This window comes from Lactuca virosa, chromosome 7 (assembly GCF_052849685.1).
Source record: "Lactuca virosa cultivar CGN04683 chromosome 7, Lactuca_virosa_CGN04683_v6, whole genome shotgun sequence".
In the NCBI taxonomy this organism is placed as follows: Eukaryota; Viridiplantae; Streptophyta; class Magnoliopsida; order Asterales; family Asteraceae; genus Lactuca; species Lactuca virosa.
Genome location: NC_136432.1, coordinates 2,647,687 through 2,791,865, shown reverse-complemented (window position 1 = coordinate 2,791,865; position 144,179 = coordinate 2,647,687). Strand labels below are relative to the sequence as shown.

The 144,179-nt window shown below is 38.2% G+C and overlaps 5 protein-coding genes across 15 annotated transcripts; 2 read left to right on the top strand and 3 right to left on the bottom strand.

Annotated features, from left to right (window-relative positions):
• Nucleotides 1-50,622: 50,622 nt before the first annotated feature.
• LOC145127848 (uncharacterized) lies at nt 50,623-56,334 on the top strand. Of its 8 annotated transcripts, none has more exons than XM_079062976.1 (16): nt 50,623-50,885; nt 51,772-51,869; nt 51,987-52,022; nt 52,140-52,260; nt 52,335-52,411; nt 53,035-53,130; nt 53,231-53,334; nt 53,410-53,544; nt 53,908-53,970; nt 54,420-54,545; nt 54,649-54,759; nt 54,872-55,013; nt 55,116-55,244; nt 55,346-55,680; nt 56,015-56,051; nt 56,150-56,334. In XM_079062976.1, the coding sequence occupies exons 2-6, from the start codon at nt 51,808-51,810 to the stop codon at nt 53,102-53,104; spliced, it is 366 nt and encodes a 121-aa protein (XP_078919102.1). In that variant the 5' UTR covers nt 50,623-50,885; nt 51,772-51,807; the 3' UTR covers nt 53,105-53,130; nt 53,231-53,334; nt 53,410-53,544; nt 53,908-53,970; nt 54,420-54,545; nt 54,649-54,759; nt 54,872-55,013; nt 55,116-55,244; nt 55,346-55,680; nt 56,015-56,051; nt 56,150-56,334. The 8 variants fall into 8 exon arrangements, with proteins under 8 accessions (XP_078919102.1, XP_078919099.1, XP_078919098.1 ...); XM_079062973.1 differs by having other exon boundaries at nt 50,623-51,174; XM_079062972.1 differs by having other exon boundaries at nt 50,623-51,679.
• Nucleotides 56,335-59,607: 3,273 nt separating this feature from the next.
• On the bottom strand, nt 59,608-59,967 carry LOC145124638 (uncharacterized). The gene has a single exon (XM_079060051.1). It carries the CDS (start codon nt 59,965-59,967, stop codon nt 59,608-59,610), a length of 360 nt encoding a protein of 119 aa, XP_078916177.1.
• Nucleotides 59,968-63,140: 3,173 nt separating this feature from the next.
• LOC145123783 (alpha/beta-Hydrolases superfamily protein) lies at nt 63,141-75,416 on the top strand. Of its 3 annotated transcripts, none has more exons than XM_079058988.1 (7): nt 63,141-63,398; nt 63,869-63,948; nt 72,685-73,304; nt 73,390-73,848; nt 74,105-74,164; nt 74,266-74,682; nt 74,771-75,416. In XM_079058988.1, the coding sequence occupies exons 3-7, from the start codon at nt 72,702-72,704 to the stop codon at nt 75,206-75,208; spliced, it is 1,977 nt and encodes a 658-aa protein (XP_078915114.1). In that variant the 5' UTR covers nt 63,141-63,398; nt 63,869-63,948; nt 72,685-72,701; the 3' UTR covers nt 75,209-75,416. The 3 variants fall into 3 exon arrangements, with proteins under 3 accessions (XP_078915114.1, XP_078915115.1, XP_078915116.1); XM_079058989.1 differs by lacking the exon at nt 63,141-63,398 and adding an exon at nt 63,418-63,634; XM_079058990.1 differs by lacking the exons at nt 63,141-63,398; nt 63,869-63,948 and adding an exon at nt 72,144-72,570.
• A 1,627-nt stretch (nt 75,417-77,043) lies between these two features.
• On the bottom strand, nt 77,044-79,402 carry LOC145125535 (zinc finger CCCH domain-containing protein 1-like). Its single transcript, XM_079060980.1, has 4 exons — nt 79,026-79,402; nt 78,328-78,448; nt 77,408-78,255; nt 77,044-77,266 (listed from the first exon to the last, which is right to left on the bottom strand). Exons 2-4 carry the CDS (start codon nt 78,365-78,367, stop codon nt 77,162-77,164), a joined length of 993 nt encoding a protein of 330 aa, XP_078917106.1. The 5' UTR covers nt 78,368-78,448; nt 79,026-79,402; the 3' UTR covers nt 77,044-77,161.
• A 12,509-nt stretch (nt 79,403-91,911) lies between these two features.
• Nucleotides 91,912-95,544, bottom strand: LOC145126295 (DEAD-box ATP-dependent RNA helicase 31-like). 2 transcript variants are annotated; one of them, XM_079061690.1, is made up of 9 exons: nt 95,312-95,544; nt 94,000-95,238; nt 93,837-93,892; nt 93,324-93,755; nt 93,154-93,240; nt 92,973-93,068; nt 92,693-92,908; nt 92,443-92,625; nt 91,912-92,364 (listed from the first exon to the last, which is right to left on the bottom strand). In XM_079061690.1, exons 2-9 carry the CDS (start codon nt 95,180-95,182, stop codon nt 92,137-92,139), a joined length of 2,481 nt encoding a protein of 826 aa, XP_078917816.1. In that variant the 5' UTR covers nt 95,183-95,238; nt 95,312-95,544; the 3' UTR covers nt 91,912-92,136. The 2 variants fall into 2 exon arrangements, with proteins under 2 accessions (XP_078917816.1, XP_078917815.1); XM_079061689.1 differs by having other exon boundaries at nt 94,000-95,544.
• Between the last annotated feature and the right edge of the window lie 48,635 nt (nt 95,545-144,179).

Genomic DNA, 144,179 nt, shown 5'->3' with positions numbered 1-144,179 from the left:
GGAACCCTCCCAAGGTGCGACAAATGTAACTTCCATCATCATGGGCCTTGCCGTGACATTCAGTGCACCAACTGTGGCAAAAAGGGGCACACAACCCGTTTTTGAAAAGCACAAGTCCAACCAACCAATCAGGCACCTGGAGCTGGAATAGGCCAAGCCTGCTATTAGTGTGGAGAAACCGAGCATTACAAGCGGAATTTCCCGAAAGCAACGACTGTTGGCAACACCGGGAAAGTACTAGCAATGGGATAGGAGGAGGCAGTTGTTGATCCCACCGTAGTTATAGGTCCGTTCCTCCTCGACAACTCTTATGCATGCATTCTCTTTGATAGTGGTGCGGAGAGAAGTTTTGTCAGTCATGCATTTAAACACTTGCTCAAACACAAATCCCAACCTCTAACCGAAACATTCACCGTCGAGATGGCTAACGGAAAGAAAGAGAGTACTAACGACGTATTCGTAGGATGCACCCACACTCGAAACGGTTAGTCCTTTCCAATCGACCTTATGCCAATCTCCATAAAAAGCTTTGATGTCATCATCGACATGGATTGGTTGATCCCCAATCGTGCTGATATTCTTTGTTACGAAAAAGCCATTCGCCTCAATCTGTCAACCGGCGAAACCCTCGGTATCTATGGCGATAAACTCAGCACGAACTTTCGCGTCATTTCGTGCATCAAGGCCCAAAAATACTTGCGAAAGGAGTGTCACGCATTCCTGACACATGTAGTCAATGAAAAACAAGAAGTTAAAGACCTCGAGAGCATCCCCGAAGTCTGCAACTTTCCTGATATCTTCCCCGAAGATCTTCCAGGAATTCCTCCCGAACGCCAAGTCGAGTTCCGAATCGACTTGATTCCCGGAGCTACCCATGTAGCCAAATCCCCTTATAATCTAGAACCGGCAGAAATGTAGGATTTATCCAGCCAGCTGAACGAACTGCTCAACAAGGGATTCATTAGACCAAGTTCCTCACCCTGGGGAGCACCGGTCTTGTTCGTGAAGAAAAATGATGGATCCTTCCGGATGTGCATAGACTATCGTGAACTCAACAAACTTACTATCAAGAATCGCTACCCTCTACCCAGAATAGACGACCTCTTCGATCAACATCAGGGAGCGAGCTATTTTTCAAAGATAGACCTGCGATCAGGGTACCATCAGCTACGAGTCCAGGAGAGTGATGTCCCCAAGACAGCATTTCGGACTCGGTATGATCACTACGACTTTTTAGTGATGCCCTTTGGTCTAACCAACGCGCCCGATGTATTCATGGACTTAATGAATCGGGTGTGCCGTCCGTTCCTAGACAAATTCGTGATAGTGTTCATAGATGATATACTCGTTTATTCACGAAGCGAAGAGGAACATAGACAGCACTTGAGACAAGTGCTAGGAACATTGAGAATGGAGAAACTATACGCAAAATTATCTAAGTGCGAGTTTTGGATCAGGAAGGTAACTTTCCTAGGTCACGTGGTCAGCAAAGAAGGCATACACGCGGACGCTTCCAAGATAAAGGCAAATGAAAATTGGTCAGCACTGAGAACGCCCACAAAAATCCGTCAATTCTTGGGTGTCGCTGGCTACTACCACAGATTCATTCAGAACTTCTCCAGAATTGCTAAACCGCTTACCACCCTGACTCAAAAGGGTGTGACTTTTACTTGTGGAGAAAAGTAAGACACTGCGTTCCATACACTGAAACAGGCCTTGTGCAGCGCGCCTATCTTTTCTCTTCCAGAAGGGACAGAGGACTTCGTTGTCTATTGCGATGCATCCAATCAGGGGCTAGGCTGTGTGCTTATGCAGTGGGGGAAAGTTATTGATTATGCCTCGAGACAGCTTAAGGCACACGAAGTTAATTACATAACTCACGATCTGGATTTGGGAGCAGTGGTCTTTGCCCTAAAAATATGGAGACATTACCTCTATGGTACCAAGTGCACTATCTTCACCGACCATAAAAGCCTTCAGCACATCTTATATCAGAAGGAACTCAACATGAGACAACGACGATGGGTAGAGCTACTCAATGATTACGAGTGCGAAATTCGCTATCATCCGGGTAAAGCCAATGTAGTAGCTGATGCCCTTAGCCGGAAGGAGTACTCAGGTCGTCGGGTGAAGGCACTAACCATGACAATCCATTCCCACCTGTCCATACAAATTAAAGAGGCTCAGCTAGAAGCTTTAAAACCAGAACATGTGGCAGGAGAAGCCTTGAGATGTATGGAGAAGAACTTCGATCAACGGGGACGAAGTTCGTTATTTCATGAACCGGATCTGGACCCCAAAGTTCGGTGGTTACAGAGACATAGTCATGAATGAAGCGCATAAGACTCGATACTCTGTTCACCCAGGTTCATATAAAATGTATATGGATCTCAAAAAGCTCTATTGGTGGCCAAACATGAAGGCAGAGATTGCTACCTACGTGGGCAAGTGACTAACCTGTGCCAATGTCAAGGTAGAATACCAAAAGCCCTCAAGTTTACTTCAGCAGCCAGAAATACCTGAGTGGAAGTGGGAACGGATTACAATGGACTTCATAACTAAGTTGCCCAAGACATCGGGTGGTCATGACACCATTTGGGTAATCGTCGATAGATTAACCAAATCTGCCCACTTCCTGCCAATCAAGGAAACCGACAAAATGGAGAAGCTGACCCGAACTTACATCCGAGAGATAGTATGACTGCATGGTGTGCCCATATCTATTATCTCGGACAGAGATAGTAGGTTCACCTCGCGATTCTGGCAGTCACTTCAGAAGGCTCTTGGAACTAAGCTAGACATGAGCACAACTTACCTTCCTCAAACTGACGGGCAGAGTGAGAGAACCATTCAAACCCTTGAAGACATGCTGAGAGCGTGCGTTATCGACTTTGGCAAGTCATGGGATATCCATTTGCCACTGGTCGAGTTCTCATACAACAAAAACTATCACACTAGCATTAAGGTTGCTCCATTTGAAGCCCTCTATGGCCGTAAGTGCAGATCCCCTTTGTGTTGGGCTGAGGTGGGTGACACGCAGATAGCTAGAGGTCAAGTCCCCGATAGCGCTCTCACTGGCCCGTAAATCATCCGAGAAACCACAGAAAAGATCGTACAAATCCGAGAACGACTAAAAGCCTCAAGGGATAGAAAAAAGAGCTACGCAGACAAAAGACGAAAACCCTTGGAATTCCAGGTTGGTGACCGTGTTCTATTGAAGGTTTCACCCTGGAAGGGCATGATACGCTTCGGAAAGCGTGGAAAGCTGAATCCAAGATACATAGGGCCATTCGAGATCCACGTAAGGATCGGTCCTGTAGCTTACAAACATCGGTTACCCCAAGAGCTTAGCAACATTCATCCAGTCTTCCACGTGTCAAACCTTAAAAAATGTCTATCCGACGAGACTCTTTTGATCCCACTCGATGAAATCGAGATCAACGAGAGTCTTAACTTCGTGGAAGAACTAGCCGAAATCATGGATAGGGAAGTCAAACGAACGAAGCAAAGTCGCATCCTGATAGTGAAGGTTCGCTGGAATGCCAAGCGGGGACCTGAATTCACTTGGGAGCGAGAAGACCAGATGCAACAGAAGTACCCGCATCTTTTTCCTAGTCCATGATTGTATTCTATAGAAAGAATTTTGGGACGGAATTCCCTCTAACGGGGGGATGATGTGACAACCCGATACTTTCTAGTCAACAAAAGTCAATTCCAATAAATAAAATTTCAAATTTTGTTTATTCCGTTAAGCTCGTGAGGGTTAGAAAATAATCTAAAATATATGAATAAAGTTTATATAAGTTTTCGGAATCAAAAACACTCGAAAAATCAAGTTTTTCCCTCGAAAATCAGCAAACTCGTCCAGCCATGCGTTTCCGGCCGAAAACCCTCGGGCCGAAAACCAGTTTTCAGCTGTGAACCCATCTCCGACCGAAAACCCAACCGATATAAAGGTTTTCCCCGAAACTTGATCATTTCTTACCCATTTCACCCGAAAACTCTCTCTATTTGCTCCCAAGAATCCCCCAAGAACACTCATACATTCAAGTGGGAACCTTCAAATCTTCATATTTTTCCTCAAGAACATCAAGAACACCAAGAACAGCCTTCATATCTTCAAGGACCGAAAACACCAGCCGAACCAAGAATTGTTTTCGGCCGCAAACCCGTGTTCGGCCGAAAGCCCATTTTCGGCCGAGAACACCTTGGAACCGAAAACCCTCATTTCATTTCCAACACTCTTGGTAACTATTCCTAACACAAAACAAGTGTTTTCTAACACTTTAAATTAATGGTATCGCTAATTTTAAATACTATTATGTGTTTAATTATCATTAGGATTCCGTTAAATGCCGCGTACAACAACTCGAGGGTCGTCTTTCCAGTCTCACGGTCCAACATGTGCACAAACAACTGTGAGTTCATACCCCTACATTTTTACTGTTTTTAATGTTTTTAGGGGAGGGGGGGGGATACAAGTAAAACACAAGGATTTTTGTGTTTTTATACAAACGCTTTCAAACATATTTAAAACTTTTGCAATTGATACAAATCGAGAAATCACTACATTTTATAAAAATATTCAGATATTTTATCCCTTTTGTAACATGTTGAGCATAAGGGCAGTCTTCAACATACAACCATAATTTCAAGGTTTTTAGTACAATACATTACATACATACAAATCAAACTATGGTCGATTTAGTTTGGGAACATTACAGAACTTTTACAGAATTCAATATAAGCAACGAGAACGTACACACAAAAATATAATAGGTATAGTTTGGGATTCAATACACAGTTTTACTAACTCAAGAGCATTATACAGAAACGAACACATATAAACTATGGTAGATATAGTTTACGATATACAATACAATTTTCCACATACAAGAATACATTACTAAATAATTATTGAAGTATAATTATTTTTACTCTACAAGTTATACATACAATTTCAAGTACAATGAGAACACTACAACACCACACGTAAACTAGTTAATACAGGGTTGTGAGGCACTACTTCAATTGTACCCTACGGGGGTACGTAACTAAATCCTACTACAGTATAACCAGAGTCTCCTGGAGGGAGAGCGTGAGTTTTGTGTATAGATCTATACGGGACTGACAATCCCACACCTGAACTGCTAGCTATAGTTAGGCAGGCATGCCTGGGGTGACAAATTTCATAACATTCGACGCCTGAAGAATGTCATAGAGGTCACTAGATCACATCAAGCATGGTTATACCAAACTCACAACAATATAAACTAATCATTTGTTTACGGGATTTCCATTCTTCAAATAGTTTTATTTTAATTAATAGAACTACTATACACTACATTGGAGGATTCCAGGGATACAAACACATGGTTTTATTTTAAGTAATAAAACTACTATACGTTACTGGTGGCAGCCAGGGTTTTCATACAAGAACATACTATACATACTGGTGTTAGCCAGGGTTTTCATACAAGAACATACTATACATATTGGTGTTAGCCAGGGTTTTCAAAACAATATTATACAATACCGCTGGTGGTAACCAGGCATACAAACTAATACTTTCGTATACAACTACAGAACACAGTAACGAACATACACTTTGGTCTTAGGGTTTAAGACTACTTTACACTACTAAAGAAAATATTGGATTTTCTTGAGAAACATACAAACATTTTCACAGATTCAAAGACAGGTTTTCATTACAAAAACATACTTATGAACTCACCAACTTAAATGTTGATACACTTTCAAAACCACTTGTATTCTCAGGAAACCAGTAGACAGGTACACCCGCAGAATTTTGAGAAGACGGAGCTTTTAGAGTCACGTCTTTTATACTTTTCTTATACTTTTGATGTCATACAAACTATGTATCGAACAGATGTAAATACTTTACTTATCCAATGCAATGGTTTTGTTTACTTTGATTACTATGATGCAATTGTTGTGATACTGTACATGGCGTCCTCCGCCCCCGAACGTTTCCGCCATCTCGGTTTGGGGGTGTGACTCAAACCCCAAAGACCACACAAGTCCTAAAGATCAGACGAACATTTCCCGAATCCTAGCGAAACTAGTAATCTCAGACGTCTTGAAATGATGCCACACTTATATCTTGAAGTCCAAATAACCGATGCCCAGGCCAAAGCCTCCGCAGTAGACCACTTTCCCTGGCGCTTCCAAAAGCCGACCCAAGCATAATGGCTAAGTTACCAATCCTGACCGTAGACCTTCCACATCACGTCCCTAAACCGGTCTCGACCATAGACCCAGATAACATTGAACGCTCCAAACCAGCAAAGAGGGAAACGACCTTTCACTAACCACCCCGTGACTCACGGTATACAAATGGCATATGACAATGTTTGAAGGTATAACCCAAACACAAGCAGGGAAACAAACCCAGAGATACACTTACTAAAACCATTGAAACAAAAAACTCCCTCGTGTAGTTTCCCGCAAGTACTGCACTGAATCCGGCGCTGCTGGCCTCTCAAAACCTGACCAGAACTCTTGGGTCTCTTTCCGGGACCCTCCCATATATGCACCTGATCTATTCCCCTATTTCCAATGTGCTCCAAATCAATCCCTGCTCTCAATCTCTATAAATCATATTATTCATGGTCTCGCACCCTGTCACACTCACCAGCTCAATTGTTCACGGCTGAACGGCTGTAGCTGAAGCAACCTCTTCCTTAAACCGGGCTACTAACTACCCCCAAGACATAGTCTCCAATCCTGAAAGTGAAATAGACCGCACAATCAATCCTTGCCATCCGATACAATAGATCCACGGCGAACCAAACCTTAGCTCCTAAGGGGTAGGGACTAGTGCGGAAAACACTTTCCATCTCCTTAACCCAATGCGAACTCAAATCCCCTGGAAGTCCCTCCACTAACTGGCTCACCACCGGAGTCGGGACCAAACCCTGGTCCTTCCTTATGTGTGCTCATCCTCGTCTGGCAAAGCATCTATCCCCACTATCAGAGCATAACCAAGAATTCTCCTTCCCATAAGCTTATTAGATTCTCCAGGACTCTCACCGATTCGAGTATGGATCATGTGCTTTCAGTAGTACGGGCCCATACTACCTTCCACACCTATCCATACTTTCCTCAGTAGTATGGGCCCATACTACCTTCCACACCTACTCCACTGAGGCACCAAATATCCGCTAAACAGCAACACAATACCCACCGAAGCAACTCCTAGGCTCTCCCTAGGTTCCCAACCTCACCGAATCACCCCACTAACTCACTGGAGCATATCTAGGCTTTCCTAGGTTCCCAACCTCACCTTGCCATCAGCTGCTGAAGAACTCCTCATGATGCGAGCCATCTACCTCCTAAATATCGTCATATTCACTTAGTAGCTGACTCCCATCATTCACGAGTTCCACAAAGCACAAAGCAAGCAGCATTCGTGCAGTAGCACTTCGATCCAAAGAACTATCATAGAACATTCAGCCCACATACCACAACTCGTGCTACCCACATCCATCCATCCTCACTGTCGGTTGCTTTATGCATGCAAATTATACACATAACAAGATCTAATAGATGTCGAATAATAGACTCTACCCTAGGACCACAACCAGACAAGGAACAGGAAATAAGGCCAAATCAATTATTCTAAGACTATAAGATCCTAACCGTATATAATTTTAAAAGCATACACTTAGCAGTTACTAATACCAATAATCATTCGCATTCTAGCATGGCATCCAACATCTCCAAGGTTACAAGCATCACATATCAGGCCAATCTATCGCTGACTAATCAGCACTAGCATGTAAGTCTACCAACTCATACAACATATACATGCATCTCTCCTAGCCCTAACTAGCATGCGATTCTCAGATTCATAAATCAAGTCATAACAGATAACATGTATGGGTATTCTGGGGAAACTTACTTGAGCTCAGCCGATTGCATGCACCACACCCTTTCTTATCTTAGAAAACTCTTTCCTAGAAAACATTTTTCTTTTGAAAAATTTATAGATCCTCAGTTTGAGTTCAGACACACCCGAAAGTATGTCCGAATCTCTCAAACCAAGACTCTGATACTAACTTGTAACGACCCAAAAATCAAGGGTAAAAATTTTATTTTTCAATACAGTTAAAACACGTATATCTTTTAAATTCAAGCTTTCCAAAACATTGTTTAGTTAAAACAATGTACAAAGTATTCCAAAAATATTGCTAATTGAAACATTTATCAGATTCCGTCCCAAAAACCACATATTGCGGAAAACACGGGTGTGTGCGATGCGATCAAGTCGGGCTCTTCTTTTCCAAACCGATGATACCTGAAACCATAAACAAAATTGTAAGCACGAAGCTTAGTGAGTTCCCCAGAGCATACCCCACTCAATCCACATAATCACATAATCCATATTAGCTCTATAAGCTATACATATCACATAAGCCATGTATACAAACATATGGGATGCCATGGAAACTCTCCAAGGTCTTATATCAGGTGCCACTGGAACCCACACATGGTCTTAGCCCACTGTCATGGGAACCCCCACATGGTCTTAACTGCCATGGGAACCCCCACATGGTCTCAATCCACTGCCACAGGAACCCCCCGGGTCTTCCATACAAATATCATATCGACATAACACATAATCAATTAACAATACACATATACAAATCCTATAAGCCATACATACAAACATATAAAGGTTCCATGGAAACCCTCCATGGTCTTACATCGGATGCCATGGAAACCCCCACATGGTCTTAGATAACTGTCATGGGAACCCCCATATGGTCTTAGCCTGGAATGTCATGGGAACCCCCACATGGTCTTAGCCTGGAATGCTATGGGAACCCCCACATGACCTTATATCCAACTGCCTCGGGAACCCCCCGGGGTCTTCCATGCAAGTATCACAAAGACAACTAGCATACCAAATACCACACAATCAACTAGCATACCACATATAACTAATTGCCATGGGAACCCCCGCATGGTCTTCACATAAATACATAATGTATCAATAGTACATTGACAATAATCATCTTAACTAAATAAATGGGCCGGCCTTGGTGCCTTAGACCCATCGGTATGGTAATGAGACTTACCTGGCACTGCTGAAGTCCCGCGGATAAAATTCCAATTGCTGGTTGACAGATTCCCAAACTTTCAACATCAAAATGACACCCAATTAATAATTGGGTTCCAATGCATAACCACAACTACATACTTGGTTTAAGGAGACTATTTTACCCCTAACCTAGTTTGGTCTAATACCCAGTCCCAAACTCAAACTCTGAAGGCCCAAAAACCAATGATCAACAAGGCCCATCACATGGCCCAATTTTCCAAATTGGGCCCAAGCCTTTCCAATGGGCCTTATCCTAAGGCCCAATAATTCCCTTAGTCCATAAGCTTGTTCCCCATTTGGCCCACGAAGGCCCACAACAAGTCAATCCAAGAAGTGGCCCAATAAGAACCCAAACCCAATTAGGTTTTTTCACATAAAATGACGATTAGGGTTAAGTGTTCCTACTTAACCCATTAAGGACTTAATCCATTAAGCCCACCACTCCACTAGTCCAACATACAAGTTGGTCGGGCGTGGCTGTGATGTAGCACCGAAGATCCGAGAAGAAGTGCCACCGTGAACGACCACAGTAGCAGCAGAAGAAGAAGAATGCGGCGGTCCTTGCGGTTGCACACACGTTGCCGATAGCAACGGCTGTTGAAGGAGAAGAAGAACAGTCCTTAGAGTAGGTTCCTCGACGGTAATTGCTTGGTGGCTGCTAGCTGATCGGAAAATGAGTTACATGGACGGCGGCGGCTGCAGGACTCCCAAACGATGGCGGCTGACTAATCTAGGGTTAGGGTTTTAGCATGGTGACGGGTCTCTTAAGGTGCATCCATCCAACGGGTAGGGAGGTATCAGTTTTAAAGTCCCGTCTCCATGATCCCAACTTCCTTTCAAAATTGACACAACTAGTCCCTTCCTTATATAATCTTTTCAACACCAGCCCAAAAGTTACCATGCAGCCCCTTAGCCTCCAAAATCTATTCAATATAAGTCCAGAAGATACCAAACACTCGCTGAATTCTGAGAATCTTTCCAAAATAAATCCGGAACTTACACTTTTAACCCCCAAAATCCAAAATTATGACATTTAACTCCCCGAAACCAACACCCCGCTAAATATTATTGATTTTGGCTACCATTATATAAAATAATAATAAAAATTACATCTCAGGGCTTTAGAGTTTATTATTTATTTAATTAATTTTAAACGGAATGTTACACTCGCTCTTCATCCCATCTCATCTTTACTCCCCATCTATTCTTGCCATCTGCCTCTCTATCCTCATTTAGACCCAATCAGTTTAATCATCTATGACTGCTTTACCTATCATATAGGGGACAACATAATTGTAACTTACTGGAAGACAACCATCCCGACTAAGTCTCCTCACTTTGATCCCACACAGATCCTTTACGGACTTATATTTTCTTAAATCTCTCACGAATTACAATGATCCCTTATAGATCCTCTACACTTAATCCCTCATGGATTATATCAAATCTCTCCAAAGAAACTTCTTGCCTTCTTCAACCCCTAGAACTCTTTCTCAATGTTTTCTAACCACACAACATCTTATTCCCGCATGAACCATCTTTCTAGATTCCCGAAGGAACCATCTATCTCATTCTAGAAGGAATCATCTATCTCGTTCCCGATGGAATCATCTATCTTATTTTCGAAGGAATCATCTTTCTACATTCACATAATCTTTCATGTGAATGCTATGGTATCAACATAGTCTTACAGATCACATGTCCTATCTCAATCTATCTCATTATCTCCTCAAGAGATCTTATACTACCACTCTAGTACTTAAATCATTAAGTACTTAATCTAAATATTTATCTACTAACATTTAGGTATTTCACACAATACGCTTGACATCTATCCATGCATCCATACTCTATCTCCATCTAATTTAGGATGGTAATTTAACACAATACCATCTATATCTAACTACACACACATACTCTATCTCAACTACACATACACACATTCTTATTTTCACGATCATAAATATATAATCATCATCTATCTTCATCTAACATGTTATAAGTATTCAGCATAATACCATCACATCTAATCATAATTTTATCATTTACCTTCCATAATACATTACAAGTATTTAACACAAATATCACTAACATCTGCTCATACACACATGATCATATATAAGGTTATAATTCATATAACCTTACTCTATCTTCATCTATTAATTTATAGGTATTAAATATAATACCTTTAACATCTGATCTTGCATACTTAACCATTTACAAGATTACAAATTTTGTAATCACATTCTATCTTAACCTGCTATGTTGTGGGTATTGGACACAATACCATTAACATACAAACATACATACATAATAACATCAACATATAAGTATGCATATATAATCTAGTGAGTTAGTTAGTGAAAACTAACTACCCTTGGCTTTCATTCTTCAATTGATGCATCTTGCTCCATTTTCTTTATTCAAGGCCTATTCATACAACATATCAAGTTTCTTAAAACTTGTCTTAGCCTATTAAGAGATTATTTACTCTCTATGTCATTATGATCACTTAATTGTGAAGGTTTGTATCGATCGGATACACTTCAAGTATAAAGAACAAAAACAAACTAATCTAAACAAATAAAGAACAAAAAGTAAAGAACACAAGATATTCTCCAAATTGTTCTTTCACCAAGAAAGAGTTTGTTTTCACCAAGAAAACGGGTTTGTCACAAGGACGATCACAAAGACGATCAACGACACCAATTCGTAGGGATACATTAGGGTTTCACCCTAATATAGAATATATACTAGTCTATACAAGTATATCCCTTGATTAAAGGGATTGTATCTTATCTATACTAAGAACCGATCCTTATCATAAGGTAATCGAATATGTTATCTATTCTATACTTATCTATATTATTTCCTAATATACAAAAGATTACATAGAATAAATGTATTCATGCTGACGCTTATAGACTTTATATGTTGGCGCTGATAGTGATGTTTATGCTGATGTTGACAATTAGCATGTAGAGTGTTTGACTCATCAGATCATAAGATGTGACCTTACAATCTCCCCTATTTGATGATGTAAAAACTAATCTTCAATGAACCCATCAACTTGTGCTCCCCCTGAGATTAAGATTGACATTTTAAGTAGATTGAGATTTTATGCACTTCAACTTTAACAAGTGCTACCCCTGAGAAGGTGAATGACTTCCCATTTTTGATTATGTAGTAGTTGAGTCAACAAGTCGGTATTTATGAATCGCAGCGGACGGACGGATAGATGATGAACTGAGAATGTTGATGTCAGTTTGACTCCCCCTTAGATTTTGCTTTTCTTTAGATCAAATACATTTAATAGTTTCTTCAGTTTAGCAAGATTCTCCCCCTTTTTGACATCAGCAGTAAAAATAAAGCATCATAGTTGCAACCTGTTGTCCGGTAAGATTGTGATGTCTCCTGATAGTGTGGGTTTAAACTACCATTAACTGACATAGTACTGCGAGATCTCATCAGTGTGTGGTTTCATACGCTGACTCATTAATCACTTTTATTAGAAGAAAAGGGCAAGAGTGGGTAGGTGCATATAATATATCACGGATAATGATATACCCATCGATACAGATTTTTCGAATTCTCATCAGCATCTGGTATCATACGCTGAATCATGAAATTCTAAAGAAGAATAAATGGAGAGAATGAATTGATGTGTGTGATAAGCTGTGGTGTTTTAGATTAACCAGCGGCATAGATTTTTCAAGCTCTCATCAGCATATGGTATATTACGCTGAATCATAAAGCTTTAAAGAAGAATGTAAGGGAAAGAATGAATTGTTTCAGTCACTCTGAGGTGAAATTAGTGTGAATCATTAACAAGTATAACTTGTCAGCAAGAAATATTTTTGATCCTTGCATCATAAATTTTAGTCGCAGTCTATAATCAAAGATTTACCGTCAATTCATAATGGTACCATGTCATACCTCAGTCTAGGAGGTCAGGGACATGAACAACCCTTTTTTTCATTTAAGGACCAGACAAGTATCTATTACACCGATGATTGTGCAGTCAAGGTAAGCTATTGGGTTATGCTCAATGTTTTAGCAGAACATGAGAATTGATGCATACGACAATCATGCTTCCAGGGACAGAGTCAAGTCGAATAGTTAACTAATAATAAACACCCCAACCTTTCTATCAATTTTTATATTTAGACCAGGCAATCTTACTTAGAAAGTTTAGACGATGGTAAACAATCAACAAGAGGGGGTGACTCAATCTTCTCAACAAATGGTCTCGTTGATGAGAGACTTAGAGAGATTTAGTCACATACAATAGCATGCTTCTAGGTACGATGATTTGTTAAAAGTTACATACTTAGCTTTGAATTGCCACCGTCATATCCTTTAAAAAAATGGTACAAAATAATAATATACAAACAAAAGAGTTAGTCAAACAAGGAAATATTCAAAAAGCGATATTTTTGTAGCTTTTTCAGAAGAACGACAAAGACTTGATTCATCAAATCTATTGAATTGAATGGCCATAAATGAACTTCCATTTTCCAAGATATATTCCCTTCAAGTCCGGCTTTAAAAGAAAGTATAATCAAAGATAAACACATATACAACTCACTACAAACTAAGAATGATGAAGCCACATAGATTTCAAGCTTCATGTTCATTAGTATCAAAAGAGGAGAATAAGATAGTCTTTGTAAGCAATGAGTTAACTGGATCAAATCTATGAAACCATCGTGTTGTCAAAATCAACACGAGGTAATTCGAGGTTTTATTGGATTATGAGTCAGTAGATGAAAACAAGACTTACTGCATTGATGGTTGCACCTTGCATCCATAACAGTGAGTGGAGGAGAAAGATGGCATTCATAAGAAAAAGAGGACATGATGCCACTCTTTTTCTCAACACCAAGAGCATTCAGAACATTCTGGATGACTGCGGCTCTTTCTAACTCTGAAAGGAAGAGGTGCAGATAAATTGAAGATAATCTTGAAAGATAGATGATAGAGAGAAAATCCTTGCAAACATTAGAATAAAAAATTAAGCAAACTATGTAAAGTTCTGAAGACATAATAAAAGTAGCATTTGTTTTTGTGTTTTTGTGTTTTTGTGTTTTTGTGTGTGGTTTTTTTTTCTTTTTTTCTTTTTTTATTTTGAAAAACAAATAGAAACAATGTTAAATCAGATACGTCTGAAATTAAGTCATTAAAAGCATGCCGAGATCTGCAATCAATTTGTTTAGAGTCTTCTCGTTGAATGCCTTGGTGAAAATGTCAGCCAACTGATCAGTGGAAGGAATGTAGAACAACTCCACTTTTCCTTTTTGAACGATGTCCCTGATGAAGTGATGACGGATAACAATGTGATTGGTCTTTAAATGTTGTAATGGATTATGTATCATTTGAATGGCATTGGTGTTGTCACAGCAGATGTGAGTCTTTGAGAAGTTTAGGCCATAATCTAAGAGTTGATTCTGAATCCATAGAATCTGATCACAACATCTTCCAATAGCTACGTATTCAGCTTCAGTGGTAGAACAAGACACTGATGTTTGCTTCTTGTTGGACCAACTTACAAGTCTATCTCCAACCATTTCAGCTCCTCCTGAAGTACTTTTACAATCAATGCCACATACTGATGGGTTTTAGGTAAAACAAATAAACTAGAAAACAATTCCTAAGTTCACATGCAACCTACTTTGGATCTATGTTTTAACTATTGAACATATAACTTTGAATTACAAAACAAGAACCCTAGAGGAGAGAGGCTAATTTCGAAATTAACAAACTAGGGTTTAAGAGTTACATACCTTTCAATTGTTATAGCAAACAATTGACAATCCTCTTGATCTTGATCTTGATCTTCTTGGAAGCTTAGCACCACAAATGTAATGCCTCTAATGGAATCACACCCAAGAACTAGCAAGAAGGAAACTTGAAGAAGAGAGAGAGAGAGGGTATGTAATTTTCGGCCTAGGGTTTCTTCCAAGGTAGGAGTGGCCGAAATTGTGAACTGGGAGGCTCCTTATATAGCTGAGGGATCTAGGGTTTAGGGAAAACCCTAATACTCCTTTGCTTAGGGCCTAAGCTAACCCAAAGGACTTATCCAAAGCCCCTTGGACGAAATCCTTAGGGTTTCCCCTATAGATTTCGTCCACCTCCTTCCAAGGAGGTTATGGATCCTTCCACTCAACTATTAGATAATTGCAAACTAGTCCCTGCACTTTATAATTAATACTTTTAACCCCAAAATTAATTCTGATTAATTTATGGCTAACTATTAATCAAACATAATGATTTCTAATTAATATATTAATCTTTTAACATATTAATAAATCATTTATATTAATTCATTAATCTTATAGATTAATATCTCTCATTTCATAATTTCCTTGTCGAGTTGCTAGGTTGAGGGCAACCCAAAAGGACTGTGCTGCTATCAATTCAAGTACATACCAATTATAGTTATGGGCTTAGACACCTAATCCAACAGTCTCCCACTTGGATAAGTCTGTAACTATAATTGCTAGTATGCCTTCTAAATTTGACCAGCAAATTGTAGCTTCCAAAAGCTGCTGCTGAACTCTGACCCACTCAGTTACATGTCCTAAGATAAGTGATCATATAATCCTTCGTTCTGCAAGATATCCCCGGACATAAGACATGGAACGTAATCAATCTCTTTGTCTAGAATCTATGTTTCCCGATTTCTGATTTGTGATGATGTAGGACTTCTAATTGAACACATCAATTTAGTCCTGGCTGGGCCCAGCACATAAGTCAACACCAAATCATCGAGGGGCCCACAGATATCGCTTTTCCGGTTAGGGCAAAAGGAACGAATAAACGTTGACTCATATGCTTGTATCTTTTACTCATCAAATTATACATGACAATACGTTTTATAACACCAAGTTACTGATGTGTTTTCATATCACCAATGTATAACCGACTTTGTAAATTACAACTCATATATCTTCGTTTCAAGATTATAAGATATTTGTTGAAAATATACGATCTGATTACCACGAATAAAGGCTCGGATACCAGTTACTGGGTGACAGATATATATATATATATTTAAGGAGATAAGATGCGGAAAAAAAATAAGAAGTGCGGAATAAATATAAACTTGAAAGCTATAAATGACTGAAAGCTATAAATGAAATAAATGACAGTATTTAAATGACGTAAAGCTGTAATAAAATATATAAATATATAAATATATATAAAGTCGGTTCGTCAATAAATTGACTGAACTGGTTTAGAATTGGACTGGATCTTAATAGACTGTGTCTCTATTTGTTCAAAGTTCAATCCGGTAAGTAACAATAAGTTCTTTTTATGTAACAATGAATTGTTTACAAAACGATACAAAATACACGGGTAATGTTTTTTGTATGTGGGTATGGGGTTTTTTAAGGTGATTTGATGAGGTTGAAGTGGGTATTTGGAGGGTGGTAGAAGGTGGAATAAGGTTGTAGTTTTGGTGGTATAAGGTAACAAAGAGGGTGATGTTGAAAGAGCTTTGGGTGGTTACGAATATAGATTTTCGTAGTAAATCTCTCTGGATAGCCAATTCTCTCTCGCGTCTCTCTGGGGTTTGCAGTGGTCAAAAAAATCGAGGAAAATTCCTGGATGTAGGTAAGGTCCTGAATAATTTGCGGTGCAAATCTCTCCTGTATTATCTTGTTGAGTTGTGCTCGGTGAATTTTTTCTTAACTTGCAAATTCTGAAGTCGAAAATCAGCAAGGTGATGATGGTTGTGGTGATTTGAAAGGGTTTTTGGAGGAGGTTTAAGGAGGGTATTTGGAGGGTGTTTGGAGAGTATTTTGAGGTTGGCTATGTGTTTATTCTTCTGGAGATGAGAGAGTAATAGGAGATATATTACAAGGAAACACAAAACACACACAAAAACTCATGTAAACATGCATCTATATATATGCAAAGGAATCAAGCAACTCTTGTTTGTTTAAGGAAAAGTAATGAAGTGATTGATTGTAAAGGTTGGAAGCACACATGATGTTTGGTACTTTTGCTTTTGTGAAGATTTCTTTCCAATATATATATATATGCATGATTCATATATATATATATATATATATATATATATATATATATATACAATATATACAATATATATATATATATATATATATATATATATATACAATATAATATATATACATATATATTTATATAATATATATATATATATATATATACACACACGAACACTTATATATATATATATATATATATATATATATCCAATTGTGAATTGAATTTCCATTTTTGACACTTGAGGTTTTTAAATTCTTGACAATTTTAGTCTTGATTTGTTTTGTCTTCAAACGACCAAATATTGCGTCTATTTTTCCGTCTTTGCGTATTTCGTCTTTTGCATATTTTTCTATTTCATAATTAAGCACGAATCCACGCAACCTGAAATAACTGATAATATTTGTTAGATAATATAAAACCAATTCGTCTTATTTCAGTGATGATCGCATATAAAAACATTTTTCAACAATTTCCCCCTATGTGATCATTGATGAAATAAGGATATATATAATCACATTAACAGTTTTAATCTTGAAGATTTGGGATAAAAGTTTTGTCAATGAGAAGATATATATAAAACCATTGTAATCGTTTTGAAAGTTTGTGACTTGGTTTAACATATCTTATGTAAAAGATTTTCAGAAATTTGTTTCCGAATCAAAGTCTCGGGTTCGGTTATCAAAGGGTAGTCATATATGTATCTAAAGAAATTTCCTTAGATTTTATAGCATTATTAATGACGACAAGTGGTCTAACAGGTCGATTCAGATGAACGCTCGTAGGTATAGCTCACACTTCACTTGGGTGTTTGGTTGTTCTGGCAGCAGAACAAGTTAATGATCACTAAAAATGAGTGATATCTCTCTCTGACGACTCACACTCATATCGGAGGTGTTCAGCTATGTTTTTCCTGTAAAGTCACTTAGTCGCATTATTAGATAATCAATCACATAAGACTGGTTTCGGCATTACTCAGCGGGTTTCTTCATTCATGCCATTAAAGTTCACTCTCTCTCCGTCGGGAAATACATGTAGAGGGGTTTAGCAATTTTCATAGTGCAGTTTGCAACTAAGATTCTTCAGCGATGAAGGCTACAGTATCCCGGGAAATCCATTGTTGTTGCAGCTTCTTCTTTGATAATATCTTGTTTGTTGATTAATATCGATTTATTGTAAAAATATATTTTGTTTTAGCATTGAGAATTTGCTACATTTGAGACCTTTTTAAGAGTATTTGACTTGAGTGATTGAGATATCTTCTTTTGTGAAAAATGGTTAAAACAAATCGCGGGATTTTATGATTTTTGTTTTGAAATAACCATTTGGTTGAAAGTTTGTTTGAAAATACCAAATATAGAATATATTTTTTTTGTTTTGTTTGGTATATCTTTATTGAATCCATTTGTTTTCTTGTTGATTTGTCTTTGAGGATTGGATGTTGATAGATATTTGTTTTTCCTTTGGTTTTCTTGTAAGGATATGTCATTGTTTGCTTGATGGATCATGGGATCGCAAGTCTTCATTTTTGGTTGGCTTTTATCTAGGTAGGGATAGGTGGCATAAAAGACAGTTTGTCTAGTATGTAAGAAATGAATGTATCGTCCCTGGTCATTTTGATATCTAAGCAAAAATGAGACCGTGACAAGGTATAATTGGGTATGCCTTATAAGCAATAGTGACACACCTAAGCTCACAAGAAATGATTTCCACAATGATTTAGATCGACGAGGCACAAATTCTCACATGGGTTTTTGTTTTCATCTGAACCTCCTAACCTTATGTCCCTTGATTGTTTAAAATCGTCAATAATGAAATAAAATCGAAGGAAATAAAGTTATATACATTATGAAAAGTAGGATATTTGAACCTTCACTCCAATTGAGAATCAATATGACTTAAAATCTTCATCGAGCATAAGCATCTGAAAATTAAGTCAAGAGAAGATTAATCACAAGGTTCTATAAAAGCTTATTATGGCAAGTCTTTTATTAATTTTTTTTTTGATGATTTGTTTTTCTGAATGTTTTTGGAAATATTGGTTATTTGAATGTTTTTGGTATTTTTGAAAGGAAAGCAATTTTCAATTGTTTTTGAATTTTCCTTTTGAATGAAAGTAAACACACTTTTGTACAAACAAAAAGTAAAAGTTTAAGGATGGATGTTATTTGGATTTAACATTCCTAGACGGCCTAGGAAGTATTGAAACTTTGTTTCATCGAGAGCCTTAGTGAAGACATCGGCAATTTGATCTTCGGTGTTGATGAAGTGTAATTCGATATGACCCTTTTGAATGTTGTCTTTGATGAAATGATATCGAATATCGATGTGCTTTGTCATGGAATGGTGAACGGGATTGTGAGAAATGGCAATTGCACTGGTTGAGTCACAAAATATGGGAATTTGTGAAATTTTGAAGCCATAGTCTCGCAGTTGAGTTTGCATCCATATGACTTGCGAACAACAGCTGGCGGCAGCGACGTATTCAGCTTCTGCTGTTGATGTGGATACACAAGTCTGTTTCTTTGAAGTCCAACTCACTAGTCTACCTCCTAGGAATTGACAGCTACCAGATGTACTCTTTCTATCTAACTTGCATCCTCCATAGTCTGAGTCGGTGAAAGCGTTCAACTGAAAATCGGATTTAGCTGGATACCAAAGGCCAAGTTTGGGAGTGCCTTTTAGGTATTTGAAGATGCGTTTCACAGCAACTACATGGGATTCCATAGGATTTGCTTGGTATCTGGCACAGACACATGTAGAAAACATGATGTCAGGTCTGCTGGCAGTGAGGTATAAGAGTGAGCCGATCATTCCACGATATCTTTTCTGATCAACAGGTTTGCCATTTAAGTCTGCATCGATTTTGTATCCAAAAGCCATTGGGGTTTTTGCGGTATTGGATTTGTCCATTGAAAAGCGAGTGAGTAGGTTTTTGACATAATTCTCTTGGTTGATGAAAATGCCATCAGTTGACTGTTTGCTTTGAAGTCCGAGAAAAGTAGTCATCTCCCCAATCATGCTCATTTCAAATTTGCTCTTCATTAGATCTGCAAACTTAATACTCAAAGATTCATCAGTAGAACCGAAAATAATGTCATCAACATATATTTGTACGATTAAAAGATGTTTATTATAGATTTTACGAAAGAGGGTTTGATCGATTGAACCTCTTTTAAAACCTGATTCTTCGAGAAAGGTTGTCAATGTGGCATACCAGGCTCGGGGTGCTTGTTTCAAGCTATAGACAGCTTTCTGCAATTTGAAGCTGTGATCAGGAAATTTGGGATCTTCGAAACATGGTGGTTGTTGGATGTATACATCGCGATCTAACTCTCCATCTAGGAATGCACATTTAACATCCATTTGGAATACTTTGAAGTTCTTATGTGCAGCATATGCAAGAAAGATGCGAATTGCTTCAATTCTGGCAACTGGAGCATATGTTTCATCGTAGTCGATTCCTTCTTGTTGTGAATATCCTTTGACTACGAGACGTGCCTTGTTTCGACAAACGATTCCTTGATCGTCAGTTTTGTTTCTGAATACCCATCTTGAACCTATAACAGAAACATCGGGTGGGGTAGGGACAAGATTCCATACGTCATTTCTTTCAAATTCTTCTAGCTCTTCTTGCATAGCTTTTACCCAGTCTGGATCTTTGAGAGCAGAATGTATGGTTTTGGGTTCAGTCATGGATAAGAAGGCTCCAAATAAACAATCATTAGAAGTTGCGGCTCTAGTTTGGATGCCTGAGTTTGGATCTCCGATGATTTGGTCAGTTGGGTGGTTTCTGGTCCATTTTATTAAGCGATTCTCTTCCGCTATAATAATTGGAATTTCAGTATCCCATTGTTCTTCTCCGGGAGTTTCATCTTGGAATAGGTTTGAAGGTTCCCCCATAAATGATGCATCGGGATTGTTTTGGATATTTGGGGATGGGGTATTTAAAGGAGGATTTGGTGTTTGTTCCAATGAAGAAGTATGTGTAGGTGGTTCCCCCTCGAATTGATCTGCATCATTTCGGTTTGTTTGTGGAGTTCCTTCAGTGGTTGTTCCTGTAGAATCAATAGAAGTAGTTAGAAGTTCAGAATTGTAAGCGGTTTTGGGTTGTTCAAAAAGTAAATCAAGATCGATTTCAATATCTCTGTCAGGAGAAGGTGTTTGTTGAATTGGATTTTGAAAAATATTATCGATCATTTTTGAACCAAAATGTTCACGATCCAATTTCCTGACATAAAATTCATCGAAATGAACATCGGTACTTTCTTCAATTACTCTGGTACGTTTGTTCAGTACTCGATAAGCAGCAGAAGAAAAGGAGTAACCAAGGAAAATTCCTTCGTCCGACCTTGATTCAAATTTTGAGAGGTGGTCTTTATTGTTCTTTATGAAGCATCGACAACCAAAAATATGGAAAAATTTGATGTTTGGTTTTCGGTTGTTAATGACTTCATATAGTGTTTTATGAAGATGTTTATGGATTAAGGAACGATTTTGAGTGTAGCAAGCTGTGGCTATTGCTTCTGCCCAGAAGTATTGTGGCAGATCAACGAAGATAAGCATTGATCTTGCAGCTTCACATAGAGTTCTGTTCCTTCTTTCGACAACTCCGTTCTGTTGTGGAGTGTATGGGGCTGAGAAGTTATGTTCAATTCCTTTGTCTTTGAGAAATGAATCTAGAGTCTTGTTTTTTAACTCTAAACCATTATCACTTCGGATTCTTCGAACAGGTCGTTTGAGCTTCAGTTCGATTTGTTTTATGAAGTTGATCATCTCTTCAGGTGCTTCTGATTTTAGTCTTAAGAAGAAGACCCAAGTAAAGCGCGAGAAGCCATCAACGACAACAAGAATGTACTTCTTCCCTTGTATGGTTTGGGTTTTGGCAGGGCCACAAAGGTCTATGTGCAACAATTCTAGTGGTTCGGATACACTAGATTCTGAGATGCTTTTGTGAGTTGATTTGGAAAGTTTTCCTTTTTCACATGCGGCACACAGAGTTTCATTATCAAGCTTCAGAAGTGGCAGTCCTCTAACAAGATCATCGCCGATCAGTTTGTTGATGTACCCAAAGTTTAGATGGGAAAGGCGGCGGTGCCATAACCAACTAATATCTGCTGGGGGTTTTGATAGCAGACATATATCGGGTTTACCATAGATAAGATCCATGTCAAGTGGATACATATTTCCGGCACGGTAAGAATCAACAATGATTTCTTTGGTTTTGGCATCCATGATCAAGCTTCTTTGTTTGGTGAATAGGACTTCAAGATTGTTATCACATAGTTGAGAAACACTGATGAGGTTGTGTTTCAGGTCATCGACATAGGCAACTTTCTTTATGGTGAAGTTACCATTTGTTATGTTTCCATAACCCTTGTGGTGATTTGAAAGGGTTTTTGGAGGAGGTTTAAGGAGGGTATTTGGAGGGTGTTTGGAGAGTATTTTGAGGTTGGCTATGTGTTTATTCTTCTGGAGATGAGAGAGTAATAGGAGATATATTACAAGGAAACACAAAACACACACAAAAACTCATGTAAACATGCATCTATATATATGCAAAGGAATCAAGCAACTCTTGTTTGTTTAAGGAAAAGTAATGAAGTGATTGATTGTAAAGGTTGGAAGCACACATGATGTTTGGTACTTTTGCTTTTGTGAAGATTTCTTTCCAATATATATATATATATATATATATATATATATATATATATGCATGATTCATATATATATATATATATATATATATATATATACAATATATACAATATACATACATATATATATACAATATAATATATATACATATATATTTATATAATATATATATATATATATATATATATATACACACGAACACTTGTATATATATATATATATATATATATATATATATATATATATATATATATATATATCCAATTGTGAATTGAATTTCCATTTTTGACACTTGAGGTTTTTAAATTCTTGACAATTTTAGTCTTGATTTGTTTTGTCTTCAAACGACCAAATATTGTGTCTATTTTTCCGTCTTTGCGTATTTCGTCTTTTGCATATTTTTCTATTTCATAATTAAGCACGAATCCACGCAACCTGAAATAACTGATAATATTTGTTAGATAATATAAAACCAATTCGTCTTATTTCAGTGATGATCACATATAAAAACATTTTTCAACAATATTATTATCTCAGTATTACTCGTGATGAATTTCATGAAGTGATACTCTGAGCGAGGGTTTATCCAATACTCAAATCTCAATTTCTGAGTACTCATGAACGTTGCAGCAATTCTATTGCCATGTCTATCCTTAGACAATCTACAATCCAGTTCATGACAGTCTTAATTCACTACTTACTTCCAAAAGTACGAGCGACTGTGGAGTTTGAATAATTAAATTATTCGGGAAGTAAAACATGCAAAATATGAAACACAATAACAAACAATCGACAAAAGGCAGTAACCAAACTTATAAATAATACTTTATTATTTAATCACCAAAAATCAATTACATTTACTTTGTTACAAGTTTCAGAACAAAAACTAATCTAACTACTAAAACTAATATCATCTTTCAGTCCTATGCTCCGAGCATGCTGAATATGCTTAGCCCTACTCAGACCCTTTGTGAGGGGGTCTGCTGGGTTATCTTCAGATGACACCCTCTTTACTACAAGATGGCCTTCTTCTACTCTATGTCTGATAAAATGGTACTTTCTATCGATATGTCTGGTTTTACCATGATCTCTCGGTTCCTTTGTTAAGGCAACCGCTCCCTCATTATCGCAGAACAGTTCCATAGGCTCCTGGATGGTTAGAACAACTTCGAGATCTCCGATGAAGTTCCTTAACCAAGCTGCTTCTTTCGACGCTTCACTCGCTGCTATGTACTCTGATTCACAAGTAGAATCAGCCACCGTATCTTGCTTGGAACTTTTCCAAGTAACTGCTCCTCTATTCAGTAAAAATACCCAGCCTGATTGAGAACGGAAGTTATCTCTATCCGTTTGAAAGTTGGCATCACTGTAACCATCTATTCTCAAAGTATCACTGCCACCAAGCACAAGGACCCAGTCCTTTGTCCTTCGCAAATACTTGAGTATATTCTTAACCGCTATCCAGTGAGCTCTACCCGGGTTTCCCTGATAGCGACTGACCATGCTCAAAGCAAATGCCACATCAGGGCGAGTACATGTCATAGCGTACATGATCGATCCGACAGCGGAAGCATAAGGTACACGACTCATGTCTGCTATTTCCTCATCTGTACTCGGGCATTGAGTCTTACTCAATTTGGTATTGCTTTGGATAGGTAGCTCTCCCTTCTTGGAATTTTCCATACTAAACCTCTTTAGTACCTTATCCAAGTTTGTGCTCTGACTAAGTCCAATTAGTCTCTTCTTTCTATCTCTCAATATTCTAATCCCTAGAATATAGGCAGCTTCTCCAAGGTCTTTCATGGCAAAACACTTTCCAAGCCAAGACTTAACATCTTTCAAGGTTGGAACGTCGTTACCAATGAGTAATATGTCGTCGACATATAACACCAGAAAAGTTACTATACTCCCACTAGCCTTGATATACACACAAAACTCATCTTCACTTCTAGAGAAACCAAACTCTTTGACTTTCTCATGGAAGCAAAGATTCAACTGCGAGATGCTTGTTGCAATCCATAAATGGATTTCTCAAGCTTGCACACTCTATTGGGAAACTTTGCATCAACAAAACCCTCTGGCTGATTCATGTAAACATCCTCAGCCAACTTCCCATTAAGGAAAGCAGTCTTGACATCCATCTGCCAGATTTCATAATCATGAAAGGCAGCTATGGCAAGCAATATCCTAATGGATTTAATCTTGGCTACTGGTGAAAAGGTCTCATCATAGTCAACCCCTGGGGTTTGAGTGAAACCTTTTGCAACCAGTCGAGCCTTGAATGTGTGCACATTTCCATCCATGTCTGTCTTCTTCTTGAAGATCCATTTGCACCCAACTGTCTTACGACCTGGTGCACTTTCAACCAAATTCCAAACTTGGTTGTCATACATGGACTTAATCTCGCTGTCCATTGCCTCTTTCCACTTGGAAGCCTCTGGGCCTGCCATTGCTTCCTTATAAATGACTGGTTCATCTAAATTTACCAGTGTTCTATCACTGATGAATGTGTCACCGTCTGAAGTAATATGAAAACCATACAACTCAGGTGGCACACTCACCCTAGTGGATCTTCGAAGAGGTAATGAGTTATCAACTGGTTCAACAGCAACTGTTTCCTCTGGTTGAGTGCTAGTGTCATCTAAGGTTCCTTCATTGGCTGACTCTTGAATTTTTTCAAGGTCAATGGTGCTCCCACTGTCCTCTTTGAATATGAGCTCTCTTTCTAGAAAGACTCCTCTTCGTGCTACAAAGACCACGTTTTCACTAGGTCTGTAGAACAAATATCCAAAAGACTACTTTGGGTAACCAATGAAAACACATTTCTCACTTCTAGCTGCTAGCTTGTCGTGAGTCTCCCGTCTTACGAAAGCTTCACAACCCCAGACTTTAATATGTGCCAACGAGGGAACTTTCCCCGTCCACATTTCGTGAGGTGTTTTTGCAACCTTCTTTGTAGGGACAAGATTGAGGATGTGGGCGGCTGTCTCTAAAGCATACCCCCATAAGTGAATAGGAAGCGAAGCACGACTCATCATAGAACGAACCATGTCTAACAAGGTTCGATTACGCCTCTCAGCTACACCATTCAACTGTGGTGTCCTAGGAGGAGTTAATTGTGAGACTATCCCACATTCTTTTAGATAGTCGTTGAACTCGATACTAAGATACTCCCCGCCTCTATCGGATCTAAGTACCTTTATCTTTCTGCCCAATTGATTTTCGACCTCATGCTTAAACTCTTTGAACTTTTCAAAGGTTTCTGACTTATGTTTGATTAAGTAGATATAGCCATCTCTGCTATAATCATCAGTAAAAGTCACATAGAATCGATTAGCATCCCTTGTAGTTGATCTGAAGGGCCCACACACATCTGTGTGTATGAGATCCAACAGACCTTTACCTCTTTCACAAGACCCTGTGAATGGCGATTTTGTCATCTTTCCCAAAAGACAAGATTCACACATATCATCTGATTTTAGGTCAAATGATTCCAACACTCCATCCTTTTGGAGTTGGGCAATGCGTTTCTTGTTAATGTGTCCAAGACGACAATGCCACAAGCATGCCTTGTCTACACTATTAGACAAGTCAATATTAAATACACTATTTCCTAAGCTATCAACACAAGTCACTGTTTCATACACACCATCACAAGGCAAAGCTTCAAACACAAAAACACCATTCTTATAAACAGAAATTGAACCATTCAAATCATTAAAAGAATATTTAAAACCTTGTCTGAACAATACATGAAATGAAATAATGTTTCTCGTCATCTCAGACGAATAGCAACAATTTAATAAATCTAATCTAACATCATTACTAAGCAAAAGTTGATAAACTCCGATCTTGGTCACTGTGAAGACTTCTTGTTCCCCATGATCAAGTTTATCCTTCCTCGCTCTATCTCCTCACTTTCCTTTAGCCCCTGCAAATCAGAACAGATGTGAAAACCACATCCTGTATCAAGGACCCATGAACGAGAAGATAATGAGTTATTAGAAGAAATAGTGTAAATATCTGCCGAAGATGGCTTTACTTTGCCATCTTTGATGTCTTGCAGATATTGTGGGCATGATCTCTTCCAATGGCCCTTTTGATTGCAATAAAAGCAAACGGCCTCCTTTGGATCAGAAACATGGGGAGTGGTAGCATTGGGCTTAGCCTTTGGGCCATTACTAGATGACCCAGCTTGAGCCTTACTCTTCCAGTTTTGCTTAGGAGGAGCTTTCCTCTTTTTCCCCTTTCCCTGTCCAATGGCCAAGACAGGGGCACTTGCAGGAGTGGAGGCTATACTTTTACCCTTCATCCCTGCTTCAGCTGTCTGCAACAAGTTGTGCAATTGGGCCATTGTCTGCTTAGTGTTGTTCAAATGGTAAGTTAGAATAAACTGACCATAACAATCAGGTAGTGAGTTCAAGACCATGTCAATGGCCAATTCCTCATCAAAGTGAATGTTGAGCTTGACCAAACGCTCTATGTAGCGTTGCATTCTTTGCACATGAGACACAACCGACTCCCCTTCTTTCATCTTGCAAGCCATGAGTGACTTGACTACTTCAAACTTTTCTTGACGAGCTCGCTTATGGTACTTTTCCATAAGGTCCTTGTTCATCTCAAAAGGCCAGTAGTCCTCATAGTACCTCTGCAGTTCTGGGGACATGGTTGCCACCATGATGCATTCCACTTTGGTAGCATCATCGTAATGTTTCTTGTAGGCAACATATTCTTCAGGAGTAGCTTTAGACTCATCAAGCTCTTTGAGCTCCTTTTCAAGGACATATTCTTTGTCCTCAAATCGAAGCGCCATCTTGATGTTCTGCATCCAATCGTTATAGTTAGAGCCATCCATAACGACTTTGGAGCAAATGTTGAGCAAAGAGAAGTTGTGGTTGGAGGAGGATGAAGCAGAAGTGTTTCCAGGAGTAGACATCTGAAAAGAAAGAAAGTTTTAGTTAGATTTCAAGATACCTTAATATAATAACCCAAAGATATAATATCAAGGTTAGGATCCAACTATGAAGATTCACAACTTAGAAATGGGATGCCGAGATCCAAGTGTAAATTTCATAAAGGTAGGTGAATGACGATTCACCAATTCCACCATTAGACGAAATAAACGAAGTGAAACTCCTAATTCTTTTGAGATACATTGAAACTATTCAATGGCATGTTTTAATCTCAGATTATGCTCTTCTATTTGTGACTGGGATGCCGAGGATCACAAACAAGATGTGAATAACCATGCAAATGTGCTTGGTAACCTCATTTTCTTTATCATTAACTATTGATGTGCTGGTAAACCACACACGCTCCATCAAAATGACAATTATGAGATACCCATTACTACTCTTTATTAGTGCCTTTTAGTGTGCTGGTTAACCACACACGCTCCACTAACGACCAATAAAGCCTAATGTGCAATTTCATGGATTAGCATACTTTTCACATTTTTCCTAAAGTAACTAGAGTTGGGATTTGTAAAATAATGTTCTAGTACTTTCTTTAATAACATTACACTTTTAATGAGATGTAGTTGTCCTATCAAACCCGTTCTGCTAACGACCCTCCACTAATCAAGGAAGCGGTGGGTGAGAGTGGACACCCATTCAACTACCATTTTATAGGCAGTTTCCTTATACCCCCCTTATAGACTAACTTCGTGAATAAGGCATACTAGCGATTTAACTGACCATATTCTTATACATATATAATATTTAACTTTTAATTATAATACATATATAAGGTGTGTTTTAAACTTTTTAAAACTTTAAGGTTTATATAAATTTCGAAAATTAAGACATTAATTTTAAATTTAAAATAAACCAAATAACTAGATTTAATATTTATCTATTAATTAACTTTTAATTAATTTATTAAATCTTGTAAGGATTATCTAATTAAATTAAACAATTAATTTAATCCTAATTCATATCTCTTCTAGATTTCGAAAATATGGGGATAGGGTAATTTCCTTATTTTTCTCAATTATCCAATAAGGCAACTATTATCCACAACAAAGAAACCCTAAAAAGGGGCTAGCATATTTCGAAATTCAAGGGAGGAGGCTAGGGTTTTTCAAAACCGTAACCCTAATTTCGATTAGGGTTCATGGAGGCTAGGGTTTTTCGAAAACCCTTTGAACCAAAACCCTAAAATCGAAAATTTTGGCCTTTAGGGTTTAATGGCTATAAACCCTAATTTGCAATTCAACTATTATAGCAATTCAATTTAAAACAAACAATGGCTCTGATACCACTGATGGATTTTAGGTAAAACAAATAAACTAGAAAACAATTCCTAAGTTCACATCCAATCTACTTTGGATCTATGTTTTAACTATTGAACATATAACTTTGAATTACAAAACAAGAACCCTAGAGGAGAGAGGCTAATTTCGAAATTAACAAACTAGGGTTTAAGAGTTACATACCTTTCAATTGTTATAGCAAACAATTGACAATCCTCTTGATCTTGATCTTGATCTTCTTGGAAGCTTAGCACCACAAATGTAATGCCTCTAATGGAATCACACCCAAGAACTAGCAAGAAGGAAACTTGAAGAAGAGAGAGAGAGAGGGTATGTAAGTTTCGGCCTAGGGTTTCTTCCAAGGTAGGAGTGGCCGAAATTGTGAGTTGGGAGGCTCCTTATATAGCTGAGGGATCTAGGGTTTAGGGAAAACCCTAATACTCCTTTGCTTAGGGCCTAAGCTAACCCAAAGGACTTATCCAAAGCCCCTTGGACGAAATCCTTAGGGTTACCCCTATAGATTTCGTCCACCTCCTTCCAAGGAGGTTCTGGATCCTTCCACTCAACTATTAGATAATTGCAAACTAGTCCCTGCACTTTATAATTAATACTTTTAACCCCAAAATTAATTCTGATTAATTTATGGCTAACTATTAATCAAACATAATGATTTCTAATTAATATATTAATCTTTTAACATATTAATAAATCATTTATCTTAATTCATTAATCTTATAGATTAATATCTCTCATTTCATAATTTCCTTGTCGAGTTGCTAGGTTGAGGGCAACCCAAAAGGACTGTGCTGCTATCAATTCAAGTACATACCAATTATAGTTATGGGCTTAGACACCTAATCCAACACATACACCATGATCGGAGTCAGTGTATCCCACCATCTTGAACTCAGAATCACAAGGATACCATAAACCAAGATTAGGTGTATGCTTTAAGTCGCAAAAAATTCTTTTTACAGCGAGAAGATGAGTTTCTTAGGAATGGATTGATAACGTGTAACGACCCAAAAATCAAGGGTAAAAAATTCATTTTTGATATAGCCAAAACATTGATATCATTTATTCAAAACATTCCAAAACATTGTTAGTTAAAACATTTAACAAAGTTCATCCCAAAATCACTCATTGCGGAAAACATAGGTGTGTGCGCTGCGATCAAGCTGTGCCCTTCCTTTCCAAGATGATACCTGAAAACCAAAAGTATAAACCATAAGCATGAAGCTTAGTGAGTCCCCCAGAGCATGCCCCACACACAATCCACATAACACATATCATATTAGTTATAAAAGCTACATATATCACATAAGCCATGCATACAACATATAAGGAAGCCATGGAAACCCTCCAGGGTCTTACACCTAGTGTCACTGGAACCCCCATGTGGTCTTAACTGCTTGCCATGGGAACCCCCACATGGTCTTCCTGCCTTGGGAACCCCCACAAGGTCTTCACTACCAAACAATACATAATGCAAACTATACATGCAAATATACTAGGATGCCATGGAAACCCTCCAAGGTCTTATACCAAATGCCACGGGAACCCCCACGTGGTCTCAGACTACTGCCATAGGAACCCCCCGGGGTCTTCCATGCAAATGTCATACTAACATAACACATAATCAATCAACAATCCACATATCATAAAATGGGTCGGCCTTGGTGCCTTGGACCCATTGGTATGGTGAGAAGACTCACCTCGAATGCAGGAGCTTCCCGAATGACATCCTTAGCTTCTGCCCTGCCGACTTCCTGAGCAATCAATACCAATCAGTACACCCAATTAGCAAGTTAGGTTCCATACCATAATCCCTAATCTATACATGGGGTAAAATCACCATTCTACCCTTGGCCCAGTATGATCCAAGACTGAGGCCCAAGCCCAAACAAAAGCCCAACACTATAATGTCCATAAATCCATCAATGTACCTAATCCGCGAAGGCCCAATACCAAAAAACCTAAAATACTGAATGGTCAACCCTAGTCAACTCCTGGTCAAAGTCGAAGTCAACAGTCAAGGTCAACAGTCCATGTTGACCTCAACTCGTCGAGTGCATCCAGCAACTCGTCGAGTTAGCTGTATGACTTGTTAACTCGTCGAGTTCCTCCCGAGTCCATTCCACTGAATCCCGCATCAACTCGCCGAGTCACCCTAGTAACTCGTCGAGTTCATCAAATGTCCAGAAAACTAAAGTCCGATCAGACCAAAACCCTAATCCTTCACTGCACTCATTCAGAAACTCAGAAACGGGCAAACCCTACCCTAACTCTTCGAATCAGCTAAGGGACTCGACGAGTTCCTTCATTCCTTTTTGTGTTCAGTCCTTTCCAGTGGGATCCAAGGTCCCAAACTTCAGATCCAACCCCCTAGGGTTGTGATACTACGTAAAGTTGCTAACTTTACATCCATCCAAGACATTAAAGGCTAAAACACTTAATCAAAGCTTGTCAAGGGACCTAGAGCATGAAGGAGGCCCAAGACTTGATAAAGTTAGCAACTTTAAGTCCCCAAAGGCCCTGAGATGTCCAGATCTAGAGCCATATCTTCATATCATGCTCAAAACCAAGAATGGTACCAAACTAGGCTAATAATGGCCATAAACTTTAATAGAAGGAGATCTAAGCAATGAAAGGTCAAGGTTTCGACTTTATACCTTAAAATGGTTGCCACACTAGAGGAAATCTCAGATCTACTGCCTTCCACTCAATCCAACCTCTTCAAGCTTCAAGTTCCTTCCAAAAAGAGCACCAAGAATCACTTTCCAAGCTCACATACACATAAAATGGGAGATGAGGCACGATTTAGGGTTTCTCTAGACAAAGGGGGTGATAAGGGAGGCTACAAGTGAGGCTTAATGCCTTTAAATAGGGTACAAACCCTGAAAATTAGGGCTTCCCTTTCCAGCTCCTACTCGTCGGTTTGGTGCCTTCCAACTCCTCGAGTAGATTCTTTATCCCGCGTCCAATATGATCTATACTCGACGAGTTGGAGCTCCCCAACTCGTCGAGTCCCAACCCAAAACTCCAAAAATGTTGAAACCTGACCAATACCTAAACCAAGCGTCACAAATCTTCCCCACTTGAACTAGACTTCGTCCTCGAAGTCTGCTGATGCAAGAGTCTGGATAATGCTTCCTCCGCAATCTTCCATGATGCACCCCTTGCCCAATCAGGGCCAAATCCTAACTGAATCACTATACCTGGCCTTCAGCCCTGATTCCTGTATCGAGTGTCGCTCCTTTAGAGTGAAGCCTTGAGAGCACTTCAACCATCATGAAGCTGTTGGATATAGTGTCTAAGTCCATAACTATATTTGGTATGTACTTGACCCGACCCGGCATGGTCCATTTGGGTTGCACTTCACCCGAAAAATTTACGAATAATCGTTTGAGAATAGTATAAGTTATGATTTATTAATATATTATAAGTCCTAATATATTAGTATACAATTATATTATTTAATTAGTATTGATCTATAATTAATTTAGAATTAATTTAGAGATCAAAAGTATGACTAATTAAATATGGGCTCTTGTATTTATATAGTGTGGGCTAATGCTTATTTGGAATGGGCTAGGCTTGCATGGAAAGTCCATGGATACTCCATGGAGCTTTAACCCATGGATCTCATGGAAATGAAAAGACATGGGTATTAGGGTTTACATGGATGTAACCCTAATCCACCACACTATATAAAGGAGGCTTTGGTTCTTGAAATTGTACTAGTTGATGTGTGTAAACTAAGAGGCCCGATTTCAAGAAGTTTGTGACTATTCTCTCAAGTTTCCAAGTTTGTGGTGATTTGTGACTTCCATTTGAGACATCCACATTATTGGTGCTAGGCTCTCAAACTCCAAGCAATCAACTACTACTACAAGGTAAGTAATTCTACTAGTTTTATTTGATTCAAGTATCCCATGCCATGCTAGTTAGGATAAGAACCTTGGAAAAATAATTATTTGCATGTATCTTAGTCAAACATAGATCCAAGGTTTCTAGGGTTGCATGTACACCATAGGAGTGTTAGAATGCTGAAAACCCATCAGAAGCTTAAGTATCCAACTCTTACCAATAAACGGAAATGCGTTCTGAACCCAACGAATACCGACACCCGACATCCCGAGGGACACAGTCGTCACCCCGATCATTGAATGACCATTCAATAAGGCAACAGGAACCAACCACACCAGGCTCTCTCCGATCCTGATTATCTCGGTGTTACCAATTGAATGAATCCACTTACTATAAATGGATGGCGAATACCTACATTCGGGACACCAGATCCCTGTCCGGTTGCTGAGCCGACTAGCGACCTCACTCTCGCCCCACGCCACTTCCAAAAGAGGCCTCGTCTAGTAATAGTTTTCCTAACTATACTGTCACTCATGGCTCCATCAATCTTTCTTGCTCATCCAATCATCGCACCCTGACAACCTGCCACTGAATCCAATACAAAAGTATGCGCTACCTGAGTAACGTAGTCTTACATCATTCCCGGTATCCTCCAATCTGTCGTTTCCTGATTCCAACATGTCGTGGCTCTATTACAGATAAAACTAGCCCGAAACACATCACGATGGCTTAAAATACCATCGAACCAAATCCATTCATTACCCTAGAACCCTACATTTGATGTCCTGGTCATATAGGTGCTTCCAAATTTCATCTCACTGAAACAAAATCATGTAATGCACACTTGCGAACTCCGATTCGGGACCTTTCCCAAAACGAATCGATACTCCGCTCCTACCTCGAGATCCATGAATCTGCATTTTCATAATGCACCATAACTTCCAACATCCTTTACTTGACCGATTAATAAATACCCTTAGTCGATCCCCGAGACTACCAGTCTCAACCCCGGTCCAACCACCAGGTTCCCAAGAGATCAAATATCACGACTACCCAGTCGTAGCCATACTGTGACGCGCACTACTCATCCACACGATCCTGCAACTCAAGATCCAACCCTTGGCTCAACGGTCTCTACCGGTTCCATCCTAAAGTCCCATAACCATCCGGGCTCGCCCACGGATAACTGATCGAACAATCCTTCCGGTCCTGATTCTAATTAGGATGTGGCCTACCCACAACCTTGCAAACTGGCCTACCTTGGCCTAAATCCTCTGAAAGAATCCATGAATTTTATGGCTATCCTGCAGTCTTACAACACTTCCCACCCTATCCGGCTATTAGTGAATGCTACAGCTCCCCCGCAGTCTTACAACACTTTCCATACTTTCCGACTACTAGTGAATGTCACGGCTCCTCCACAGTCTTACATCACTTTCCCTACTATCCGGCTGCTAGTGAATGCTACGGCTCCCCCGCAGTCTTACAACACTTTCCCTGCTATCCGGTTGTTAGTGAATGCTACGGCTCCCGCGTAATCTTACAACACTTTCACCCTGACTGGCCATTATTGAATGTTACGGCTCCCCCGTAGTCTTACAACACTTTCACCCTAGCACAACTGCAGTCCAATGCCTTGCCCCTAATTTATCAATTCTAAATGTACACGGGGTCGAGCACGCACTCGACCGATCACCCGAACTGAACTCAATTCATGACTGGAACCCCACCTGGTTGCCTCCCTCGAAGCCCGCTATCTGACGTCCAGAGGACGCGATACAAATGTTGGGGAGTTTTCCAAACTCCCATCCCTCCGTATCCTATATCCACACAGCCACTAGGGCCGCCTTCCTTTCCCCGAAGGGGATGCGAAACGTATCCTAGTTTCACCCTTACTTCTGTTTTGGATCCCTGGACGATTCTCCCCCAATTAGATTCAACTATGTCCACTTGGCACATGAAAATTGAAGGATTCCCAATCCTTCTTATGTTCCAAAGATCAATCTGCTGACGACCGGTGCTTACCAACGCTAGTGTACCCAAGTAACCCTTCCCAAAACAACAGAAGTCCTTAAAACCAGCTAACACTTCTTGAATCCTGGCAACATCAATGATTCCAAATGCTTAAACTGATATCACATTCAGATCTCGAAGTCTAAAGGACGGATGGTCTAACCAAATCCTCTGCAACAACTCTCTCTTCCCTCGGCAATCCCCATTGCTCTTCCAAGCACAAATACTAAGGCTACCGAAACCCAATCATAATTCCCTCGTACAAGTCCTTGAACTAACCCCGACTACACCCCGGATGACATCCGAACACTGGGAATCCGCTACTTATAAGGGTACGGCCTCATACTTCTCCACCAAAGATTCATGGTATGCAGATTGCATATAACCCTTCTTGAATATAATAAACTTGACCATAAACAGAGATAACAACCTCACGATGCGCTTACATCATGCTGATGCAAGATAACCTCCACAAATCCAGGCAAAGCTGGAAGGAAGGCAAAAGGGTACGTACCCCGCACCCTCGCCTGTTGAAGTTACGATCTCCCCTGTCTGGTACTACAAAGTGTGTCCCCCCTCTGTTGGGGCTCCTGACTTACCCTCTCATCCGTCGGTGATCCTCAAAATAACTGGAGCAGGTGCACTCACTACTCATCTCTGATCATCAGACCGTCAACCTCCCTGTCGGCCACCTGATCATAATGAAAATATAACGGTCTTGCCCCCCTATGGGCAATCCTTACTGACGTGACCCACCCTGCTACACCTATAGCAGTCTAGACCCCTGAACAGATTCCGACAAGGACTCGAAACAATAACGGTACACGCGGGGTCCGCTCCGCGAGATGCTTCCACCTGAAGATTTCGCAAAGATTCCTCGGTATGCTGAATGACATCTGACAACCCTTGCTAACTCAGACAATAGCGAAGAACCGACCCGAGATCTAACTTATCACAATTCCAAAGCGATTCACATTCCCGATATTCACCTGAAGTGGTAGAAGGTAGCATACCCACAAACATCTGAAGGAATCCTGACCATCTCCTCCTATGTTACCTTGACCATTGTAACACCCGATTTTAAAAGTATTCGATTGTGTCTTCGGAGGCCAAGGGTATAAGCGTAATCTGACGAATCGGTCTTTTATGGGTCTCGGGTTTATTCGAGAAGTTTTTAAGGCTTGGGGTGTAACTAGGAGCGTAGGGCTCTTGCCACCTTTTCGTGGATATAAAGTTCGTCGGAAACGGACTTAGAACGAAGAAGTTATAGTACTTCGAAGTTGTTGGCAGAATTGGTCCCCGAATGGAAAAGTTTGCATTTCAGCCCGTGCATGCAAGGTGGCAGCCAGGTGAGTACGCCCAACGTAATCTGGGGTACGCCCAACGTAGTGTTGGTTAATGAATTGCGGGTTTTGAAGAAGTACGCCCAGCGTATGGGGATTACGCCCAGCGTACGCCCATGATCTCCAAAACCCTAATTTTTAGGGTTGGCTCACTATTTAAGCACCTTAAGTCCGAGGGGGTGCGCCTCCCTTTCATTCTCAGAGCCTTAAAACCCTAATTTCAAGTGGAAGCTTCATCCAAGAGTGTTGTGAGCTTGGTGGGTGCATTTTGGGTGGTTTTTGGTGCATTTCAAGAGGATGGAACTTGTTGCAAAGATAGGAATCAGGGAGGAGCTTATGGATCTGGCTTTTGGGACTCATTCGCAGCTTGATGAAGGTATAAAGCTTTGAACTTGATCATTCATCTCTTAGATCTACCATTGTGAGTTTTAGTTCATTTTGGTCCCAAGGATGGAACTTTATGGTTGAAATCCGATTCTTAGACTTAGAGTTGCCACTCTCAGTGTTAAATGAGTCTCTAAGGTAGAAAGTTGTCATCTTTGAGGTCTTTATGGGTTCATGCATGAGTTAAGACCATTTTCATGGGAGTAGTTTATCATTTTTGGAATTTAGCTTATGTGGGTCATGCAAAGCCATCAAGTAAGCAACATTATGGTTTTAGACGTTGAAGAGGACTTGGATCTGAAATTGTAGCTTATGGAGTAGAGTATTAAGCACTTAATGGAAAAGTGGCTTCACAGAGGAGTACGTTGGGCGTACATGCAGGTACGCATCGTACACCACCCTCAGCCAGTACGCTTAGCGTACAAGGGAGTACGCCCCGCGTACTCATCAGTTATGGGCTTGGAGTGTTTTGGGCCTCGGGTTGGGCCAGACAGTGGACTTTGGGCCTTATTGGATCATCAAAAGTCAGATGTTTGGGCTTAAGGTAAGGCCCATTGGAGGGGTTGGGCCCAATTTGGCAAATTGGGCCATTAGTGGGCCACTAGTGGGCTTGGAAAGCCTACCTAGTGTTGGGCTTTTGTTTTGGGATTGGGCCTTAGTTTTGGATCATATTGGGCCATGGGTAGAATGGTCATTTTACCCCATGCATGGATTAAGGATTTTTGGTATGGGAACCAATTGCTAATTAGGTATATTGTTTGGTAGTGACAACTCGGGAAGCTGGTGGGGCAGCAGCTAAGGAATTCATGCGGGAAGCTTCTGCAGTGCGAGGTGAGTCTTCTCACCATACCAATGGGTCTAAGGCACCAAGTTCGGCCCATTTTATGTTATGTGGTACACTAGCTGTAGTAGAGATATGTGGTATGATAGTTAGCTTTATGCTAAATGGTATGCTAATGATTATATGATATGTGTTATGCTAGTTATCTTTATGATACTTGCATGGAAGACCCCGAGGGGATCCTGTGGCATTGGATGTAAGACCATGTGGGGTAGCCCATGGCATTCCTAGGTAAAGACCATGTGGGGTAGCACATGACATTGGATGTAAGACCATGTGGGGTAGCCCATGACATTCCTAGGTAAAGACCATGTGGGGTAGCCCATGGAATTGGATGTAAGACCATGTGGGGTAGCCCATGGCATTCCTAGGTAAAGACCATGTGGGGTAGCCCATGGCATCCTTACAGGTTTATGTATGCATGTCTTATATGGTATGTGTAGCTTTATAGATAATATGATATGTGGATTGTGGATTGTGTGGGGTATGCTCTGGGAAACTCACTAAGCTTCGTGCTTACAGGTTTGTTTATGGTTTCAGGTATCATCGTTCTGGGAAGGAAGGGCTCGGATTGATCGCAGTGCACACACCTATGATTTCCGTAATGAATGATTTTGGGATAAACTCTGATAAATGTTTTACTTATGGATGATTTGAATTGTTTGAGATAAATGGTATCAATGTTTTAGCTATACTAAAAATGAAATTTATACTCTTGATTTTTGGGTCGTTACAAGTTGGTATCAGAGCCTTGGTTTGAGGGATTCGGGGATACCTTCGGGTGTGTCTGAACTCAAACTGAGGATCTGCAAAGTTTTCAAAAAATTTCAAAAGAAAATGTTTTCAAGGAAAAGGTTTTCTAAGACAAGAAAGGGTGTGGTGCATGCAATCAACCGAGCTCAAATAAGTTTCCCTAGAATACCCACATTTGTTATCTGTTATGATTTGACTATGAATCTGTGTGTCGCATGCTATTTAGGGCTAGAAAATATGCCTTTATATGTTGTATAAGCTGGTAGACTTGCATGCTAGTGCTGAGTAGTCAGCAATAGGTTGGCCTGATATGTGGTGCTTGTAGCCATGAGGATATTGGATGTCATGCTGGAATGAGAATGATAATTGGTATTTGTAACTGCAATGTGTATGTTTTGAAAATTGTATACGGTTAGGATCTTATAGCCTTAGAATAATTGGTTTGGCTCGTTTCCTGTTCTGTGTACAATTTGCATGCATAAGTTAGCCGACAGCAAGGATGGATGGATGTGGACAGCATGAGTGGTGGTATGTGGGTCGAATGTGTTATAATAGTTCATGGGTCGGAGACTACCCTAGGGTAAGCCTAGGATGGGGATAACGACAGGTGTTACCTGCTTGCGGATTGTATGTGTGGATAGACTGACTTGTCTAGTGTATGCTGGTTAGATTTACCGATTACCTGAATGTTGCTTGCTTTGTGCTTTGTAGGACTCTTATTAATTTGAGTTAGCTAGTAAGTGAATATGCTAAGTCACATGTAGCATAGAATGGATAATCTCAGAGTGATGGACTTGACCCTATTGTGCAACTCTTGTATGAGTCCAACCGTTCTAGGGATGAGTCCTTTACTTGAAGGATTATCTGATCTTTGCTACATGTGGCTATATTTATGAGGTAGCTAGTTGACATTAATGGTAATCTTTCAGCAGCTGAGGGCAGGGTGAGGTTGGAAACCTAGGAGAGCCTAGGATATGCTCCAGTGAGTTTAGTGGGGCGGTTCAGTGATGTTGGGAACCTAGGGGGAAGATTAGGAGGTGCTTCGGTGGATATTGTGTTGTTGTTTAGCATACATTTGGTACATCACGGGAGTAGGTGACTTAGAGGATTCGGGATGATTCCGGAGGAAAGTATGGATAGGTGTGGAAGGTAGTATTGGGCCCGTACTACTAAAAGCACATGATCCATACTCGAATCGGGGGAAGGTCTTGGAGAATATAAGAAGCCTGGGAAGCATAATTATTGGTTTTGATTGGACCGTGGGGATAACTGCTATGCAGAATACGAATGAGCACGCAAGGGGAAGGACCAGGGTTTGGTCCCGGCTCCGGTGGTGAGCCAGTTAGCGGAAGGACTGCCAGGATTTCGAGTTCGCCTTGGATCTCTTGTATCAGGCGGCAATGGTTGATTGTGCAATTTGTTGTGCTTTGGGATTTGAAATTATGTCTTGGGAATAGTTTATAGCCGGTTTAGAGCAGAGGTTGCTCCAGCTACTGTAGTGCAGTCGTTGGCGGTTGAGCTGGTGAGTGTCAGGGTGCAAGACCCTGAATTATATGGATCTCAGAGCCGAGGACGGAAGATTGATTTGGAGTACCTCAATGAGAGTGGTTCAGGTCAGGTGAACTTATTGGAGGGCCTCGGGCGGAGACCCAAGAGTTTGGATCAGCTCTTGAGAGGCCAGCAGGGTCGGATCCAATGCAACGCCTGTAGAAACTGCGCGACGGAGTTTCGTTCCAAGGGTTTGGATTGTCATTGGAATCGGAATGAAGTGTTTCTTCATGTTCTCAGGGTGGCTGAGGTGACCCAGGAGGAGGTGGTCAGGATTCCTCCGGATGCTTGCGGATATGCTATATTCGGCCATTTCCTGTGGATGTCGGGTATTTGTATCGCTTGGGAATTGTGAAAAGTTAGATCTCGGGCCGGTTTTCTGCTATTGTCTGGGTTAGCAAGGGTTGTCAGATGCCATTCAGCATGTCAAGGAATCTTTGAGAGATCTTCAGACGGATGTATCTCGCGGAGCGGATTCCGCGTGTACCGTGATTGCTCCGATTTGTTGTCGGAATCTGTTCAGTGATCTGGGTTGCTACAGGTGTAGCAGGTTTGGCCACGTCTTCAGGGATTGCCCATAGGGAGTAAGCCTGTTATATTTTTTTGTTGTGTTCAGGTGGACGACAAGGAGGTCGACTGTCTGACGATCAGGGAGGAGTAGTGAGTGCACCTGCTCCAGTCATTTTTGGGGTTGGTTCAAGGGCTTGAACGAGGGAGTCATGACTAGTTTTCAGTAGCCTTGGTATTTATGTTTGGAAGAGCCATCGGGATTGCCGAGGGAAGAGAGAGTTGTCGTTGATATTTTGGTTAGACTATCCATTGGATGGACTCCGAGATCTGAGCGTGATATCGGTTTTAAGCGATTAAAGTCATTGATGTAGTTGGGATGCAAGAAGTGTTAGCTGGTTTTCAGGAGGTGTATTGTTTGGACAAGATATTTTTGGTGTTCTAGCTTTGGTAAGCACCGGTTGTCAGCAAGGTGAGCATTGGAACGTAATGAGGATTGGGAATCCTTCAGTTTTCGTGTGCCGAGCGGACTTAGTTGAATCTAAGTGGCAGAGAACCGTCCAGGTATCCAGGACAGAAGCAAGGGTGGAAGTGATGTAAGACTACGGGGGAGCCGTAGCATTCACTAATGGTCAGTTAGGGTATAGTGTTGTAAGATTACGTGGGAGTCGTAGCATTCACTAACAGTAGAGAGTGTTGTAAGACTACGGGGGTGCCGTAGCGTTCACGGATTCTTTCAGGTGATTTGGACTAGGGTAGGCTAGTTCGTAGGGTTGTTGGGGAGCCACAGCTTAGTTAGGATCAAGACCAGAGGTGAGCGATCGATCAGTTATCCGGGGGCGAGCCCGGACGATTATGGGAATTTAGGATGGAACCGGTAGAGACTGCGGAGCTATGGGTTGGACCTCGTGATACAGGATCTTGTGGTCGAGTAGTGCATGTTTCTGTAGAGCTACGGCTGGGTAGCCCTGTTATTGGATCTTATAAGAACCTGGTGGTTGGACCAGGTGCGAGACTGGAAGTCTCAGGGAATCGGCTAAGGGTATTTAATTAATCGGTCGAGTAAGGATGACCATTAGTTATGGAGCATTACAAAAATGCTGATTCGAGGATCTCTGGATAGGAGCGGAGTAACAATGCGGATTTGGATAGGAACCCAAATCGGAATTCGTGCAGGATTTTGTTTCCGTAAGATGGGATGTAGGGCATCGAGGTCAGAATTTCAGGGTGGTGAACGGGTTGGTTTAATGGTAGATTAAGCCATTGTGATGTGCCTCAGGTATCTCTATCCGTAACAGAGCCACGACGTGTCGGAATCAGGAAGCGGTATGTCGAAGGAGACCGGGTATGATGAAAGACTACAGTAATTCTGGTAGTATTCACCTTTTGCGTCAGATTCAGTGGCAACAGGTTGTCATCCTATCTTGATCGGATGGATCAAAGGATTGAAGGAGATAGGGCAGTTTTGGTTAGACGAGGTATTCTTCGGAGGTCACAGGGGACTGCTGAGTATGTTTTTGGCTCAGCAATCGGGTAGGTGTACGGTGTTTCGGATAGTTGGCAAGCAGGTTGGGATCAGGGAGGTCCCCGGGTGTTCTCCGGGAAAGCAGCCATGTGGCAACAAGAGGAGTAGGAGCGACTTCAGTAATTTGGGGGTCTATGTGGAATTTCTTGTTATTCGTTAATCGCAGTTGATTGGTGATTGTTCATTAGGAAGCCTCAAGGTATTACGAGTGGGAAGTATTCTATCTAGACTGGTTTCTTGTGAAATCAGTTCGATGACGATTCGATGCGGGCATTTCTGTCAGGGAGACAGACCATCTCGAACTTCAGATTTCGGATGAAGCAGATGTGATCAGGTTGCAAAGGATTCGTTCATCTTCAGGTTCTAGAACCCTATGAGGGTTGGTTTCGGTTGCCTTGGAAAGGCTATGGCATGCTCGGGCCGGTGGCCATGAGGCCTTATTTATTTGGCGGGAGGAATGGTAAGGAATGATTTCGAGGACGAAATCTAATTTAAGTGTGGGAGAGTTGTAACACCCGATTTTGAAAGTGTTCGATTGTGTCTTCGGAGGCCAAGGGTATAAGTGTAATTTGACGATTCGGTCTTTTATGGGTCTCGGGTTTATTTGAGAGGTTTTTAAGGCTTGGGGTGTAGCTAGGAGCGTAGGGCTCTTGCCACCTTTTCATGGATATAAAGTTCGTCGGAAACGGACTTAGAACGAAGAAGTTATAGTACTTCGAAGTTGTTGGCAGAATTGGTCCCCGAATGGAAAAGTTTGCATTTCAGCCCGTGCATGCAAGGTGGCAGCCAGGTGAGTACGCCCAGCGTAATCTGGGGTACGCCCAACGTAGTGTTGGTTAATGAATCGCGGGTGCTGAAGACGTACGCCCAGGATCTCCAAAACCCTAATTTTTAGGGTTGGCTCACTATTTAAGCACCTTAAGTCCGAGGGGGTGCGCCTCCCTTTCATTCTCAGAGCCTTAAAACCCTAATTTCAAGTGGAAGCTTCATCCAAGAGTGTTGTGAGCTTGGTGGGTGCATTTTGGGTGGTTTTTGGTGCATTTCAAGAGGATGGAACTTGTTGCAAAGATGGGAATCAAGGAGGAGCTTATGGATCTGTCTTTTGGGACTCATTCGCAGCTTGATGAAGGTATAAAGCTTTGAACTTGATCATTCATCTCTTAGATCTACCATTGTGAGTTTTAGTTCATTTTGGTCCCAAGGATGGAACTTTATGGTTGAAATCCGATTCTTAGACTTAGAGTTGCCACTCTCAGTGTTAAATGAGTCCCTAAGGCAGAAAGTTGCCATCTTTGAGGTCTTTATGGGTTCATGCATGAGTTAAGACCATTTTCATGGGAGTAGTTTATCATTTTTGGAATTTGAGCTTATGTGGGTCATGCAAAGCCATCACGTAAGCAACTTTATGGTTTTAGACGTTGAAGAGGACTTGGATCTGAAATTGTAGCTTATGGAGTAGAGTATTAAGCACTTAATGGAAAAGTGGCTTAACAGAGGAGTACGTTGGGCGTACATGTAGGTACACGCATCGTACACCACCCTCAGCCAGTACGCTTAGCGTACAAGGGAGTACGCCCCGCATACTCATCAGTTATGGGCTTGGAGTGTTTTGGGCCTCGGGTTGGGCCAGGCAGTGGACTTTGGGCCTTAGTGGATCATCAGAAGTCAGATGTTTGGGCTTAAGGTAAGGCCCATTAGAGGGGTTGGGCCCAATTTGGCAAATTGGGCCACTAGTGGGATTGGAAAGCCTACCTAGTGTTGGGCTTTTGTTTTGGGATTGGGCCTTAGTTTTGGATCGTACTGGGCCATGAGTAGAATGGTCATTTTACCCCATGCATTGATTAAGGATTTTTGGTATGGGAACCAATTGCTAATTGGGTATATTGTTTGGTAGTGACAGCCCGGGAAGCTGGCGGGGCAGCAACTAAGGAATTCATGCGGGAAGCTTCTGCAGTGCGAGGTGAGTCTTCTCACATACCAATGGGTCTAAGGCACCAAGGCCGGCCCATTTTATGTTATGTGGTACACTAGCTGTAGTAGAGATATGTGGTATGATAGTTAGCTTTATGCTAAGTGGTATGCTAATGATTATATAATATGTGTTATGCTAGTTGTCTTTGTGATACTTGCATGGAAGACCCCGCGGGGAGCCCGTGGCATTGGATGTAAGACCATGTGGGGTAGCCCATGGCATTCCTAGGTAAAGACCATGTAGGGTAGCCCATGGCATTGGATGTAAGACCATGTGGGGTAGCCCATGGCATTCCTAGGTAAAGACCATAAGAAGAGCTATGCTGACAAGAAAAGAAGACTGATGACAAGAAAAGAAGACCGATGACTTTTGAAGTTGGAGATTCGGTTTTGCTTAAAGTCTCGCCGTGGAAGGGACTTATAAGATTTGGTAAAAGGGGAAAATCAAGTCCAAGGTTTATTGGACCGTTTAAAGTTCTTCAGAGGATTGGGAACCAAGCTTACAAGCTCGAACTACCAGAAGAACTGAATGGAATTCATAACACTTTCCATGTGTGTTATTTGAGGAAGTTCACGGGAGAAGTTCCTGACATAATTCCAATTTATGAATTAAGAATTGATGAGAACAAAAGGTTGATTGAAGAACCAGAGGCAATCGTTGACCGAAAGACTAAGAAGTTGCGACGCAAGATGGTCGAGTTAGTGCTTGTCCGATGGAAACACACGAATGGGCCGAATCTCACCTGGGAGACGGAGAGTGACATGATGAGTCGCTATCCGCATTTGTTTGTTGATGTGTGATTCCGGGGACGGAATCATTCTAAGGTGGAGAGAATTGTAACGCCTGTGTTTCTGGGCTCGTCATTATTGATAATGTGATAGTCTAGGTTAACCTTTGTAACCCGTTTTGAAATAATCGAAGTGTATTATTTGAGTATTATGTGTTTTGTGCTTAATTGTGTGTCTTAATTGAATTAAGTATGAAAATAAGCGTCAAAATGAAATGTTACATAAAGCCGATATCTATGGATAATGTTGTAGTAGTTGAAACGAGGTTTCCGAATATATAAAGAATGCCGAAATCCGAGTTATAACGAAGAAGTTATGACCTGTCGAAGTTTCGCGACAGAACCGGTATGACACAGCGAGACGTAAATAGTGAATTTACGTTAGAGCAATATTTGGCCTTATCGATCTAAATGAATGTTGTAGAGTTCGTTAAACCGAGAGCGTACATAAAAAGAATGCCCAAATCTGACTTCGTATGAGGAAGTTATGATTTTTCGAAGTTTCGGCTTAGCGGTGTACAGCCCGAAGTTCGAATATGAGATCGAGCGATATTTAGCTGAAACAATCTAAACGAGAATCGAAGATCTCATCGATAGTAGTCCAACGGTGAAAAGACAGTCGGAAACAGACGTCAGATGAAGGAGTTATGAATTTCTAACGGAGTTTTCCTGTCCGGGCCTATTAAAAATAGTATATTATTAATATATTAAAAATAAAGTCAAAATTAGCCTACAAAGTCTAAATGAAAGTTGTAGATCTTGTTTTTACCTACGCGTCGATATAAAGAACGTCGAAAACGGAGTTCGTATGCGAAAGTTATGAATTTCTGAAGTTCGGGGCACGAAACCCCAAAAACTGTCAGAGACCACGACGTGGAAACAGTGGCCACGACGTGGCATGGCTTCTGACGCCTTCTGGACCCTGACAGAGCAAGTGGACGATGACGCATGCAGTGACGACCAAGCCCACGACGTGGAAGAAGTGCCCACGACGTGGAAAATGAGAAAACAACCCTATAAAAAGATTTGAAGGGGCAGCCGTTTGTGGTTGCCAAATCTCTTCTCTCTCACCCATATTACCTCGATTTACGTGCAAAGAAGTACCCCCGAAGCCCCGGTATCATCCCGAGACCCGAAGCAAGTCCCGAAGCCCGAAGATCCCGAGAAGAAAAGAGTTTCCAATCCGAAGCTCTGCCCGCGAGAAGCCCGGTGTGCGAAGTGATCCCGGTTTCACCGAAGAATACTACTTTTAAAGCCGTAGTGCTGTCCGATCATCTTCAGATCAAGTGAGTGTGTAGTTACTTTCTTCTAACGCATATTATGAAGTATTTTATACGAAATACATGTTATGTGTATATTTTGTTGTTATATGTGTGAATGTATATTCACTTTCTTCTATCTCATAGATATGATTTATTATATATGAAATACGTGTTATGTGTATGTGTCTCATCTGTTGTTTGAAATATGTATTGAATGAGAATGCTATACAGGTTTTAAACTATGTATAAAAATATATATTTTTATCTACTAATATGTTGGGTAGAACATGGGTAGATAGTTGATGTGTGATAAACAGATGAGAGGCCTCGATGTTGTTGTTGTTGATCTAGTTATTCAGCGGAGTATGGATAACGACCACAGACTCTTTCTAGACAGTCCAGTGGAACGCTAGCAGGCTCATAACCTGTAAGTGTTGTGAACGATGTGTTCACCGGTGTACTCTATCCCCCTCATGGTTGCCTTTAGGACATCTATTGTTAAGGAAACCCCTTTGCAGTAATGTCTGTCCCGATGAAAAATCCTAGATTAGGTCCCTTGAGATAGATGTTGTTTTAGGGACGTAAAGTGAGGATAACAGGAATGGGTAATCGGGTTATTGTTGGTTAGTGAAATTAAATATAATTATTTATTGTGGGTTGAATACCCTATATGCTCACCATGCTCCCAAGCCTGACCCACTCAGTTTTGTTGTATTACAGGTAGTGGCGCGAGAGCATAAGTTGGATGACTTATCAAGATCTTTTGATATTAGACCAGTTGTTATATGTAACTGTTGTATGGTCTATCTTTTGTTGTTTATGCTTTTGGTATGTTTATCGGAACATGACATCCCGAATATTGTTATATAATGAAAATGCATCTCTTCATGAAATGCTTTGATAAACGTTATTTTATCATATTTTGTTTTGGGAACAAATTCCGCAACTCTTTTAAATCAATCGATTTACTCTGAAACTATTTTAAAAAGCATAAATTAAAACGGTCTTTTCTGGCCGTGATTTTGGGGATGTCACAGTAGCCCATGACATTCCTAGGTAATGACCATGTGGGGTAGCCCATTGCATCCTTACAGGTTTATGTATGCATGACTTATGTGGTATGTGTAGCTTTATATCTAATATGATATGTGTTATGTGGATTGTGTGGGGTATGCTCTGCGAAACTCACTAAGCTTCGTGCTTACAGGTTTGTTTATGGTTCGGATTGATCGCAGTGCACAGACCTATGATTTCTGCAATGAATGATTTTGGGATAAACTCTGATAAATGTTTTACTTGTGGATGATTTGAAATGTTTGAGATAAATGGTATCAATGTTTTAGCTATACTAAAAATGAAATTTTTACTCTTGATTTTTGGGTCGTTACAACCATCCTGAGGACATGGTGTAACACTTCCTTCCGATCCCAATGACAATCCAAACCCCTGAAACGAAACTCCATTCAACAGCTTCCGCAAGCGTTGCACTGGGTCTGACCATGCTGGTCTCTTAAAAGCTGATCCGACCTCTTGGGTCTCCGCCCGAGGTCCTAAACTAAATTCACCTGACCTGAACCTCTCTCATCGAGGTACTCCTAATCAATCTTTCGCCCTCGGCTCTGGGATCTATATCATTCAGGGTCTCGCACCCTGACACACTCACCAGCTCAATCATTAATGGCTAAATTGCAATAGCTGGAGCAACCCCCGCCTTGAACCGGCTACAACTACTCCCAAGACACAGTATCCAATCCCAAAGCGCAATAAATCACACAATCAATCCTTTCCGCATGATACAAGATATCCATGGCAAACTCAAAATCCTGGAAGTCCTTCTGCTAATTGGCTCACCACCGGAGCCGGGACCAAACCCTGGTCCTTCCCTTGCGTGCTCATCCGCATTCTGCACAGCAGCTATCTCCACGGTCCACTTATAACCAGGAATTCTCCTTCCCATAGGTTTCTTAGATTCTCCAAGATTCTTACCGATTCGAGTATGGATCATGTGCTTTTAGTAGTACGGGCCCAATACTACCTTCCGCACCTATCCATACTTTCCTCAGCAATCCTCCTGAATCCTCTAAGTCGCCTACTCCACTGATGCACCAAATATCCGCAAAAAAAAAAAACGGCACAATACCTACCAAAGAAACTCCTAGGCTCCCCCTATGCTCCCAACTTCACCGAACCGCCCCACTAAATTCATTGGAGCATATCCTAGGCTTTCCTAGGTTCCCAACCTCGCCCTGCCATCAGTTGCTGAAGAACTCCTCCTGATGTCATCCATCTACCTCCTGAATATCGTCATATTCACTTAGTAGCCGACTACCATCACTCAAGAGTTCCACAAAGCACAAAGCAAGCAACATTCGTGCAGTAGCACTGCGATCCAAAAGACTATCATAGAACAGTCAGCCCACATATCACAACTCGTGCTATCCACATCCATCCATCCTCACTGTCGGTTGCCTTATGCATGCAAATTATACACATAACAGTATCTAATAGACTGTCGAATAATAGACTCTACCCTAGGACCACAACCAAATAAGGAACAGGAAATAAGGCCAAATCAATTATTCTAAGGCTATAAGATCCTAACCGTATATAATTTTAAAAGCATACACTTAGCAGTTACTAATACCAATAATCATTCTCATTCTTAGCATGGCATACAGTATCCCCAAGGCTACAAGCATCACATATTAAGCCAATATATCGTTGATTACTCAGCACTAGCATGCAAGTCTACCAGCTCATACAACATATAAAGGCATCTCTCCTAGCCCTAACTAGCATGCGATTCTCAGATTCATAAATCAGTCATAACATATAACATATATGGGTATTCTGGGGAAACTTACTTGAGCTCGGCTGATTGCACGCACCACACCCTTTCTTGTCTTAGAAAAATTTTCCTTGAAAACATTTTTCTTTTGAAAACTTTACATATCCTCAGTTTGAGTTCAGACACACCCGAAAGTATGTCCGATTCCGTCAAACCAAGGCTCTGATACCAACTTGTAACGACCCAAAAATCAAGGGTAAAAATTTCATTTTTGATATAGCCAAAACATTGATATCATTTATTCAAAACATTCCAAAACATCGTTAGTTAAAACATTTATCAGAGTTCATCCCAAAATCACTCATTGCAGAAAACATAGGTGTGTGCGTCGTGATCAAGCCGTTCCCTTCCTTTCCAAGATGATACCTGAAACCAAAACTATAAACCGTAAGCACGAAGCTTAGTGAGTCCCCTAGAGCATACCCCACACACAATCCATATAACACATATCATATTAGCTATAAAAGCTACATATATCACATAAGCCATGCATACAACATATAAGAAAGCCATGGAAACCCTCCAGGGTCTTACACCTTGTGCCATTGGAACCCCCACGTGGTCTTAACTGCCTGTCATGGGAACCCCCACATGGTCTTCCTGCCTTGGGAACCCCCACAAGGTCTTCACTACCAAAGAAGACATAATGCAAACTATACATGCAAATATACTAGGATGTCATGGAAACCCTCCAAGGTCTTACACCAAATGCCACGGGAACCCCCACGTGGTCTCATACTACTGCCACGGGAACCCCCCGGGGTCTTTCATGCAAATGTCATACTAACATAACGCATAATCAATCAACAATCCACATATTACAAAATGGGTCGGCCTTGGTGCGTTAGACCTAGGGGTGAACATGGTGCGGTTTTAGGGCCAAACCGAACCGTAAACCGCGAGGTGCGGTTTTTGAATTCTAAAAACCGTTAGGTGCGGTTTTTCAACGGTTCGGTTTGCGGTTTTTGAGTGCGGTTTCGGTTTGTATCGGTTCGGTGTCGTTTTAAACCGAGTCATTCATATGGTGCGGTTTTTTATGTTCATCGGTACGATTTTTTTTACCATGATGTTCATGTAAAGATTTATGATTATATGACATGATATCATTTCATTTCCTCATATTTAGAAGCTGTAATTTTGAGTTTTTTATGTTGTTTACTTGATCACTTCATTTGCAACCCATATTCCCAAGCTCGTTTTTTATTCAATTTGCGCTTAGAAGTTACAAGCTTGCAAGTTGTAGCCTACATAGTGTTTACACTTTACACATAATCATTAAGTCACGAACACAAAGTGAAAAACTCACATATTAAACCTAATACCTAATTACTAATTACCGCCAAGTTCAATATATAATATATGTATAAATTAGAATTTATTAGTTTTTTAAATAATATGTATAATTGTATAATATAAATTAGTGATTAATTTTATTTTTAGTAAGCTTGCGGTGCGGTTCGGTTTTGGTGGTCCAGTTTCTAGATAAAAACCGCACCGCACCAATAAATTCGGTTTTTCAAAAAAATGAAATCCGCACCATCGGTTTTTGCGTCGGTTTCGGTTGCGGTTTTTCTTTTATCGGTTCGGTTTTTGCTCACCCCTAGTTAGACCCATTGGTATGGTGAGAAGACTCACCTCGAATGCAGGAGCACTACAAGAAAAAGACCCTTTTACGACACGCAAACCACAACACTCATTGATTTATGTTACGCAAAAGAGAGTGACATTAAAAAAGTGTAGTCTCTTCAAAAAATTTAAGGATTTAATTATTGCGTGCCCTTTAGTGTCTCATGTAAAAAAATAAAAAACACGGAGGGCAAAATGTGCGTGTGTCGCTTTATGATTTTTACTCAAAACGCGCGTTTCTAAAAATTTTCAATACCCCGCTTCAAATCCCCCTTCATTCTCTTCTTCTCTTCTCTCTGCAAACCTTAATCATGATACCATATCTGCTATACACCTCGACAACTCATATAATCGTTCTATAATTTTTTCTTAAAAACTCGCGTTCCCTCTCTCGCATTTTCCTCGCTATTTCCTCATCCTCAAGCTCTATCCACTCGTCCATTCTTCTTCCGATGAATTTATTTGCCACACCAGCAGCTCCCGCCGCTACACCATCATCGGCTCCGGATAACCCTACCGCCAACATGGATTCCTGTATGAAGAAATCAGTCAACCTACGTTTTCATCGATCCATACAAGTAGAAAATAGCTAAAAAATGGTAGTAGTTCGAAGAGTCAATCTGGGTTCATAGGTTTATTGGTATCAACTCAGGGTTTGGGTTCATGTCCGCTTTCTAAAGAGCCCCAAAACTTGACACTTAGGCAGTAAAATCGTCTCTGTTTCTGGGATACCGACTGTAATTTTGCTCGTCATCGCCTCCCCTGTGAAGCCAACGGCCGGAGACATTCGACAGTTGCATCTCCATCGCAGCCAACCCCCAGGGTCCATTTTTTCGTCCTTCTTTTCTACTTTTTTTTCTTCCTTTTTTCCATCGCACTTTACAATTGGGTTTCTGCTATTGGAGGAGCAACAACTGGGCATGCTGAGATGGGGAATGTTCGTGAAGCCCTAAAATTTGAACCTAGTTCATGATACACCTCCTATGCAACCTTTCGTTTTCATATATTTCAGTCAAAATTTTGAATAACAAGTATCATTTTTCCAATTTTGTGTTCTAAATAGTATTGTAGGTATTTGGTTGTTCTATTATATGTTTCTTGTATTAACGTCAAAAAAAAGTTGTGTGTTCATTTTTCAACAAAACTAAAGGGGATAATTAGGAGTTAGAATCGAAACATATATTGTAATTTATTGGGTTTCAAAGTTAAACCTCATCAAAGTTATAGACAATTATGGTTCTGAAAGCATTACGCATTACGAAATATTGGTGTATTTTTCACTTCTTTTTGTGAACGAATAAACAGAAAACAAGCTTTTGTCAAACGAGGTTTAAATTAAACTAAATCAATGTCAATTCCTAAAACTTGTGTTTGTGGATTTGTTATTTGTTAATATTCAGAATCTATGATTTTATTGTAGGCTCTACGTGTTTGGGACTCAAGAAGTGGCTCAAAGATGATGAAGCTTCGATGGCATACAAATAACATTAGGGATTTGCTTCTTGACTCCACTGGGAGGTTTGTGTTCTTTCAGAATTGCTTAAGTTTTTTAAAATTAAAATTTATATTTTCTTTGTGTAATTAAATTATTAGGTTATTGGGTTTCTAATTCTTTTTAAATTTTCAATGATGCAGGTTCTGTTTATCAGGATCTTCGGATTCTATGATTAGGTAGCTTTTGTATATATATATATATATATATATATATATATATATATATATATATATATATATATATATAGTACTCATTATTTTTTTTTAAATATTAACTTTTTTTTATTTTTATAGATTATGGGATCTAGGACAGCAAAGATGTGTGCATTCATATGCAGTTCACACAGATTTTGTTTGGTCACTTGCTAGCACTCCTACATTCAATCATGTGTATAGTGGTGGAAGAGATCTTTCTGTAAGTTCACTTTTTTATATTTCAATGAAAGAAAATAAATATTTAATGTTTTTGTTTTTTTGTTTTTTTTATAGTTGTACTTAACGGATCTTTCAATGAGGAAGAGTATACTTCTTTGCACAAAAGAACATCCAATTCAGGAACCACGTTTGTAAGTTTTGCTTACTTTTTAGTTGAGGTTTATAACATTTTATGTGCATATGACTATTTAGAATTATAATATTATTACTTTATAGTTTATATTGTTGATTGAATTATTTTTTTAATACATTAGTATAACTTGTTATTTGAAAATATGGTATTTTGTAAGAAAAAGTTATAATTGAACAACATACAAATACAATTAAAAATCATTCAAAATGGACAAGTTTACAACATATTATCTATATGATGTTATAAAACTTATTAAAAACACAATGAAAAGCTTTAAAGTTGGTCTATGTGGTTTACTGATTTTTTTTAAGGTTTGGTCCTTGTGGTCAAGGGTAAAATGGTAATTAAAAAAATGAACAACTGAGTAGTTAGATATAAGGGCCAAATTTGTTATGGAACACCAATATAAAGACCAAAATTGCAAACCAAATTCTTTATGGACGAAAACTGAAAAAACATTTATACTTAGGGACCAAAAATATAACTTACTATAATTTTAATCTTTCTTCTACATTAATTGTAAGTTGTGTAGAATCTTTACTGTTTATATATGCGTATATCTTGAAGTTTTTCTGTTTAAGACTTCAAAAAACTAACTAATGTAATTTGACATGTATGTAGGTTCCTGTTTATAAAGAACCAATATTCAGTATTAATGGAATTCCAGGAACCGTGCAATTTGAAATTATGAACAATAGACGACACGTTTTAACCAAGGTACACATTAAGTTTTTCATTTTATTTTATGTTCTTTCATTTTTCTTAAAAAAAAGTTCACTTTTTTTTTTAAAGAGAGTAAGAAATACGTCTTCTATAGGATAATGCTGGTTGTGTAAAGCTTTGGGAGATCACTAGAGGTGTTGTGATAGAAGACTATGGACAGGTGTCATTTGAAAAAAGAAGGTAGAACTTTTCGAGATGGTACGTTTGACCATTTCATACATCTTTTCTTTGAATTTTGACTTTTTGACTTTTGACCATGCTGTCCACGTCCAGATCAGCATTCCTGTGTGGTTGACTATAGATAGTAGACTCGGAAACTTATCTGTCCATTTGGACACCCCACAGTGTTTTTCAACAGAAATGTATTCTGTTGATCTTAACAGCACCGAAAAGGCTGAGGACGATAAGGTAAATTTTAATTTCATTATTTTATCAATATATTACATTGCATACAAATGCACCTCAAGGATATGTTCCCATTTCTGATAACGGATCTTTAGAGTATGTTGATGCATTAGCAATGAATGATACTGGAACTCTTCAGTTTCATTGTTTAATTGTTGGATTCATAACAAAGATATTGTATGCTAAATGAAATTTATGTTGATCCTAAAAACATTTCAATTCATTTTGAAATTTATGTATGGATATTCCAATTCCATTTCCATTTCCATTTCCATTTCCAATTCCAATTCCAATTCCATTCGAATCCATTGAAATGCTCACTTATATTAAAAGCTAGATTTTTTATTTTACTTTTGGTGGATTCAGGATTTCAGAAGTAAGGAGAAGGAATTAAAAGCTAAAGAGGTTGAATTGAAAAGGAGAGAACAGGTGCTTATTTTATTTAAATCCTTTTGGGAATGGATGTCTATTATTATATTGAACTTTTAAAAATGTCAAATCATTTAGCTAAAAATAGTTTGACTTTCTTAACTAATCCCATCAGCATTTTGGTTTATTACAATAATACTAAACTATTTGCAAAGTATATTGTTAAAAAATCAACAAAGTATATTCGCAAATGTAAAGAATGAATGTTGTATTTTGTTTATTTTTAACTAATATACTTTACATATTGTTTTATTAAATGAAACCATAAATGAAATTCCTCAAGAAAGTCAACGGATTATTCACAGATGACCTAAATGATACAAATTGAAAAGTGAATTGCTTTTTTATAATCTTATTACTATGATTTTCAATTTTGTAACGATTTGCACATATCTATATTCCATCCAATTACACCATTTTTATCATTTCTTCAAATTTTGTGTTTGTAGGTCATACAGAGGCTGTACTTTCAGTTGTCTTTAGCCCTGACAGACAACAGTTGGCTAGTGGTTCAGGTGACACAACTGTCTGACTCTGGGACTTGAATACCCAAACGCCTATGTTCACCTGTACAGGTTAGAAACCAGCATAACAAGTTTACTTTCTTTAAAGAGACAAAAAGAACATTTACAAACTCAAGTACTGAGTATGTTTTGTATTTTTTTTTTTAAATTATAGGGTCATGGACATTGGGTGAATTCTTTGGCATTAAGTACTAAGTATGTTTTACGGACTGGAGCTTTTGATCATACACGTAAACAGTATTCATCTCCAGAAGAGATGAAAGAGGTAAGTTGATGTTTTATTTGTGTGTTTTTAGTACTCATTTATTGGTATGAGAATTGAATATATATATATATATATATATATATATATATATATATATATATATATATTACAGGCAGCTTTAGAGAGATACAATAAGATGAAGGGTGAAAGTACCAGTGATGATTTCTGCAGAAGAGCTTGGGGCAAAAGACATCACCTTATGACTTGTATTCATACAACAATATTCCTACCAATTCATTGCCTCATGATATAAGGTAGCCAACTTTTTTTTTGCATTTTCTTTTCTCCTTTCTTATATTCCTCATGTATATTTTCATGTTCCCTGAAATGACAATTTGGCATGCTTTTGTTGTTAGGCTGAGACCTGGAAATGTGATTTTTAACCACAATTTGGAATGGCTGAATGACAACATGGGATCTAGAGTTGACTATTCTGCCCCTGGTCATGGCTGCACCACTATGTTATACAATGTTGATGGGAGTCGGTAATATAGTTTCTTGAATTCATTTTTTAAGAATATAATCCAAATTATTCTGTTTTTTGATAAAAAAAATGTTATTTGCAAATTACGATAGCTTGTTTCAGGTTGTTTTCTTGGAGAACAAGTAAAGAAGGGGAGTATCAATATTCTCACTACCACAGATGCTGATGGTGGACTCCAGGTTAGTAAATTTCCTTTAGTCACTACCACAGATGCAGACGGTGGACTACAGATTTTTCCATGGTTGAGGTTCAACAAGGAAGGAAATCTTCTTGTTGTTGCTACTGCTGACAATGGGATCAAGATTCTTGCAAATGCTTTTGGTTTGAGGTCTATAAGGTTCAACTAATACTCTCTCTTGTCTCGGCTTGGCTTACAATCTTGTATTTTGAAATGCAGCACGGGACACAAGAAAGAGATCATTCTTCAGAAAGGATTGGTATGTTTTTATCTAACAATTTAAGGGCATATTTTGTATTTTGTGGTTGTGTACAGTTATGGAGAATGCCAAAATTGTGGGTTAGATTTATGAAATGCATTTCACAAACACAACCACATTCTTTTCGTGTTTTATTAAAAGTAAATATATCCCCTTGTTCATTTTCACTTTCATATTTTGTATTTGATTTTTTTGGTTTATATTAAGTTAACTGAAGCAGTATAATATAATAGAATAGAAAGTGTTGCTTTTTTTTTGGAAAGTAGCACTATTTCACTCTTTCATATTGACTTTTGTAATCTACATGTGTATTAAATTTTAATATTTTATACAGATATGGGTTCTATTGAAGCTTGGATTCTTGGAAAAAGGTATGTTACTACATGTGTATTAAATTTTAATATTTTATAACATAGATTGATGATGCTTGAAGCCTTTCTGAATACTAATGTGTTAATGATGAAAACAGGTATCATGTGGAAACAGAAGCATAACAATAAGAAGTAGAAACAAGAAGGTGTTCCTTAATAGCAATGCCGTATTAGGTTATATAGGAAAAACCTCTTAATAACAATATACAATCGGAACCCCTTAATATCAATGTATTACAATGTTTTGACATGATGTTATTGGATGAAATTGATTGTTTTGGCATACATTTTTTTCTATATTTTTGTATTATGCGTAAAAGAGTATCGTAAAGGCACGTCGTATATGCATATTGTAAATGGTTGCTGAAGCTTATGACACGCAAATGCGTGTCATCTTCATTTATGACAGGGGCTATAATGATACGCAATGCGTGCCCTAAACGCGCGTCGTAAGGTTACGACACGCAAATGCGTGTCGTCTTCCTTTATGACAGGGCCTTCCTTGATACGCATTGCGTGTCGTAAATGAGCGTCGTAAATGCGTGTCGTAAATGCGCGTCGTCTATAGACGACGTGCAAAAGCGTGTCGTCTCTTGTTATGACAGGGCTTTCCTTGACACATATTTGCGCGTCGTCTGAGCGTTTTACGACACAAATTGTGCGTCGTAAAAGACTGTTTTTCTAGTAGTGGAGCTTCCCGAATGACATCCTTAGTTGTTACTCTGCCGACTTCCCGGGCAATCAATACCAATCAGTTGACCCAATTAGCAAGTTGGGTTCCATACCATAATCCATAATCTATATATGGGGTAAAATGACCACTCTACCCTTGGCCCAGTATGATCCAAGACTAAGGCCCAAGCCCAAACAAAAGCCCAACACTATAATGTCCATAAATCCATCAATGGACCTAATCCGCGAAGGCCCAATACCAAAAAACCTAAAATACTGAATGGTCAACCCTAGTCAACTCCTGGTCAAAGTCGAAGTCAACAGTCAAGGTCAACAGTTCATGTTAACCTCCACTCGTCGAGTGCATCCAGCAACTCGTCGAGTTAACTGTATGACTTCTCAACTCACCGAGTTACTATTGTAACTCGTCGAGTTCCTCCCGAGTCCATTCCACTGAATCCCGCATCAACTCGCCGAGTCACCCTAGTGACTCGTCGAGTTCATCAAATCTCCAGAAAACTAAAGTCCGATCAGACCAAAACCCTAATCCTTCACTGCACTCATTCGGAAACTCAGAAACGGGAAAACCCTACCCCGACTCGTCGAGTCAACTAAGGGACTCGACGAGTTCCTTTAGTCATTTCTAGTGGGATCCAAGGTCCCAAACTTCAGATCCAACCCCCTATGGTTGAGATACTACGTAAAGTTGCTAACTTTACATCCATGCAAGGCATTAAAGGCTAAAAACACTTAAGCAAAGCTTGTCAAGGGACCTAGAGCATGAAGGAGGGCCAAGACTTGATAAAGTTGGCAACTTTAAGTCCCTAAAGGCCCTGAGATGTCCAAATCTAGAGCCATATCTTCATATCATTCTCAAAACCAAGAATGGTACCAAACTAGGCTAATAATTGCCATAAACTTTCATAGAAGGAGATCTAAGCAATGAAAGGTCACGGTTTCGACTTTATACCTTAAAATGGTTGCCACACTGGAGGAAATCCCGGATCTACTGCCTTCCACTCAATCCAACCTCTTCAAGCTTCAAGTTCCTTTCAAAAAGAGCACCAAGAATCACTTTCCAAGCTCACATACACATAAAATGGGAGATAAGACACGATTTAGGGTTTCTCTAGACAAAGGGGGTGATAAGGGAGGCTACAAGTGAGGCTTAAGGCCTTTAAATAGGGTACAAACCCTGAAAATTAGGGTTTCCCTTTCCAGCTCCTACTCGTCGAGTTGGTGCCTTCCAACTCCTCGAGTAGATTCTTCATCCCGCGTCTAATATGATCTCTACTCGACGAGTTGGAGCTCCCCAACTCATCGAGTCCCAACCCACAACTCTAAAAATATTAAAAACTGACCAATACCTAAACCAAGTGTTACATAACGAGCACACAATATAGTAGCAAACATAATATCAGGGCGATTGGCAGTAAGATAGAGCAGAGAGCCAACCATTCCTTGATAGAGAGTTGCATTCACATCAGCGCCATTTGGATCAACGCCAATAGACGCTGATGAGGACATTGGAGTCTTGGTTGGCTTGCAATCAGAGAATCCAAAGTTCTCCAACATATTTGCAATGTATTTAGCTTGACAAATAAAAATGCCATCATTTAGTTGTTTAACTTGCATACCTAAAAATAAAATTAGTTCACCCATCATCCTCATCTCAAACTTCTTAGATATGATTTCAGTGAATTCTAAACTTATATTCTCATCAGTGGATCCGAAGATAATGTCATCAACATACACTTGAGCAAGAATGATATGAGATTCTGAGTGTTTGATGAACAAAGTGTTGTCAATCTTTCCTTTTGTATCCACTTTCAAGAAGATAGGTCGCCAATATGTCATACCATGCTCTAGGTGCCTGTTTTAAACCATAGACGACTTTATCAAGACGATATACATGATTTGGAAACTCCTCATTTTCAAACCCTGGAGGTTGTTTAGAAGATCTCCATGTAAGAAGACAATGTTGACATCCATTTGATAAACTTTGAAGTTCTTGAATGAAGCAAAGGCAAAAAACAGACGAATTGCTTCAAGTCTAGAAACAGGAGCAAATGTTTCATCATAATCTAACCCTTCCAGTTGACAAAAACCTTGAGCCAAAAGCCTTTCTTTGTTTCTAATGATGATCCCATCTTCATCCATCTTGTTTTCTGAAAACCCAACGAGTGCTATAATATCTTTTCTTAAGTGACCCGTTGTAAGATGGATCAATGTATATCAACTGTATATTTTAGTTTTAGGGTAAAGAACATTTTGGTATTTAGATAGCGGTTGCTCAAGACATATGACTGGATTCAATTTTCTTCTGGAAGATTTCATAAAGAAGGATGGTTCTACTGTTACATATGGAGATAATGGCAAGGGAGCTACAAAGGGATATGGATCCATCAAGTGCAACTCCGTTATACAGGTCACAACCCATTTAACTATACAGGTCACGGGTTAGCGAGTTTGGAACATAAACCCAAATACGACTCGTCAACCCACTTATTTATACGGGTTTACAGGTTGGCGGGTTCGTGGGTCTGATTTGGGCTCGTGGGTTCGTGGGTTTGATTTGGGCTACTGGGTTCGTGGGTCTGATTTGGGCTCGTGGGTTCGTGGGTCTGATTTGGGTTCGTTGCGCCATATGTGAGGGTACGAATAAGGAAAGGGTTGCCATGGTAGTATGTAGGGGCTTAAGTTTCACGGTGGTGGTTGAGACGCACAAGTGACAATAGGAGTTAAGGGGAGACGGTAGTCAGAGGATCCTCCATGACAGGGTTGTTTGCTTCGACGACCATCCCTGTCGTTACTACCATGAAAGTAAGAGTTGTTACCATGAGAGTTGTCAGCGTACAGTACAGTTGGCGATGATGCATGTGGTTTATGTGATAAGGTTGCGAAGAATGCGACTTTCCTCCCCCAAAAGCTTGGAGCGGGCATGCAGAATGGTTGGTGGAGGATCACAATGACGAAGAATAGTGGTGATGTGTTCATATTGTGGTGATAACCCATTTATAAGATGTGTAGCAAGAGTTTTCTCGGGCACAGGAGCTTCGATATTATCTAGAAGATCAGCAACAATTTTCATTTTTTGACAATATTTAGCAATTGAGAGGTCACCAAGTGTCATGGAACAAATTTCATTGTCCAACTCTAGCGCCCGTGCACCCTTGTTATCGTGAAATAAGTTTTCCAAACTCTGCCAAACAATGTGAGATGTGGCGCGTTTCTTAAGAATCATGTTGAGACTTGAGTAGCGGCCACGTTAGGGTTTCATAGAGCATGAATGTCTTCAAAAGAAAGTCTAACTTGTACCATTCTTCATTGGTCTGGGATGTGGGTTTGGAGGAGTCCTTGGGAAATCCTAGAACACCAAACCCAGGATAGTGAGTTTCAAATAAATAGTGCCATCCGCCTTACATCATAGTTTAGTTCATAAAATCATTAGAGGTACATACGCCTTGATGCTTGCGATTTCTTACGGTTTTTGATTTGTTAGAGGGATAGTGGCATCACCCATGGTGGAGAGCTGAAGGTAGAAAGAAGAAGTAGAAGAGGGAGGTAAAGCGGCTAGGATTTAGCCTTAGGCTTATGAGGATCGGAAGAGAAAAATAATAATAATAATAATTAATAATAATAATAATAATAATTAATTAATAAATAAATAAATAAAGATACACTACATAGAGTGGGCTATAATATAAATGGGCTATACATTATAATTAATGGACTATACAATCAAATCCAATATACAATAAATATGGGCTACGTTAATACCTTGGTCATCCGTATTAATGAAGGACGATATAGAGAAGCTAGCCATATTTTACGACACGTGTCCGACGCACTGAATGCCAAGCAGGAAAGTTGTTTATGATTCCAGCTCCCAACGCCTTTCGAATTAAACAGCTACGGCTTACAGGCCATATATAGCTAGCTGCTGGTATTCTTAAAAAGACTGCGAAAAGGGGGCCACAATCACTAACCTACATTACATGCAACCGCACATTTGGCCCATGTTTCACTGGCATAATATATCTGGAATCCCCATAATGCCCTTTTGCTTTAATATACATTTGGATTATTCTATGGACGTCATTTGTTTGGTTTCAAGTTTCTTTTGATTTAAATTAAATTCGTATCTTATATTGGATTTATTTTGGTTTTGGAATTCCTTCTATATTTTCAAGTTTTTGTATATATGATAATTGAATTATATTTTTATTAATATGTAATAAATACTTTAATTTGATTAAAAAGAACCCAAAGTCCGTTACAAATTAATTTGTTTACAATATATAATTGTGAAAACTACAAATAAAAACATAGGAAAATAACTTGACAGGGTAATTACATTTTCGTCTTATTCACGTCTAGGCAATTTTTTTTATATATTTAAACATTTAACTTATTAAATTTGTTAATATATTACCACTGCCACCTGCTATAGCAGGTGACAATGGTAATATGTAAACACATTTAACAAGTTAAATGGTCAAATGTGTGCAAAAATTGTCTAAATGTGAACAATTTTTTTTATAAATTTCTTAAGACTTTTTATAATTTCTTATAACATTTTTATGATATTTTTTTTCTATAAGTTTTTGTAATACAATGTTTTAAACTTTGCTTATAATTTTTTTTAAACTTTTTCTACATTTTCATATAATTTTAATACAAGTGTTTTTAAACCAAATATTTTATAAACGTTTTTAATTTTTCTTATAAGTTTTTAACTTTTTTTTATACATTTTCATACAATTTTTTTATAACTTTCATATAATTATTTCTAAACTTTCTTTTATAATATTTTTAAATTGTTTCACAAATTTTATATGACAATTTAATACTTTTTAATAACATTTTAAAATACTTTCATTAAATACTAGTTTAAAATGTTGTATTAAAAAAATTAAAAGCTTATAAACTTCTACTGAAAAAGTATTAAAAAGTTGAAATAATTTTAAAACATTTACATTATATAGATTTTTTTTTGTTTTTTTATTTGCTACGGAATATTTTTTTTATTTTTTAAAAGACCCTCCATACTTAAAACATTTACTATATACTTTAAAAATATTGTATATGCTTAAAATCAAAAGAAAAAATATAAGAGGCTATATAAAATATTTCACAAAATAAAAACGTTTATTAATTAAAAAATAAAGTTTAGAAGTGATCAATATTTAATTAATATTTAGGAAATCATGGATACTTTAAAAATAATGTTTGAAAAAAATATGACTAATAAATATGAAAAATAAAATCGCTATTAAAAGTAGGGGAAATGACTTATCATGGTAATTAACTTTTTGTTTTGTTCACATTTAAGCAACTTTATTTTTTTGTACACATTTGACCATTTAACTTGTTAAATGTGTTCACATATTACCATTGTCATCTATTGTAGCCGGTGACAATGGTAATATGTAAACACATATAACAAGTTAAATGGGCAAACGTGTACTAAAAAAAATTGTCTAAATATGTACAAAACGACAAAGATAATTATCGTGGTAAGTCATTTTTTTCAAAAACCTATCATGCTCATTCACCTTTATAAAGTCTTGATCGTATTCCTTTAGGTTCCAATAATAAAATTAGCAAACTTGCTTAAAAGTTTTAGATTAGGAAAAAGAAAGCAAATAAACTTACATTTTGACTAGACCTGTAAATGGGGTGGGTCTGGAGCGAATCACCATTGATCCAAAGCCTTTAAAAATTTTAAAAACATTACCCGTCCCGCTCCAATAACCCTCAGTGTTTTAAATAATTGAATCCATACCCGTATCCACTGAATCAACGAATATCCAACCCATTAACCCGACTCTTTTTCAATATTACAATTTCACAATTTTGATGTATTCCACAAAGTAATATTTATCAAAAAATATAAAATGTCTACTTAAATAATATATACATTACTTAATACTCAAAATCCAATCAAATAATAATTGCATTTTACTTAGACATAGAGTTGCATACTTTGGTGTTATATATATATATATATATATATATATATATATATATATATATATATATATATATATATATATTTGACGGGTTATAAATTGAGCGAATCGACAAAGATTTATACCCAATATATTTGATAAAAAGGTAAATGGATATGGCTCATAAACGGATAAACGAATTGAAAATTAAAATCCAAATCCGTAAAATTTTTAGAGATTTGGAGCGAATTAGTGTCAAAACTCACTCCAATGACAAATTTAATTTTAACATTTCTTAATTTATGATTAAAAATGCAAAAGGGCAAAAAGGTCAAAATAGTATTAATAAAATTGGTCAGGGTACGTGGCAAGCTCGAAAAACCACGTGAGGAGATTCTCTCTCTCTCTCTCAGGTGGCCATATAAAAAGTCTTACCAGATCTCACTAACCACCGAAAGAGTATGACCCAAAATTTAATCTCTCCTTCCTTCTTGAGAGAGAAGAAGAAAATATTGTGTTTGTGGGTATTTTTCTATACATATTTATATTTACATATGCGTGTTTGAATTATCGAAAATTGTTTGAGAAACTTGTGCGACAACCGATAGATTGATCAATTCTAGAAGAAAAGCTTGGATCAATTCATCATAGATATATACATTCGGTCGCAAGCCTGCTGCGGGAGTTCTCCATTGATTGGAGCTTTCGCAGCAGTGGACATGTAAGTTTTTCTCTGTCTCTCACCGATCATACATTAAAAAAAAAAAAAAAAAAACGCTTTTAATCGAGATATATACCCAACTGAATTGAGTGCTGATAAAATTTTGGAGCGAATTGATCGTTCGTTTGGTTAATAATTTTTTTTAATCAAATTCGTGGTGATATTTTATATTCATATTTGGTATTCCTACTGCGAGAGTTCTCCATCGATTGGAGCTATGTATTGCAGAAGGACATGTACGTCTTTCTCTCTCTCCCTCTCTCTCAACAACACAAAATAAATGACAGAAACAAGCAATTCATGGATATATATATATATATATATATATATATATATATATATATATATATATATATATGTCATGTATCGACCGATCGATCCAAATGATCGGAATGCTGAGTTAAATTTAGGAAGTTGGGTGAAAATTGATAGTTCGTTTAATCAATTAATTGCTGGTGTAATTGTTACAGATTTGTCCGATGCGAGGTCCGATTCAATACGTTACGGAAACAGCTTGAGTTGGATCGCAGATTGGTCTTCAAGGTATAAGGTATGTATTGGGATTTTGTGTATGAAATTATTGTTTGAGAAAAAATCCTGCAAATCGATTGAATTTGTGTATAACTTGAGCGGTTAACAAACTTAATTTGTTTCCGTTGTGTCATGCTACTGTAATGCTTGCTGCTAATCTATATTGATTGAACTATTCAATATGATGGGCTAGCTGTTGTGTGTATGCATGTCCCCACTTTAATGATGCTAATTTGATTCAAAATTCAAGTGTATGACTTGTTTTAATTTGTGCTATTAGTTATGCACGTAACTCTTAAGATGTTCGTGATCAATGTGTAAAACGTTTATTTAATAAGTAATTTGGCCTAATTAATTAATTATTCAAGTTACTGTTTTTTATGAAAATAATATTTGTTTATTTAGTCGATTCTACATTAAATATTGTTTTCAAAAGAATTTGCAATTTTCTTATTTAAAGTTTTAACATGTAACCAGCAAGAAAATAATAGTCCTACTTGATTATTTAGTTGACAGAGCAATTCATCTGGATTCTAGACAGCAATTATTGTCCGGTTGTTACTAGTATATTTTTTCCTCATATAGTTCTAGTTATATATTCATTATGTAATACTTTATACTATGTTATATTTTGATATTTGATTAGTGAAGACTTAAGTGGGACCAGATTCTCATAAGTCATAAGTCTCGTGAGTTGTCAGTTTTATATCGAAGAAACACTGTTAGGGGGCCTAATTATATATGGACCCAAATGCACCAGATGCGCATCAAGTACATATACAGATACCGCCATGCTTTTTAGCATTTATTCGTGTATCTATATTTGTTGACAATTATTATGTCTCGCTTTATTAAAAGCTTCCAAAGAGAAAGAGAGACATATTTAAAATGAAATAAGGAAAACAGTGAGCAAAATTTTATAATATATACCCATAATATTTTTAGAGCTTTTTTTTTTATGAAACATCGAAATTTATAGAAAGACAAAGACCTGCCTGAGAGAAGGAAAGCAGACAAAAAGGGAACAACACAAAAACTTATAAAATGTTAAAAAGGCAACAAACCCAATTGACCCGTTTACAAGCACCAAAACTATCCTTAAATTGACCCAATTAAACACGATAGTGATGATGCAATCCACAACTTTAGTTGCAGAGGAGTAAATCTTGTTGAATACTTTGTCGTTTCTTGCATTCCACACGCACCATAAGACACCATAAATAATAGAAATTAAGAAATTTTCTCTTCTTTGGGCATCTACCCCAACTAGCTGCAAAATCAATGATGTCTTTAATCGAGGTGAAAGTTTGTGAGGGCATATCACACCATTTGAAGATCCAGGTCGTAACATCGCAAGTGTAAGGGCAATCCACAAGTAGGTGGTCGGTAGAGTCGATAGCATTGTGACAAAAATGGCACGCAATAGAAGGGATATTAGGTCCTTGATGCATGAGGGCCAAAGCTGAGGGGATAGGGTCCATACTAGGGATGAGATTTAGAACCGGAAAACCGGACCGGAACCGGAATCGGAACCGTTAGAACTGGAATATATAGAACCGGTTCCGGTTCCGGGTTTAAAAATTGGCTTTATCCGGGTTCGGGGTAATCCGGGTTTGGGTCCATCGGGTCCGGGTAAACCGGGTCTAAAAACCGGAACCGGTGTTTGGAACCGGATACACTTTTAGGGCCAGAACCGGTTTTTATGAAACGTTTAAAAGATGCATATCTCATTCGTTTCAACTCCGATTGACATGTTGTTTTTTCCAACATGTAGTTTAGAGTTTGTACATGATTTTAGACTATAAATTTGCCATTTTTAGTTTTATATTCATTGAATCACAGTCCCCCAAAGTCGAGATATCAAAACTGGAAGTTTTTAGTTTTTCATTTTTTTTGTATTCGGTGAAAGTTTTAAAACATGCATATCTAATTCGTTTGAAGTCGGATTGACATGTAGTTTTTTCCAACTTGTAGTTTACAGTTTGTACATGAGTTTAGACTATAATTTTGTCATTTTTGGTTTAACATTCAATGATTTACAGTCCTCCGAAGTCGGGATATCAAAACTGAAAAATTTCAACTTTTCAACTATTTGTTTTTGTATTTTGTATTATGTGAAAATGTTAACACATGCATATCTCATTCGTTTAAAGTCGGATTGACGTGCGGTTTTTTCCAGAGTGTATTTTAGAGTTTGTACATGATTTTAGACTATAATTTTGTTAATTTTTGTTTCATATTCAATGAGTTACAGTCCCCCAAAGTCGGGATATCAATATGAAATTTTTCAAAGTTCAACCCACTAAGTACTAAGTAATTACCAAAAAATTCCGGTTTTTCCTGGTTTTCCGGTTCTAAACCCACTTTATCCGGTTCCAACCTACCCACTTTGATGTTTCCGGGTTTTCCGGTTCTAGACCCACTTTACCCGGAACCGAACCGGAACCGGTTCCTATATACCGGTCCGGTTTCCGGTTCTACAAAATCCCGTTAACCGGTTCCGGGTTTTCCGGGTCCGGGTCCATCCGGTCCGGGTTTGGACCCACTTTCATCCCTAATCCATACATGCCCTCCAAACAAACCCAATGACTTTGAGGGACACCAACTTAAGCCAAATAGTTGGGATGATCACACTGGAGGTCAGCTTGGAATCAATGGTGCGCCTGAGATCATGAACATAAAACTTACTATCTGCGGCGAGATTTGAGCTCCAAATGTCCGTTATGTCGGAAGGGGGAGAAATTATTAATAACATCATGTAATTGATCAAATCCAGTAGCTCGATCGGGTGTCTGAGATTCCTTTTCCTACTCCAACTGATGTCATTTTGGTGTATCATTTCTAATACAAAGCAAGACTTCCTTCGAATCTAGGGCCAAGAGATACGAGAAACGGGATGCGAAGGTGCACCCACCAGCCCAATCATCGAGCCAAAAGAGGGTTTTAGTACTTGAACCCACTTTACATGAGAGAATTTCAGCAAAGTCGATCTCCAAACCATCAAGCTCCTGTATAATTTTGACAACATTCCCCCAGACACCATGAAAGGATTTCTTCACCAATTTAAACACATGCTTCCTAGCAAGATTGTGAAATCCGCATTTAACATGACACCATAAGGCGAAATCTTTAGATTTTAAACGCCAAATCCATTTGAAAAGTAGGGAAAGTTTTATGCTTTTTTAAAGAACCAATACCCAGCCCTCCGTTCTCCTTGCTGACAAGGACCACCTTCCAATTAACCCAACTGATTTTGTTTTTCTCCTCGTTGCCACCCAAAAGGAATCCCATGCAGATTTTCTCAATCTCATTCAAAATAGACATAGGGGCCTTAAAGAGAGAGAAATAATACAGAGGTAGACTTTGCAACACAGACTTGACCAAATTTAGTCAACCCCAAATGAAAGAGTTTTAGACTTCCAAGTGGATAACTTGCGATGGACACGCTCAATTATAGGTTTCCAGTTGCATTTTAAAGACATGTTGGAGCCAACCAGAACACCTAAATAAACAAAAGGAAAAGAAGCTGCCTCACAACCAAGAATATGAGCACAACTGACAATCTCGTTATCTGGCACTCCGATTCCAAACACCATGGACTTATGAAAGTTCACTTTAAGGTCGAAAGAGACATGGAAGCATCTGAGAATCTGGGACAAATTGATAAAGCTAGAACTAGTCCAATCACCTGAAAAAGTGCAACATCGGCATAAAAAAGGTGTGAAACAGAAGGCCCGTTGTTTGGGATTTGAATGCCATGAAAAAGGGAAAGTTGAGAAGTCGATCTTATAGTCGTGTTTAATACCTCTATAGCAATAATGAAAAGGAAAAAGAGGGAACCTTGGCAATTTGGAATAGGGAATTCCCTAGTCGGGGAGCCATTGATGAGGATAGAGGCTCTCAAAGAAGCAAGGCACCCCTAACTCAAAATCGTCATCGGTTCCGATCCCCATTTTGAGACATAACAAAATCAAGGTAGTTCCAATTAATAGAGTCAAAGGCTTTGTCGAAGTCCACCTTGAGAAGGAAGACTTTTTTTCTTGTCTTTTTTTTGCCCAAGAACAAATTTTGTTATGATCAACGGACCATCAAGGATGTTGCGTCCTTTTATAAAACCCGTTTGAATTTAGTCAACCACCGAACTTTTGACTTTTTCATGAGATTTGCAAGGGCTTTAGTAATAATTTTATAGAGGCAGCTGATGAGGCTAATCAGCCTATAATCATTAAAAGTGAGTGGGTCTTTAGTCTTGGAGATAAAGGTCATTCCCCTCTTTTGACCTCCATCATCACCAACTTCCCCTAACCCTTATTCTCTTTCCTCTCACCGCCTCCAGCAACCTGCGCCATAACTATCGCATGTCTATTTCCCTTTCTCCTTATTGCCCAATGTTTCCTACAGAACCAAGGGTCACTACCGAACACCTTACACTATGTTTCCACTTTGACGAACCTATCACTTGTTCAATTCGAAGTTGAATTCCAGAACAACATCGTAGATAGACCAAAACAAGAGTTAAATTCGATACCACCATAGCCTCATGGTTATCCTAAGGCCACACCATATTTGTAGGTTTCCAGTGTCCGGAGTTGAACCCAAAAATAAAAATCGGAGTTGCACTAATTTTCGCCAGAGGCCGAAGCTGTAAAGGGTATATATATATATATATATATATATATATATATATATATATAGAGAGAGAGAGAGAGAGAGAGAGATGGATGTCGGATTATAGGCGAAAGATACATAAGAGAGAGTCGCTTGCATGTGAGAGAGGGAGAGGGGGAGAGTCGATGGTCGGAGGTGGAGGTGGATGAGAGGAGGTCCATCGTGAAGGGGTGGTCGGAGTGGTTCCAATGCCATGCCAAAGGTGAAAGGAGGCGGAGTAGGTGGTGTTGGACTTTCATAAATGGAAGAGACAAAGAGAGTACTAAGATCATGCTTGGCAGACTAGCTAATGAACTAGTTTTTAGTTGATAAACTAGCGTATGAATTACTAGTGTTTGTTAAAAGTAGCTTGTAAGCTTAGACTGGAATGTAAAATGATATAAATGGACTTTTAGATATATACCTAAAAGAAAAAAGAGTAGACATAATTAAGGACATATTTGGAGTATTTTTTAAAAACTTCATAAAGTTATCAAAATCTATCTCAAAGTAGCTTATTAAAAGCTAGCTTATAAGTTAGTTCATAAGCTAAAATAAACTATTTCTATAGTTTTACTAGTAAATTACAACAAATCAGCTTATAAACTAGCTTATTTTTGCTAAATAGGGCTTAAGTGAGTAGCATGGTTGATGGTTTGTAGAATGCTTTTAGACATCTTTTCAGTCTTTTATAGAAATAATCCCAGAGATGTTAGTAATGTCAAAAATTAGAAAAGACAAAACTAGTGGTATTTTAATCAATGTTATAAAAACCGGTTTTTTAGTTGAACCGGTTTAGTTCCCGGTTCCCGGTTCAACCGGTTTAACCGGTTCGACCGGCGGGTCAACCGGTTTCTATAATTTTCATATTTTTCCTATTTTTCTATATATACATACATATATAAATCATGAATTTGACGTTTACAAGTTCAAACATTAGAAAAATACGTACAAATAAGTTGTAGATCACTTCAAATACATTACAAACTTTATAACATTTATCATATGTTTTTATTTAGAGAAAACTACATTGATTTGAAAAAATTCACCAAACTTTATTATGCAAATGGTTTTTTTCCATGTGTTTTTATTTGGTTTAACCGGTTCAACCGGTATATTTTCACCTGTTCAACCTGGTTTTTCTAAAAACCGGTCGGTTCAATCCGGTTCAGAAATCGACGTAAAACCGATGATAGTTGAACCGCTCCCTTCCCCGATTCCCGGTCCAACCGGTTCGACCGGCCGGTTCAAACCGGTTTTTAAAACATTGATTTTAATCCTTTCATAAATACTTAAAGGGATGGTATAGATGGTAACCGGAAGAGAGACTAAAATAGGAGGATTTACAAGACATAAGGATTAATGGTGTTAAATTTCCAAAAATATGACCAAACCTACAAGATGTATACCATAGTGACCAAAACTATAAATTGATTGGATAAAAACCTAGGAAGAAATGACATCGGATTATCTAATATATGAAACTAAATTGCTTGCAAAAACAAAATAATGAGGGAACTGATAAACTAATTATACATCTCAAACTTAATGATAGTTGTTATGGTACAAAAATAGTGCATATTCTTTAACATAAATAAATAAATAAAATAAAATAAAATAAAATAATAATAATAAGCGTGCACACACACACTTTATGGATAAATGTTTAGCATAAGTCATGTATACAAAAATACTTGGAACTTGGAAGTGTTAAGAACAAGTTTGAACAACTCTACACCTAAACATATACAAATCTTTATCTTATCTTTCGAGAAAAGAAGGTCCAAAGACTAAATTGTTTGTAGATTAGATTATTAGAACTCCAAACACGAAACAGTATAACCTTGGTGGAAACAAAGTAACAAAATAAAGGTATCGTTATACTATGACTTCTTATTCTAACACTAATCATATAGTACAATATAATATATACATTATACAGCTTTTTATTCTAACTTTTATTTGTGCAACGCTTTTACACTTGGAAGTCCCATTTTATATTTGCAGAAAAAAAAAACATATAAAATAATACATATTCTCTTTCTTAATAATCATTTTTTAGGAAGAAAAAAAAAAGTAAACTAGTTTGATGAACCCATGCATAGTCTTTTTATGGAGGGACAAGATTAGGTATCTGATTGTAGGAGCATGGCAGAATACAGAATTTTTCCTTTTTGTAGGCATATTTAATTCTTGTAAATCCTTTAAAATATTTGTACGGATGACCTGAACAGTGAGAAAATCTATAGTATTCGACTCAGGTAGCAGTGATGATTGGATTTAGTTTTTATATAAATATGATAATGATAATGATGATGTCGTTTGTTTTCACTTGTCCTCTTATTTTGGAACAGACGGACGGATGCTTCAAGTAAAGAGAAGGCTAATACTAAAGTTTTGTCACATTGATATCAACTCCATACATGCTATATACTAGTATAGGACAAGACAGCTACCAGACAATAAATTAGTATTCTGTTTGATTGGTAGTTGCTCGAGTTTTTAACCAAAATAGGGTTATTGAAAAAAATATTTACCAATCTAGTATAGTTTGAAAAATATTTACCAAACTAGTGTTTTTCTTCATTTTTTTTATTTTTCAATATTTCTTATTGTTTTTCTATTTATTTAAATATCAGTTTTTTTACTTTTTTTTATTTCAGTTTTTTTACTATTTATTTTAAATATCAGTTTATTATTATTATTATTATTTACTATGCATTTAACATAAATATCTAACATACAAAAGAGCTTTATTATTTTGGTTCATTACATGCCTATTTGATTAATTTTTTTCTACCGTTTATATAGTGATTACGAGTTTACTTTAATTTTCTTATCATTTATTTATACATATATTTTAAAAACTTAACCTTTTTACAAATTCAAGTTTTTTCTCATGTCTTTATTTATACAACATTTGCATGCTTTTTAATTGAGTGTCTTTACATTATAAAATATAAAAAGCAAAAGTTTACATATTTTTTGTCTTTACATAAAAACAAATATGTAAAAACATAGAAAACAAATTTTAAAAAAAATCTAATTTGTAAAACGAAAGAAATCATAAAATACATGCATAAAACGAAATATGTAAAAAAATATTTAGAAAACAAATTTCCAAATCAATAAAAACTATTATTTCAAAACACGTGAAAACAAAATTGTAAAAAAAAATATACGGACAAAATTTTATAACACAACTATTACTTTTGCTTTTTATATTTTATTTTCAATGTAAAGAAACTCAATTAAAAAGCATGCAAAGGTTGTATAAATAAAGACATGAGAAAAAACTTCTTTTTGTAAAGGGTTAAGTTTTTAAAAAATATATATAAATAAATGATAAGAAAATTAAAGTAAACTCGTAATCACTATATAAACGATAGAAAAAAATTAATCAAATAGGCATATAATGAACCAAAATAATAAAGCTCTTTTGTATGTTAGATATTTATGTTAAATGTATAGTAAATAAAAGTATATAAAATTTAATAAAAAAAAACTAAAACAAAAATAAAATAAAAAAATAAACTGATATTTAAAAACAATAAATAGTAAAAAAAACTGAATTAAAAAAAATAAAAAAGCTGATTTTTTAATAAATAGAAAAACAATAAGAAATATTGAAAAATAAAAAAAAATGAAGAAAAACACTGGTAAATAATTTTCATATTATACTAGATTGGTAAATATTTTTTTCTATAACCCCATTTTGGTTAAAAACTCGTAGTTGCTCTTGCTTTGTTACCTTACAAGTAATCCACGTCTCCTTTTTTTAACCCATTACCCAATTTAAAAACGTCGTCCGGTCAAAGTTTGGAAGTGATAGTTTCAAGGGTCACACAAAACAAAACCCCAATGTGTCGTGTTTATATTATTACTAACTTAATTTAGTATCTTATAAGAAGCCGAATAATCCTCAGAATAAGTGTTGGTTGCTTTGGTGAAATAAAAAAGGGAACTGATCTATGTTGTCGGTGGTGTTTCCGAGGTTCCAGTTTTCCGTATATAATCTTTTATGCCTTGATTGTTTTGGGTGCAGGAAACTCCATCCCAATAAACATAAACATAAACATGTGTTAATTAAAGAGAGTGTATGTTTCAGGGTATCTATTGTTGTTAATGATGGCATGCAGTAGTAGTATATCGGTTTCCAGCCAACCGGAAAGCCCAATAACAGGAAAGAGACCAAACATCCTTAACCGCTCAATCTCGGGTCAAAATTTAAGACAACATGCGAGAATTCAAAGAGCATACTCCGACAACAATCTATGCTATTCAGCCAAGGCCTCCTGCATGAATCAGCCTAAGTTGAAAAACAGCCCTTCAATGGGAATTTTCGACTTCAATCTATCGCGTTCTATCATCCCCAATTCCCTCAAGACACTGCTGTTTGAGACAGATTCAGATGAGAGACATTGTCATGAATTGAGCGATATAGAAATGGAGAAGAAAAGAGCGAACTGGGTAGAGAGGTTAATGGAGATTCGAAGCCGATGGGTTCAGAAACAACAGAGTAATGAAATGGATGGTGACAATGAAGAAAAAGAGTGTGATGATGAAGATGATGGGTGTGAAGTGGATTATAGCGATGATGAAGGTATTGAAAGCATCAATCAGGAAACATTCTCCCAGCTGTTGGATAAAGTTTCTTGGTCTGATACCAAAGATTTCTCACAACTGGCTTTTCTCTGTAACATGGCCTATGTTATCCCAGAAATCGAGGTATATATATCTATAGATGTTGTGTTACTAGTCTTTCCAAAATTGGGGGGCAAAAATATAAAAAAAAATTGTGACATGATTGTAGGAGGACGACTTGAGACGATACTATGATTTGACATTTGTAACATCCTCATGGGAGAAGAAAGGTTTAGCTGAAGCCATGGCACACGACTCAGTTCGGTTACCTGCGAGTGTGAGTGAAAAGGAAATGAAGCGAATAAACCGTACTTCAGCTTATGAGATAGCAGCCTCGGCAGCAACATATGTAAGATCCCACGCAGGTGGACTTATAAACCTCGTGTCTGAACCAGAACCAGAACCAAAACATGAGGAAGATGATGCTGCGGATTACTCTCCAAGTCCAAGAGTCTACAATTCGGAGATGGCTGCGTATATGGCAGCTTCCACTATGACAGCAGTTGTTGCAGCACCTGAGAAAGAAAAGCAGGAGGCTGCAAAGGATCTTCAGTCCATTCACTCCTCTCCTTGTGAATGGTTTATTTGTGATGACTCCAGTATATACACTCGCTGCTTTGTCATCCAGGTACTTTTTAATTTGCAGGCTAATATCGAAAGAAGAATTTATTTGTCTTAATAGAGTGTAAAAAAGATAGAGTGGGCTCCGTAACTATAAAAGGAGTCGATGGCTTTCAAGTATTTGATTCTTACATTCTTATTATTGGTTTAGAGTGTGAATCAAATCTTTGGATAGAGCAGTATAAGAGATTAGTTTATGTGATTGGTGTCAAAGATTACTAATGGAGATCTAGAGAATTTACTAACCGTTCTGGCAATTGCAGGGTTCAGACTCGGTGGCATCATGGCAAGCAAATCTCTTCTTTGAACCGACTAAGTTTGAGGTAAGCAAATCAGGTTACACACCTTCCTTGATGGTATAGCAATAATAAGAAAACCCATAATAAACTTACAAAAAAAAAAAAAAAAAAAAAAAATGTTACAGGGAACAGGGGTGCTAGTTCATAGGGGAATATACGAGGCTGCAAAGGGAATATATGAGCAGTTCATGCCACATATTGTAGAGCATCTGGAGAGATACGGTGAAAGAGCAAAGCTTCAATTCACGGGGCATTCTCTTGGGGGCAGCCTGTCTTTACTAGTTAACCTGATGCTGCTCACCAGGGAAGTTGTCAAGGCGTCGGCTCTACGACCCGTCGTCACCTTTGGTTCGCCCTTTGTCTTCTGTAACGGTCAAAAGATTCTCGACCACCTGGGTTTACACGAAAACCACATTCACTGTGTCATGATGCATAGAGACATCGTCCCCAGGGCCTTTTCATGCAATTACCCAAACCATGTTGCCCAATTACTCAAACGTCTATGCGCCACCTTCCGCTCTCATCCCTGCCTAAATAGAAATGTAAGTCCTATCCTACATAACATAACTGATAACATATATCCCTATATTCATATACCAACAGAGTATGTATCTCCTTGCATATATGCAGAGTTTGTTATATACGCCACTTGGGAAAATGTTTATACTCCAACCGGATGAAAATTCGTCGCCACATCATCCTTTACTCCCTCCTGGGAGCGCTTTATACGCTATTAAGAACAATTCCAAGACCAAGGCGGCTATTCGGGCCTTCCTAAACTCCCCACACCCAATAGAAACGTTACAACATCCAACAGCTTATGGGTCCGATGGCACAATCCTTAGAGACCATGACTCAAGTAACTACCTAAAGGCGGTTAATGGAATCATAAGACAACTCACAAAGACCTTCAAGAAGAAACCAACATCACAACAGAGCAACCTTTTGTGGCCATTGCTGACTTCACAATCTCCACACTATTGGAGTCAAGAAACAAAGCTCAAAGACAACAACTTCACAGTTTCGGTTTCAGATCAAAACAGGCTGATTACTACAGAGGTGGCCTGAGTAGCATTGCTGTTAGGTAAGCTAGGGAAAACTACACTAACTTGATTGGGATTGTGATGTGATGATGATGATGTTCATAAAAAGGTTTGGCTTCAAATTTGTTCAACTAATTACATTATTGTATATTGTGTTCCATCTTAGCCCCCAATTCCCATTGTATGTATGTATTACCAATAAATGTTAATAATGAAATCCCCAGTATAATTAATATTAGCTGTTTCCATACATACCATCCTATTATTCGTGAATTATATGCATTAGGAGTTGCGCTGTGCTAAGGAGAGAGGAAGACTCATAGTGTCTCTGTAAATGGTAGACTTGTTCTAATACAAAAAAATGTTTTACCAGTCATTTGTAACTGTTTTTTTGCTGTGTGCGCTAAAGCTTTCTTGCTTTATGGGTGTTGGATAGATCTTGTTCCACAACGTTTTTTATTTTGAGAAAACAATATTTAGTGTAAATAAACATAAAAACAAAATCAGTTCACAGATTTTATATTATTATTATTATTATTAATATTACGGTTTTGCAAAGAAAAAAAAGGTTTGTTCAAGTATTTGAGCTATTACGGCTGTACCGGAAACAGGTAAAAACCATCCCAACAGCCAGCCTTGAAAATGCAGGTAAGTAAATTACATTTAATATGGCTACTTTTTTAGTACAAGTCAAAATTCAAAATGCTCTTTTTTGTAATTTTTAAAAAATTACCATGTTGAATAAAACGGTTTAGACGATAAAACATAATCCTATTTGGACCATTGAAAGATAAAAACATAATCCTAATAATCATTCACCAAGTTATCATGTTTATTCTGCATACCTCTCTAAGAAGCTCTTTTGAGTCCCTCTTATTATATATAGCACTTTACTTTCATTTCTTCTTATTACAACACAGCATTGTACTTTCATTCTATTTCTGGTTAAGGCATTGTACTTGAAAAATCTGCCCATTAATATTATAGCTATTTGTAACAACGGGGTGGGTTACCTTTTTTTTTGTATAAGTCATCCAATTATTTAATTCACGACATTTCTTTAAAATCTCAAATGTGAACAAAATTAAAATAAGATGAGTATGAGTTGGTTTTCCTGAGTGGAGTAAATTCTTTGAATTTATCCCACAAACCAAAAAACTACAACAAGGGAATAAGTAGAAACTGTCTTTGCAGTGGGTTGTGAAGAACAGAACAGGGATGATAATCCAAATCAGCAGCTTGGTATAATAACTAACTAATGGGTATCATATTATTTAAAGTATGATAATAAGAAATGTTATGAAAGGACACTGGACAAGGTTGTAGAAAAAGAATAAATGAAAGTACATTGCTAATCTTGCCCTACCAGTTAAATTATGTACAGCTACAATTGTTTCCAACTTGCATACAAAAAACCAGAATTCTGTCATGTTATTGTTATGTATGTGTTTTATTGTTGGTCCTAAATGTAGAGTTGGGAAACCGCCATAGACATTTCAAAGGTGACTGTTGAAACCCAGAATAGATGCATATAAGAGATTCAACCCAGCCAGCATGCCCCTAGATGTTTTTTTTTTCAGAATTCAATAGAAAACTCAAGATTCAAATGAATGGAAAGGGACGGGTGTGGGAAAAAAGAATTGAGACTGTTTTAATCCACATGAATCGTATTATGCACCTAGCTAGCTTGTTTAGCTATACCTATACATATAATTAAACAACTTTAAAAAGGTTTTAAAATGAGTGAACTATGTTTACTGCAAACTAGCTATTGTACGTGCTAAACAAATTTTAAAGACTATTACATGTGTAGTGCTGGTTAATTTAAAACAGAAAGCAAGCAAGTGAAACTCCATCATATAAGTATTAAGTAAAGATTCATTAACTTCAAAAAGTGAATTTAAGTTGCATAACACTAGTAAAGTACATAAGATGTATCAAGAAAGCTAAAAGAAAAGGTTGAAAGTTACATGTTTCATTATTTCCCTCCAGCAGCCATCCTCTTTCGTATTTCATGCGCAGTGTTGAATATCCCAAGTGTAGGCTGGTTGCACACATAGCACTTTTTCTTCTTTGCATGATGCTGTACAATAAATACATCACAAATTCCAAATAAGTCCCCTCCCCTCCTTGTAATTGTATATATATATATATATATATATATATATATATATATATATATATATATAGAGAGAGAGAGAGAGAGAGAGAAAATCAATCATACCTTTAAAGCACAATGCTCACAGAAATAATGCTTGCACTTGGTCATTACCGGATCAACAAACGGCTGCCTGCAGATAAAACAAGCAAACGGAAGTCCATCCTCATCTTCATCATCATCATCATCATTATGCTCATCTTCATCCTCATCATCATCATCATCGCCCTTCAATGCCAATTTCCTCTTTCTTGCCTTCTCTGCTTCATCCCAGTCTCTCTCCATCTGCCATCCAGACTTATAATCCCCACGATCATGCATAAACTTACAGGAATCACCATACCCACAATACCCTGTCTCCTTATAATCCTTACAAATGTCCGGCTGGTAATCAAACCTTGCAGAAACCCTAATATGAGCAGAAGCTCTCAGTGGTCCATGAGATCCACCTGCTTTCTCACTAGCAACAGTTTGCTCTCGCCTAAAACCTGCCTTGTAATCCGTGTATCCATGAATACCTTTATACAACTTCTCATCACCATTTCCATTTCCATTCCCCTTCCCTTTCAAAGCCTGGTCTGCTTGCTTCAAAACTCTTTCCCGAATCGCCCTTGCATCTCTAGAAAAGTCTGTCTCTGTTTCTAATGTTGCAGTGGCTCTACTGTCGTTTTGAACTTGAATTTCTTTAGAGGAATCAAACTGGAAAATTGTTGCTTTTGTGTTGTCAGCCTCTGGTTGTTGTTGTTGTTCTGATCGCTTAGATGATCCAGTAGCAAAATGTAACTTATTGTCAGCTGCCACAGCCTTTTTCTTGTTGATCACAACAGAAGGTTCCTCTTCTTCGTCCATTTCATCATCATGAGCTCTTTTTCGGATGTTTTTCTTCTTTGATGGTTTTCTAAAAAAGTTGCACACTGTATAAAAAAAAAGATCAGATTCCATAGACAGTGAATGGGATTCGAAAACAATCAAGATAAACAACATACCTTGTTCGGTGTTTTGTTGTTCTTCGGGTTTTTCAGCCATACGGATCGATTACAACTTAGAGTTTTGGATATTTGTAGTCAAGAATGATGCCACAAAATTGCTGTTATGATGGTATGACAGCTGTAAATAGATGATGATGATGAATTAATTAGTGTTTGAAATCCATACAAAATGACCAACATCAATTCAAAATAAACAAAGTTTCTTTCACAATTTGTTAAACATGAAGACATAAATTGTTAAAAAATAACCAATAACAGTACACATACTTCAACCCTGATGCAGACTTTGCTAACTTCAAATAAAAATAAAAAAGAAAACAGAAATACTCCTAATGCCATATTGCCATTTGAGCCAAAATGGCATCAAACCTTGGCCATTGGTGGTTGTAAATGTTCTTGCGGTCGAGGAAGAAATCGAAGAGGGAGGGTGAAATCACAGCACTTCGTTGATTAAGGATGTAGAGACCAGTCTGATGAAATTCTAGGGCATGTATAGTTTAGCCCAATACATTTCTCCTAAGCATTTCATCGAACAGGTAGTAGACCACACTGAACGGACACACATTAGGTAGAAAAAGGGGAAAACAACATCGATACCAGCAAAGTCAGAGAACAAAAAAAATTGATTCTATTAACATAAGAAAACCATTTCAGCGAAAAGGGACGAGTTTTAGGGTAAGAACAAAAAACCTTACCTTGATGGCTGCTGACGAAGAGTTTGACGGAGCTGGATGGAAGCGCTGGCGATGCTGGCGGAGACGGTGACCGGTTGGTGGCGGAGTGTTGGCGGAGGGTAGGGTAAAACAGATATGAAGAGGGAAGGTTGCGGAACACTTCTGAGGTTCTAAATTTCGAATCACAATTATTGAGGAACGCCAAAGCACAGAAAGAAGTGGGCGGTGGTATCGGCGTCGTTACCGGCGTCGGCGTCGCTGGCGGAGGGAGGCGGGGGATGGTTGCAGATCGGAGAAGGAGTGGCGTCGATTGAGTAGAAAGAAGTGAAGAGGGAAGGTTGCTGAAACGGTAGGGCAAAAGGGAATACGCGTCCACCGATCTATCCTCGTCGGCTGCCAAATTCAAAAATTAATTCGGGCAGTGGCTAAAAGTTGCACGTTTCATCCGTTTCATCCCTTCCTAAAAAAATAATTTTGCCCTTATTTTATTTCTTTTTTGATTTATTTTCTATTTAATTGTTATTTATTAATTGTTTATTGGTTTTGTTATTATTATTATTATTATTATATATATGAGAAAAGAGAATATACATTACAGCCCCACCTAAGCTTAGGTACTAAACCTCTTGAAAATACATTGTTTTACTATATAAAGATTACGGTTAATGGATTCACGATTAATAATTCAAGATGTAAATTCAAAATCGACACAATAGGGTTTAGGGTTTAGGGTTTAGAGTTTAGATTTAGGGCTTAGGGTTTAGGGTTTAGGTTTAGGGTTTAGTGTTTAGATTTAGGGTTTAGGGTTTAAATTTAGGGTTTATGGTTTAGGTTTAGGGTTTAGTAATGTTTACTTGGGTGAAGTAATAAACGATAATTGAGGAAAGAAAACAGGGATGGTAAAACGATAATGAAAGAAAGAAATGTTGTGGAGGATGATATATTTACCAAGTGAAACCAAACCGGGTATAACTAGCATGTTAAGACGACATATTTTAGAAGTTTAGTACCTAAGCTTAGGTGAGGCTGTAATGTATATTCCTTATCCCATATATATATATATATATATATATATATATATATATATATATATATTTCCTTTAATAAAAGAAATAGACTATAAACCTACATATATATCGTCACCCTCCCCCCATTTCTACTTCAGTTTGTCTTTGTGCATCTCCTCACTGGACCAAGTCACAAGTACACCGGAGAATAGGGGGATTCAGATCGGAGAAGTAGGTTCAGATCGAACACAAACCGTCTCCATCGACGGCCCTCTTCTGCGTGTACAACCTCTTTCCCACTATGTATAGCCTCCTCCTGAAACCAGTTGAACTCCAACGGTGGTTGCGACACACGAAGGAAAAAGAGATTATCGGTGGTGGTGACGCTCGATCTGAAACCCACAAAGTGAAATCCTTCATGAAACCCCTAACACCTTGTTCCCGATGAAACATCCCAAAATTCAAGACCAAAAATTTCATTTTTAATCAAGTTATTATAAAACCATCAGTATAAGAAAACATCCATAATAACGTTCCATGTCAAAATCAAAGTGTCAATAATCAAAACATGTTATCATATAATAATATCAGAGTGTAATCCCAAAGATCTCATATGCGGAAAACATAGTGTGATACGCTGCGATCGAGCCGGCTCCTTTCCTTTGAAAACGAAGTACCTGAAACCAAAACTGAAAATTGTAAGCACGAAGCTTAGTGAGTCTCCCCAAACTACCACATAACATACACTTAATCACATAACTTGGGCCTAGCCCACTACATCGGGTCACGCCCGACATCGGACCAAGATTCGATATACATATAAACATATCAACAACGCTCATAACATAAACACATAACATAAACATAACTTGGGACTCCGCCCAGTTGCATCGGGACGAACCCGACATCGGCTTACCCGACATCAGGCACAATTTGACAGTCATTTTTCTATCATATCAGCCCCGCCCGACATCGGGCTTACCCCGGCATCAAACTGCGTCTGGCACTGGGCCTCGCCCGGCATCGGGCTTGCCCCGGCATACATATAACATATCATATAACATAAGCATATAACATAAGCATGTAAACATAAGCATATAAACATAAACATATAAACATTCATCGGGCTTGCCTCGGCATTGGACCGGAGTCTGGAACATATAACACATAACATATAAGCTAAACATGCATCGGGCTTGCCTCTGCATTGGACCGAAGCCCGAAACACATAGCACATAACATATAAGCTATACATGCATCGGGCTTGCCCTGGCATCGGACCGAAGCCCGAAACACATAACGCATAACATGCATGAATCACAAAGACATCAAGCATACATAAACGTTCCTCGGGACCGCCCCGACATCAGATCGTAATCCGAAAGCATATAACCTACATCGGGCCCTGCCCCGCATCGGACCGTAGCCCGGAACTACTAACATCTAAACGGGTCGGCATTATGGTCGTAGACCCGTTCCTACTAGAGAAAACTCACATCGCACTGTTGAAGTCCCGCGGACAAAACCCTAGCTGCTGGATGACAGATTCCCGAATCTGTCAACATCAAAATATCACCCAATTAATAATTGGGTCCCAACCCATATCCATAAGCCCATGCTTGGGGTAAAAGGATTCTTTACCCCTAACTTAGCTTGATTCAAGCCCAAGGTCCAATCCAAAGGCCCAAAAGTTTATTAATGAACCAAGACCCAACATATGGCCCAATTTTCCAAATTGGGCCCAAACCTCTACATGGTCTTCCCTAAGGCCCAACCATTTATTCTTGTCCAAACATTTGGCATTCGAATGGCCCAATATCTCATAATCATCAAGGCCCAAATTATAGCCCATCTATGGCCTAATTTTCTAAATTGGGCCCAACCCCCATATGGGCCTTACCCTAAATCCCATCTAAATATCCTAGTCCATATGATTGTTCTTGGATGGCCCATCAATAGCCCAATCACCAAAGACCAATAGAAAGGCTTAACTTAAGGCCCAAACAAGATTAGGGTTTTCACATAAAATGGCGATTAGGGTTAAGTGTTTCTAACTTAACCCATTAAGGACTTAATCCATTAAGTCCATCACTCTACTAGGTCAAATAACAATGTGGTCGGGATTAATTCATGATTCCAATCCAATGGTCCAAACTTGCTGGTCCCGACAATTCCAAATTAACATATACAAAATTAGGGTTTCCAATCCAAACATATCCCAATTAGTCCATTGTTAATTTTTTAGGTCAATTAACTATTAATTAAGTTGGGTACCACCCACTACCACCTCGGGTAGTGGTGGTCAATGGCGGCTCATGGTGGTGGTGACAGATTTCCTTAACCATTCCAATCAAATACAATATTACAAAGAATTATCCAAATGAACGCGCACACACACAAATAACACATACACGCACACCTAACCACCCTTGTGGCGGCAGGCGGTGATCAGAGGTTGCAGCCACCACCTCATGGTGGTGGTGATGGCTTCACTTTTGGTTCCCGGCCAAGCAATGACGCCCAATAACGCAAAATAACGATGCAACACACACCTACACTGGATATCTCTAGAAACACACCCACAGCCACCATCTTCGCGGCAGTCACGACCGAAAAATAACCTACAAAAAGGGACAGTCGCGACGAACGACGACGGCGGAGGACGTCTGGTGATAGCTCGGTCTTCGATCGGCAGTAACCACGGCGACTTGGCGTATCGGCAGCAAGAAATGGAGGAGGAGTCGTGAGCCGGAAAAGCGACTCGTTCACAGCCCACGCAACGATGACGCTTACAGCTTCCCTCATCGGTCCTCGGCGGCTCCTACGGTTGCACTAACGCCTCCGACAGCTGGGACTGTTGTGGTGGCATCCGACGATTGGAACGGTAGTAGATGGTGGCGATAGAACGGTTTAGTCTTCAGCGAAACGGCACGTCGGCAGCGAAGCAGCACCGATGGATGATTTCGTCGGAAGCAGTGGTTCACCGGTCATCTTGGTTGATCGGGAAAACGAATATGGTGGCGGCTGAAGAGTTACAAGCGGCGGCTGCTGCAACTTAGGGTTAGGGTTAGTATGGCGAGGGTGGCGGGTTATAAACCCCGTCCATTTTGAAACTTCTGCACATTTACAAGTCTGGTCCCTCCCCATAGGATCTTTGCAAATTAAGCCCAAAACTTACCCTTTAGCCCCTGCCTCCAAAAAATCTTTTCGACCTTAATCCAATATTTACCATTTAGCCCCCAACTTCTAAAAATCCTTCTAATCTAAATCCAGAATTTACCAAACAACCCTCAACCTCCTAAATTCTTTACAAACTAATATGGGAATTACATTTTAATCCCTAAAACTCCAAATCATGTCATTTGACTCCCCGAAACCAATACCCCGATAAGTATTAGAGATTTTAGGGCTACTATTCATTTATTAATCTTTGTCTATTTATTTATCTAATAACCGAGATGCTACACCCGAGTTCTACTTAAAGAGGGAAATGGAAGGATACGGAGGGAAAGTGAGGGATGTCGAAGGAAAATCGTGTTCCCGAGTTTCATTGTCACAACTGCATTTTAGCTAGGAAATTCTATTCTTGTGTAACCATTCAACTATTGTAAAACATATACTCTAAGTAAATCTCACTCAATGCTCATTTAGATTCACCATTCATGTTCATCAAAGAGTCTTAAGCCCTAAGATCCATGGTTTAAGTCCATATTGGACTAGGATTTCCTTATTGGGCCTAATGGGCCAATAAGCATCCAAATCAACCATTTTGGGCTTGGAAACCCTATTTGGATTCTAATTGGACCCACTTCCATAAAACTTAGCATTTTGGGCTATTTTGGGTCCAAAATAAATTAGTTTACCCTTAATGGGCCTTACTGGGCCATTGCTAACCCAATTAACCTTAGTGAGCCATAAACCCATCCTTTTATTCTATTTGGGTCGTGAATGCTTCCAAGGGCCCAATAGGCCGAAAAATTTTATGTTTAGGTTCCAAAGATCCTAACTAAAGTTAATGGGCTCAAACTATTCCATCCCTACCCTTCTTGGCCCAAACTCTCGGCCCAACACCATTTAATAATAAAAAAAGGAAATGAAATGAAGGGGGGGTTGACTTTGGAGGTGCCACCTCCATAATACACACCATGTATCAAGGCATGGTTTCTCATGTTCCCATGCTAGTCACCTCACCACTCTTTCTCCCCTCTCTTCTTCTACTTTGGGCCGAGAGCCAAAACACATACACATACTCAAAGATCCTCTCCAAACATCTCTAAAATCATCCTCTTCTTTCATTAAAGATCTCAAGGTTTTGTTTGTGCTTCAAGAGTAATCTTCAAGGTTTCAACTTCTTGGTAAGTGTTTACTATATATATAAACACATATTACCCATCTTAATGCTAAAAATCTTTTCTTACATAACCTTCTTTCATGTTCAAACTCATTAGAAGCCCCTAAGTTCGAAAACTACTCAAAGGAGTTTGCTAGGGTCGAAAATCACTTCATCTTTTTCGATTCTTCTTCGAAAACCGACACATCAAGCTAAGGTGAGTTCATACCCCCTTGTTTTCGGCTTTCATATGATTTTTGGGAGAGAATGCAAGTAAAATGTGTAGATCTATGTGTTATATGCATGTTTTGTGTGAATTCTTAGTTTATTGGTAAAAATGTGTTAGATCTTAGCAAATCTTGAAATTTTAAGTAATATTGAACAAATATCTATGAACTATGACATTATATACATCACACTATCAAGCCAAAAGTGATTACATGTTTAAGATACAAAAGATCTCAACAAAAACCTTTTTAAAGGTCAAAAATTGTCAAGACAACAAAAGATAAGGGCAAAAAGTGACATTTATGTTTTTATAGGGACCAAACAGGTCCTACTTGTATAAAAAGGGATTTTTTTTTATAAACATACTTTCCAAAGGGCCAAAAATGTAATTTTTAGCTTAATGGGCCAAATATTTGGGCCTCACGGTTTTGGGCCCAAAATTGCGAAAAATAAAAGTTTTGGGATTAAAAATGTTATTTGACCAAAGTTTGAGTCATAAATGTAAATAAACCAAATTTAGGGGTGAAAATAACAATTATTTTTAAATTGGACCAAAAATGTAACTTTTATAAAAATTGGGCCGAAAGTGCCAATTTGACAAACAAAGGGCTGAAAATGCCATTTTCTGTAAAACTGGGCCTCAAATGTCAAAACATATATTTTTGGACTAAATCCGTGAATTTCTAGACATTTGGGACAAAATTACAAATTTTTATACATTACGGACTAAAGTGTCATTTTTACAAATCTTTGGGCCTTAATTGAAAATTTGAGGCTTTTTGGACCAAAAATGTTATTTTACAAAAAGGAGACTTTTTATAATCAACTTGGTAAACCTCGAACAAAAATAAGCAACAATACAATAACAAATGGGTGAAATACAACGATAACAATTTTATTGGGTCAAATATTCATGTTACATGGTCAATGGGCCTTAAGAGCCCATTTAAGTGTATATTTAGCCCAATATTTTCCATGTCATGTTTATTGGGCCATGCGACCCATTTACATGTTAATTTGGGCCTGGATTATGGATCACATGTTGTTGGGCCTTCGTGGTCCATTTACATGCCTATTGGGCCCAAATTACCCACTTACATGTTATTGGGCCTTTGTGATTCATTTACATGTTAATTGGGCTTGGACTGAAACTTACATGTTTAGTAGATTGAAATTATACCTTTACATAACTATTGAACTTCGTATACTTATATATATGTACCTTTGGATTTGATAACATACAACATACACGTAAACATTAAACATAGTACGAAAGGTTGAGAATCTAGTGAGACGTGGCGGTTGGCACCTTTGAGTGTACAATCGTAGCTTGTAGTTATAATCAGAGTCTCCTGGAGGGAGAGCGAGAGTTTGTGTATAGATCTATACGGGGTGACCCCCCCACGCCTTAGCTGTTCGCTACAGCTAGACTAGGCCAGTCTAGGGCGACAAAACCTTGAGCGAATACCGACATTTGGAAAAATGTTAAGACAGGCAACCTAGTCATTATTATGTATGATTATAACGGCTCATATAGAGATTCAATACCAAATTTAACATTTCGAAGATTAACCCTTCGATTGTGTCAACACAAAACAACATATTAAACGATACAAGAACCTCGACATTATAACAAATCAGAAAATATCGGATTTTCTGGGGAAATACAATTGTCCAATTATCACTTACTTACAATACAAAGAAATCTAAACTACTTTTATATATGTCACTACTGCGAAATTCACACATGCATTTATACTTGATTTCCACATCATTTTCAAACATTTTACAGAAAATATCAGATTTTCTGGGTTTTTACGAAAGATACAAAGACTTTTACTCAACCATACTTATGAACTCACCAACATTATATATGTTGACCGTTTTCAAAATAACTTGTATTCTCAGGTAATCGTTAAGCTGGAAGAATTTCAAGTATGTATGGAATTATTTTGTGTAACATTGTTCATCGCACAATTAATACTTTGAATTTATGTAATGTATAACAATGTACCTGATGTGAACAATGCTGGTTGTTATATGAAATGTTGGTGATGAATATTTTACGTTTCATGTGTATTCATTGTAATGATAATTCAATTGTTAGTCACACGAGCCCCCAGACGTTTCCGTCGTCTGGTTCGGGGGTGTGACATTCATTAATGGAAGGAAAGTGGGGGGAGGGAAAGGGTTTTAGAGCCATATTTTCCTTCCAAATTTTCCTCCCAAATTGGGCGGATTTGGGAAGAAAGTGAGGGGAAGGAAAATTTTAAGTTTTATTTTCTTTTTCCTCCTAACTCGGGAACACAAAAACTTAAATTTTTCCTTTCATTTCCTTCAAACTCGGAAACACGGAATAATGAGTATTTTCCTTCCCCTCCCTTTCTTTCTGTCAAAATTTTATTTCCCTTTCCTTTATTGAATTTCAAAAAAAACTCGGGAACAAGGCGTTAAAGTTCTCAATCTGAAACCACACATCTCCTCCCGATTTCTCAAAACCCTAGCACCCGGGTAACGATGGTGACATTTTGTTTGCTCTCTCTCTCTCTCTCTCTCTCTCTCTCTCGGGTCAATAGACATACACAATGTGTGTTTGTGTTTTGTGTACTCTGATTTGGAAGAAGAACGAGGAAACAAATGGCGATGACGACTCAAGGGTTTCAGGAAAAAACCAGGTGAGATCAGAGGGAGAGAAACCAGTGTGTAGATTTTACGTTTTCAAAAGGATCCACCACCATTTTTGATTTCTGGAACGAGTTTGAGATTTCTGGAACAATTTTTAGTTTCTAGAATCATCTGGCTTGCAAGTATCAGATTTTTGATTTTTGATTTTCAATTTCTCGAGAATATCATATCAGGAGGGGAAGATAAGGGGTGGATGCACACATTTTCGGTGTTGCTCCATTTTTCCGGTGGTGATGCCGGTAGTTAAGCGTTCAACAAAAGAGAAAAAATATATATACTTTAGGTTTAAAGAATTAAAGTTGGATGGAACCATAACTTTAATTAAAGTATTTTTCAATAATAAAAAATAATCTGAAATGTTAAAAATAAATGAAAAATAAATTGAAAAGGGCATTGTAGTCATTTCATGTCTCACAAAGGGATTAAGCACGTAAAAATAAATTAACGAGGGATGAAACGTGCAACTTTTAACCAAACGAGGGACGATCCGAGTTAATTTTTGAAAATAGAGACTGAACGTGTATTTTGGCACCCGAACGAGGGACGATCCGTGTAATTTACTCATTTTTTAATTCAGACTTGGTACTACATCTAAAAAAAATAAGAGGTTTTTGGGGTGTTTGGGATTAATTTTGGGGGTGGTTGGGATTACTTTTTAACATCAAAAGTCTTTTTTATAAAAGGAATTCTGTAAAATGACTTTTTGTAAAAGAAGTTATTTAAAATGTGTTTGGATTAGCAAAATGATTTTTGGTTTAACTTTTACATGTAAAATAATAAAAAGTCACAAAAGTCAGGTTTTTGTGACTTTTAGAAACCCCTCATTTTCTTTAATGCGAAAAGTCATTTGCAAAAGAATTTTTGAATTATCCAAACACCTTTTCGATTTTTTTTTTGACTTTTTGGAAAAGTTAAAAGTCAAAAGTTATTCTAAAAGGAATCTCAAACACCCCCAATTAAGAGGCGTTTATGCTACCAAATACATTTAATTTGAAAAAAATAAGAGGATGCCTATTAAACAACCTCTAACTTCTCTAACTTTAACGTCTAATAAAATCATAAAATGATAGGAATCAGAGTTAATTATAGTTTTGGTTCCTATGGTTTCCTTTAATATGCTTTTTCAGTCTAACTTTTGATTTTTTGACATGGATCATTCCTATGGTTTCAAAAAGTTGCATTGTTAGTCCCTGAAGTTGTTACTATCTAAGATGCTCCATTTAACGCCTATAAAAAAAATTTGTCCTTGAGCTAAAACTGATGAAGGTTATATATTTTAGGGACCATTTTTGAAAATGCTTCGAAAAACTGATATAACCATAAATCTAGTGTATCTTTCCTGACCTTTGGGTCTTTCGAAACATCAACCCACGCACGACCCAACGTTGTTTCTTCCTCTGGTGTTCACTGTTTGGAAGGTGCCTTTCCTTTTTCTTGGGTTCCAGTTGACGTCAAATCCCTTCCGGGTCGGAATCCAGTTCGGGTACGACTTCTGGTTGTGAGTGAGTTTCGTATTAGGTTTAAGTTTGGGTTTGGAATTGTAATTACGAGTCGGGAAGGTGGTAAAATGGCTTGAACTCTTTTTCCATTTGGGATTGCACTTGAGATTGAAATAGAAATTAAGGTTGTGATTGAGATTGAGATTGGAATTGGTTGAGATTGGAATTGTTGTTGGGTTTTGATAGGATATGGGTAGTATGCACCAGGATAATATAAATTAGAAGGTGAATAAATAGGACAATCACTTTGATTTTGGATGAAGGTAGGTGATGAATGTGAGATTGGGTTTGTGTTTGTGGGTATTTTTCGTGCTAGTTGTTGGAGTTCTTGGGTTGGAAGGGGAAGCCATTTTTTCACAAATATGATGAATTTTTTAGTGAAAAATGGAAGATTGTAGTGTGGTATAAAATTTTGACTTTTCACAAATAAGTTGGTGAAAGGATTCTATATCGGTCGAAAAAGAGGTAAAATTTTGACTTTTTATAAAATTAAAAAAAAACAGTAATATTTCAAATTTGTAACTCGCCTTCTTTTTCTCTCTCACCGGCATTAACTTACTAAGTTTAGCCACCGAACTCGGCATGCCGAGTTGGTGGCGCGGCGTTTGCTGAGTCCAGCTTAGACACGTCGAGCTTCACCGAGGTCGCCTCCGTTCAGCCTAATTTTAATCCATTATATTTCTTTTAAATCCTTCTTCATTCCCAAAATGGTTTATGTGATATAATATTACATAACCCATCATGGTGTTAGGTCTAAATGAGAACACAATGTTGAGGCACTAGAGAAGGTAAATGGTAGAGTAGAGAAAGAATAGGGAAGAGATAGAGACAGAGACAAAGATAGAGTATGTACATAATATGTGAATAGCCTATTAAGAGGCTGGAGAGAAAGAGTATAAAGAAAGAATAGAGAAGAGAAAGAGATATATGAAAGAAAGAATGATATCAGTGTATATTATGAAAGAAATAGTTAGATGATAGAGTATGAGAAAGATAAGGAAAGATGAAAGATAAGAAAAGATAGAAGAATAACTCACCGGACACTTTGTGTTTGATATTGTAGATGTTTATGTTTTGTAGGTTTAGGTTGTAGCAGTCGCGGTAGCAGAAGAGAATACAAGGTCACGAGGAAGAAATAGATAGTAGGTTGATATTTATGCAATTCTCTTTCTTGTTAATTTTGTATGTAAGATTTTATTGTAAACCCGTGACTTATCCTGGAAATTAAATTGTTTTAATTAGAGTAGAATTTTGCAATGTATGTAAAACTCTGATAATTCCCTTATTAGATTATATGATAGAAAGATTTGGGTGGTTACAACATGGCTCGGGGGCGTAACCGTACCAAATGGAAAAGTCAACATCCACCCGGTTAATGAGTTCGCATTCAAATTCAAATTCAAACAGACATGATTAGTTTTCGTTTTCCACGTACCAATCACAACAAAACGGTCGGAGCACAAGTCAAAACATGAGTTCAACATGTACCATTCAAGAGGAGGAGCGTCAGAAATAGAAAATGGGTCAAACTTTCGGTTGTGGTGATGGTATATCCATTTGAGTAATCACATAATAATGTGGGTTTCGGTTCACAATCACAAAATAATAATGAGCAGTTGGAGTTTGGGTCGTTTGGGTTTGTTGTATTGGGGGGTTCTGGTGTGAATGAGAAATCACCACGGGTTAAGGGAAGTCGTTCCAGGGGGATGTTGGAGGAACATAGGTATTCACCAGATTAGCCATTGTCCTCATCATCGCATCATCAAAGGTAATTTAATTCTTGTGCTTCAACTTATTGTCACTTTGTCATATTGGAACTTGAAGTTTGTCCTCCATTGTTGATGGATGACAGGAGGATATGATTGTCATTTTGCCACCTCGGTTGGTTTGGTTTGGTTGTTCAGGCAAGCCAATGTAGAATAGACGAAGGATGATAATAAGATAAAGTAGGCAGGTCATGGTGTGAATGAAGGATGAGTCGTATGCTTTACTCTATTATATTGATTGGTCTGCAACTATAAGCATAAGGGGAGAATGAATTCTTGATTTGGTGGTGGCATGCTCTGTGTTTGTGGTTTTATGGTATGTACACGTATAACTATGATATGATATGATGTTCAACAAGGGGAGGGGAGGTGAGGATACGAAGTCACTTTTATTGATTTTTTTTTGTTGTCGGTTGCTGCCCTGTGAAGTTTTAACTCCACTCAACTCAACTCAACTCTCTCAAAGTACAAGATTTGTTTTCTGTCTATCTATCTGGGATATGTACAACTTTGTAGTGCTATCTCTACTCTCTAGTCACTACTTAACTGTTATAAATTTATTTGTTACCATGTTTTCTAGTTTCTAGTCGTATGATCTGATGGTTAGTTAGTACTTAGTAGACATAATAACATTTTGTACCGATTTCAATAGACATGGACCCTTTTTCTCACGTTGCATTTTACAGTTAGTAAAAGGTGATATAAGTTTCACTCCTTTATGTGGGAAGCAAGTGTATATGTTTTCAATACTTTATGCTTTTAATTCCTAGTCATTTGGCTCACACAAAATGTCCCCTCCGAAACAAGGTGGACGTTGTCAATTCACAAAGTCCAATGTTGGTTTGAGAGTACTCAATCACCATTTAAGCATCACGTATCTTTAAATTAGGAGCAACAAATGATTGTATTTAACTACAATAATAGATGTTACAAAAGCGGACATGATACGAAATAAATAGGTTTGGGTATCAACCCGGTTAATTAAACAAGTAAGATTAGAGTCAAAAAGTTCAACTTGAAAATAACTTTTTTATTTACATGCAAGATTTTCATTTCTTCGATACTTGGCAGTCCCCATCCTCGTTATGACCTCGCACCTCTTCTATGCCTAGCCAACTCTTACTTTTTCCACTTTGCCCAAAAAACTTACTATGAACTTTGCCTCCCAAACACTTGCTCTTTCTGCTTTTCACCTCTTAAACTTTCAACATGTTAAATGTTTTAACCAACCATGACACATTACATTTACAAGCCTAAACCCTAACCCGCTAACTCAACATGAAAACGGATTAACATGACACAATCATTAAACGTAAACGTGTCAGGTTAAGATCCAGCTCTCACTTGACCTGTTTAATATTTTAACCCGACACTACTCGTTTGCCATGACTATACAATACATACACACTTGGTGACCTGCCTATTGATAAAGTCGTGGTAATTCACCAAAATACAGGATGACAACATAAAAAGAAAGAACAGAAAATAATTTACAATTACAATCACAGAAATGAATGGTTTGTTGATTCAGAAACAATTGAATATTTGTTTCCGAAAACAAAAGCCTAAAAAAAAAAGACAATCTTTATAGATAGGTGTTGGTTTATTATTAGAGTACTACTTGGTGCGTAAACCAGGAACATTCTTGAGTCCCATTTTACCAAGAACAAGTCTGGAAATTGATGGTGGAACATCAAGTCCCATGCTTCTGCTGAACTCATTTGCCAGCTCCACAAGCCTTTGCTTATCCTTACCAACCGTCTTATTGGAGTTGTAATACCCAAGCCATGCCTGGTATGCAGATTCTTTATTTTTCATCTCCACATACGACAATGCTCTCTCCACCTACCACCATAATTATTAATACACACACACACACACACAACATGAGAGAGAAATAATATATCATATAATCAGACAGACCTTTTTGTTTGTGTCTGGATCCAGCAGAGGCAGCTGGGCTTTTGAAATTGGCAAATCCCTAAGGGTGGACAAGAAGAATTCTTCCCATGGTGCTACCAACAATATCCCTTCCCCTTCCTTACCTTTCCGCCCTGTTCTTCCAAGCCGGTGTATGTACTGAGCTTTATCAGCTGGAAGCCCAATCTGCATGCAACATAATTTTAATGTATCTATGTATGTATGTATGGAACGTTAAGAAACTGCTACATACCTGAATGACAAGTGTCACATCTGGATAATCAACTCCTCGTGCAGACACATCGGAAGTTACTAGAATAAGACCCTTTGATCTCCGGAATTCATCAGAAACCTGAGTCCTGTAACTTTGGGACTTTCTAGAATGTATTTCTCGCACATTTAACTTCAGTTGACTAAGCAGGTCTGCCACCAATTTTGTTACCATGGCAGTCGTGCAAAACACAAGAACCTGTAACAAATCATCATCATGTATCAACATTCAAAATAAAATGTTATGATGAAAACATGCATACCTTATAATCACCATCATCTGCTATATGATCTTTCAGAAGGGCGTACAGCAGGGAATACTGCTTGTCTAATGGAGCAACTAGATATTTTTGCTGGACCTTGAAAAAAAAAAAAAAAAACAGTTTAACCCAATGATACAAAATTAATGTAAACTTCATGCTATATTCATGAAGTTTAACCTACCTGTGTATGTGTCTCTTCGGCACCTTCTTCGACTGCATTGATATATTCATGATCTCTTTTCAAAGCAATATGACAGATTTGACGAACCTTGACATGAATCAAAAGAAATATTAGTTTCATCAAGTAAGTAAAATAAATAAGTTTGCTTGTTTTGCAAGAAAGAAAGAAACCTCAGGTGGGACGGTGGCTGAAAAAAGAAGTGTCTGTCTCTGTTTAGGCACAGCTGCTATGATGGTCTCGATGTCTTTACGGAATCCCATGTCCAATAAATGATCAGCTTCATCAAGAACCAGAACCTTGACTCCCATGATCCGTGTGGCAAATCCAGATGTATTCATGATATGATCTTTCAGCCTTCCAGGTGTCGCCACAAGGATCTGACACGGGTTTGCCTGGATGCGTCTTTGTTCTGTAGCAAGTCTGGTGCCTCCGATTACAACTTGAACACCCACGGAAGGATGGTATTTCAAGAGTTTATTAGCCTCCATTGCAGCCTGATTTGCAAGCTCTCTGGTTGGACATATCACAAGGACTACAATTGGAGGCCACTTTTCATCACGCCCAACAGGTGCCAACTTCACAACCACTTCAACTGATGGGAGCTGAATTTTTTTTTTTTAATAATTAAAAAAAAAAAAGTGCAAACCTTTTTAAGAAAAGGTATTTGGGAAACAGTGTATTACCAAAAATGCAACAGTTTTTCCAGTGCCTGTCCTAGCCTTGGCCAGCACATCCTTCCCTGCAAAAAAAAGGAGACAGAAATCAAATTACTGAAAGTTTGAAGGAATCCTTGATGATTCCACACTAGTATTAGTATTAGTATTAGTATTAGTGTTATGCACAAACCTTTGAGAATGACAGGAAGTGTCGCCTCCTGTACGATGGTCATCTTCTCATACCCAGCATCCTTGATTGCTTTCAGAGACAATGGTGAAACAGAACATTCATCAAACCTGGTCTCACTTAGATAAGATTCACTTGCTGTTGCATCAATTGGAACTCTTGGGCTTGCGGAATCTTCAATGTTCAGTCCAGACATGGAATGCCCATCATCCTCAAAATCCTCATCTCCTTCTTCTTCTTCTTCATCACTGCTCAATTCTGTAAAGCTGTCACTTAATTTTGTTTCATCATCCGAAATCATTAAACTTCCTCTTCCCATACTTTGGACATCGGTCCTTACTCCCCCACCACGACCACCACCTCTTCCTCTACCATTGCCACTGAAACTATCATCTCTTCTATTCGAAACAGATCGATCATCTTCTCTCTCGTTATCACGCACATATGGCTCTTTTCCTTTAGAAAAGGAATCAAATGAACCCCAAGTTCCCTTCCCCTTATTTGAATCACGAGAGACACCACCATTTCTCCTTTCTACTTCACCCCCATATCTCCCTGTTGAACTACTTGGCCCTCTCCCTCCTTCAAACCTATTCTCCCTCCTAGACCTAAACTCTTCATCCCTGCTTCCAAATTCACCACCAAAACGCCCATTTCCTCTTGAACTATCACCAAATGAACTCCTAAGTCCACCTCTTGGACTAGTACCGAAAGAACTCCTGCTTCCACCTCCTCTTGAGCTACCACCAAAAGAACCCCTATTGCCACCTCCTCTTGAGCTTCCACCAAAAGAACCCCTGTTGCTACCTCCTCTCGAGCCACCCCTTCTTGAGTTACCACTGAAAGAACCCCTATCGCCACCTCCTCTTGAGCTACCTTCGAAAGAACCCCTATAGCCACCTCCTCTTGAGCTACCATCGAAAGAATCCCTATTTCCACCTCCGCGATATCCTCCATTATAATCATCAGATCTTCTATTTACAGCTGAACCACCCCTTCCTCCTCTATCACTACTCCTCCCATCATCGCTCTCGCCATAAAACTGCCTTTTCTTAAACGAGCCAGACTCGCTAAACCAGTCACTAAGATCAGATTCATCCTCAATTAAGCTCTTAGCAGCCCTAATTTCAGAACCGTGGTTCGAAACTCTAGTAGAAATATGTAATTCCAGCTGGGGAGTTGTCATCAATTTCGGAAACCCTACGTTGTTGGAGGATGATAGAGATTGGTACTTTAGTCTATCTGAAAAAGCACGAGTGAGAAAAGGGCCGGCCCTGGATAATGAGGGGTTGGCTTTCATGGTGATAAGAGTTACCGGGAGTGAAGAAGAGTTCAGCAGATGGAGGTCTGGCACCGAAAGGAGTTTTACTGGCATGCTACGGCGGAAATGGAAACCAGAATTGCCGTAAAGAGGTAGCTGTTGTGGCCGGAGAACTTGTAGAAGCGACGGAGATAAGGTGTGAATGGGGTTTTAGGGCCCTCTGAAAGAGGGTTTAAGATTGCAAATGATGCAAGATAAGGTTAGTTATAGGGTGCAGTGTGGGGTGTTGTAGAACGATGTGATACGGTCTATATAAGCTGTAATTTAATACTAGAAACTAATAATCTCTATAAAATTAATAATTTGTTGGGTTCCAAAGAATAAAATTAGATCCCAATCCATAAAATAATATTTTTTTGGAAATCTCAATATAAATATATTGTTCCCAATGAAACTATAAATTAATAATTACTAAAATATTCCAAAATTCTAGAATTGTCTAGTAAAAAATAAATCTATAGTCACTTGTTTTTTTATGAGCCTCAAATCTATATTGAGTTCATCTTTAAATCTTCCAATTGCATTTAGAAACTATAGTTGATATGATTTTAAAATTTATCATTAGACATTTTATAGTGATCAATCAAGGTCTATGTATATTGAACTTGACAAGTTCATTAATGTGTGAATGTACATAAAAATTTTGAAGGTCCTTGTTTCTATTTTATTCAAATAGGTAAAGTGAACGGACATGGAAATTTTGAAAGCCGATGCATTAATTTGAGAGTTAGTCACCAATATAAGCAAACTCTTTAAATTAATAATTTATTAATTTATCGATATAATAATATCTTGCTAAATTAATAAAATGTCCAAGACCCAACATTATTAATTTATAAAGGTTTTACTATACTTATTGAATAGTTACCGTTTTAAAGTCTTTTTTTTACAAAAATGGTGGGTTTTAAAAGATATAAATATTTTTTTGATATAAGTAATTAATGTTTTTAGATAAAAATAATAATTTTGTCGGGAACAATGTGGTTTACTCCTTTCGAAGTGAAGTTTGAAATCCAGAAGCAACATTTTAGACTGTCATTCCGGAGTATTTGTATTTTTATATATTTAAAGTGTGTTAATTTTTATTGTTTAATTATGGGTTGTTAATTTTTATATGATTTTTGAAACCCTTAGATATATTACTATATACTATAAGATTATATAACCTTAAATATGTTTAAATAATAATATAATATGCAAATTGATTTCTATTTTTTTCTTTGTATCCATACAATTTTCGTGAATTGTTTTCGATACGACATGTTCTTGGTCTTAGTTGAACCCTCCGTAACACCCAATCTTTTAAAAAACATTTTTAAATAATAATTTTGGAATTTTCATTAATATTATACAATATTATTCAAAAAACGGTTTAACAAAAACCAAATGGTTTGATTCCTAAAACACACAAAACAACGTTAGCTACTGATGTCAAAAATGGGGAGAAGATCCGGTAAAGCTGACAATCTCGCTACTATTTCGATACTAGAAAAATCTCAATTCTAGAACTACAGAAAAACACATTCCAAGGGGTAGTCAAGTCGTCCGTCCGTTGTATCTTCTCAGGGGGGAGCATTTGTTAAAACTGGAAAAATCAAGATTTCATTATTACTCTCAGGGGGAGTACAAGCCAAAAGTATTCTGCATTCCGCTTATATATCAAACATTTAGTTTTGACATCATCAGATGGGGGAGATTGTAAGGTCACACCTTATGATCTGATGAGTCAAACACATGACACGCTGATCTATCAACGTCAACTTCAACACGTCGACAACGCCAGCGTATCAAGTTTACCAGCGTTAGCACTTAGTATAGTTATTATGTGTAATTTTTGTATATTAGGTAATGATATAGATAAATATAGAATAGATCACAAATATGATATCTTTGTGATAAGATCGATTCTTAGTATAAATTAAATACAATCCCGCCAATCATGGGATATACATGTATAGATTAGTATATATACAGCATTAGGGAAAACACTAATGTTGTGGTTGTTGTAGTTTTTTGTAACACGAATTTGTGTCATTCGTCTTTGTGACCATCTTCTTTGTGAAGACAAAACCTCTTTTCTTAGTGAAATGAACAATTTTGAGAACTTATGTGTTATTTACTTTCTTTGATTATTTTTCTTAGATTAGTTTTCCGTTTCTTATTCATACTTGAAGTGTATCCGATCATACAAACATTCAAATCCATTAGGATTTTATTGGCATTTTTTGCACAAAAAAACTTTAAGGTTTACCAAATGGATGTGCTATGTGCATTATTAAATGAAGAGAATGATAAAGATGTCTATGTTCAACAACCTCCTAGATTTGAAGACTCAAAATTTCCTAACCATTATTATAAGTTTCAAAAGGGTGTTTATGGATTAAAGCAAGCTCCAAGAGCATGGTATGGAACTTTTTCCAAGTTTTTAGAAGACTCCAAATTTCAAAGAGGTTCTATTAATCCCACATTTTTCAAGAAAATTCACAACAACCATCTGATAGTTGTGCAAATTTATGCCGACGACATCATATTCAGATCAACCAGCAAATACCTTAGTGATGAGTTTGCTAAACTGATGAAAAGAAAGCTTAGAATGAGTATGATGGGTGAGCTAAATTGTTTCCTTAGTCTACAGGTTCGTCAATCTCCTAAGGGAATCTTCATTGGTCAAGAAAAGTATATCAAAAACCTGTTGAAGAGATACTCCATGAAGAACGCAACAACATCAAAGACACCAATGTCCACATATTATAAGCTTGATTCAGAACTTGATGGGAAATTTGTAGATCAAAAACATTATAGAGGAATGATAAGTTCATTATTGTACCTGACAGCAAGTCGACCAGACAACATGTTTTCAACATGTCTGTGTGCATGCTTTTAAGCCAATCCAAAGGAATCACATCTCATGGCAGTCAAAAGAATTTTCAAATATCTCAAAGGAACTGCTTCATTGGGTCTCTTCTATCCTGCTAAAGGCAACTTCTATCTCCAAGCCTTTGCTGACTCAGATTATAGAGGATGTAAGCTCGATAAAAGAGCACTTCTAGTAGCTATCAATTCTTAGGAGGCAGATTGGTTAGTTGGAAGTCAAAGATGAAATCATGTGTTTCAACCTCTACTATTGAAGTTGAATACATTGTTGTCATCAATGGTTGCTCTTAAGTGTTCTGGATGCAAACACAACTGAGAGATTATGGATTCAAAATGCAACAGATCCCCATCTATTGTGACTCTAAGAGTGCAATTGCAATCTCTCACTTGTAACATCCTAAAAACTACGGTAAAAATTTTCATTTTTAAAATACGTTTTCATGAAATCCATAGAATACTCAAACATTGTTTCCAAATTAAAACCATAAAAAATCAGAGCATCAATATCATCTCTCAGAACATATACCAGTAGGAGGATATGTACGATCACGCCTTCGCCTCGCCCCAATCATCTAAAGTACCTAAAAAAATTTAAATCCATAACTCTAATCCAAAGCTTAGTGAGTTCCCCAAAAATACCCTACACAACAATACACATATAATGCATGCACACATGAGCCTACAATTTGCCCGGACCGCCTCACAAGGCGTACAATATGCCTGGACCGCTCTACTGAGACTACAGTCTATTGGACCGCTGTAACACCCCGACTCCTAGGTATAAGTTTTAAAACCTCATATACATGTTTATGGACCTACTCGACGAGTTGGTTGCCCCAACTCGTCATGTAGAGGCGGGTTAGCCCGCGTGGATTAGTGGACCTACTCGACGAGTCGGAGGACCCTGAGTCAACGAGTAGGAGCTGGAAAATGAAACCTTAATTTTCGGGGTTTTGCACCCTATTTAAAGGGTCATTAGCCTCCCTCAACCTCCCTTACCGCCCCCCTTGAGTCCAGAAAACCCTAATCTCGAATACCCTCCATTTGTGTGTGTGAAGAAGCTTGGAAAGTGGTTTTGTGAATAAGGCTTGGAGTCTAAGGAGCTTGGAGCAAAGGAAAGCTTATGGATCTGACTCTACTTCATATTGGCATCATTTTGAAGGTAATAAGTTATTACCTTGACTTTCCTCTAGCTAGATCTCTCCATGCTTAAGTTTAGGGCCATTTTGGCATATATGTGAACCATTTCGGGTATTGGTCATGATCTAAAGTTGTAAATTCAGATCTGGACTTCTCTAAGTCCCTATAGCCATAAAGTAATATGATTTAGCAAGCTTGGTCCTTTCTCTTTGGGTTAAACCTTTCCCTTAGCTTGGTTTTAGCATTTATGACCATGCATGTACGTAAAGTTTGTTGGGTTTTGAGCATTCTAACACTCCTATGGTGTACATGCAACCCTATAAACCTTGGATCTATGTTTTCTCTATTATACATGCAAATATTAACTATTCCAAGGTTTCATCCTAACTAGCATATTATGAAGCACCTATACTACAAAGTTCTAGTTAGATGACATACCTTTTGATGTAGCTTGATGTCTTCAAGCTTTAAGAGCTTAGCCCCAATAGTGTGGAAGCCTCAAATGGAATCACAAATCACCAAAACACCTTGGAAGAACTTGAGAGAATATGTATGCACACTAAAATCGGCCCACTCTCATTTTCACACACTTGTGCCAATTTTGTGAGCCAAGGACCCCTTTATATATTATGGAGGATTAGGGTTACATCCATGTAAACCCTAATACCCATGACCTTTCATTTACATAGGATCCATGGGTTAAAAGCTCCATGGACCATCCATGAAAGCTTAGCCCAACCTAAATGAACTTGGCCCATTCCATATATATAAGAGTCCATATTTAATTAGTTCTGTTTGATCACTTAATTAATTCTAAATTAATTCTTGATCAATACTGATTAAATAATATGATTCCATATTAATATATTAGAACTTATAATATATTAATATAAATCATAAATTTACTATTCTTAAAAGACTATCCATATAAATTGTGCCGGTGAAGTGCAACCCAAATGGACCATCCCAGGTCGGGTCAAGTACATACCAAATATAGTTATGGACTTAGACATTAATCCAACAGTCTCCCACTTGGATAAATCTAAAACTATTATTGAGTATGACTTCAAAACCTAACTGGCAATCGTAGCTCTTAAAGCCGCTATCGAACTCTAACCTTGCCGATGAACTCTGACCTTTGTCAATGTCTTGTCCATTAGATAAGGGATCATATATTCCTCCATTCTAGATATCATATGGACTGAGACATGGATTATCAATCATTCTCTCTGTCCATTTGTTGTTTCCCGATTTCCGATTTATGATGACTGACTGATTGAACAAATCAAATCAGTCCTGGCTTGGCCAAGCACTCACATGTGTCATCGCTAAATCATCGAGGGGCCACAGATATCGCTTTTATCCCGAAGGTAAAAGGAATGGATAAACTTCGACTCATATGGCTTGTTCTACTACTTGTTGAATCATACACAAAGGCACGTTTTATAACATCGAGTTACCAAATGCGTTTTCGTGCAATCAATGTATAACCAACTCATAGTAACAACTCATATCTCTAGGTTTGAAGAATATAAGATATTATCGTCTCATGATCACTCGTGATAAAATCCATGAAGTGATTCAAATGAGTGCGGGTTGAATCCAATACTCAGAACTTATGAGCACTCATGAGTGTTGTAGCACCAATTTGTCCACCAACTTGGACCTCTACAAACCAACCCATGACAGTCTTGATTCATATCTACTTCCAACATATGACCGACTGTGGATGGTTTGAATAACTTAATCATTCAGGAAGAGCGACTTAGTTATTCTGGAAGTCAAAACATGCAAAGTGAAGCACAAGAATAAATGAATCAAATATGGTATCAAACCCTATGAATATAAATAAACACTTTTATTTATCACCATACTGATTACTCATTATTCATTGTTTCGGTTTTATCAACTTTATACTTGAATTAAAAACACTAGTTGTCCCATGCTCCAAGCATGTACACTATGTTTTTCTTAAACAATAGCTTTGCCATACACCAAGTATGCACTCTATGTTTGTCTATGATCCTTACTTTGTGAAATAAACCAATTGAACATAATTTCAATGATTCTAATTTCACACTCCCAAATCCTTATCGAAAAATGTGAGAATTTCAAATTCCTATCATTTATCGAAATCTGTTTAGATTTTAAACTTATATGCACTGACCCTCCTGTAATGAATATGTATAAAGTCACAAAGACTTGTCAACAGTCATTATAAGGTATTCCAATGGAGATCAACTCCATGGAAACTAAGTCTCATATTCAAAGTACATTGCTTTGGACATGCTTCTTGCATTAAGTTTTCTAATCTTACACAGATAACTTCCACCTATGGAGACAACTCCATATTATCATTTTGACTATCACTTCTGAATAAGAGATGCCTCTTTTCAGAATATGTCAATATGGTCCTTCCAAAATTAGCACTATACTTCCAACTGTCCCTGAGCAACCAATCTTTGGTAAACCTCAGATTGTCCTCGACAATTGCTTAATCATTTTAGTCATATCCAATTCTAGACCTTTTCCCTTCTTAATGCCTCTGGGCATTTGGAAAAATTTAGAAATGACAAATATTATAGCACATGCAATTGATCCTGTACCCAAAGCAAATGGTACACGATTCATGATGTCTCACATAAAGACATGATTCTAGACCAGTCTTTTGCTACAATATTTTTATTTGCCATGTTTTCAAAATTTGACTATGAAGAGGGATGCTGTAATCATAATCGAATTTTAAGAACGCAATATATAGAATTTCCTTAAGTTGAACCAATCCAACATGAAATTCATATATATATTCTTGACTAAAGATGATTAAGGTCTCAATCTAAGCCTTTAGAACTGAAATGAAGTATATCCTCTCCCTTAATTATAGCAAAATAACTTTTTCAATCCCTGCAGCCTCACAAATTGAAACTTTTGTTTTCTATAATTAACATTGCTAACTTGCAACACTAACAATAATTATCATGCTCCCACTAACATGATGATTATTAGCATAACACTTATGATCCCACTAGCTTTGACATGTACTCAGAAATCAGCTGGACTTCTAGAAATCAATACTTTATTGACTTTCTTACCAAAGTTCAGATTTCTGATACGAGATGCTTTGATAAAACTTTATCAAAATCATACACCTTTCCTTAGATAGCATGCATGTGTGTCTAAACAATTTCAGAACTATGAAAAGGGATGCCGTAATCATAGTCTCAATTGTTTAGACCTTTTGCCATCTGCTTCAAATCTACTTGGTGGAAGTGTTTCCTCACCATCATTTTCATGAATCGGAGAGAAACCTTATGACCCTTAGATTTTATGGTGTATGTGTTCTTATCCATGTGAATCGTCAAAACCATAGTCACAAGACAAGGATAATGACAAATCCAAACTCATATGGACTGAACTTATGCAATCTTAACTTCTTGCCACCTGGCAGTACAGGGCCTGCCATTGCTTCCAAGGTGTTATGCAACCAATTGAGAACTTTCAGAACTCCTATGCAAAGCCAACTTTAACTGGAATGGGCACAGAATATGTCAACATGATAGGTTATAAACCTCAAGTCGTGTGCTAGTGAAGAACTTCAGGTTTTATTCTTGATTAGTTCTTGAAATTCTTTTTAGGATCTTTAAGACTCCCACTATCCTCTTGACATATAAGACTATCTTGCCAAATATTCAAGAGATAGTGCGGATTCTTTATCAAGACAAACACTTCACACAATTGGCCTTAGTTGGTCTTTGTTTTATCCAAAACATCACAACTTACGAATTTCAAATGTACAAGAGTAGAACACTTTTACTCTTACATTTGACAAGTGTTTTAAACCTTTCTTTAAGATATGTCACTCAAGTTACAATCTTGGAGTATGACTCTAAGAATTGTTTTGGAACGAAGTATGACTCATCTTCCTGATCTAACCATTTCAACAATTCATGACTCCTCTTCTTAGTCATAAGAATGCACTAAGATGACCTTTAGAGGACTAATTGTGATATGATTTCTAAATCATTAAGATGATCACAAACATGATACTAAAGTACTCTCCCATCTTTTCAGATTTGAGAAACTTTTATCTTTCTGCCTAATTTGATTCTTCCCATTCGTTCTGCCATACATTGAGACTTTTCCAATGTTTCAGAATTATACTTAAACTTGTAAGTATAACCATATTTACTAAACTTTAGTAAATCAAATAGTCTTAACGAGCTTTGTGGTGGACATGACCAGTGCACAAGAATGTGTACTCGATCCCTTTAGTCCTTCACTTGACTCACACATCCATGTGAACAAGTAATTAGTCTTGATTTTCCAATGCTTGAAAGTTCTCATTCATCATACTATTCACCTTGCATGATTCCAAGTTTCGGTCCAATTGAAACTTGGGCGATGAGGAACTTTCCTGATTTGGTAAATTTAGACACTACCACAAATGAAAGAATCAAATCCATTTTCCAATATTGTTGTCAGTGGAATCATATAAGCAACAATTTTCCACAAATGCCATTGTAAGGATACTTCAAATAAATAAAATTAAACAATTTTCTTTTATTTTAAAACTTTGCGGAAAAACTTATCCTTACAATCCACATGGAAAATTGTTGTTATCTATTCCTTAGCAATATATCATAACTTCTTAAGCAACTGCTCAAAATTATGATGCGATCGAAATCCACCTTCGCGATCAGAATCAGCATATACTTCCTTTAAGATTTCTCTCTATTCTTTGATTCTTAAAACATCAACATGTGACCCAGTCACATCATGTAATGAGGATCTCAGAATAGAACTTAACAGAGTTAGATAATGGGCTCTACCTGATGTAGAGTCAAACTTATTGACTTTAACATCCTTAGGTAAATTTGGCAGCTTTGCAATCAACGCCCCTTCCTTTGGCAAAATAAACATATGGACCCTTTGGTAATGGGACTATCTCAGACTTAGCCTTTCTCTTTACCATTTGGTCAACCGGGTTGACTATGGCCAATCCCTTTCCATTGGGAAGAGAATGCTTTTTCTGGATTTCCAGTGTCACCATTGTCACTGTCCATAAAGTTTTTGGGAAGTTGATATTCTAATCAAATTTGCTTTACTATCGTTCCAAATCACTGCTGATTCAGCAGCACCAAGCAAATAGATATGGTCATTAAGGTTCATGTCATAGTCTGTTTCATAGTAGTCCCAAAGGAACTCACTATGTGACTTAGAAAGTGATTGAACATCCAACTTTCTCAAGACTTTGACACCCAACTCTCCCGGGTTGTCAATATGTGACTTCATCTCTAAGATGTGATCACACATAGACCTTGCTTGCCATTAGGGCTTGAGTGACCTTGAACTTGTGGGTTAGGGAGAATAATTGGAGGAGGTGGAGGAAGAGAAGTATGACTTCCATGAGCCAAACTCGGGAAGTCATATTCATTAGGAAAGCTTGGTTTGGGAAGATCATTGTTGTCTAAACCAGACATCAACAATGGGAGAAATTCACGTAAAGTTGATTTAAGTCCTTAATATAACACCCAATATGATATATTAAGGCTAGGACCCAACAAACTATTTTATAACTTGGAAGAGGGATGCCGTAATCCAAGCTATAAAATATTTGAAGGTAGGTGAATGACGATTCACCAATTTCCACCAAGATAAACGAAATGTATTATTAGGTTTTAATTGGTTTTGAAACTCCTAGATTATTTTGAGATTCATTGAACTTTTCAATGGCATGTTTCAATCTCGAGTGTGCCCTTCAGGTTTTGTGACTGAGATGCCGAGGATCACAAAACAAGGTGTGAAGTAACCATGCAAATATACTTGGTACCCTTAATATTTACCCCTCAATCGATGTGTCGGTTAACCACACACGCTCCAACGATACTATGATAAACATTAAGTTACCCTTTGCCTACCTTGTTAAGTCCAGGTTAGTGTGCCGGTTAACCACACACGCTCCACTAACAGCTTAAACAAAGTGCAAAGTGTAATTTCATGGATTAGCACCTTATTCACATTTTCCTAAGTAACTAAGATTGGGAATTGATATGTGTTTAGTTACTTAGTATTTATCATTATACTTATAATGAAGGGAGAATTATAGTCCTTGTCCTACCTGTTCGGCTAACGACCCTCCACCAGTCAAGGAAGCGGTGGGTGAGAGTGGACACCCATTAACCTGCCATTTTATAGGCAGTAACCTTATACCCCCCTTATAGACCGGCTTCGTGAATGGGGCCTACTAATGGTAAGACGACTTGCTCTTATACATATAATATATTAAACTTTTAATATTATAATAGTATAAAGGGTGTATTTTAGACATTTAACATACTTGGTGGTTTAATCTATTAATTAAACTACACTCTTAATTTAATTAAATTTAAACCATGTTATTATGGAATTATTAATTCTCTTTTAATTAAACACTTTAATTATCTATTAATAAAGTCCATAAGAGTTAATTGAATTATTCAATAAAAACATCATAATTCCAATTATTAAATTCAAAATTAAAACCATTTAATTAATTGTTTAAGTTATGAACCCAAGAGTTTTAGAATTCAATTCTTTTTTTTTTATCATAAAAAACTTTTTCCAAATTCCAAAACTTGAGGGCAAGTTTTGTAACTCTTGAAAACTTTTGGATTCCATAACTTATGGAGTTAAATACTTGATTTAAGATGAAACTTTTCATGTTCCATAACTTAAGAACAAGTTATGGAATTCTTTAAAACATTAAGACCAAGTTTTGTAACTCCATAAAAACTTTGAATCAATTTTTTTTTTAAAAACCTTTTCATATCCATAACTTATGGAGGTTTCAAAAACTCTTTAGATCAAACTTTTAAAACTAATAAAATAATCATATCATTTTATCTTTTACTAAATTTGACATAATTCAACTCATATAGCAAATGATTCAAATTTTACAAATAATTAGTTTTTCACAAAAACAAGTAATTATCTTCAAATTTGACAAACGTCATGTTTTTTTTTTCCTTTTTTTTTCCAACTTGAAAATAAAACATTTGCATCAATATAACAGAAAACAACCCATGGCTCTGATACCACTGTTGGGTTTTGAGCATTCTAACACTCCTATGGTGTACATGCAACCCTATAAACCTTGGATCTATGTTTTCTCTATTATACATGCAAATATTAACTATTCCAAGGTTTCATCCTAACTAGCATATTATGAAGCACCTATACTACAAAGTTCTAGTTAGATGACATACCTTTTGATGTAGCTTGATGTCTTCAAGCTTTAAGAGCTTAGCCCCAATAGTGTGGAAGCCTCAAATAGAATCACAAATCACCAAAACACCTTGGAAGAACTTGAGAGAATATGTATGCACACTAAAATCGGTCCACTCTCATTTTCACACACTTATGCCAATTTTGTGAGCCAAGGACCCCTTTATATATTATGGAGGATTAGGGTTACATCCATGTAAACCCTAATACCCATGACCTTTCATTTACATAGGATCCATGGGTTAAAAGCTCCATGGACCATCCATGAAAGCTTAGCCCAACCTAAATGAACTTGGCCCATTCCATATATATAAGACTCCATATTTAATTAGTTCTTTTTGATCACTTAATTAATTCTAAATTAATTCTTGATCAATACTAATTAAATAATATGATTCCATATTAATATATTAGAACTTATAATATATTAATATAAATCATAAATTTACTATTCTTAAAAAGACTATCCATATAAATTGTGCCGGTGAAGTGCAACCCAAATGGACCATGCCAGGTCGGGTCAAGTACATACCAAATATAGTTATGGACTTAGACATTAATCCAACAAAGTTTGCAACTTTACATGGAAACCATGCCCTAGGAGGTTAGATCTGCAATATGGAGCTTTAGGGTAGCTTAAAAACGTGTGGATAAGGAATGGACTGAAGGGACTCGACGATTCGCATAGCTGACTCGACGAGTCAGTTGAAGATTTCCTATATTGGTTCTGCATGAACTCGGCAAGTCAGTAAGAAGACTCGACGAGTCAGTTAGGGTTTTCCCGACAATTGGACACGCATGGACTCGACGAGTTGGTTGGAAACTCGGTGAGTCAATTAGGGTTTTTATGACTTCCTGAGTTCTTAAGGAACTCGACGAGTTGCTAGCTGCACTCGACGAGTCGGGTCAACATGGACTGTTGACTTTGACCGTTGACCTTGACTTTGACCAAGGGTTGACCAGTTGGACTTTTGAGGGTATTTTGGTAATTTGGGAATTTATGGAAGTGGATAATTGGTGAATGTAGGTGTTGGATTTGGAGCTGTATTTGGTGGAGTTTGACTTTATCACTCCGAGCTACTTGTGAGGTGAGTTCTTCTCACTATATCAACAAGGTCTAAGGCACCAATGTCGGCCCTTTTTCGGATGTGTATCCGGGTTATTGCATGATATGCTTATTGATTTACATCCTGGTAATTAGGATGGTGATATGCTTAGTGTCCTGGTTAGGTCGGTATCCTGGTATATAAAATGATGCTATGTTAGTGACCGGTTAGGTCGGTTTGACTGTTATATATGCTAATGTATGATATTTATGTGCACATGATTGTTTGATTGGGGGTTGGGTTGAGGCGATCCTGCTTTGTGCTGAATGCCAACATACCCAGGGTGGTCTGAATAGAATGAAGGCCTTGCGAGGCGGTCCAGACGTGCCGAAGGATCGGGAGCGATCCAGATAGGCTGAAGGCCCTACGAGGCGGTCCAGTCAGGCTGAAGGCTCATTATGCATGTTGTTTGTTTATATGATATGATTATGATTATATGTAGGTATTTTGGGGGAACTTACTAAGCTTCGGGCATACATTTGTTGATTTTGTTTCAGGTACTTCTGATGACCGGGGGAAGGTGAATACGTGATCGTACACCTCCTTATGTTTTCATGATTTGATTCTGGGATACTCTGACATTATACTATTTTGAAAACAAGTTTTGTAATAATCAATGGTTTTGAAATGTTTTAAAAAGTTTAAATTTGGCATGATTTTTATGGATGTTACAACCGCCTCGCAAGGCCTATAATAGTTGGATTGCTCCCTTGGGCCTACAGTCTGACTGGACCGCCTCACAAACCCTACAATACATTGGACTGCCTGGGTATCTTGGCTTACAGTACAAAGCATGACCGCCTCAACCCAACCAGAACATGTCGACATATGCACATAAACAAACAAACCGACAACAACCAACAATACATGTAATCATACGAGATATACCAATCAAACAGATTACTACAACATACTAACATCCTACATACAAGGATACATATTGCATTACAAAGTATAGTGAGAAAACTCACCTTGCAGTCTAGCAGATAACAACACAGCTCTTGCCAATCCAAAATTTGGTACTACAGGTCACCTATACAACAATCAGGACAAATTCTATATTACAACCCAAAACCCTCAAATTGACGCAAAGTCAAACTTGGTAAAAAAAGACAATGGTCAAAGTTAAAGTCAACAATCAAAAGTCTCACAATCGGCTGCCATGCTGTGACTAAGCTTTTTCTATGTCGTGGTGGCCTCAGGACAAAATATTCGGGAGGCTACCAGTCGCCACGTCGTGGAGGCCATCCCACCATGTCGTGGTCGCTGTTCTTTGGCCAACATAATCTTTAAGCCCTAAATCCTTTGACCCACTTATCCAAAGTTTCCAGAATGCTTTTATACTCCTACAACATCCTAAAAATCATTGCTTTATATGCATGCATGTCTTGAGCAAAAGTTAGGCCAAAATGGTGAAAAAGATGTCAAAACTGTTGGATTAATGTCTAAGTCCATAACTATAATTGGTAAGACTTGACCCGACCCGGCATGGTCCATTTGGGTTGCATGGCATCATGCATTTGGATAGACTATAATGAGAGAAATAACACTTAAGGTTGGTTAATATATTATAAGTTCTAATATATTAATAAGGTTATTTAATTAGTATTGATCAAGAATTAATTTGGAATTAATTAAGTGATCAAAAGGAGACTAATTAAATATATGGGTTGATTGTGTAAATCATTCATTCTTATATATGTGGGCTTGTGATCCAAGATTCCTTATGTTGGACTAAGTCCATGGGGTGACCCATGGATACTCCATGGAGGTTAAAATCCATGGAGCATAAGGAATGGGTAAAGTTATGAGTTACATGGTGTAACCCTAATAGCCACCATATAAAAGAATCCCATGGCTCAAGAAATCGGGCACTAATGTGTGAATATGAGGGCTAGACGATTTCAAGGAGTGTTCTATTTCTCTCAAGTCATTCCATGTGCATTTGGTGTTGTGTGAACCATTTGAGGTGTCACACTTGGGGCACTAGGCACTCAAGCTTCATGGAGACAAGCTACATCAAACAAAGGTATGTATTCTATCCATTTGATTACCCAAGTATCAAGTATTGTATGCTAGATAGGGTAATACCTTGGAAAGTTCATAATTGCATGTATAATAGAGAAAACATAGATCCAAGGTATTTAGGGTTAGATGTACACTTAGGAGTGTTAGAATGCGTAAAACCCATCAAAAACCTCATACATAGAATCAAAACCCTATAACTCATTAGATCCAGAACTTATAACCACCAAGGGACCTCAAGGATCCATAAATGATGCAAAATGAATATGATTATGTTCTATCTAGGTTGGTAATTTAGATACTAATAAACTCTAATATCTAAGTTGACAAAAATTGTTTTATTCAAAACATGTTCTTCAAATAAAACTTCATTTAATTGATTTAATTCAAATAAGCTCTTTCTTTAAATCATTAAATGACTTTAAGTTCTTGCAACAATTACCAACAATATTCAATATTCCTCATAAGCTTGGGATTATGAACATTTAATCTTTGATTACACTCAGTTTGATTCAATTACAATCAATTAAGTGTATGTTACTAACATCAAATCATAAAACATATACGAATTTTACAATTTGATTAACTAGATTGATAAAAACCCTAATTCATTGATCAAGTGAAAAAGAGAATAAACCAAACACTTGATTAAGATCAAATCAAAGATTACTAGATGTTAAACACAAATCAAGTTCAAGTTACAACCTAACAACACATACTTAAGAATTCAGATTCGGAAATGATTTTGAAATCAACCACACATGTCTAGGTTAAACTACAAATCAAACAAGTTTAAACTTTAAATTGACTTACAAAAAGGAAATTAAAGTGTTTCCAAGTGTTAATCTACTTCCAAAAGCTCTGAAAATCGCCTTCTCTCTGCCCAAAATCCGACCTAACCTCAAAAAAAAACTGATTGTCTGAATTATATGAGAGTAAAACTACTTTAAAAACTGTCGAGACGTTTACACGGCCCGTGTAAATTAAAGGGTGCCATTTACACGACCGTGTAAACAAGAAAAGTAGAATGTTCTTGCATATGCGTTTACACGGCCCGTGTAAACTATAAGCCATCATTTTCACGGCCGTGTAAATGTCTGAAAGGCTCAAATCTTCATTTCTTCATTCTCTCTCTCTTCAATGCTCCAAAACTTCTGAAACTTTATCTCCAACTCTTTTTAACTTCCTCCATCAAGATCCAACCTTCAAAAGTCCCTGAAATATCATAAAAGTGTGTGAATGGAATTGCATCATGAAAAATCCCGAAAAATATGCAAAATGCATGAGTTTAAACCTAAATGCAATGCACTTTTATGAACTAAAACTACAAAATGAATGCATGAAATGCATCTAACAATGTGAATTATCTTTGTTCATATGAGCTTATTAGATTAATAGAAAAGTTAATTGATTATGTGTTTTCAATCCATTTTAATCTAAGAGTTGATTCTAAAATGTGTTTTTGTAACTTGTCCTCAAGTTATATGAAAAGTCACATTTAAGTTTCATAAAACTCATAAAAAGTTGGCAATGGTTACAAAAATGAAGAGTCTTGTCCTCATTAAATGGTTTTATGACTCCATAACTTGTCCTCAAGTTATGGAGGTTCAAGAGTCACTTCATTAAATGATAAAATGTGTAACCTTAATTAGTTCCATAAGTTACAAAAATAAAGAAAAGTTACATTCTTTTATTAGTTTAAAGTCTTCCATAACTTGTCCTCAAGTTATGGAACTTGAATAGTTTTTTTTTTTAATTAAAACTACTTTAAACACATAAGTTATGGAATTAATTAGTTTTGAATATTTTCAAAACTTGCCCTCAAGTTTTGGAATTTGTAAAGTTTTCCCCATGAATACTTTAATTCCAAGTTAGCCCTTAGAATTTTAAAAGTTAAAATTCAACCCTTATACTTTATAGTATTATAAGTTAATAATAAATATATATGTATAAGAGCAAGTCAGTCTTACCGTTAGTATGCCTCATTCACGAAGCCGGTCTATAAGGGGGGTATAAGGTTACTGCCTATAAAATGGCAGTTTAATGGGTGTCCACTCTCACCCACCGCTTCCTTGACTGGTGGAGGGTCGTTAGCCGAACGGGTAGGATAAGGACTATAATTCTCCCTTCATTAAAAGTATTAATGATAAATACTAAGTAACTAAACTTTTTACAAATTCCCAATCTTAGTTACTTAGGAAAATGTGAATTTGGTGCTAACCCATGAAATTACACTTTGCACTTTGCTTAAGTCGTTAGTGGAGCGTGTGTGGTTAACCGACACACTAACCTGGACTTAACAAGGTAGGCAAAGGGTAACTTAAGATTTATCATAGTATCGGTGGAGCGTGTGTAGTTAACCGACACACTGATTAAGGGGTAAATATTAAGGGTACCAAGTATATTTGCATGGTTATTCACACCTTGTTTTGTGATCCTCGGCATCCCAGTCACAAAACCTGAAGGGCACACTCGAGATTGAAACATGCCTTTGAACAGTTCAATGAATCTCAAAGATCTAGGACTTTCAAATCCAATTAAAACCTAATAAATTATTTCGTTTTTCATGGTGGAAATTGGTGAATCGTCATTCACCTAACTTCAAATATTTTATAGCTTGGATTACGACATCCCTCTTCTAAGTTATAAAATAGTTTGTTGGGTCATAGCCTTAATATTTCATATTGGGTGTCATATTAAGGACTTTAAATCAACTATCTTGAATATCTCCCAAAAAGATGTCTGGTCTAGACATTTATGATCTTCCCAAATCTCTTGAAACAAGCTTTCCTAAATGAAGATGATGTCCCATGGATATCATACTTCTTTCACCTCCTCCAATTATTCTCCCTAACCCACAAGTTCCTAAAAAGTTTAAGGTCACTCAAGCCCTATTGGCAAGGCAAGGTCTAGGTGTGATCACATCTTGGAGATGTAGTCACATATTGACAAGCCGGGAGAGTTGGGTGTCAAAGTCTTGAGAAAGTTGGTGGCTCAACTACTTTCTAAGTCACATAGTGAGTTCTTTTGGGAATCCTATGAAACAGACTAAGACAAGACCCTTAATGATCTTATCTATTTGCTAAGATCAACTTCCTAAAACGCTATGGATATTGATAATGATGACATTGGATATCTAGTAAAGCTCTCTCTTCCCAATGGAAAGGGATCGGCCATAGTCAACTCTGTTGACCCAATGGTAAAGAGAGAGGCGAAGTCTGAGATAGTCCCATTATCAAGGATCCATAGGTAACTATTGCCAAAGGAAGGGGCATTGGTTACGAAGTTGCCAAATTTACCTAAGGATGTTAAAGTCAATAAGTTTGGCTCTACTTCAGGTAAAGTCCATTGTCTAACTCTATTAAGTACATGCTGATTCTGATCGCGAAGATGGATTTCAATCGCATGGTTCGGTGATCAGAATTTTGGGCTATTACTTAAGAGTTATGATATTTATATTGCTTAGGAATAGATAACAACAAGGTTTTCATATGGATAAAGGATAAGTTTTTCCGCAAAGTTTTAAAATAAAAGAAAAAGGTTTTAATTTTATATTTATTTTAAATATCCTTACAAGTGGCATTTGTGAAATATGGTTGTTTATATGATTCCATTGATAGCAATATTTGGAAAAAAAAATGGACTTGATTCTTTCGTTTGTGGTAGTGTCATAATTTACCAAATAAGGAAAGATTCTCATTCCCAAGGCTTCAGTTGGATAGAAACTTGGAATCATGCAAGTTGAATAGTATGATGAATGAGAACTTTCAAGCATTGGAAAATTAAGACTTGTTCACATGGATGTGTGAGTCAAGTTAAGGACTAAAGGGATCGAGTACACATTCTTGTGCACTGGTCAAGTCCACCACAAAGCTCGTTAAGACTATTCGTCATGATTTACTAAATTTTAGTAAATATGGTTATACTTACAAGTTTAAGTATAATTCTGAAACATTGGAAAAGTCTCAATGTATGGCAGAACGAATGGGAAGAATCAAATTAGGCAGACAGATAAAAGTTTCTCAAATCTGAAAAGATGGGAGAGTACTTTAGTATCATGTTTTGTGATCATCTTAATGATTAAAGAACCACATCACAATTGGTCTTCTAAGGACATCTTAGTGCATTGTTATGACTAAGAAGAGGAGTCATGAATTGTTGAAATGGTTAGATCAGGAAGATGAGTCATACTTCGTTTCAAAACAATTCTTAGAGTCATACTCCAAGATTGTAAGTTGAGTGACATATCTTAAAGAAAGGTTTAAAACACTTGTCAAATGTAAGAGTAAAAGTGTCCTACTCTTGTACATTTGAAATTCGTAAGTTGTGATGTTTTGGATAAAACAAAGACCAACTAAGGCCAATTGTGTGAAGTGTTTGTCTTGATAAAGAATCCGCACTATCTCTTGAATATTTGGCAAGATAGTCTTATATGTCAAGAGGACAGTGGGAGTCTTAAAGATCCTAAAAAGAATTTCAAGAACTAATCAAGAATAAAACCTGAGGTTCTTCACTAGCACACGACTTGAGGTTTATAACCTATCATGTTGACATATTCTGTGCCCATTCCAGTTAAAGTTGGCTTTGCATAGGAGTTCTGAAAGTTCTCAATTGGTTGCATAACACCTTGGAAGCAATGACAGGCCCTGTAGTGCCAGGTGGCAAGAAGTTAAGATTGCATAAGTTCAGTCCATATGAGTTTGGATTTGTCATTATCCTTGTCTTGTGACTATGGTTTTGACGATTCACATGGATAAGAACACATACACCATAAAATCTAAGGGTCATAAGGTTTCTCTCCGATTCATGAAAATGATGGTGAGGAAACACTTCCACCGAGTAGATTTGAAGCAGATGGCAAAAGGTCTAAACAATTGAGACTATGATTACGGCATCCCTTTTCATAGTTCTGAAATTGTTTAGACACACATGCATGCTATCTAAGGAAAGGTGTATGATTTTGATAAAGTTTTATCAAAGCATCTCGTATCAGAAATCTGAACTTAGGTAAGGAAGTCAATAAAGTATTGATTTCTAGAAGTCTAGCTGATTTCTGAGTACATGTCAAAGCTAGTGGGATCATAAGTGTTATGCTAATAATCATCATGTTAGTGGGAGCATGATAATTATTGTTAGTGTTGCAAGTTAGCAATGTTAATTATAGAAAACAAAAGTTTTAATTTGTGAGGCTGCAGGGATTGAAAAAGTTGTTTTGCTATAATTAAGGGAGAGGATATACTTCATTTCAGTTCTAAAGGCTTAGATTGAGACCTTAATCATCTTTAGTCAAGAATATATATATGAATTTCATGTTGGATTGGTTCAACTTAAGGAAATTCTATATATTGCGTTCTCAAAATTCGATTATGATTACGGCATCCCTCTTCATAGTCAAATTTTGAAAACATGGCAAATAAAAATATTGTGGCAAAAGACTGGTCTAGAATCATGTCTTTATGTGAGACATCATGAATCGTGTACCATTTGCTTTGGGTACAGGATCGATTGCATGTGCTATAATATTTGTCATTTCTAAATTTTTCCAAATGCCCAGAGGCATTAAGAAGGGAAAAGGTCTAGAATTGGATATGACTAAAATGATTAAGCAATTGTCGAGGACAATCTGAGGTTTACCAAAGATTGGTTGCTCAGGGACAGTTGGAAGTATAGTGCTAATTTTGGAAGGACCATATTGACATATTCTGAAAAGAGGCATCTCTTATTCAGAAGTGATAGTCAAAATGAGAATATGGAGTTGTCTCCATAGGTGGAAGTTATCTGTGTAAGATTAGAAAACTTAATGCAAGAAGCATGTCCAAAGCAATGTACTTTGAATATGAGACTTAGTTTCCATGGAGTTGATCTCCATTGGAATACCTTATAATGACTGTTGACAAGTCTTTGTGACTCTGTACATATTCATTACAGGAGGGTCAGTGCATATAAGTTTAAAATCTAAACAGATTTCGATAAATGATAGGAATTTGAAATTCTCACATTTTTCGATAAGGATTTGGGAGTGTGAAATAAGAATCATTGAAATTATGTTCAATTGGTTTATTTCACAAATTAAGGATCATAGACAAACATAGAGTGCATACTTGGTGTATGGCAAAGCTATTGTTTAAGAAAAACATAGTGTACATGCTTGGAGCATGGGACAACTAGTGTTTTTAATTCAAGTATAAAGTTGATAAAACCGAAACAATAAATAATAAGTAATCAGTATGGTGATAAATAAAAGTGTTTATTTATATTCATAGGGTTTGATACCATATTTGATTCATTTATTCTTGTGTTTCACTTTGCATGTTTTGACTTCCAGAATAACTAAGTCGCTCTTCCTGAATGATTAAGTTATTCAAACCATCCACAGTCGGTCATATGTTGGAAGTAGATATGAATCAAGATTGTCATGGGTTGGTTTGTAGAGGTCCAAGTTGGTGGACGAAGTGGTGCTACAACACTCATGAGTGCTCATAAGTTCTGAGTATTGGATTCAACCCACGTTCATTTGAATCACTTCATGGATTTTATCACGAGTGATCATGAGACGATAATATCTTATATTCTTCAAACCTAGAGATATGAGTTGTTACTATGAGTTGGTTATACATTGATTGCACGAAAACGCATTGGTAACTCGATGTTATAAAACGTGCCTTTGTGTATGATTCAACAAGTAGTAGAACAAGCCATATGAGTCGAAGTTTATCCATTCCTTTTACCTTCGGGATAAAAGCGATATATGTGGGCCCCTCGATGATTTAAAGATGATACATGTGAGTGCTTGGCCAAGCCAGGACTGATTTGATTTGTTCAATCAGTCAGTCATCATGAATCGGAAATCGGGAAACAACAAATGGACAGAGAGAATGATTGATAATCCATGTCTCAGTCCATATGATATCTAGAACGGAGGAATATATGATCCCTTATCTAATGGACAAGTCATTGACAAAGGTCAGAGTTCATCAACAAGGTCAGAGTTCGACAGAAGCTTTTGAGAGCTACGATTGCTGATCGGTTCCTGAAGTCATACGCAATAATAGTTTTAGACTTATCCAAGTGGGAGACTGTTGGATTAATGTCTAAGTCCATAACTATAATTGGTAAGACTTGACCCGACCCGGCATGGTCCATTTGGGTTGCATGGCATCATGCATTTGGATAGACTATAATGAGAGAAATAACACTTAAGGTTGGTTAATATATTATAAGTTCTAATATATTAATAAGGTTATTTAATTAGTATTGATCAAGAATTAATTTGGAATTAATTAAGTGATCAAAAGGAGACTAATTAAATATATGGGTTGATTGTGTAAATCATTCATTCTTATATATGTGGGCTTGTGATCCAAGATTCCTTATGTTGGACTAAGTCCATGGGGTGACCCATGGATACTCCATGGAGGTTAAAATCCATGGAGCATAAGGAATGGGTAAAGTTATGAGTTACATGGTGTAACCCTAATAGCCACCATATAAAAGAATCCCATGGCTCAAGAAATCGGGCACTAATGTGTGAATATGAGGGCTAGACGATTTCAAGGAGTGTTCTATTTCTCTCAAGTCATTCCATGTGCATTTGGTGTTGTGTGAACCATTTGAGGTGTCACACTTGGGGCACTAGGCACTCAAGCTTCATGGAGACAAGCTACATCAAACAAAGGTATGTATTCTATCCATTTGATTACCCAAGTATCAAGTATTGTATGCTAGATAGGGTAATACCTTGGAAAGTTCATAATTGCATGTATAATAGAGAAAACATAGATCCAAGGTATTTAGGGTTAGATGTACACTTAGGAGTGTTAGAATGCGTAAAACCCATCAAAAACCTCATACATAGAATCAAAACCCTATAACTCATTAGATCCAGAACTTATAACCACCAAGGGACCTCAAGGATCCATAAAGTTGCCAACTTTATGGAACATAACCATTCAAACTCTCAAAAACAAGGAGAAAAGGGACAATAAGCCTAGATGTAGAAGCATGAAACATAAATCTTGGAACTTGAGGACTTACAAAAGTCCAGAATATGAATAAGGATGTGATGATCAAGTGAGCTTTCTAGATGTATGCATCAAGGGCTTCTTCTTCTTCAAAACACCAAAAATGCCACCAAAAGCTCTCAAATGACAAAATGGAGGCTAGGGTTTCTTGAGGGTGAAAGGGAGGCGATGGAGGCTGAGGGTGAGCAAACCCTAGCCATCACATCCTTTAAATAGGGCCCTAAGCCCGAAAAATTGGGGTTTAGTAATCTTACCAACCCCACGTCATGGCCAACATAATGTCACGTCGTGATATCTTAAATGAATACATGATTCTTCTGTCCATGGCCACATCGTGGCACATCCTTTACCACATCATAGCCAACACAAAGTCCATATAATTAAAATAAAAACTTAAAAGAATTATATATGAAACTTGGCGTTACATCTTGCAATCCATTCAATCACTCAATGACCAAGCACATTGATATCAGGTATCACTTCTTAAAAGATAATATTTAGAAAGGTCATATTGAGCTTCATTTTGTTACTACATATGTGTTCACCAAGGCTCTGGATCAATCCAAGTTCTTACGCTTCTTAGGACGAATTGGCATGCTTAATCCAGATTCTCTAGGCGTTTGAAGTGTAAATTTGTTTTCTTTCAAAACAAAAAAAAAATGAAAAACACCTTAAAACATCAAAAATATTTTTATGTTTCCTTTAGAAAACTCAAAAAAAGACTTTTTTTTCTTTACTTTAAATAAAAGAAAACACCAAAAAAGATTTTATTTTTACTTTTGTTACGAAAATGCTAGTTGTCATCACAACCATGCATCTGAAGAAGGATAGTTGCTCAACATTTTAATGATTTTCCAAAATACCAAATTTTGTGGTTCTTCAGTTTGCTTCAGTACACAACTAATATTGATACCTTAGTGACCATTAACAAGCATCATTGTTATACTTTTCTTAGAGTTATAACATATGTTAGGTACTAATGTTATGTGGGATAATTTGAGGCGAACTCTAAGATTTAGTTAAGCCAATGTGTTTCAATATATTTTTGGCTTCCCAGTCCTAGTGAAATCATGAGACAAAAACGCAAACCTGTGTAGTTTGAAGGACATAATACATTTTACATTGTGAATATCTAGACCCAATTAAAAGCCTATCGGTTGACGATTTATCTCATGTGTCCTTTCTGTTAAAATAAAGGGAGTCAAGTTCCAAGTTTTATCTATTTTACTTTATGCATTTTAAGTCTAGTTATAAATATTAAATAAGTAACAGTTCAGGAATGGAACCAATCTATGGCCTTTGAGACTCAATGAGTATTCCCCCTAGGGATATTTATATCTATCCACCTAATTATAAAATCTTGGATGGATGGGGAGAAAATTGTTACATGAGTTTCATCAAAAGTCATGGGTTCTATTATTGGTCTAAGAGATTTCGAGCACTCCAGTGAATCTTTTATAAAGTCACGAACTATAGAATAGTAGTAACAAAGTTAAAGTTATTTGTTTTCTTATTTGTATGAGAAGTGAAAAAAAAACCTTACAAAAATATAAGGATGATGCAATAAATTTGGTTATATTTTTAGGACAATTATTATATATAGTATTTTTCTTTTTAAAAGTCTTGTCATTTGGAATTTGACATTAACTTTTGAAACGAAAGGGGGTAAATAAAAGGGCATAGCTGGTAGGAATGCAAAAATAAATATTGTTCAAAATATGTGAGGAACGTTTATGAGAATTGTAAGTATTTAGGATTTGGGAAGTAATTAGGATTTAGACACAAATATATGCATTGCTGTGAAACATAATTGTTGAGTTTAAAATGGGTTTTTCATTGTAATGTTAGTGAGTTCAAAAATAATCAACAAAGGAAATTCTGAACAATGAGAAGTGAAGGATCATACACGCAATTTAGTTACTTGATAAATCTGTAAGTAATAGCAACATAATGTTTAATAGTTCTATCCACAATGCTTCTAATTTCATCATGCTTCTAAGTCTTAATTTCATTTATGATTACTCCTTCCACATGCACACACTTCACTTTGAAGAAATATTACCTAGTGTTGCACATTAATGTCTCTTACTCAGTTTCTCTATCCTCATGCACACACATCATTATAAAAGCTAGATACTTTAGTGTTGCATATCAATGCTTTTTGTTTATCTCATGCCTTAGAATATAGGAAAAACAGCTAAGTTTGTTAAAGGATAACACTTACTTGGTCACGGGACATCTTTAGCCAAGTGGAGCATCCTCTTCCAAGGGAACATGTTTGGTTGTTTAAGGATCATTCTCGTATGATGGTGAATAAGAAAAAGTCCAAAAGTATTCAAGGACATACTTGTAGCATCTTTGCTACATATGGAACATCATTAACTACTTAGAGCATCCTTAATACATATGCTCATCATGGTACTTAATGGAACTTCTTGGTCACAAAATGTGCATCATGTACACATGGATCATCTTTTTTTAACTTGGAGCATTTACCAAATTGATGCAACTTCATTCACCTGGACCTACTTGGAGCAACTTCATTCACTTGGACTATCTTGGAGCATCTTCACTAACTTGGATCATCTTCAAACACTTGGAGCATCTTCAGTCACTCTGTGAATCACGTCCATATGGAGCATCACAGATGTGTCATGCATGTTTTTAATGTGTCATATACTCCAAGTGGGCCATACATGTCCCAAGTAGGCCATGCACGTTCCTTGTGAGCTATGCACATCTCTAGTACCCCAAGTTAGCATGTCATGCACCACCTTTCCTTTCTTGATCCCCAAGTCATCATTCTTTTGTTTGTATCCCAAGTTGATATCCTCCTATTTATACTAGGGTGTCTTCCAACTCTTCCAAGCTCATAATTGGCCCATGAAAAACCTAGTAGGTCCGGCGCATGAAACATCCTCAAGCCGAAACCTGTATATAGGTCATTCATGTAAAAAAAATCTCTCCAAAAAATCCTACTTGGTGCATCACCTACATTCTCTCACCGTCTTATTTCTTGGAGCAACTTTTAGCCGAAACCCACCCTTGGCACAACTTCTAGCCGACATCACCTTTGGATCAACATCTTCAACTCGTGAACTCTCAATCTTACGCCACACTCCTTTTTGCGCCACTCAAGATCACGAACCCTTTGAGATTTTTTTGGCACGCCATCTCTTCTTGTGAGTATCATCCCTTGTGAGCATCGTATAATTTTTTTTATGAGCATCATATATTTTTTGTGAGCATCTTATTTTTTGTGAGCTTCATACAAATTTTTTGGTTGGCATCTTATTTTTTTTAGAGTGCCATGCTCATCTCCCAAGTGTGTCATGCAAAAAATCTAATGTGCCATCCTTTTTGGCTCTTTCAATCTCATTAACTGTGTGCGCCATTCCATCATGCGCCACTCAAATTTTCTTTTGTATTCAATATTTTTTTGGCCCCTTCCAAACCTAATGCGCCACAAACCCATAAGATGTGCCATCTCCATCCCATTGATGTGTCATCTCCACTTTTTTTGGTTACCATCTCCACCAGATCAATGTTCTCTTTAAAAGCCACATCATTTTTCTTCTTTCTTTTATCCTAGGATAGCTTTCTTGGCCCATCATGTTATGACAGAAGTATACAATCAACAAAACAATAGAAATAATACAAATGAAATTCAACTGAATGTAATATACAAGAATCAATTTACATAAAACATACTTGAATACTGATAACATAGGAAATACAATCAAAAAAATATACAAATTGAGGTATGCTTTAGCAGTGTCCTAAGACAGAAATTACCCTGATATGGGTCTGTCTTGAGGATACAATAATCAATTCAAGAACAGATCTTGAATATGTCGAAAATCACCATGATCCCTTGAGATATGAATAACAAATTTTTGAGAGAAAGTGTATGTTTCATTAGCCTTCAAATTTTATCTAATTCCATGTATTTATAGGCTTCCAATAGTGGTTGTAAACCACCAACTGAAATTAATTGATAAAAACAATCAACGATTTAAATCTCTAATTAATAGAATTTTACTAATTAAAATTAATTTTGGATTTATAATAATAAAAATTATTAATTATCCAAAAAGAGCCCAAGAACCCTAATGCCCAAGGCCCTATCATTAACTATTAATAGATAATAAATCCAAGCCTTTTACTAGCCCATTTTTTACTAGTTCAACACCACAACCCAAACGCAAGATGCTTGACCCATTAGTTGGTCCATTTGATTAAATGAGTGGGATAAAACTTATAAGGTGGGAAAATGTTTTCTCTTCCTCCTATGTGGGACAAGTCCTACATTGTATTTTTGTAGAACAAACTTCCAACGATACCCCACATTTTTATTTAAACTCGAAGAATACCCCACATTTGAATAGAAAATAAGTGAACTTTGATATTCAAATAATGGAAGTAGGATATGACATGCATCTGAATAAGTGTTGTAAAAATTGAACCTTTCATAGTTAATACTACTTGGATCTACTTTGTGGGTAGTGAACTAGAGTCTTGAACTAACCATGTTTTATAGTAGAATAAAAAAAAGGTATCACACATATCATATCTAAACATGGTTCATTTCTTACCGTTGTGTTCATTTCGGTTGTGAATAATCCTTTCTTCATGAGACTTTTAGAGAGCTTATTCATATCAACTCCAAAAGATGCGACCTTACATCCATCTCACATAGGTAATGTTAATCTGGAACAATTCGTACTATTCCACTATAAAAGCTGTCAACATTATTAAGAATAAAGATTCATCCCTATATCATCAACGGAAAAACACAAATAAAATATCATAGGAGTGAGCATACCTTTGTGTTAGTGCTACTTTGATTCTTCCCCAACTAGTTGTCCTATTGAACATAGACCACAGGATCTCTAATGTTACTAGGTTAGATTTCCGCCAGGTGGTGACTCATTGTGTTGGCTTTAAGCCCATTCCCCTCGATGTGAAGAAAACTTGCTCTCTACTAAGGCCATTTGTCAAAGGACCAACTATATTTTCCTTTGAATTTATGTAACTAATGGAAATGATTCCATTCTTCAACAAGTATCTTATTGTAATGTGTCTACGCTTAATGTGCCTCTACTTACCATTGTATATCTGACTTTGTGCTCTAGTGAGAGCAGCCATGTTATCATAATATATACCAATAGCAGGAACTGGTTTAGGCCACAAAGGAATACCTTTTAGGAAGATTTTGAGCCATTCAACTTCTTCAGCAACTTTGTTTAAAGCAACAAACTCTGCTTCCATTGTAGAGCGAGTATTCATAGGTTTCTTAGATGATTTCCAAGATATAGCTGCTCCACCAAGAGTAAACACATATTCACTTGTGGATTTTTCCTTAGAAGTATTGGAAATCCAATTTTCCTCACAATATACTTCAAGAACAGGAGGATATCCCGTGTAATCAAATCCATAATTCATTATATGCTTTAAATATTGAAGCACTCTCAGTAATGCATACCAATGATCTTTCCCATGATTGTGGGAGTATCGGCTCAATCTACTTACACTATATGTCAAGTCCGATCTAATACGATTCATAATATACATCAAGCTACGAAGAACTTGAGTATATTCTAATTGATCTACACTATCACCTTTATTCTTCTTAAGATGCCAAGGAGGATCAAAAGGGGTGACAATCGGCTTATCATCATAGTGTCCAAATTTTTTGAGTACACTTTCAATATAATAGGATTGAGTAAGAGTGTATCCATCTAATCTTCTTTGAACTCTTACACCAAGGATCACATCTACTACTCCCAAGTCCTTCATGGAAAAGGAGGAGTGTGGCATTTTCTTGATCTGATTTATTTCATCCAAATTAGTACCCATTATAAGCATATCAACCACATACAAGCATATATTGACACAAGAAATATTGTATTGTTTGACATAAACACATTTATCACACTCATTTTTTATTAATCCATAAGAAAGTAATGTGTTGTCAAACTTCTCATGCCATTGCTTTGGTGCCTGTTTTATTCCATAAAGTGATCTAACCAATCTACGAAATTTGTTCTCTTGACCTTTAATCACAAACCCTTAAGGCTGATTCATATATATCTCTTCATCTAGTTCACCATACAAGAAAACAGTTTTCACATCCATTTGGTGTATTTCCAAATTGTGAATGGTTGCAATTCCAATCAATGTATGGATTGATGTAATTCTTGTAATAACTGAATAGGTTTCAAAAAATTATTGACCTTCCTTTTGACGATACCCTTTAGCTACTAAAAGAGCTTTTTACTTCTCAATGGTACCATCAAGTCTAAACTTCTTGAATATTTATTTGTGCCCAATTGGTTTTTGCCCGGGTGGCAAATCTACCAGTTTCCAAGTGTTATTTTGCACAATGGTATCAATCTCACTTTTTATTGGCTCTTTCCAATAAGGAGCTTCAGAAGAATCCATAGCATCCTTATAAGTTTGGGGTTCTTTATTCACTACATAGTTCATATAATCAGGTCCAAAATCTTTGGCTATTTTCCCCCGTTTTCTTCTTCTAGGTTCTAAGTTCTCTTTTTGAACCTTTGAAGAACTCTTTTCATTTGACTGTAAACTTTTGTCAAGAATGGTTTCATTCAATTCATCATCTAGAGGTCTTTTCCTAGAGCAGAAAACTTCTTTCCCTTTATCCTTAAAAGGAAAAATATTTTCAAAGATTTCAGCCCCTGTTGATTCCACGATGGTTTAGTTATGGGTATCATCAACATGTGATTTAGACATAAGAAACCTATAAGCTACACTATTCATGGTAGGGCCGACATAGATGCAATCTATGGTTTTTGGTCCAAGTTTAGTCCTATTAGGAAGAGGTACTTGTACCTTATCAAGGCAACCCCACTGTCGCATCCAAAAATTTTACGCCAAATTTAAACTTTTCCAATCATAAAAACCAATTAGTATTTGTTTACAAAATGCTTTCAAACATTATTTATCAGAGTGTCCCAATAACCAGATCATAAGGATGAGGAGCGGTACGGTCACGCCTTCGCCTTGCCATGATCTCCTGAAGTATCTGAAACAATAAACTGAAAACTGTAAGCCCGAGGGCTTAGTTGTGACATCCCCAATTTCACGGCCAGAAAAGACCGATTTGTTTATGCTTTGTTTTATAAATCAGAGTGATCGTTTAAAGAAAACGGTTGCGGAATTTGTTCCCAAAACAAGATATGATAATAACTTATCAAAACATTTCTCAAAGAGAATGTATTTTTATTTAATAATAAAACCTCGGGATGTCATGTTCCGATACAGACACATAAGCATAAACATATCATACATTCATTTACACTAGTGATTTACATATCTTTTAATCTCTCAGTGAAATGGGTCTTCGCATCGATACCTGTGATACAAAGAAAACTGAGCGGGTCAGGCTTGGGTGCCTGGTGAGCATATAGGGTTTTCAACCCACAATAATATAATTATTATATTTAATCATCAAACAATCAACCCAATTACCCATCCCCATTATCTTCTTTATTTCTTAAGGTTTTACCCTAAGAGTCATCTATTCTTTCATTCTGTATTAGGCACTAAGACAATAGCTGCCAGGATTCTTTATTAGGCACTAAGACAATAGCTGCCAAGGTTCTTTCGTAAAGCACTAATTCCATAGCTGCTATGGTTCATTCATCGGGTACTAAATCCATAGCTACCAGTGTAGGTACTAAGTCCATAGCTACCAACATTTATCTAACAGGTACTAAGTCCATAGCTACCAGCGTTCGTCTATACGGTACTAAATCCATAGCTACCAAGGTTCGTCTATACGGTACTAAATCCATAGCTACCAAGGTTCATCTATACAGTACTAAATCCATAGCTACCAAGGTTCATCTATACAGTACTAAATCCATAGCTACTGAGATTTATCTTTACAATACTAAATCCATAGCTACCGAGGTTTATCTTTCGTCTCATCCTCAAACTCATCCTTCATCACACACCAACTATTTCGTCTACCCATGTTCTACCCAACATATTTGTAGATATAAAATACATATACAGTTTAACTCATTTAAAACCTATATAAAACATCCATTCCACACCCATCTCAAATAATCAACAATATATAAACACATAGCACGTATTTCATAGCAAATACTTAATATTTATGTGTTAGAAGAAAGTAACTACACACTCACACAAAACATATACTTAATACATTCAAACAATACTTGTATTAAAATCGTGTTTGTGAAAGGGACTATACACTCACTTGATCAGAAGATGATCGGACAGCACTACGGCTCTTCAAATAGTATTCTTCGGTGAAACCAGAATATCCCTAAATACTTGGCTTCTCGCAGGTAGAGCTTCGGCTCGGAAACTCCTTTCTCCTCGCGATCTTCGGGGCTTCGGGGGGTTAAAATAGGGCTTAGAGAGAGTATCGGGAGTGGGAGAGTAAGAGATGAGCAACCAAACTCGGCTGACCCTCGATTTCTATTTATAGAGTGAATTTTCTGAGTTCACCTCGTGAGTTTCTAATATTCACCTCGTGAACTGGCTCACCTCGTGAGTTTCTAATATTCACCTCGTGAGCTCGATACGTCATTGCGTTCGTCACGGCCACTTGACCTGGAAGACGTCCATCATCTGTTCACCTTGTGAGTCACTAATGCTCACCTCGTGAACTGGCTCACCTCGTGAGCTCTGACAAAGCCTTGGGGTTCACGCCCCGAACTTCAGAAATTCGTAACTTTCGCATACGAGCACCGTTTTTGACATTCTTTATATCCACGCGTAGGTGAGGTTATGCTCTACAACTCTCGTTTAGACTTTGTTGGCTAATTTTGAATTTATTTTTATTATATTATTTTTAGTAGGTCGGGACAGGAAAACTCCGTTATAAATTCATAACTTCTTCATCTGATGTCCGTTTTTGTCTGTCTTTTTACCGTTGCACTACCATTGACGAGATCTTCGATTCTCGTTTTGATTGTTTCGGCTAAAAACCGCTCGATCTCAAATCGAGTATTCGAGCTGCACACAGCTAAGTCGAAACTTCGGAAAATCATAACTTCCTCATACGAAGTCAGATTTGGGCGTTCTTTTTATGCACGCTCTCGGTTTAACGTATTCTACGACTTTCATTTAGATCGCTAAGGCCAAATATCGCTCTAATGTAAATTCACTATTTACGTCGCGCTGTGTCGTGCCGGTTCTGTCGCGAAACTTCGACAGGTCATAACTTCTTCGTTATAACTCGGATTTCGGCGTTCTTTATATGTACAGAATCCTTGTAACATATACTACAACTTAGTTAATATTACTCATTCTAAATAATCTTCCATCAAAAAGTCATTTTTGATGCTTATCGTCTCTAAGTTGACTAGCCCGGATCTACGGGCGTTACAATTATCTCCCCCTTAGGATGATTACGTCCCGGAATCATCAACGAAATAGGACTTGTATAATGATTCCATACGTTATCTCTTCATCCTAGGTAATAACTGTAAGTTCTATGTTTCCTCGAAAGAGTATGTAACTCTTGGACTTCTCGATAGCAGGTAGTGCTCAATCCTGCATCTGCTCTTCGTACTATGTTGGACTTTCAATCGTAACCTTCAAGTTACAAAATAAATCCTTACTGAGAACTTCTTCTTCTGCTTAGAATAAGTACTTTCCTTTATCTATTGTAACAGACCGATGGGTTGTGTTCTAATGACCTCTCATCGTATGATGCAACGCTCAGACTCAAGTCTCTTAGAGTCAAATTCCATAATGGAATATGCCTTCCTTCATATTCTAATGTGATATAATCACATTTTTACATGTAGCATTTCTAGCTACAAGCTTCCTTTACAACGAGAGCGATGCTATCGATCGCGTTGATTTCAATCTTCTGACTTACGTCAGATGTTATATCGAACTTGGTTCTATGAACCACGTAACAAACTCATCGTAGTCGGACTCAATTTGATATGACCGCTAGGGTCAGAATATCAATCATCTTCTTAGTCACTACCGAAACAATGGTAACGACATACTTGAATAAAACGAGACCAATCACTAGCTTCTTGGTAACCTTGTGACTTTCCCTGATCCAAGCGTGAGTCCTGTGCTTCCAGTAGTATAGATCTCTACTACTATTCACACCTACTCATACTCGTCCCAAGTATTGTCCCGCAGTCCCCAAGTCCTAAAATCACAAAACAGTTTAACACATACGAATGTGTCCAATTAATCATAAAAATTCTCCTAGACTCTAATAGGACTTCTTCCATGCGTATCTTCAATCATCAATTCTACTTCAACTCGGTTGGTGATGGAAATTCCAGACGATGGGACAACTTCAAGAATTACACCAATCGTTCCACCATCCCGCCAATCGAAGGTGTACCTCAGACGTACCGTACTCCCCTAAACGTTCTGTTATTTTATCAGACATATTCTAAAGGCAAGATATCACTCTTACGATATCTTCCGATAGGTTTCATTCACTATCATAAGCCTCTCATTTCCTCCATTTACTCAATTCTCTACGAGTCTTCACCATAACGCTTTGTACATCCAAGCAGACGTTCGGTGCACCGGGCGAGAATTAAGATAAGAAAGCTTTATTTACTATAGACGTATAAATCTCCTTATCACTCCGAAACGTTTACATGCTAGTTCTAATATCGTAGCCGTACGCTTAGAATCCTAAACACATAAGGTTTCCAGACCCGGTCGGCAACAGACCATAGATCCGAACAAATAATATCATATATGGCAAACATATAACATTTAGCACATAAAAGCATTTTAGGCATCTTTCCTAAAATATACTAGTGCTCGTGTCTTAAAATATGGTAGACACTCATCTCACAATCATCTCTTAGCATTCTAAGTTTAAGTCTAGAAATCCTACAAATTCCTAGTTCGCTTAAACTAATCCTCTGATACCAACTGTGACATCCCCAATTTCACGGTCAGAAAAGACCGATTTGTTTATGCTTTGTTTTATAAATCAGAGTGATCGTTTAAAGAAAACAGTTGCAAAATTTGTTCTCAAAACAAGATATGATAATAACTTATCAAAACATTTCTCAAAGAGAATGTATTTTTATTTAATAATAAAACCTCGGGATGTCATGTTCCGATACAGACACATAAGCATAAACATATCATACATTCATTTACACTAGTGATTTACATATCTTTTAATCTCTCAGTGAAATGGGTCTTCGCATCGATACCTGTGATACAAAGAAAACTGAGCGGGTCAGGCTTGGGTGCCTGGTGAGCATATAGGGCTTTCAACCCACAATAATATAATTATTATATTTAATCATCAAACAATCAACCCAATTACCCATCCCCATTATCTTCTTTATTTCTTAAGGTTTTACCCTAAGAGTCATCTATTCTTTCATTCCGTATTAGGCACTAAGACAATAGCTGCCAGGATTCTTTATTAGGCACTAAGACAATAGCTGCCAAGGTTCTTTCGTAAAGCACTAAATCCATAGCTGCTATGGTTCATTCATCGGGTACTAAATCCATAGCTACCAGTGTAGGTACTAAGTCCATAGCTACCAACATTTATCTAACAGGTATTAAGTCCATAGCTACCAGCGTTCGTCTATACGGTACTAAATCCATAGCTACCAAGGTTCGTCTATACGGTACTAAATCCATAGCTACCAAGGTTCATCTATACAGTACTAAATCCATAGCTACCAAGGTTCATCTATACAGTACTAAATCCATAGCTACTGAGATTTATCTTTACAATACTAAATCCATAGCTACCGAGGTTTATCTTTCGTCTCATCCTCAAACTCATCCTTCATCACACACCAACTATTTCGTCTACCCATGTTCTACCCAACATATTTGTAGATATAAAATACATATACAGTTTAACTCATTTAAAACCTATATAAAACATCCATTCCACACCCATCTCAAATAATCAACAATATATAAACACATAGCACGTATTTCATAGCAAATACTTAATATTTATGTGTTAGAAGAAAGTAACTACACACCTACACAAAACATATACTTAATACATTCAAACAATACTTGTATTAAAATCGTGTTTGTGAAAGGGACTATACACTCACTTGATCAGAAGATGATTGGACATCACTACGGCTCTTCAAATAGTATTCTTCCGTGAAACCAGAATATCCCTAAATACTTGGCTTCTCGCAGGTAGAGCTTCGGCTCGGAAACTCCTTTCTCCTCGCGATCTTCGGGGCTTCGGGGGGTTAAAATAGGGCTTAGAGAGAGTATCGGGAGTGGGAGAGTAAGAGATGAGCAACAAAACTCGGCTGACCCTCGATTTCTATTTATAGGGTGAATTTTCTGAGTTCACCTCGTGAGTTTCTAATATTCACCTCGTGAGCTCGATACCTCATTGCGTTCGTCATGGCCACTTGCCCTGGAAGACGTCCATCATCTGTTCACCTTGTGAGTCACTAATGCTCACCTCGTGAACTGGCTCACCTTGTGAGCCACATATGCTCACCTCGTGAGCTCTGACACAGCCTTGGGGTTCACGCCCCGAACTTCAAAAAATTCATAACTTTCACATACGAGCTCCGTTTTTGACGTTCTTTATATCCACGCGTAGGTGAGATTATGCTCTACAACTCTCGTTTAGACTCCGTTGACTAATTTTGACTTTATTTTTATTATATTGTTTTTAGTAGGCCGGGACAGGAAAACTCCGTTATAAATTCATAACTTCTTCATCCGACGTCCGTTTTCGTCTGTCTTTTTACCGTTGCACTACCATTGACGAGATCTTCGATTCTCGTTTAGATTGTTTCGGCTAAAAACCGCTCGATCTCAAATCGAGTATTCGGGCTGCACACTGCTAAGTCGAAACTTCGGAAAATCATAACTTCCTCATACGAAGTCAGATTTGGGCGTTCTTTTTATGCACACTCTCGGTTTAACGTATTCTACGACTTTCATTTAGATCACTAAGGCTAAATATCGCTCTAACGTAAATTCACTATTTACGTCGCGCTGTGTCGTGCCGGTTCTGTCGCGAAACTTCGACAGGTCATAACTTCTTCGTTATAACTCGGATTTCGGCGTTCTTTATATGTACGGAATCCTTGTAACATTTACTACAACTTAGTTAAGATTACTCATTCTAAATAATCTTCTGTCAAAAAGTCATTTTTGATGCTTATCGTCTCTAAATTGACTAGCCCGAATCTACGGGCGTTACATTAGTGAGCTACCCCAAAATATCAATACCACACTGATAATACCATATTAGTAACAGACAGTCAACAACATGCATACTGGACCATCGGCCTGACTGGACCGCCCTGAAGGGCCTACAGTCTATCTAAATATGTCCCGAGCCTTCGACATAACTGGACCGCCACATGGGCCTATAGTCTCTTCGGACCGATTATAGGGTATGTTGGCCTTCAGCACAAAGCAGGACCGCCTCAACCCAAGCAACAAGCAAATAACCATGTGCGCATAACTAACATATACTGTCATATACAAACATCAACATATCTATCTCACTGATCATCAATCATAGCAATCTCTCATAACTAGAACATCGACCTAGCAGGTCACTAACATACCAATCCCTACGTATCATAAGAGCATAACATACTGTCTATCCTGATTCCGATCTAACAAATCATAACCATATGTAGCATACCATAACAATAACAACTAAAGGGTCGGCCTTGGTGCCTTAGACCATATTGATATAGTGAGGATAACTCACCTTGCAGATGTCGACTCGGTAGATAAACTTCAACCCTCAGATCACTGCCACAAACTCCACCACCTATTACCATGGTATAATCATACCCATAAGTTCCCAACCTTTTAAGGTACCCCATAAGCCAACTGATCAAACCCTGGTCAAAGTCAAAGTCATCAGTCAAGGTCAACAGTCCATGTTGACCTTGACTCGCCGAGTACTCTCGGCTACTCGCCGAGTCCTTGAAGTACTAACCCACTCGCCAAGTAATCGGAGTGACTCGTCGAGTTCCTTCGGTTTATGATCGAAACCCTAAGTCCACTCGTCGAGTTTCCTTCTTGCAACTCAACGGTTACCCGCACATACATAAATTGGGGAAACCTCAACCGACTCGCCGAGTTGTTCATACAACTCGTCGGGTCTACGACAATCTTCATCGGACTCGCCGAGTTGTACATCCAACTCGTCGGGTCCAGGCTTATCTTCATGAGACTCGCCGAGTCAACCTTGCGACTCGCCGAGTTCCTTCAGTCCTTAAGCCATACAGACTCTTTTAAGCCATGCAGTGGCTCCAAATTACAGATCCAAGCTTCTAAGGCATGCTTTTCACGTAAAGTTGCAAACTTTACATGCATGCATAGCTACAAAGGCTCTTAATGTCAAATATAAGCTCACAATGGGGTTTCATACTCAAAGAGGCCTCATACATGACCAAAATCGGAGCTTTATGACTCTAGAACCCAAGAAGGGTCCAGATCTGAAGTTACAACTTAAGATCTAGCTCATATCCCACATTATCATCTCATCCAAACCATAAAAACCCTAAATCTCAACCAAAAGAGGTCTAAGATGAAAATGAAGTAAAGGTGACGACTTGATACCTCCAAATGATGCTATCTGAGGTAGATTTCTGATTTCCCACACTTCCTTGCCCCTAGCCTTTTGTTCTCCAAGCTCTTCTTCTCAAAAGATCTCTTCTCCAAAGCTTTAGACACACAAGAATGAAACACCATACAAATTAGGGTTTTCTGAGCTCTCAAAGGACTACCAAGAGGCCAAAGGAGGCTTATGCTTCTTTAAATAGGGTGCAAAACCCCGGGATTTAGGGTTTCATCTGCCAGCTCCTACTCGTCGAGTCCCTTCATGGACTCGGTGAGTAGGCCACTAAATACGCGTCCCCAACCCGCTGCTACTCGACGAGTAGGACAACCAACTCGTCGAGTAGACCTTAAAACCAAAGAAATTCATATTTGAACAATACCTGAGAATCGGGGCGTTACAATTCTCCCCCACTAGAACTAGACTTCGCCCTCGAAGTCTGCTGGAATAAACAGCGTCGGGTAATGCTCTCGCATTTCTGCTTCCGGCTCCCATGTCCACTCGGATCCCCTCCGATGTTCCCACTGCACTTTCACCAAGGTATTTCTTTGTTCCGCAAAATCTTCTTCTTCCTTTCCAAGATGGCTACAGGCCTCTCCACGTAATTCAGGCGCTCATCGACCTGAATATAATCCAGTGATACTACAGCCTCCTGATCCATAATACACTTTCGCAATTGCGAAACATGGAACGTGCTATGAATTCGGCTGAGCTCCTCCGGTAGCTCTAGCCTATAAGCTACTTTGCCAACCCTGGCAATGATCCTGAATGGTCCAATATAACGGGGACCCAATTTTCCCCTCTTCCTAAAGCGGATCACACCCTTCCAGGGCAAGACCTTCAGAAGTACCATGTCACCAACCTGAAATTCTAAATCCGATCGGCGTCTATCAGCGTAACTCTTTTGCCGGCTCTAAGCGGTCTGCAGCCGCTGCCTGATCTGCTGGATCTTTTCGGTAGTCTGCAAGACTACCTCCGTCCGACCCATCACTCTGTGTCCAACCTCACCCCAACAGACCGGGGTTCTACATCTCTGACCATACAACAGCTCAAAAGGCGGGGCGCTAATGCTGGAATGATAGCTGTTGTTGTAGGTGAACTCTGCAAGCGATAGGTGGGAATCCCAACTCCCACCGAAGTCAATGACGCATACCCTCAACATATCTTTGAGGGTCTGAATGGTTCGCTCACTCTGTCCATCGGTCTGCGGATGGAACGCTGTACTAAAGTGCAACCGCGTACCCAGTTCCTCATGGAACTTATGCCAAAAACGGGAAGTAAACCTGACATCTCGATCGGAAACGATGGAGACTGGAACCCCATGGCGAGAGACAATCTCGCTGACGTACATGTCGGCCAATTTCTCGGCCGACGAACTCTCCCGTATGGCCAAGAAATGGGCACTCTTGGTCAACGGATCTACGATGACCCATATAGCATCGAGCCCCTTCGCCGTCCTCGGCAACTTCGTAATGAAGTCCATCGTGATCTGTTCCCATTTACACATGGGAATCTCCATAGGCTGCAGCTTACCATGCGGTCTCTGATGCTCGGCCTTGACCATCCTACAGGTCAGGCACCTCTCAACATACCAAGCGATTTCTTGCTTCATACCGGGCCACCAGTAACTCAAACTCAGATCGCGGTACATCTTGATGGCTCCCGGGTGTATAGAAAAGTGAGATTTATGAGCCTCCTCCATCACTGTCTGCTGGACCCCTCCAGACATCGGAACCCAAACCCGACCGTGTCGGGTCAATAAAATGCGGCTATCCTGAACAAACCGGGCGCTCTCGCCCTTAATCCGCTCCATCTTCCAGTTCTCTGGTCTCATGCCCTCAACCTGAGCATCCCTAATCAAGCTCACAAGCGGGGAATCCACCGCTATCCTCATACACCTTGCTGGGGTAGGAGACCCAACTGACTTACGGCTCAAGGAATCCGCAACCACATTCGCTTTACCAGGATGGTAAAGGATCTCACAATCATAGTCTTTGACTACATCCATCCACCTGCGCTGCCTCATATTCAGGTTCGGCTGATCCATGATGTGCCTCAAACTCTTATGATCCGTGTATATAGTACAACAGACCCCGTATAAATAATGCCTCCAAATCTTGAGAGCGAATACCACCGCTCCCAACTCAAGATCGTGCGTAGGGTATCTCGTCTCATGCGGCTTCAGCTGTCGTTATGCATAGGCTATCACTCGTTCCCTCTGCATGAGGACTGCCCCCAGTCTTGTGATGGATGCATCACAAAATACTACAAAGTCCTCGACTCCCTCGGGGAGCGTCAACACTGGCGCCTCACATAAACACCGCCGGAGGGTCTCAAACGCCCTCTGCTGCTTAGGGCCCCACCGGAAATCCACCCCCTTCCTTGTTAGACGAGTGAGGGGTACTGTAATCTTGGAGAAATCTCGAATAAATCTCCGGTAGTACCCTGCTAATCCTAAGAAACTCCTGATGTCTGAAGGAGATTTTGGAATCTGCCACTGCATAACCGCTTCAACTTTGGCCGGGTCGACCAAAATCCCCTCCTGGTTAACGAGATGTCCGAGGAACTGGACCTCTTGTAACCAAAATCAAACTTCGAGAACTTGGCATACAGTCGTTCTCCTCGCAGAACCTCCAGCAGCTCCCTGAGGTGCTCCTCGTGCTGCTCTCGGGTCTTGGAATACACCAAGATATCATCTATGAACACAATGACCGAGCGATCGAGCATCGGTCTGCAGACCCGATTCATCAAATCCATGAACACTGCCGGCGCGTTAGTGAGCCCAAACGGCATCACCACGAACTCGTAATGACCATAACGAGTCCGAAACGCGGTCTTCTCCACGTCTTCCTCCCTCACCCTGACCTGGTGATACCCAGATCTCAAGTCGATATTGGAAAACCAAGATGCACCCTGCAGCTGATTGAAAAGATCATCTATCCTTGGGAGTGGATAACGGTTCTTCACCGTTAACTTGTTCAACTCCCTATAGTCAATGCACATCCTGTGCGAACCATCCTTCTTCCTGACGAAGAGGATCAGTGCTCCCCAGGGTGAACTACTTGGGCGAATAAACTGCTTGCCCAGCAGGTCCTGCAACTGAGATGCCAACTCCTGCATCTCTGGTGGTGCCAGACGGTACGGCGCCTTAGCGGTAGGGGCCGCACCCGGTACTAAATCAATCCTGAACTCTACCTGCCTCTCCGGAGGCACTCCAGGCAACTCCTCTGGAAACACATCAGCAAACTCCCTAACCACTGGAACCTCTGAAACAAAAGTATGATCCTCAATCCGCATATCTATCACATACGCTAAATAACCAGTACACCCGTGCTGAATAAACTACCGAGTCCTGGCAGCTGAACAAAACCCTGCTCCCACTCTGGTGCCCTCACCATACACTACCAGTTCTCCCCAACTTGGGGTTCGAACTACTACTCGTTGTCCCTCACAGTCGATCATGGCGCCAAACCGGCTGAGCCAATCTATCCCTACGATCACACATACTTCCGCCATGGGAATAGGAATCAAATCTATCGGGAATGATACCCCGAAAATCTCGAGCTCGCATCCCCGGTAGACCGAAGAAGCAGAAACCCCGTGCTCGTTGGCGATCGAAACTCGCAGCGGACACTCAAGCTCATCTACCGACACACGAAACCCTCTACTGAAAATCTAAGATACAAACGACCGACTCGCCCCCGAGTCGAATAAAACCAAAGAAGGCAAAGAGTTTACTAGAAACGTACCTAAACACAGGTACCACCGATAAGCATAACATAGATATAATAACTGAAACAGAAAATAGAAACATACCAGCAACCATATCCGGCGCTGCCTTGGCCTCCTCGGCTGTAAGCTGGAAGGCGTGCCCCTGAGCCTTCGGAGGCTCCACCTTGACTGACCTCCCATCTCCCATCCTCAAAGTAGCCGGTGCGGATCCCTGCGCCGGCTTGGCGGCGAGCTGCGGGTAGTTGGTCTTCACGTGACCAACCTGATGACAATGGTAACAAATCCTCATATCTGCTGGAGGGGCGGACTGGCGACAGTCCCTGGCATAGTGCCCCTCCTTGCCACATTTGTGGCAACCAACTCCTGCTCGACAAACCCGCGAATGACCCCTGCCACACTTTCCACAAGTGCGACTCTGCTGACCCCCGGTCCGAGTATCAGCGGTCTTGGACCGCTTAGGTGCCGGCTGAGACTGTGGTGGAACCTGACATTGCTCCTTCAACTGCAGCTCTAACTCCAACTCGCGCCGTCTCGCGGCTTCCTGAAGATCCAAAAGAGTCTCACAACGTTGCGTAGCAACAAACTGTCGAATATCAGTCTTGAGCATACTCAGATAACGAGTCATCTGAGATTGCTCTGAAGCAAACTCCGGGCAAAACATAGCCCTCTCCGTGAACATACGAGTGATCTCCATCACTGACTCCCCATCCTGCCTCAATGTCAAAAATTCCTGGGCAAGCCGCTCCCGCTCAACGCGTGGAACGTAGCGGGTGCAGAACATATCCCGGAACTGCTCCTAAGTGACAACAGCCCGCTGATCATCAGTGTACAACCCTGTCGTCAATCTCCACCAGTACTTTGCCCCAAGCCTTAGCAGGTTCAAGGCACACCTGACCTTTTGGTCAGCAGGACATGAACACGTGAAGAAACAGCCCTCCATGTCAAATAACCACCTCATAGCCCTGATCACATCCTGTGTACCATCAAATGTCGGGGGCTTCGTGTTATCGAAGTCCCGGTACTGGAAAGCCCTGCCGACTCCTCCTCCAACCCCTGCCGCGGTTACAGCCGATGTGGCTGCAGCGGCAGCTGTCTCTGCTAGAGCTGCATATCGCTCATCAAAGTACTCAATCATCGCGGTCTTAATCGACCCAAACATCTCTGGCAGCTGCGCTCGGAATGCTGCAGCAATCTCGTCGTACAGAATCTCCCGGATCCTGGCATCCAACTCCTCTGTCCCTATCTGTACCACGGGCTCAGGTGCTACCGGCACCTCCGACCCTCCGTCTCCCGATCCTGATCCTGATCCTGATCCGGATCCAGTAGTAAATGTCTCGTCATCACCATACGGAAAATATAACCAAGATGTCAGATAAGCAACATATATCAGGAAACCAATTCCCACCACCCTAGGGGTTGTGACTTCCTTGCTACGCGTATGGGTCCTGTGCTTTCAGTAGTACGGGCCCATACTACCTTCCGCAACTACCCATATTTGTCTCAAGTATCACCACAACGCCCTAATACTATCATCAAAATAATATGCGCTCAACCCTCACTCCTAGGGGAATATCGACTATCTTGCCACTGGTCTCACAGCTTCCACAACTCACACATCCATGGAACTTTCTCCAACCCTGCAGCACTAGTGTATGTTAGCCACACATAATGCTGGACCCGATAGAATTTCGAATATCCAATCCTAAACTGAGGTCGAATCAGACATTCTCAGGCTATAAGATATTGGTTATGCACAGCCGTGATGTATACACTAAACACCTACAGTTATGATGTCAATTCCATATACAAGAAACCCTAGGCTAGTAGGCATCATATAATCAGGCAAGTCTATCTTGCGATTCCTGAAGATTCCTAGCCTAGCATGCTGTTCTATCATATCATAATATCAAATAACTGTATGGTATTTTGGGGTTTACTTACAGGCTCCGGCTGATCGTACCCTTTGCATCCTCCATCCTTTATTTTGAAAACCATTTTAGAATTTATTCCGAAAATTCCCTTGATTTGAGACTGGGTTCGCACGAGTGTTTCACCCAATTCACTCAAACCAAGGCTCTGATACCAACTTGTCGCATCCAAAAATTTTACGCCAAATTTAAACTTTTCCAATCATAAAAACCAATTAGTATTTGTTTACAAAATGTTTTCAAACATTATTTATCAGAGTGTCCCAATAACCAGATCATAAGGATGAGGAGCGGTACGGTCACGCCTTCGCCTTGCCATGATCTCCTGAAGTACCTGAAACAATAAACTGAAAATTGTAAGCCCGAGGGCTTAGTGAGCTACCCCCAAAATACCAATACCACACTGATAATACCATATTAGTAACAGACAGTCAACAACATGCATACTGGGCCATCGGCCTGACTGGACCGCCCTGAAGGGCCTACAGTCTATCTAAATATGTCCCGAGCCTTCGGCATAACTAGACCGCCACATGGGCCTACAGTCTCTCCGGACCGCTCATAGGGTATGTTGGCCTTCAACACAAAGCAGGACTGCCTCAACCCAAGCAACAAGCAAATAACCATATGCGCATAACTAACATATACTGTCATATACAAACATCAAGATATCTATCTCACTGATCATCAATCATAGCAATCTCTCATAACTAGAACATCGACCTAGCAGGGGCCAGACATAAAACACCGGAGGGTAGGACCATTTTGGCATATAACACTTTTGAAATCCAACAACCCTATGCGGCCCTTTAAACCAGATTCCCCGTACCGCGAGTGGTTAAAAGATATTATAAAGACACTTATATAACTCATAATAATAGCCCAAATACTTATTATAAGGTCCTAATAACATTACTATATTAAAACATAAGATATACTATGATAGGGTAGGCGTAGCTCACTTACAACAGGTTTTTCGCAAAACCGGGCTTCGCTGGAGCAGCGTTCCCGAGCCGAAAGGCTCTTTTCTCGGGGATTCAGGAGCCTCGGGGCTTCCTTCGGGTGCTAGGGGGTTTACCTAGGCTTGGGGGGGGGGGTTGGGGGCTTAGAGAGAGAAAGTAGAGAGAGAAAGTGAAGTTGGGAAGGTGTAAAGAATGAGGGAACCCGACACCTCTATTTATAGGCTGGAATCCTGCTCTACTCGTCGAGTAGGAGGTCCTACTCGTCGAGTCCATGGCCAGGGGTCACCATCTGGTGGCTTGCCTTGGGGAGAAAGCCTTGGCCCATATTCAGCCACGTCACCCGATTTCGCACAACACCCTGCCGACTTCTAAACCCCGTAACTTTCGCATACGAGCTTCGTTTTCGACGTTCTTTATATCCACACGTAGGTAAAAACAAGATCTACAACTTTCATTTAGACTCCGTCGGTTAATTCTCGACCGATATTAAATTTAACAGTAGGAGGAGATTAGACTGTTAAATGACCGCGAAGAATTCTTAACTCCTTCATACGGACTCCGTTTCCGTCTGTCTTTTCATCGTTGAGTTCCTATTAATGAGATCTTCAACTCTCATTTAGGTTGTGTAGGCCAAAAACCGCTCGAACTAAAATTCGAGTTTCGGGTCGTGCACTACTATGCCAAATCTTAGAAAATTCATAACTTCCTCATACGAAGTCAGATTTGGGCGTTCTTTTTTTTTTGTATGTTCTCGGTTTACCGTATACTACAACTTTTGTTTATATCACTAAGGCTAAAAAGTCCTCTATCGTAAATTCACTATTTACGTCTCCCGGTGCCGTGCCAATTTTGCCGAAAAACTTCGACAGGCCATAACTTCTTCGTTATAACTCGGATTTCGGCGTTCTTTTTATGTACAGAACCCTTGAGACATATTCTATATCTTGGTTAAGATTATTTATTCTAAAAAATCTTTTGTCGAAAAGTCATTTTCGACCCCTATTATCTCTAAATTGATTAGCTCGGATCTACGGGCGTTACAATTATCTCCCCTTAGGATGATTACGTCCTGGAATCATCTACGAAACAGGGCTCACATGATGACTCCATACGTTATCTCTTCATCCTAAGTAATAACCGTAACTTTGATGTTTCTTCGAACGAGTATCTAACTCTAAGACTTCCTGACTGCAGGCGGTGCCCGATCTTGGACCCGCTCTCTATCTCATGTTAAACTTCCAATCATGATATTCATGTCATGATCTCGATCTTTATTGGAGACTCCTTATTTAACAAACTTGAGATAAGTTTCTTCCTTCGATTATCATAATAGACCGATGGGTCATGTTCTAATGACCTCTCATCGTATGATGCATTGCTTGGACTCAGGTCTTTTAGAGTCAAATTCCAGAACATACTATACCTTCCTTCATGTTCTAATCATATCTTAAATGGTAGTATTTCTAGCTACAAGCAACTATCGCGATACCTCTACCGATCGCTTTGATTATCTTTTCAATCTTCCGGCTTAAGTCAGATGTTACATCAAACTTGGTTCTCCGAACCACGTAACATACTCCTCGTAGTCGGACTCAATTCGATATGACCACTAGGGTCGGAATAACAACAATCTTCTTAGTCATTACCGAAACAATGGTAACAACATACTTGAATAAAATGGTATCAATTACTAGCTTCTTGGTAACCTTGTGACTTTCCCTGATCCAAGTGTGAGTCCTTGTCACACCCCCAAACCTGAACGACGGAAACATTCGGGGGTGGAGGACGTCATGTACAGTATCATAACAAATGAATAGTAAAGAAAGTACACACAACCATCATATACATAATTGAAAAGTTTACATGATTGTAGTATTACATGTTTTCAAAAGTCAATTACAATATGATGTCCAAAATATTAAACTAACGCCTGAGCGTGAGTCTTCAAAAGCAGTTGTTAACCTGATTTAGCGATCTCCCGAGAATACAAGTTATTTCAAAGAAAAAAAAGTGTCAACATTTAAGTTGGTGAGTTCATAAGTAGTGTTTTGATAAAATGTATGTCATTCGAAAGTTCGTGTATGTTTTCCAGAAAATCCGATATTTTTTTAAAAGTGAGGTGTAGTCTTATATGAACCAAGACCATGAATGTAAGTAAATGTGCCATACTTAAACTGGGAATGTATAGTTTTATTATTAAAATAAAACTAGTTGTGGTGTTATCCTGAATTCTGAACATGCTGATAATACCCTATAATATAGTTATTACCCCCCGAGCATGATTGAGTTATGTATTACTACGTGCATGAGTCATTGTTTCCGCGTGTTGTGAGTTCCTCATAACCATACTAGACGCAGTACCTAATGTTGACATTTGTCACCCCGGGGACTGTAGCTAACAGTCAGGGTGCGGAGTCGTCAGCCCCGTATAGATCTATACACACTTGTCACGCTCTCCCCCCAAGAGACTCTGGTTATAGGTGGGGACTTTCGTTTGGTACAAACAAAGCTATATGACATCACATGATTGCTAACAACAAGTTCACGAGTAATATGATGAAAAATCGTTTGTATGAAATGATTTCCTTTTCTACCGTGTTACAAAGGCGTAATGATGAGTTGAGTTTTCTTGTAAAAGCATCATGTTCTAGTTGAAAATGGTTACCCTTGATATGATGTAGTATGCAAACATATAAATAAAACATATTATATCCCAAGAGGGTAAAGTTGTGTTGTGAGGTGTTTTGCATGATAACAACTTCATATGATAGTTAAAATAACAGTACGAAAAGTATAGTAAAAGATTGGTGTTTCACACGATTTTAACCGTGTGTTTACTTGTATTCCCCCCCCCCCCCTCTTAAAAGTGTTTCAAAAGCATTTTAAAAGCATTTAAAGTGTGGTTGTAGGGGTATGAACTCACCTGATAGAAGTGGTGAATTGAAGAAGACGAGACTCAACTCGGGCAGTACTTCGACTGAAAAGAAGCAAGTTTCTCGGGATCTTCGAGACTTCGTGACTTGCGTCGTGTGTTAGAGGTGCTATTGGGGCTTCAGGGTGGTCTCGGGAGGCTTAACACAGAGTAGAAGTAGGAGAAAGGATGGAAATGAACAACCAAAGCTGGCTGCCCTCAATCCTTATTTATAGGGTGAATTTTCTGAGTTCACCTCGTGAGTTTCTAATATTCACCTCGTGAACTGGCTCACCTCGTGAGTTTCTAATATTCACCTCGTGAGCTCGATACGTCATTGCGTTCGTCACGGCCACTTGCCCTGGAAGACGTCCATCATCTGTTCACCTCGTGAGTCACTAATGCTCACCTCGTGAACTGGCTCACCTCGTGAGCCACATATGCTCACCTCGTGAGCTCTGACACAGCCTTGGGGTTCACGCCCCGAACTTCAGAAATTCATAACTTTCTCATACGTGCTCTGTTTTTGACGTTCTTTATATCAACGCGTAGGTGAGATTATGCTCTACAACTCTCGTTTAGACTCTGTTGGCTAATTTTGACTTTATTTTTAATATTATTAATATATTATTTTTAGTAGGCCGGGACAGGAAAACTCTGTTAGAAATCCATAACTTCTTCGTCCGATGTCCGTTTTCATCGGACTTTTTACCGTTGTAATACCATTGATGAGATCTTAAATTCTCGTTTAGGTCATGTTGGCAAAAAGTCGCTCGATCTCGATTTCGAGTTTTTAGCTGTCTACTGCTATGTCCGAAACTTCGAAAAATCATAACTTACTCATATGAAGTCAGATTTGGGCGTTCTTTTTATGTATGCTCACGGTTTAATGATATCTACAACTTTCATTTAGATACTTAAGGCCAAAAGGTATTTTATTGGAATTTCCCACTTTACGCTTTATAGTGTTTTACCGGTATTGCCGCGGATCTTCGATTGGTCATAACTTCTTCGTTATAACTCGGATTTTAGTGTTCTTTATATTTTTGGAAACCTTGTTACGATAACTACCACTTGGTACATCCCAATTATGGTTTTATAAAAGTTAAATTTTTGACCTAAATTTGACGGTTGTTACAGTCCTGTGCTTCCGGTAGTATAGGCCTCTACTACCTTTCACACCTACTCATACTCGTCCCAAGTATTGGCTCGTAGTTCTCCATGTCATTATCACAAAAACAATTTTAACACATACAAATGTGTCTAAACAATCATATAATTTTCCCTAGACTCTACTAGGACTTCTTCCATGCATATCTTCAATCATCAATTCTGCTTCAACTCGGTTGGTGATGGAAATGTCAGACGATGGGATAACTTCCTGGATTATACCAAAAATATTTCTTCTTCTAATCGAAAGTGTACTTCTCCCGTACTAGACGTATTATTTATTAGACGTATTCTAAAGGCAAGATATCACTCTTACGATATCTTCCGATAGGTACCATTCAGTATCGTAAGCCTTCTCATTTCCTCCATTTACTCAATTCACTACGAGTCTTCACCATGATGTTCTGCACACCAAAGTAGGCGTTCGGTGTATCGAGACGATAATATAGATAGAGGAGGGTTTAGACGTGTAATCCTCCTTATTACTCCGAAAAGTTACATGCCAGTTCTAATACTGTAATTAAACGTTTAGAAATCTGAACACATAAAGTTTCCAAATCCGGTCGGCAACAGACCATAGATCCGATCATACATTTAGCATCATAAAGCATCATAAATCATTTAGCACATAAAAGCATTTTAGGCATCTTCTCTAATTAAGCTAGTGCTTTTGTCTATTCAGGTGTACTTCCTAAAATATATTAGACACACTCCTCACGATCATCGATTAGCATTCTAAGTTTAAGTCTAGAAATAAATCCTTATTCCTAGTTCGCTTAAACTAATGCTCTGATACCAACTGTGACATCCCCATTTTCTCGGCCAGAAAAGACCGATTTTGTTTATGCTTTATAAAAATCAGAGTACCTATTTTAATAAAAATGTTGCGGAATTTGTTCCTAGAAAAAAAACATGATAAATACGTTATCAAAGCATTTATGAAGAAATGTGTTTTTATCCATTTTAAAACATTTGGGATGTCATCGTCAATATAGAAACATAAGCATAAACATAACTTACATTCATTTACATTAGTGATCTACATCTCTTTTAAATCTCTCAATGTAAAGTAGCTTCATATCGACACTTGTGATACAAATAAGCTTGAGTGGGTCAGGTTAGGAAACCTGGTGA

Coding starts and splice junctions, on each gene's coding strand:
- LOC145127848 (XM_079062969.1), top strand. CDS start 55,163: ATGACAACATGGGATCTAGAGTTGACTATTCTGCCCCTGGTCATGGCT. Junction 55,572..55,640: donor GCAAATGCTTTTGGTTTGAG/GTCTATAAGGTT, acceptor TTTGAAATGCAG/CACGGGACACAAGAAAGAGA. Junction 56,052..56,149: donor GCTTGGATTCTTGGAAAAAG/GTATGTTACTAC, acceptor TGATGAAAACAG/GTATCATGTGGAAACAGAAG.
- LOC145124638 (XM_079060051.1), bottom strand. CDS start 59,967: ATGATTCTTAAGAAACGCGCCACATCTCACATTGTTTGGCAGAGTTTG.
- LOC145123783 (XM_079058988.1), top strand. CDS start 72,702: ATGATGGCATGCAGTAGTAGTATATCGGTTTCCAGCCAACCGGAAAGC. Junction 73,849..74,104: donor CTCGCTGCTTTGTCATCCAG/GTACTTTTTAAT, acceptor TGGCAATTGCAG/GGTTCAGACTCGGTGGCATC. Junction 74,683..74,770: donor ATCCCTGCCTAAATAGAAAT/GTAAGTCCTATC, acceptor GCATATATGCAG/AGTTTGTTATATACGCCACT.
- LOC145125535 (XM_079060980.1), bottom strand. CDS start 78,367: ATGGCTGAAAAACCCGAAGAACAACAAAACACCGAACAAG. Junction 78,256..78,327: donor ACAACAAAACACCGAACAAG/GTATGTTGTTTA, acceptor TTTTTTATACAG/TGTGCAACTTTTTTAGAAAA. Junction 77,267..77,407: donor GTGAGCATTGTGCTTTAAAG/GTATGATTGATT, acceptor TTTATTGTACAG/CATCATGCAAAGAAGAAAAA.
- LOC145126295 (XM_079061689.1), bottom strand. CDS start 95,371: ATGCCAGTAAAACTCCTTTCGGTGCCAGACCTCCATCTGCTGAACTCT. Junction 93,241..93,323: donor CAGCCACCGTCCCACCTGAG/GTTTCTTTCTTT, acceptor ATTCATGTCAAG/GTTCGTCAAATCTGTCATAT. Junction 92,626..92,692: donor ATGTGACACTTGTCATTCAG/GTATGTAGCAGT, acceptor TGTTGCATGCAG/ATTGGGCTTCCAGCTGATAA.